Here is a 144,179-nt window from a genome sequence, read left to right as displayed (position 1 = left end):
TCTAAGTGGAGCAACAGCTGTGACTTTAATGTAGGTAGGTAGGTGCAGAGCAGCAGGCACCAAGGCAGCTCACATGCTCTGCTAGTTTACTCGCTGCGGCAGCACCGGGACCTGCCACTCTTCTGGCTCCCACCAGCGCTCCTTTACTTTCTCCAAGGTCTGGGTCAAGTGTGTGTGGCTCCTGGTGAAGGGTGCTAGCACCTCCTACAGGGCACCCATAGCATCGAGGTTGGAAGTGTTGAAAATACAATCTGGTTTTAGTTTGTCCCCCCAAGTTTGTTTGTCCTCTTCTCATTCAAGCCCAGTCTCCTTTTCTGATTGGCAGCATGGTGACCTTTGGTAATTGAAGGCTAAACAACAGCTGTGCCATCTTCTGCCAGGTCCTACAATGATGTAATTCCTGTGATAAATTTTTTATTCTACATCCTTCATAAAGTTTCTGCTTCTCTAGTCAAATCCTGACTAATTCAGGAAGGACTAGAAATCACAGTCCATGTGGAAAGTGCATCCCACATGAAACCAAGCCTCCAGGCTCCTTAGATTTGGAACCCAGCAGTCCCCTTCGGCAGCCCTCTGCCGTGGCTACACCTTGGATGCTGGGAACACCTGGAATTGCTACCCCTCCAGCTCCCAGAACAGCCTGTTGTTCTGAGATCTTCTCAGTCTGGTTCCCTCACTACAGCTGTTCCTGGACTGACCTCGTCCAGACGGCCTCGGCCTGCCCTTGACTGCTCCCTTTTATCTCAGTCCATCACCTGCTCTGACTTCGTTTATCTCTTCCCCAGCCTACACCTCACAGAGTATCTCACCTGCCAGCAGTTTCAGTGTTGTTAAGGAAAAGTCTCCACACTTGGAAACAAAGGAAGAGACCAACTGTCTGGCCTTCAGTGGTTAGCATGGTTTAACAAGCTCACCCAAGATTACTTCCTTATCTGGAAGAAAGAAACCAAGTTTAACTTTGCTGTTTGCCATGGATTACAGCCCAGCCACTCTACTAGTTTACAGATTTTTGTCCAGTAGAGATGCAAATGATTTTTGTTCAGGGGGGAAGATAAATTATGGTTTTGTTGCCCTATAGAACATCATCCAGTTTTGCATATAACTTAGTACATGTTTGGATAATACCTTCACTTCCTGGTTCTTGTGGAGCAATTGCTCTACCAGCCACCAACCCTGCATGCGCCCAGTCATTCGCACCAAACTGTTTTTCCCCCAGCGGTATCCAGCAAGGCCAGATGTGGGTAAGACGAATTATGTTGGCTCTGCAGGAGCTGAATCCACACCTGTCTCTCCTTCCGATCTTCACCTTCTTCCTTGACTCCTTCCCCGCAACCTCTAAGTATGCTTAAGTTTTGCCCCTCTTGAAAATATTCAGATTTGACCTGAGAACATCCAAGCATAGATGAAGACACTATCATTGTTGTTTGGGTTATCACATTCTTGAATCACCAGACTTTACACTCTGGAGTGGGAAGAGCCAAGATTTAGGTAAGAAATTAAGGGACACCGCAGCTGGTGTGGCTCAGTGGATTGGGCACCAGCCTGTGAATTGAAAGGTCACTAGTTCTATTCCCAGTCAGGACACACCAGTTGGGGGCGTGTAAGGTGGAACCAATTAATGTTTCTCTTCCTCTCTTTCTCCCACCCTTCCCTGCTGTCTAAAAATACATTAAAACCCTGGCTGGTATAACTCAGTGGATTTGAAACTGGAAAAGACACCAGAGTTCGGGCTGCCTGTCACTACCAAACCCAATAAGCAGAGACAGGGATTGAATTTTTTTTTTTTTAATCAATGCGTGGTTCCCTCTTGCATGCCCCCTACTGGGGACCTGGCTTGCAACCCAGGCATGTGCCCTGACTGGGAATCAAACCTGTGACCCTTTGGTTCACAGGCCAGCACTCAATCCACTGACCTATACCAGCCAGGGTGGGATTGAATCTTTATGGGTGCTTTATTCAGATGGCTGGTGATCTGAGAAGATGGGGGGTTCATAACCTAACAGACCATCTTGTCTTTTCTTTCCAGGCCAAGGTTTTTATAGCAGGGAATAAACAAGGTGTGGTGAGGGGTTTTGAAATTCAGGGAAATGTTAATTGAATTAAAAAAAACCCGACTTCAGCATTCTCGTCTTGGGCGGTGGTCTTAAGCTGTGTCCTGGGCAGTGGTCATCTCACCCTGCAGTATAATGGCTCAGATATCATCTTGAGTTGCTTGCAGTCCTTCTGAGAACAAAAGTGGAATTGCTCATGGCCTCCTGGAGTCAGGGTGGGTCATACCCTCAGTTCCTGGAACAAAAGCTTTTACATACATTGATTACTAAGCTTATTAGCTATTACTTAAACTACAATTGTCCAACTCTTAAGTCCCCTATCAGAGTGAGTGAGGGCCTGCGAACCAAATGGTCACCAAGTTTCAGCCCCGGTCACCAGTGGGGGGGGGGTGAGAAGCAACCACACGTTGGTGTTTCTCTCTCTCTTTCTCCTTCCCTTCCCCTCTCTAAAATTAAATAAATAAACTATTTTTTAAATAAATTAAAATAAAATCTTTTTTAAAAAAGAAATGAAGGGAAAAGAAGGAAAGGCAGGTCTATTTTGTTTTTTTGTCTTTAGGTCACCCCTACCCCAAGCAAAAGTAGCTCCTTGTATTTTCTTTCTTTGCTTACTGTATCCTCCTAGAACCTGAGTTTTGAGGCCAAAGCCTCACTTATAACATTGCATTCCTTTGCTAGCCATACACCTCTGTGTCTGTGTTTCTTATTAGGACCTTCATTCATTCCATCGTTTATTCATGTATTATATATTTATTGTCTCATATACAACGTGTTGCATTAATTGCTATAGATATAACAGACAATGAAGTCCTGCTCCTTGCTTTACACAACTCAGTCCGGTGTAAGAGATAGACCTGATTCAAATAATCCCCAAATACAGAGTTACTTATGTAAAAAGTATGGCAACAGAGAGCGGTTTGGGACTCTAGGGGCATCTGACCTGCTTGCTAGGGTCAGTAAAGGTTTCTATGAAGAAACAATGATCATGCTGAAGTTTGAAGGTTGGGTAGGCACTAATTAGACTGTGGGCAGAATGTTTCAGAGGGGATGGGGTGGAGGAGAGGTGCAGGTAGGTAATCAAGGGCAAAGTTCTGCAGGGATGGAGAGGGGGAAGGGAGAGCAAAGCATGCTGGAGGAGAAGAAGAAGATTAGAGCAGTGAGGACTTGACGAGGCTGTTAGAGCTGCAGGGGCCAAGTTGTGCGGAGCCCTGAGAATTTTAGAAATCGAGGCTTCATCCTTAGGACAATGAGAAGCCACTGGAATGAGGACTGGGCAATCAGATTTGTGTTTTGGAAGATTCCTCTGGTGGTCATGTAAAGAATGAGTTGGACACGTGGGGGTGTAGGAAGGGGTGGCTAGTTAAAATCAGGATTTGGGTGTTTCTTGGTGCTCTGATTAAATATATCTTCATCTCACACCATTTGTTCTCAATCTTTTCTTTGTTCCTCCTTGGTGGTCTCAAAATACCCTGTTCCTACCTCCACTCTGGCATTCATTTGAGTGTATTATAATTGTCTCTCTCCTGAGCATGAGCACTTCTCAATGGCAGTGACTATGTTACCGTCAGTTCTTTCCCTCCCTCACTCCCTAAACCAAATGTCTGATACACAGTAGGTTCTCAGACAGACGCTAGTAGGCTTGAGGTGTATCTTCCTGCAGTTCTTACTCCAAGGTCAGGGAAAGGCTGTATTCATTGCCTCTGTCTCTTCATCTCCCATCTGTTCCCACCTACTCTAGATTCTGCCCTTCCACCTGCCACTTGAATTTTCTTGCTAAAATCATACAGCCTCCGTGGTAGTTGAACAACTATGATGGACAATTTTAGTTCTTGTCTTAGCATGAACTCTGCACACTAGTTTCTTTGAACTGTTCCGAATTATCTCCTCTCAATATCCTGCAAAGAAGCTAGTGCCTTGACTTCTGGCAAGATGGAGGAATAGGTGGACTCACCGTACCTCCTTGAACAATCAAGATTAGAACAATAATTTGCAACAATCATTTACAGATAGAATAACACCCAGAACCGACGGAGGATTTATCTGAATGGAAGTCGGACAGCCAAGAAGTTGAAGTGGACCTGTACATCCAGACTGGTAGGGGAAGACGAGCCGGGTGGGCGCAGGGCTGGTGCAGGTCGGCAGCGCGCGGAGGTCGGGGAAAATTTGGTGCAAAATCGGTGTGACAGCCATCCGGGGCGCAAGAACGCAGTGGTGATCCCTGAGTACGCAAGCTGCGGCTGGCGGACCCAGTGAGGCAGCGATTGTGGACCAGGGCAGAGCTCTCGGCCCAGGATCCCAGGGAAGGGTCTGAGCCCAGGAGAACAGAACTACCACCATAGTTCCCTCCCGTCCCCGCTCTTGCCCCCACCCTCGCCCCCACATATAACGTCACAATCTAGTGACTGGGGTGCCCAGCCCCGGTGAACACCTAAGGCTCTGCCCCCCAACGTAACAAGAGCGACCAGACCGGGAAAAAAAAAGGAGAGACAGGGAAAGACATGTATCCAACAGAGCAGATCAGTCCCCCAGGACTCATCCTTTTGAGCGACTAAGAAATAGCCAATCTATCAGATGCACAGTTCAAAACACTGGTGATCAGAAAGCTCACAGAACTGGTTGATTTTGGGAGCAATTTAGATGAAAGGATGCAGGTTACCATAAAAGAGATGCAGGAAGATATGCGGAGGAGAGCCAATAGTGAAAGGAAGGAATCTGAGTCTCAAAACAATACAGTGGACCAGAAGGAAGATAGAATCAACCAAGCAGGAAAGCATGATGAAATAAGAATTCAAAAAAATTAAGGAAAAGGCTTAAGAGCATCCAGGACACCTTTAAACGTTCCAGCATCCGAATTATAGGGGTACCAGAATGGGAAGAGGAAAAGCTACAAATTGAGCACGTATTTGAACAAATAATAAAGGAGAACTTCCCCAATCTGGCAAAGGGAACAGTCTTCCAAGAAATCCAAGAAGCTCAGAGAGCCCCAAAGAAGTTGGACCCAAGAAGAAACACACCAAGGCACATTATCATTACATTAGCCAAGGTAAAAATGAAGGAGAGAATCCTAGAAGCAGCAAGAGATAAGGGGACAGTCACCTACAAAGGAGTTCCCATCAGACTGTCAGCTGATTTCTCAAAAGAGATCTTACAGGCAAGATGGGGCTGGAAAGAAGTATTCCAAGTCATGAAAGACAAGGACCTACATCCCAGATTGCTCTATCCAGCAAAGCTCTCATTTAGAATGGAAGGGAAGATAAAGTGTTTTTCAGATAAGGTCAAAGTTAAAGGAGTTCATCATCACCAAGCCCTTATTTTATGAAATGTTAAAGGGACTTATCTAAGAAAAGAAGATAAAGAAAAAAACATGTATAGTAAAAGGACAGCAAACTCACAATTATGAACAACCACACCTAAAGCAAAAACCAAAAGAAACTAAGTAAACAACTAGAACAGGAACAGAACCACAGAAATGGAGGGTACATGGAGGGTTAGCAGCAGGGGGGTGGGAGGAGGAGAGAGGGGGAAAAGGTATAGAGAATAAGTAGCATAGAATGTAGGTTCAAAATAGACAGGAGGAGGGCAAGAATAGTATGGGAAATGTAGAAGCTAAAGAACTCATAAGTATGACACATGGACATGAACTAAAGTGGGGAAACGTGGGTGGGAGAGGGGGTACAGGGTGGAGGGGAGAGAAGGGGGGAAATGGGACAACTGTAATAGCATAATCAATAAAATATATTAAAAAAAAAAAGAAGCTAGTGCCTTCATCTGTCCCTCTGTTCCCAGAGATGCAGTCTCAGCTTTCTTTCCTTCTCTTCCTGGATGACTGATTCGTACACGGTTACAATTTCAGTTATGACCGTAGATGCTGATGACTCTAACAGCTATTCATATACCCATCCGATAACTTTCTTCTTAACTGCAGGTATGTACTACGAGATCTGTCCCCAAGCTCCTCAAACTCAAATATGAACTCATTCTCTCCTTAGAATCAACTGCCCAACCTACTTCCTCCCCTTCACTGCTTGTCTCTGAAAATCGTACACCCATTTTGACCCTGTCACCACGCCCAGAAAACTAGAGTCCTCAGTTGTTCCCTTTTCTTATCTCCTACATCCTGTTGACTCTGCCTCCCGAGCACCTGGCAGATCTGCGTCCTCTTCTCTAGACCTCCTCCCACCCGCGCCAGGCTCCTATTTCCTCCCCTCTCTGTGTCATCCTCCTGCCTCGGTCCCCTGCCCTCCAACCAACCCTATGTGTCACAACCAGAGGAAATTTTCCACAGCCCTGACCACACCACTCCCTGGGTTAGTCATCACTTAGATAAAATCCAAACACCCTTATCATCTGCTCCTTACTTTCAGCCTCCTCTCCCATCATCTCCCCGTAAGAACCCTACAGTATTCAACTATATTTAGTTTCCCAAACTTGTCACACAAGTTCCCCACTTTTTTAGAACAATAAACACCTTTATTACACGAGCTAAGATAGGAGGGCAGAGGATTTCTTTGCCTTTCCAGGCCTTGCTTTTCCTCAGACAGAGCTCCAGCCCCTTACCCTCCCGCAGGTAACCATCTGCGCAGCCGCGCGGGCCTGGGCTTGGAGCGCTGCGTGCAAGAAGCCGGCCTGCAGGACCTGCTCCTCTAGAAGACGGCTGATTGTAGCATTCTTTTCCGTCTCATCATATTTCATCTGAATTAAAAAAAAAATTTTTTTTGTTTAAAATCTCTTCCTCCTCAGGAGTCAGTTTGGCTCCCATTTTGCGGCTCAGGGGCAGTACCACCAGCGGGCCGGTGCGCTGTCCAGGAGCTAGATGCCGTTCTGCACCAGGGTCTTGGAGCAGACCAGTCCGATTCGTTGTTGGGTGCATTGTAGACACCGTCATCAATCCTTGTTTTGCGTGTATGACACTCCGAACCCTAGGAGAAGTTGCCCACATCCAGCCTCAAGTTACAGTCCTTGTTGCTCGCCGCACAGGGGCCATGTGTCTGCTGCGGGGCCCACCTGCGTGTTGGCCTCAGGGTGCCCCAGCTCACTAGTTTTGCTTGGTGTGGTAGGGCTGTCTCCCGTCCCCAACTGCGGTGCTTGCGCCAATTGTCCCGTCAGATGCCTCTGGCTTGGTGCCGGCGGGAAAGAGCTCCCCATCTTTAGACCTTTGTATACGCTGTTCTCTCTGCTCCAAATGCTCTCCCCCACCTCCACCCCATTGGCCAGACAATTTCCTGTTCATCTCCAGGACAAGTTGAGCAGCCCCTCCTCTGTAAAGCCTTCTCTGTGCTCTCCTAGCACCTTTGACCACGCATCTTCTACTGCAGTCATCTGACCTGCCTGAGTCCTGGGCTGAGAATTCCCTGAGCAGACTCACCCCGCCTTGTTCATCAACAGAATATTGTCAACATCATAACAAAACAATGTTATCTGAGGTCCCGATGTACGAGCTTCTTTGGGAATCAAATCCGAAGTTACTAAGTGTCAGTTACCTGATACACAAATAAATATTTCTGTTCATGACTCAGATGTAAACTCAGGGTTGATAATAATGTTCATTGAGTTACATCTAGCTGCAATGTCATCAATTATTGGAGTCATAGTTTGAGGTCCCAGCTGTTACAATTTGTTAAAATCAGACTTGTATGAGAAATTAAAATACAATAATAATGATGTTTAATTATTAACCAAAGTGCTCTCTCTCAGTTGAAATGCTTGCTCATTGGTCTACGACAAATGTATTCAAATTATAGTCGCCCTCTTTGGTGTTCAGGAGATCAGTAGCCAGGCTGAACTTTGGAGCCCTGAAACAAAAGTAATTACGTTCCCCTGAGATATTCTCCTGGAGATTAGTTTATGGACTCCTCAGGCCCCAGTCTCAGACAGGCTGGGTGCCATGATGCATCTTCCTTCTGAAAAGCTCAGTGTTGTCTTCCAGTATTATTGTCTGGGGTTAATGTGTATCTCTTTAATTTATAACTTCATGTGTGTGTCTGATCTCTGCCAACTGGGCTGGAGGTTCTCGAGGGCCTATGTTTTTTACTTCCTGGACGCTATGAATGCTTAGTTTCAGAATTGTGTAACTTAAACTAAGTACATTAAGTGCTTAGTACAATAAACGTGTATTAAGTAAACAAGGTACAAAATAACCCCATGTCGGCCCTGGGCTTCAGTGGGATGATTTGACTCTGCTGCCTCACACACCTCCCTCAATGACACGCTTCTCTGCCCGATTCTCACCATCGCTTGGCTCTTTTGGATAAAACATTGTCTCCAGAAGGCCTGCAATGAAATGTAAATATCTAACCTGGGAGATGTCACTCGCTAGCAAATGATCTTTAATAGTTTCCCAGCAGAGACCCTGAGCCTAAGGCTGTGCCCAGGGGAAGAGCCAGAGAACCTAGGGTCTCACTTTTGGGGTTTGGATTAGATGGAGCACACCGATGGTAGCTGTAGCAGATGAGGGGTGGAGCGTGGGGCACAAGTCCACTGGGCTGGGCCTCTGTGTGGTGAGGCAGGGGCTGCCTAACTAGGTTAGTGTGCACCTCGGCACAGCAAGAATTGATCTGCGGCATGGAGCATTCACAAACTAACCCGGTGTTGTTGGGTACAAACCAAGTATTCAAGTGAAGGAATTCCCATCTGGCCCAAGGCTACACTCAGAGCATTATCTGAGTGGTGAATAGGAGCTGGTCTAGGGCTCTTTGCAGTCTGTTCTACATTCACAATAACTGCTAATCTCATTGCAGTTGCGATGAGGACCAAAGCAAGCAGGAAGAGAGAAACAATTTCTGGGGTAAGCAGAGGGCTTTATTAAATCAAGTTCTCATCTGGAATTCCCCCCTGAAACCATGGGGGGATGAGTTGATGTGATGTGGCCCATGACCCACAACCAATATAGCTTCCAAAGTGGCCCTGACTGGTGTGGCTTATTTGGCTGGACATCATCCCACAAAGCAAGAGATCACTGGTTCCATTCCTGGTCAGGGCACATGCCTGGGTTGTGGGTTCAGTCCCTGTCAGAGAGCGTGCAAGAGGCAACCGATCAATGTTTCTCTCTCATGTCAATGTTTCTCTCCCTCTCTTTCTCTTTCCCTTCCTCTGTCTCTAAAAATAAATAAGTAAATAAAATACACCTTCTGAATTCTGAGCAGTCTGTACATAAACAAACCTGTGCCCACATGTGATATGCCTAGGCCTAAATGCCTCTTCGTGTGTAATTCCTGGACTTTGTTTCCATACATTGCTTGTTGGTGTGATACGCAGGAACCAGAAATCAGCAGCATCCCAAAGTGAGTGCGGTGCTCACGGCCCCGGGGCAGAATCCTCTCTCCTCTACCAACCTCTGGCAGGAAGCAGGCACGGAAGGTCCCTGGGTTACAAGGGCTTGGCTTCTTTATGACTTTCACTCTCATGGGCGTTTTCACAAGAAGAAAGCAAAGTACAAAATATTTTATAGCCTTTCAGATAGAAAGTATGACACCATATTTCAAAGAACAAAGTCCCCCCATAAAGATGAGCTCCTCACTACAAGTTCCTTCAGGAATCAATGAGAAGTTACGAAGTGCCAGAGCTTAGCTGATACACAAATACACGTTTCTCTAGATTTTGACTATTAAGACATAAATTTTAGAGATGGTAGCCCTGCAGCCACGCAGAATGGGGAAAGAGTTTAGGTTTTGGAGTCGCATATACCTAGGGTCAAACCTTAGTAGCTCCATTTGCCAGTGGGATCTCGGGCATTGCCCACTTTGCCTAACCAGTGCTCTCATTTGTAAATGGAAATAAGTGATACAGTCTCTGTGAAGATGAAGTAAGATAACATGAAGAAAGCACATTGTGAGTGCTTACCAAGTGCTCATTTTCCCCTTTTCTTCCTTTCTAAATGATCAGCTGAATTAACTAACTACTAAGGAAGATTTCAGACCAGTAGCCAAATAAGGTTCTGAAACTCTGAAAGAGTAAGAAGAGTCTAAAAGGTAAGCTGCAAAAAAGAAAGCAGTCTGTTTCATTAACATTTACAATGATCTAGAACTGGGTGTGTAGCCAGACCAATCCTGATTCTATCAATTCTATGGACTGGAGTTATCTGTGTGGGCATCTCTCTCACTACTGGAGCTAGAAACTCGTCAAGGGAATACACAGTGACAGAGAACCTTAAGAATCCTTCTTGTTGAATCTGAGTCTCCACAGGACTAGTGTGGAGATTCAAAGTTTGATTGTTCATTAAAATGGGATGATTTTATCTCCTCTCCCCACCAATTAGTCCTGAAATGCTATTCTCATTAGCTTATTTTGGATCCCCTTAAGGCTTATTTATAGGCCAGCTTTCACATTTTTGCCCCCACGTTATGCCCAATAACATGCATCAAATAAATTTACATTGGTAGTTACAAAATGTAAGGTGCAGATGGGTAATTTTGTCAATAATATTATAATACCTATGTATGGTGCCAGGTGGGTACTTGAAATATTGGGGGACTCACTTTGTAAATTATATGGTTATCTAACCACTATGTTGTACACCTGAAACTAATATAAAATAATATTGAATGCCGATCTAATTGGAAAATAAAATTAAAAAATAAATTTATGGACAGACTGTTTCTACAGAAGTGAGCTAGGTTGAGTGACTAGCCAAGCTATGCCTGTGTCCTAATCTGTATTTGCATAATTCCACTGGGCAGCCATCTCTATTCAATTGGCCCTCTGTTTTTTCCAACAAAGCCTTTTGTACCTAAAGATAGAAATAAAGTGTGTTGTCCTCCTGTCAAGATGGCTCACCAACACTTCACCAATCTGAGATATTCTTTGAGCTATTTGTAGCATTTAGACCCACATGCTGTTCTTTCTAGGCTATCTTTTTTTTTTTTTTTTTTTTTTACCAAACTGGAGATAGAAACTTGGTCCCTAACAGTGCTCCAACTCTATAAATGACTCAACTCACCACCATTAGCTACTAGCTGTATTCCAGCAAGTTATGTCAGCTGCAGGTAATGGAGGAAAATGCTAAAAGTAGATTCGCTTTATATAGAGCTTCATATCATCATCATCTCCACTATTATAACCTGCTGCTAATTCACCTAATAAATCCTGCACAGAAATGGAAATGCAGTCCTTCCATTATCAGTTCACAAGACTTCCCTACAGACTCCTGGAAGTTCCCCTTCTTTCTTTCTTTCTTTTCTTTTTTTTTTTTTTTTTTACAAACAGGGAACCAACCAAGACGTGACATATCCTTCCTACCTCCTCCTCAAGCCGCAATCCTTATTTCCTTCTTCTTTCAGTTCCTTCTACCAATTCACAGCAATCACTCTCTATCTTATTCACTCAATCCTCAATGACTGCTGATCTTAGCACTAAGACAGGGGCCAACCCAGACATTATCAAGTTGGATACATTCTGAGTCAGTATTGTATCCATTGAGGTGTGTTGTGTGTGGTTCAGCTGGACTATGGCACTTGATAACTCACCTTGACTTAGAGTATCAATGACATTAAGCTTGTGACATTTAGTTTATTCTTGTCGCACACTCTGACTTTCTACAGACATCTCAGGCATCCCTACTGAGACATACACATCACTCCAGAAAGAAAAGCCATATAAATGTGTAGTTTTCCTTTCCTGCTTCCTTCTCAAGCCTTACAAGCCACCAGTGCAATAGTTCCCAACTGGCAACACAAGAACCCATGAAATGGCCCTGCTTGACTCTGTCCAATTACCAGGAGATAACTTCCTCACAGTGACATAGCGTAATTGGTTGCTTCAGAGATGTCATTAAATGACACTGAAGAAGGCTCTCAGGTTTCACCAGAGCTGTTGCATACACTGTAAATGACCCACCATAAAGACCTCACCCCTCTCAGATCCTAATAAGGCAAAGGTTAAGGTTCATCTCTGGTTGCCACATTCTTTTTCCTTCAGTCCAAGCCAGAACACAATCTCTGGAACCAACGAGTTCCTCTCTCGGGTGGCTCTGAGAACAATATTTGTTTCAAGATGTTGAATGGTTAAGTCACACACAATGTAGGTGCCCACTAAATGCTTATTAATGCCATACACCTGAAACTAACATAAAATAATATTGAATGCCAATCTAACTGAAAAATAAAATTTAAAAAATAAATTTATGGACAGACTGTTTCTACAAGAGTGAGCCAGGTTGAGTGACAAGGCAAGCTATGCCTGTGTCCTAATCTATATTTGCATAATTTTACCATGGTGGAGTTTCACCATGGTGACTCAACCATTCAGGTAGTCATTAAGCTATCATTGGCCACCTGTAGCCCTACTTTACCATATCCTCCCAGAGAGAGCACTTCCGTCCCTTTCCATCCCTGTCCATCCCTGTCTGTTACCTCCACTACCCTCTGCTGGGGCGGGCAGTCATCCTGGAGCTCCTGACCTGCCTATTAGCTATTCAACATCCATACAACTCAGGCTCATTTTCCATTTCTCTCCAAGAGCCTGTCAGGCTAATCCTTATGGGCCACATATTCCCATTTATTGCAGTCATCACCAGAAAAGCAAGCCTTCTGAGTCACTTGATATCAACATTGGATATTCATCCCACTACTCCTGAGTTCCTCACCTCCCCTGAAGCAACCCCTTCCTACTCTCCCCAAACTCTCCCACTCTGCCCGTTGCACATCCATATCTGTCACCTTCAAAGGTCCTGGTAGCTTCCTCTTCATCTCTGAAGATTCCCTCCACCTCCTGGAAGTAAATGAACCTGGCTGCCCCTGATTGTCACATCTTCTGAGCAGTCCTCTCAGGTAGAAACTGGTTTTACTTTTCCCCACACCTCAGTGTCAGGGTGTGTAATAAATGTTCTGCTTATCGGACTTCCAGCAAGATGGAGGCATAGGTGGATGCACCATACCTCCACACACAACCAAGATTAGAACAACAACAATTTAGAGGCAGAATAACACCCAGAACTGATAGAGAATTTATCTGAATAGAAGTCGGACAGCCAAGAAATTGAAGTAGACCCGTTCATCCAGACCGGTAGGAGGGGCAGAGAGGAGCAGCTGGGCTCGGGTCAGGGCGCAGGTCGAGGCGCACGGAGAACAGAGAGAACTGGGCGCATAAGGCAACCGGGAGCACGTAAGTCATCTGGGGCATGCAAGATCGCAGCGGGTGGACCCTGAGTATGTAAGCGGCAACTGACGGACCCAGTGAGGCAGCGATTGTGGACCAGGGCAGAACGCACAACCCAGGATCCCAGAGAAGGGACTGAGGTTCCAGGAGAACGGAGCTACCACCATTGTTCCCCCCCCCGTATCTGCCCCCCCCCCGACATACAATGTCACAATCTAGTGACTGGGGTGCCCAGCCCCAGTGAACACCTAAGGCTCTGCCCCTCACCGTATCAGGAGCAACCAGACCAAAAAAGGAAGAGAGAGAGAGACATGTCTCAAACAGAAGAACAGATCAATGCCCCAGGACTCATCCTTTTGAGTGACTAAGAAATAGCCAATCTATCAGATGCACAGTTCAAAACACTGGTGATCAGGAAGCTCACAGAATTGGTTGATTTTGGGTGCAAATTAGATGAAAAAATGCAGGTTACCATAAAAGAGATGAAGGAAGATGCATGGAGAAACAAAAGTGAAGGGAAGGAAACTGGGACTCAAAACAATAGAGTGGACCAGAAAGAAGAAAAAAAACAACCAAACAGGAAAGAATGGAGAAATAAGAATTCAAAAAAATGAGGAGAAGCTTAGGAACCTTCAGGACATCTTTAAACATTCCAACATCCGAATTATAGGGGTACCAGAAGGGGAAGAGGAAAAGCAACAGGTTGAACATGTATTTGAACAAATAATAAAGGAGAACTTCCCCATTCTGGCAAAGGAAATAGACTTCCAGGAAATCCAGGAAGCTCAGAGAGCCCCAAAGAAGTTGGACCCAAGAAGAAACACACCAAGGCACATTATCATTACATTAGCCAAGGTAAAAATGAAGGAGAGAATCCTAGAAGCAGCAAGAGATAAGGGGACAGTCACCTACAAAGGAGTTCCCATCAGACTGTCAGCTGATTTCTCAAAAGAGATCTTACAGGCAAGAAGGGGCTGGAAAGAAGTATTCCAAGTCATGAAAGACAAGGACCTATATCCCAGATTGCTCTATCCAGCAAAGCTTTCATTTAGAATGGAAGGGCAGATAAAGTGCTTCTCAGATAAGGTCAAGTTAAAGGAGTTCATCACCACCAAGCCCTTATTTTATGAAATGTTAAAGGAACTTATCTAAGAAAAGAAGATTTTTAAAAAACATGTATAGTAAAAGGACAGCAAACGCACACCTAAAGCAAAAACAAACCACACCTAACAACCACACCTAAAGCAAAACCAAAAGAAACTAAGCAAACAACTAGAACAGGAACAGAACCACAGAAATGGAGATCACATGGAGGGTTAGCAATAGGGGAGTGGGAGGAGGAGAGTGGGGGAAAAGGTACAGAGAATAAGTAGCATAGATTGTAGGTTGAAAATAGATAGGGGGAGGGTAAGAATAGTATGGGAAATGCAGAAGCTAAAGAACTTATAAGTATGACACATGGACATGAACTAAAGGGGGGGATATGGGTGGGAGAGGGTGTACAGGGTGGAGGGGAGTGAAGGGGGGAAAATGGGACAACTGTAATAGCATAATCAATGAAATATATTAAAAAATGTTCTGCTTATCTTTTCCAAACTATTTCTTTACTTTCCTCCTTCTAAACATCAAGCTCCTTTGAAGTCCTTAAGCCCTTCCTTTACAAAAATTTATTTACTGATTTTTAGAGAGAGAGAGGAAAGAGAGAGATAGAAAATCACCAATTTGTTGTTCCAATCCATCGGTGCATTCATTGGTTGATTCTCATATGTGCCCCAATCAGGGACTGGGCCCACAACCTTGGCTTATTGGGACAGTGCTCTACCCAACTGAGCTACCAGGCCAGGGCCAAGTCCTTCCCCTTTCAATCACCAAATTCTAGTCCCATTGACCACCTTTCTGTTCTCCAGCATATTTTGTGTACAATAGACATTTTTCTATCTTATCTATATCCGTATTATATTAGGTCAAATTGACCTAATTGCTGAAAGGAAGGTGCAGTGTGCTAGCTATTATTTAAGGCAGCAACTCTTTATCAGATGTGGCACTGCCTTCCCCAGAGGGCTGGGAATGTATGGAGGCTTTTTGGAGTTTTCACAGTTAAAGGGGATTGAGTAGGTAAAGGTAATTTTCTTGAAATATTTTGAAGACTATTCTATTCAAAATTCTAATAGTGCCCCATGTTGAGACACCTAGTCTAAGGCATTCTTGTGCCCATAAAAAAACTTGTGCAAGACTTGTGCAAACTTATACAAACGTATAACAACTTTATTTATAATAGCCAAAACCTGGAAATATCCCAGGTGCCCATCAGTAGGAGAATATATAAACAAATTGTGGCATATTCATACATTTAAATACTGTTTAGCAATAAAAGAGAAAAGATTGTCAACACATGCAACATGATGAATCTCAAAAAACATTATTAAACATTAAATATACGCTGAATGACAGAAGTTTTATAGAAAAAGTATTGCATATGGTTTCATTCCACTTATATGCAAGTTCTAGTAGTACCGGCTACATAATTCCTAGGGCCTAGTGCAAAACAAAAGTGTAGGCCCCTGGTTAAAATATTAAGAATTTCAAAATTTTTACAGCAGGTCATTATACCAAGCGTGAGATCCTTCTAAGCATTTGGTCCTGTGTGACTGCACAGGTTGCATGACCCTGACATTGGCCTTGAGTGTCAGAATAGGCAAACTAATTTATGGTGGAAAAAAAAGAAATCAGGGCTCTAGCCAGATAGTTTAGTTGGTTAGAGCATACTCCCAATACACCAAGGCTGTAGGTTCCATCCCTGGTCAGGGCACATACAAGAAGCAACCAATGAATGCATAAATAAGTTGAACAACAAATCTGTTTCTCTTTCTTCCTTCCTTCCCCTCTCTCTTTAAAAATTAATTTTAAAAAGTTAGAATTAGGATTGCATCGGAAGGTAATTGGGATTGAATGGAAAGGGAAAAATAAAACTTTCTGAAAATGAGGGTCATATTTATCTTAGTAAGAGTCTAGGTCATAGATGTATGCATTTACTAATCTTATTAAATGCTACACTTAAAACGTTTTTTCTGTTTGTTGTTTTACTGCAAAAGGAAAAAAACTTTAAAAAGCATGATTTCTAGTTAATGATATACATACAGAAGTAGTTAGAGAAAAATGTGTACTGAGATCTGCAATGGACTTGGAAATTCATCAAAATGGGTAGTAGATGAACAGTATGTAATAAAGCCAAGTATTGTAAAACAATGGTATAACATAGGTAGTAGGCATACAGGTAGGCATTCACTGTAAAATTCTCTTAATTTTTCCATGTGCTTGAACATTTTCATAATATAATGTTGAAAATTAAATGTGTATACATCTAATAACAGTTTCAAAACACATGAGACAAAAACTGACAAAACTGAAACTATAGGTTTGTTCACAATAGATTTGTCCATTGTATCCACAGTCATGGCTGCATATTTCAACACCCTCCTCTTGATAATGGATAGCAGAGATGGCAGGGGGTTGAGGGGCTGGGGGAAAAAAGTGGAGGGATTAAGAAGTACAAATTGGCAGTTAGAAAATAGTCATGGGACATATGGGACAGCACAGAGAATGCAGGCAATAGTGTTATGATCATTCCGTCTGGTGCCAGGTGGACGCTAGACTTGTTGGGGGGACCACTTCATAAGGTGTGGAAGTGTCTAACTAGTGTGCTGTACACCCAAAACTAAAAGAATATTGAATGTCAACAGTAATTTTTAAAAATGTCTTTAAAAATTTTTTTAAATCACTATTTTTTAAAAGATTTTATTTATTTATTTTTAGAGTGGGAAGAGAGGGAGATAGAGAGAGAGAGAGAGAAACATCAATGTGCGGTTGCTGGGGGTCATGGCCTGCAACCCAGGCATATGCCCTGACTGGGAATCAAACCTGCGACGCTTTGGTTCGCAGCCCGCGCTCAATCCACTGAGCTATGCCAGCCAGTGCTAAAAATTTTTTAAAAGGTACAAAATCAGAAGGCGTATACAGGACCTGAACAACACTATAACTAAGCAAACACTCCACTAACAGTATACTTACCCCTCTCAAGTGCACGTGGAAGCTTTGCCAAGACAGACCTTGTGCTGGGTCATAGAACAAGTCTTATAAAGTTAGAATTGAAATCACCCAGTTTTTTCCCCGACCCCACTGCAATGAAAAATCAACAACAAAAAGATAGCTGGAAAATCCGTAAGTACTCGGAAATTAAACAACACACTGCTTAATAGCCTAGAGTAAATGACAAGCATACAGGAAACTAGAAGTTATTTTTGAATGAATGATGATTACAGCGCAACAGATAAAGATTTGTGGGCTGCAGCTCAAGTTGTGCTTAGCGGGGATATCAGCGGTGTAAATACTCATGCTATAAGAAAAGAAAGGTTTAAAATCATTGTTTTAAGCTTTCAACTTAGAAAGTAAAAAAAAAAAAGGCAATCATATTAAATCTAAAATAAGTAGAAAAAAGAAACATTAAAAATAAGAGAGAAAACCCAAGACAATAGAAAAGAAACAAGCAGTAGAAGAAAATCAGAAAACCAAAAATTAGTTCTTTAAAAAAGTACAATTTATAAATCTCTAAGTTGATAATTTTTAAAAAGAAATGAAGATACAAATTATCCATAGTAAGGATAAAAGAAAAGATATCTACATATTCTACAAACACTAAAAAGATATAAGGGGGTGGGAGGTGCCAGGGAGAGCAAGGGGGGGTGGAATCAGGACAACTGCAATAGAACAGCAATAAAAAAATCTAAGGGGATATTATAAACAACTTTATGCCAATAAATTGGAAAATTTCAATGAAATGGGAAAAATATTTTTAAAGACACAAATATTAAAACAAACACAAAAACAAACAAACAAACAAACAAACAAAAAAACCCTGAACTGCCTTTCATTTTTTAAAACACTGACTTTGTAATTAAAAATCTTCCTAGAAAGAACCTCCAGGCCAGACAGTTTCCTTGGTGAATGCTAACAAACATTCAAGACATAGAGAAAAAGAGAACAGACTTGTTATTAGAAGTGGGGACTGGAGTGGGGTGGGGTAGGGTGGAGGGACTGGAAAAAGTTGGTACAAACTACCAGTTATAAGTAAGTGCTGTCTAACCACTGTGCTGTACACTTCAAAGTTATACAAAATAATTTTGAATGTAAACTACAATTGAAAAAATAAAGCTTTTTTAAAAGATAAATCAGTACCAGGTATGTGATGTACAATATGATGAGAGTTAGTTCCCACTGGTATGTGAAGGCTGTTAAGAGAATGAAAGTCCTAAACTGTACTTGAACAACAATTAAAACAAAATAAAATAAAATAGAGTGAGAGTCCTAAGAGCTCTCATTATAAAAAGAAAAAAATTTTTCCATTTCTTTTTATTGTAAATATATGAAATGATGGATGTTAACAAATATATTGTGGTAATAATTTCACAACATATATAAAACAAACCTTTTTTTCATATTAATGAAGTCTAAATTTATTTCCTGAGTTCTCAAGGTAATTCCAAAATGTTTTATGGTAGCCCATACCTAACGTCATTTATGAGCACTGCCTAAAGCCCAGTGTTTTTTAAAATTTTTATTTAAAAAAAATGTATTGGAGTGACACTGGTTAATAAAATTATATAGGTTTCAGGAATATAATTCTCTAGCACATCATCTGTGTATTTTATCGCGTGTTCCTGACTGAAATGCAGGCCCGACTGCCTGCCGCTACAAAAGCCAGCACTCAAGAGGCAGGTGCTGATGTAAAGCAAAGTGGTTTATGTTCAGGTTCTGGCCACCTGGAAGATGGGGACTCATGTCACCAGGCAATCTCCTGGGAAGATGGGGAACTCACATGGCAAAGCCCATCTGCCCCTCCCAGTGGAGGCAGAGATTTTTATAAGGAGAGAGAGGGGAACAGAAAAAGAGATCAGGGACCGGCTGGAAAGTTCTCTGTGTGCAGACGAGCACTCTCCGTGCAGATAAGGTAAGTGATGGTCCTGTGTGCATCATCCTGGTTTAGTCATCCAGGCCTCACGGTTGAAGGTCAGCCTATCTCCTGGAGCTGGGATGCCTGAAGGTCAGAGTCTGTATTTTCTGAAGTTAGTCCACAGGATTCTTATACAAACATACTGTTCATCTACAAGCTATATATTAGTCAGAGTTAGCACTTACAGAAACAACATCAAAAGAATGGTGGAGTGAGTTACAATTTCCCATGATTACAATTTTCCACTCTTACAGGTTCACCACCCCAAGTCAAGTCTCCTTCCATTCCCCTTTACCCTCTTCTGTCTCCCTCACCCTATAAACCAAACCTTTATGCTGTACATCTGAAACTCATACAGGAATGTGTGTCAATTATATCTCAAAAAAATCAGAGAAAATATTTCTTTTAAAAATAAAGAATACACAATCTACAAAATCTCAGAAATTAGAAATTAGACACTTCCCAACTCATTTTATGAGATCAGCATTACCCAGACAAAGTGATTACAATTAAGAAACTATAAATAGCCCTGGCTGGGTCAGTCAGTTGGTTGGAGCATGTCCCATGCACCAAAAGGTTATGGATTCAATCCACAGTCAGGGCACATACCTAAGTAGCCAGTTCAATCCCTGGTCAGGACATGTACTGGAGGCAATGGATCATGTTTCTCTCTCACATCGAGATTCTTTCTCTCTCTCTCTCTCTCTTTCATCAATAAACATATTCTTGGGTGAGGGAAAAAATTTAAAAAAGAAAGTACAAATAAATACAGTTGCAAAACTCTTTAACAAAATAGGAACAATATAATTCACCATATAAATAAAATAAAAAAGAAAAACAATATGATTATCTCAAAAGAGGTAGAAAAAGCATTTGACAAAATTTAACACCCATTTTTTATTAAAAAAATAAAAACCTCAGAAAGCTAGAAGTAGAAAAATTTTTTTCAACCTCATAAAGAGCATCCGCAATAAAGCCTGCAGCTAATGTAATATTTAATAGTAAACAATAGAATATTTCCTCCCTAAGATCAGAATAGGACAAGGGTATCTTCTTCCATCACTTCTGTTCAATATTATACTGGAGATCCTAGTCAATGCAATAAGTAAGATTTAAAAGAAAAAAGGAAAAAATCCTTTGAAGACATTGTGAACAAATCAGATCCTAATGAATTTACCACTCCCCCACAAAAAAAAAGCTACTAGAATGTAAATTTAGCAAAGCTGCAGGATATAAGACCAATATATAAAAATAAATTGTATTTACATACACTGGTAATATACTATTGGAAAAGAAATGTGCAATAACATTAAAAGACATAAAACATTTATGATTAAATTTAATGAAGTATGTGTAAGATATTTACACTGAAAATCACAAAACATTCTGAGAGAAATTAAAGTGAGATCTAAATAAATGGAGAAATAGAGTATGAACACAAACTAGAAAACTCAATATTACTAAAATGTCAATTCTCCCTAAGTTGATATATAGATTTAGTGTGATCCCATCCCAATTAAATCTCAGCAGGCTATCTTTTTTTTTTTTTTTGTAGAAATTAGCAAGCCTATTCTAAAATGTATACGTAAATAGCCCTGACTGGTACGGATGGCTCAGTGGGTTGGGTGTCTTTAGTACACTGAATGGTTGCTTGTTTGATTCCTGGTTAGGGCAGTGCCTGGGTGGCAGGCCAGGTTCCCAGTTGGGGGTGGGTAAGAAGCAACTGATCGATGTTTGCCCCCCTTTCCCTCCCATCCCTTCTCTAAATAAAAAAAAGTAAATAATTTTTAAAAAGCAAAATGTGTATGTAAATACAAAGGACCAAGAATAACCAAAACAACTTTGAAAGAATCCACAACGTTGGAGGACTACCTGATTTCAAGACTCCCGGACAAAGAGAATGTCACGTGATGACAAGGAAGGATTGGTGGTGCGTCTGTAAGCCAAGAAACACCACAGGTTGCTGGCAAACACCAGAAGCAGAACAGGAAGGACCTTCCCCTAGAGACTTCAGAGTGAGCATGGCCCTGCTGGCAGCTTGATGTTGGACTTCGAGCCTTGAATCTCAGCTAGAACAGTATTCCAGTTACTAAACTTTCAGCAAGTGGACGTTCTGAAAGTCATGATCTCTTTTGAACAGATTTCTCTTGTGTGAAAAGTAAAGTTTTGCCCAATTATCCTCACGAGTTATCAGAAAAAAAAAATTCTAGCTCAGCCAAAATGAAATGAACTTTTCCACACTGAGAAACATCCAGATTCCGTTAGCACCACTAAAACTGCAAATGGAATTCAAGGCAGTGCAGCAGGTTCAGCATCTTCCATTTCTTTCAAGCTCCAACCTTTCACTGGATATGTTGAGGATTAATGATGAGACTATTGGATTTCAAGATATTCTTAGTGAACCATAACAAAGTGGAATAATGGGAAAATCACACTTGATAGAGAAATGTAAACTTGGTTTACTGTAATGCAGTATGCTATTCACGGAAATGGTGGGAGTACATCTTGTCTATAGCCATCTTTTTACTAGAATTTTATGTACACAATAGTAAAAGTACTGAGATGCACTTATGGGTGTGGTGAGTTGATTGGGGATCGTCCTGCAGAGCAGAGGGTTGCTAGTTAGATTCTTGGTCAGGGCACAAGCCTGGGTTGTGGGCTTGGTCCCCAGTCAGGGCGTGTATGTGAGTCAGCCAATTGATGTTTCTCTCTCACATCAATGTTTCTCTCCCTCTTCTTTCCCCTCCCTTCCCCTCTCTCTAATAATACATCAATAAAATCTTTTAAAAATAAAAAAATGTAATGATGCATGAAAACTGTTGCCTAAAGAATATCTGATCATTTGAAATTAACTGGGTCTTTGGTTTATGATCATTTGACAGTTGAAAGCATTAGCAATGATTTTAAAACTCCTGATTTGCACTGAAACAATAACTTATATATCTTAAAAAATTGTGTTAATGAATATTATAAGACTGATGACTTGGTTCCGATTCAACTTATTTTCTAGGTATTCTATAAATTCAATTTTGAATAACCATTATCAGAATTTGAGTCTGCAGTCTTCATAGTAGCCTCTTTCAGAGTAAACCATCTGTAACTGATTGCAGTGGTAAAACTTTACATGACATATTAAATCAGATATTTATATTTTACCTCATTTCAATATAGTTCATTAGTGCTTATATGTATATTTGCTTTATTGAGGGTATTTTAAAATTATAGCTATTCTTTGATTATTTCAGATCTAAGTATAAAGTTCAGTAGCTTTTATTTTAGTCTTGTCATTAAAGTGAAAAATTAAATAAAATAACCAGCTCATGTTAATCTTAAAATATGAATAATAAGCCCTGGCTGGCTAGCTCAGCTGGTTATAGCATCGTCCCCATATACCCAGGTTGCCGGTTTGATCCTTGGTCAAGGCATATACAAGAAACAGCCAGTGAATGCATGAATAGGTGAACAACAACTCATTGTTTCTCCCTCTCTCTCTCTAAAAAATATGAATAATAAGATGGCAATAAATACATATCTATCAACAATTACTGTAAATGCAAATGGGTTAAATGCACCTATCAAAATGCTCCTATCAAAGGACAAAAGTTTTTTGGAAGGTCTTGTTTTCTTATCCATTCAGCCACTCCATGTCCTTTGATAAGAGCATTTAATCCATGAGCATTTGTTATGTCAAATTTTAGTTTCCATTTTTACTGAAATGTGAATTCACGTTTGTAAGTGATAAGATAGTTTAAAGAACTTAAAATGAAGCTTAAGTAGTATTGAGCACTGTCTTGCTACAGTTAAGTGTATCTAGATTCTAGGAAAAATAAATGATACTGGAAGTTGAAAAAAGAAAACAAGACTCTTATAATTGCTGTCTACAAAATTTAATTCAGATTGAAAGACACACACAGACTGCAAGTAAAGGGTTAAAAAAGGTATTTCAAAAAATAAAACCAAATAAACAAAAAGCTGGGGTAACAATACTTATATCAGACAAAATAGACTTTAAAATAAAGGCTATAACAAGAGACAAAGAAGGACTACAATTCCACCTCTGGCTATTTATCCGAAGAAACCCGAAACACTAAACTGAAGACATATGACCATGTGTTCATTGTAGCATTATTTACAATAGCCATGACATGGAAGCAACCTAAGTGTCCATCAGGAGATGGGTGGATAAAGAAGACTGGTGCATATGATACTGGTGTCTAAGGTTCTTAGAAACTCCCAAAACAGAAATCAAAGAGAGTTCACTTAAAAATAGTACTCAGGTGAGAGGTTTATTAAAAAGCTCATGCGTGTGCGGGAAACAGCATCCAAAGGGAGAAAGAAATGGCTGCTTCTCCCTGAACAAAGGCAGGGGAACAGTTTTAAAGGTAGCCTTGGCCGGGTAGTTCAGTTGGTTAAAGTGTTGTCCCAATATGCCAAGGTTGCAGGTTCAAGGCCCAGTCAGGAAATATACAAGAATCAACCAATGAGGGCATAAAGAAGTGGAACAACAAGTTGATGTTTCTCTCTCTCCTTTCTTCTCTCTCTCTAAAATCAATAAATAAAAATTGAAAAAATAACAGAAGTAGAGGCAGGAAAGATGATGTCCGAGTGTGATGTCTAAGTATGTAGAGGCAGGAACTCTTTGAGGCTTGCACAGTGGAACTACATACTTCTTTATGCATCACATGTCTCATTAGCATGTTAGCTCTCCATCCTGGGGTGTGTTTTTACTATTATAATGGGGGTAAGTTTATGAAACAGTCATTCTAGGGCTAAACTGAGCATTCATTAGCATCCTGGAAGTCTCTTTGCCTAATAAAGTGGCACATTGCAATTACTGGGGCTTTTCTGTCTGCCCACTACTTGGGTCTAGGGTTTGAGGGTCAACAGATGAAAATCTAATCTTATCTAGAAAAGGCTCGACCTGTCTCATATAAACACAATAGAACATGACTCAGCCATAAAAAAGAGCAAATTCTTGCCATGTGCAACAACATGGATGGACCTTGAGCAACAATTTTCAACCTTTTTCATCTCATGGCACACGTAAACTAATTATTAAAATTCTATGGAACACCAAAAAGATATTAGTTTTTTTGCCAATCTGATAAAAATAAGTATAATTCTGACTGTTTTACAAAAGAAAATAGTAATTACCTACCCTTTTTGCTCCAAAGTGAGTTTAAAAAAAAATCAGGTGTCTATACTTGTATATAAAGATTTCTGGTACCAAGAATTAACCAAACAGATGCAACCTGGTTATGCCACATTACCAACAAGATGCAACTCTATTATATGACCTATATATTTATGGTTCAATACAGGGCATGCACAATGGACAGCTATTGTTATGTGGCTGTTGTCATTTTTTTTTTATTTGACAATCTAAGGGAAACGAGGTCAGTGCCCCTGAGTAAACAGTCAGGTACTGCATGTTTTAAAAATTCTTGAAGCACACAGGTGTGCCACAGCACACAGGTTTAAAACTTCTGTGCTGAATGGAATATGCCAGTCAGAGAAAGACAAATGCCATATGATTTCACTTACATGTGGAATGTAAACAATAAATAAACAAGCGGAACAGAAACAGACTCAGATACAGAGAACATTTTGACAGTTGCCAGATTGGGGGTAAAGTGGGAGATGGGTGAAAAGGCGAAGGGATTAAGTACCAATTAGTAGTTACATTGGTAGTCATGGGGTGTAAAGTAAAGTAAAGAAAGTATCATTGACAACATTGTAACAACTATGTATGGTATGAGATGGATACTAGATTATTCATAAATTATAAATGGCTGCACTGGCTGGTGTGGTTCAGTAGACTGAGTGCTAATCTGCAGATGGAAAAGTTGCTGGTTCGATTACCAGTCAGGGCACATGCCTAAATTGTGGGCCAGGTTTTCAGTTGCGGGTATATGAGAGGCAACCAATCAATATTTCTCTCTGACATCAATGTTTCTCCTCCTCTCTTTCACCTTCCTTTCCCCTCTCTCTAGAAATAAAATAAAATATATTATATAAATGTCTAACCACTGGGTGTACAACTAAAACTAATATGCTGTATGACAACTATAATTAGAAAATTTAAAAATTACTTTAAAAATTAAAAATATTTAGATATAGTTTTTAATATTGACATATTTCTTTCTTAGTTAAATATTATCTATCAAACCAACTATTGTCAAAATTAAAAACCAACGTCTGTAAAATTTAATAGTAATTTTAGGAATATACTTGGATATGTGTGGTTCAGTTGGTTGGGTGTTGTTCTGCAAAGAGAAGGGTCAAGGTTGATTCCTGGACAGGGCACAGGCCTGGGTTGCAGGTTCAACCCCCCATGTGGGATGGGGGTGGGAGCCATATGAGAGACAACCAGTCAATGTTTCTCACATTGATGTTTCTCTCTCCCTCTTTCTCTCTTCCTTACTCTCTCTCTAAAAATCAATACATAACATCTTTTAAAAAATATTAAATATAGTACTGGAACTACACAAGATTCACAAGCATAGCATAAAATAAGTAATTTTGAGCAGTGAATGATAAATTGACGTGTTAAAGAGCTATAAAAATAAATATCTTGGGTGTATATTCAGATATTATGAGTCAGAGCTTAGTGTGGTATTTTGTAATTTATATAATAATCATGTTTACTCAATTCATTTTACTGCAATGAATGATTTAATAAAAAGCTGCTGAATTTATAAGATGAGGTGCTTCTCAATTAAGTAACAGATTAAGACCTGGTGATGGAACATTTTGCAAGTAGAGCCAAAATAACCAGTTAGATTATTCTTGTTAAAATTATGTGTATATTGGATGTATCTCCCTAGGCAAGGGAAAGAAAAGATAATGAAAGGGGACTACATCAAACTAAAAAATTTTTGCACAGCAAAGGAAATCATCAACAAAATAAAAAGAGAACCCATAGAATGAGAGACAATATTCACTGATACATCAGATAAAGCATTAATATCTAAAATGTATAAAATACTTACAAAACTCAACACCAAAAAAACAAACCCAATTAAAAAATGGGCAAAGGACTTGCCTGAATAGACACTTCTCCAAGGAGGACATACACATGGCCAAGAGACATGAAAAACGCTCTAGGTCACGAATCATCAGAGAAATGCAAATTAAACCACAAAGAGATACCACCTCACACCTGTCAGCATGGCTATCATCAATAAATCAACAAACAAGTGCTGGCAAGGATTGAGAGAAAAGGGAAGCTTTTGCACTGTTGTTGGAAGTATAGATTGTTGCAAACACTGTGGAAAGCAGATCTGACTTTTGACCGAGCAATCGATCCCACTTCTGGGAATATATCTGAAGAAACCCATATATCTGAAAGAACATAAGCACCCCTGTATTCACTGCAGCATTATTTACAATCACCAAGCAATGGAAGGAGCTTAAGTGTCCATCAGCAGATGAGTAGATAAAACTACTATGGGACATTTACACAATGGAATACAACTCAGCCATAAAAAAGAAGAAAACTTTGCTACAGTATGGATGGACCTGGAGGACATTATGCTAAGTGAAATAGGCCAGTCAGAGAAAGACAAATACTGTATGATTTCACTCATATGAGGAATCTAATGAACAAACTGAACTAACAAGGAAAATGGTGACAGACTCATAGATGGAGAGCAGGAAGACAGCTAGTGGGGGTGGAGGGATTGAGCAAAAGGGAAAAGGAACTCATGGACATGGACAACAGTGTGGTGATTGTTGGGGGGAAGTTAGTATAAGGGGACTAAATGATAATGGAAAAAATACAATAAAAAATTTTTTTAAAAAGGATGTATAGTTTGGAAGCTGGCTGTGTGTAACTTCCTGAAAGCATCCAAAATGCAGAAGACAACAAAAAGCTGGTTAACTTGTTCCTGATTTGACATTACTCTCCTTTTCACTTCAAGTCGAGGAACAGATCACAAAGCTCCAAAACTAGGTCTAGCAACTGAGATTTACAGATTTAAAACAGTGATAGGATTTCCTTAAGACTTCAGTAATCAACTGGATAGCTTATTTAATGTCCTATTGAAATTGAAATTATACAGCTACTTACTGTAACAACATGACTATTTACATTAATCAACTTTTAATAGGAGAGCACAACACAATTAAATGAAATTATGCTCAATAAAAGCATAATTTTTTACTGACTGTATATTAATTTAATGTTAAAATTGCTTTTTCACCTTTCCTCTTTTGAATTCTTACTCCAATGGTTTAAGCAGAAAAAAAAAAGCCTCTTAAAAACAGATCAAGGAGCATTTCACATCTTGCTTCCTGGCAAATGTTGTCGGTTTGGGCTCAAATAAACTCTTATAAAGATTTCAAAAATAGCCCTGGCTGGTGTGGCTCAGGGGATTGAGCCTGGCCTGTGGACCAAAGGGTTAACAGTTTGATTCCCAGTCAGGGCACATGCCTGGGTCGTGGGCCAGATCCCTAGTTGGGCGTGTGCAAGAGGCAGATGATCTCTCCGTTTCTTTCTCCCTCCTTTAATCTCTCTAAAAATAAATAAATATTTTTTAAAGATTCAAATAAATAAAAAGATTATAATATTACATCTAACCAAAAGTTAAAGACATATAATATGTTGCTATTGAAGGCTTCAACTCATTACAATTATTTTAAGATTAATAATAGCGTGTTGTAACTTGAATTCATTTGCACTAAAATAAATTATTAACTGTCGTTTCTACTTTCCTGTATTTTTTTAAAAAACTCATGAATATTGTTCTCTAACATTAATCAAAACAGGAGTAATCTGTTTCTAGCACTTGGCTCTTGGGAACAACTTTTCTTACATCTCCAAGGGCTAAAAAGAAGGAAAAATGATTGAGAACATAGAAATTTGTCATCTCCCAGGAGCCAAGGATATATATATAGAGGGGGGGGAGGGGAATTTATTTATTACTAGTTTCAAAGGAGTACAATTAAACTGCTAGGTAAAGCTCAAAGGTCTTTTTCATATTATGGTTCGACGGTTCCCCGCTTTTCTTTGTATTCCATTTTAGCTTCCACATTCTTCTTCCTAGCCGCCTCATTCTCTCCTCCAGGTTCCATTTCTTCAAGGTTTCAGAGTCGTGCTCTCTCGGATAAAAGAAGTCCCAGTATTTTCAAACCTTCTCTGTGGCCAGCAAGAGTCCCCTACTGGCTGTCACAGCCGCAGCCTTTTCCCTTTTCTCCTCCCACCGGGCTCCGCGGGAGGAAGCCTCTGGCGGTTTCGCGGGGCGGGGTGCACACCTTGAGAAGGATGGAGCCCAACCGCCGCGCAGTGGGTGGGGGAGGGGAACCTGCTTCCCATCGCGCCTCCACCCCCGGTCGGTGACTCACCGCGGAGAACGGTCGGACAGAGGACCCCGACTGGCGCCGGGAGGCGGGGCCGCCAGGTCGGGCAGGTCCGCTCCGCTCCGCCCTGCGCCCATAGTTCGCTGTCCTTCGGGGAGCTCGCGTCTTTCTACGGGCCCCGGGGAGCATCTTGCAGCGGTCTCCTGCACGCTTGCGCGCCCCACGCCCCAGCCCGCCGGTGGGCTCCAGTCCGCTCACTCCTTCCGGCGCCCTCCGGAGAGCTCCCGCCGCCTCGCGCCCTCCTGCCCGGCTCGCGCGCAGCATGGCGTTCCCCCAGGTCCTCGCGTTCGGGCTCCTGCTCGCTGCGGCGACGGCGGTGGCCGCGGCTCAGAACGGTAAGGAGCGGAATTATGGGATGGCCTGGGCCTGGGGTGGGGGTGTGCTGGCCCCCGGCACCTGAGACGGAGATCGTGGGGAAGGGGAGGGCTGCAGCGCTTTCCCGTCTGGAGAGCCGACCACTCGGGGCAGGCGGTGGGCAGGCGCCCACTTGCGCGGGCCGGAGGGAGCCGCCTCCCTCGGCCGCTTTGCACTCCTCTGCAGCGAGGTGGCCCGGGGCGGGGACCGAGGGGCAGGCAGGGAGCGGAGCGGCTGCGTCCGGGGGCTCTTCGCACTGTGTATGCGACGAGGGTGCGGGAGCTCTCGCGTTCTGGAGTGGCGGAAACCAGATCGGGCCGGGAGGGGAGGCTGAGAAGACACCTGCCGGTCCGCCCCTCCCGGAGCACCTGCAGCGGGCCCCGGGTGTCTCTATCGGGAGGAAACAGGTGGTTGCCGGAGGCCGTCGGGGCCGCTCCTCACCCGCGCGCGGGAGAAGGTCCTCCTGGACCTTGACTACCCAGGCGTGTAGGTGGTTTCCTTTTTCTAAGGAGGGTAAAAGTAATGCCAGGTTTATTATAGGGAAACCAGAACTATCCATAACCCTAAAGGATAAAAAACCCATAATCCTGCCACTTCAAGAGAATCTTATAATTAATAATATGGTGTATTTTTTTAAACATTGCTCTAAACGTTGTCCTAAAGCTAAACACACAGTTTTTAATCTTGATTTTTTTTGTCCCCACATTACATCCCGAATTTTCCATTTTTTTGGTCTTGCAAAACACGATTTAAATTATGACATAATCTATATCGTGAAAGGCCACACCACCGTCCAAATGTCGGACATTTAATTTGACTTCAGTGTTTTTCGTTTTTCTTTTTTCTTTTTTTTTTAAGAGGGCAAGGGAGGGAGAAAAAGAGGGAGAGAAACCGCAATGTGTGGTGCGCTCAATGGGCTGAGCCACGCCAGCCAGGGCTGATTCCAGGGTTTCTTACTCTGGGATAAACATCTTGGCTGCCATCCTTTTGTAAGATGGTGGGCAGAAGTGACCTGGCAGTTGACCAAAGGTTTCTGGAAAGGTTTTTATACCTTCCCCAGCAGGGCACAGCCTAGTTAAGTACACTTTAAAAATTATGCGGTTTATTCAACTCATGGTTTTCTAGAATACTTTGGGAGTTAAATACTTAAACCTTCAGTTGCTGTAAAGTGATGATAGCTGCTATAGACCTATGTTCAGAAAGTCTGTAACTGTTGGTCTGCTTTAACTTTGACATTGCTTGGACATGGAAAAGGTGTTTTGAGCAGGTACAGTGCTGCGTCAGATTTTAGCTCCTTGAGGAGGGCCATTGTACTTTATTTGTGACCCTAATATTGAGTTTAGTGCTGGTCAGATCAGGCAAGTAGTTAGTATTGATTAACTTAAACAGGAAAAAGCCAACTATAGACTTGAAGGATCAATATTAAAATTCTTTGGTTTGCCCTAGCTGGTGTGTCTCAGTGGGTTGAGTGCCAGCCTGCGAATTCGATTCCCAGTCTAGGGCACACGCCTGGGTTGTGACCACAGTCCCCAGTAGGGGATGCGCGAGAGGCAACTGCACACCGATGTTTCTCTCCTCTTTCCCTCTCTAAAATAAATAAATAAAATCTTTAAAAAAATAAAATAAAATTCTTTGGTTTATCATACTATTTTTGTTTTCAATGACTATGTTCTCTTAGACAAGAAATTAAGTGGGCTTGCCAATTTGAAGTTAAAATTTACTTTTGAGATAGTGAAGGATGTAACTATTAAACTGACATCAGTACTCAGGATACACAGCAAAGCTGGGTACTAGGGTTTAATTTAGTTAGGAAACCCACATACTGAGGTGCTACCACATTCAATTGAAAGTAATTTTTCTAAGATGTAATTGTAGTCCAAGGGCTGAATATGTTCCCATTAAGCACCAAAGCAAAGAGGAACGAAGGTATGGAATTGTTGATTTTTGAAGAAGAGTTGGTAGCTGACAGGCAAAGGTTTATTGTAGCAGGATGGGAAAGAGGGAAGGAGCCAACACTGGGAGCATCTTAAAGGCCAAGCTGAACGTGATGTCGGAGGGCTGTATTCTTGGTTAAAAAAAAAACAAAAACAAAATGGGAATGCATGCAAATTAGACTGAATGTCTATATAATACATACAAATTATGTCAGCCAGTCTAACTACAGCTGAAAAATAAAACATTCAGAATCACCTTTTGAGGCTTTGCGTCCCTGTAAGTTAGACGCTGTTGTCAGAATATAATTTAGCTGGGACACCAGAGTCGAGAGTTGATTCATATTTTAAAGTGGATTTTTTTCTCCCTTCAGAATGTATCTGTGAAAACTACAAACTGACCACAAACTGCTCTCTGAACTCACGTGGTTATTGCCAGTGTACTTCAATTGGTACACAAAATACCGTCATTTGCACAACATGTGAGTAGAATATCTTCATTGCCTTTAAACTTTATTTTGACTTATATTTCTTTAATGAGTGCATTTTGTGTTGGGAAGCCTTTTATTGGCTCAAATAGGAATCGTGTTATTTTGTCAATTATCTCATACCTGTGATAGCTTCTTATTCTTTGAAAGTAAGTGTGGCACCTGTAAGTCTACAGTAATCTTCGGCCCTGGGAGTTTGGAGTTAAATTCAAATTTCTTTTCCTTAAGCCTAAAATTGAAGTTATTTTTTTCAGTAAGATAATAAGCTTTTTTTTTGTAGTGGCTACCAAATGTTTGGTGATGAAGGCAGAAATGTCTCATTCAAAGTCTGGGAGAAGAACGAAACCTGAAGGTGCTATTCAGAATAACGACGGGCTCTACGATCCTGACTGTGACGAGAACGGGCACTTTAAGGCCAAGCAGTGCAATGGCACCACCACGTGCTGGTGTGTGAATACTGCTGGGGTCCGCAGAACAGACAAAGACACGGAAAAGACCTGCCCCGAGCGAGTGAGGACCTAGTGAGTTGGGCTGCCTGCATTACTTGTTTTCATGCTTGTCAGATTCGTTTAATCAATTAAGCTTATTTTTTGAATATGTCATACAACTCGATGATTTAGAGTCAAAAGCTAGAAGAGTATACAGTGAAAAGTCTCCATCCTGCCTCAGTTACCTAGTTTACCTCCGCAGAACTGATGTCACCAGTTATTCTATAACCTTCCAGAGATATTTTATGGATTTACTAGCAATATACTTTTATTTTTTGTATATTTTTTCCTTATGGTAGCATGCTATATGGTAGCATAGCAAGCTAGCATAAGCAAAAAAGAATTTATTGGCAAGAACTAGAAACTGAAAGGGTATCAAAACCAAGACAGGCATTCCCTGTGCCTCTGTCTTATGGGGCCTCCAGGTTACTTTACTGTTGCTCTCTGTACCTTTCCGCGTCTTCACCTGAAGATTGCCCAACGTGACCTTGCATTTGTAGCCAGAGGGTCAGTGTTAGAAAGGTGTTCCTTCCTGGATGAGTTTTTTTTTCCAAATACAAGGAAAAGTTTATTTAGAAAGCCACCCAGGTAGAAGTGGTGGGCCCAAAAAACAAGTTCCAGAGGCAAAGGAGGGGCCCTTGGAGCTTAGGAGAAAGAGAGAGGCCTGGGGAAAGGGTGTGGGGAAAGGTGTGGTCGTGGGAAAAGGCTTGGGCATGCTCCACAGAGAGAGTCTCTATGTGAATTATTTATGAAAGATATGTGAGGGCCAAGGAAAAAATTAAAGGCATACCAGTTGTATAAATCCTTTTTCTGTTACCTCTACTAGCTTATTAAGAAAACAATGTAAATGTCTGAGTGTTATAGTTAACGCTGTCTCTTTAATTTACAGTTGGATCATCATTGAACTGAAACACAAAACAAGAGAAAAACCTTACAATGTTCAGAGTTTGCAGACGTAAGTGCTATGAAATGCATTATATTTGCACAGCTGTCAGATCTTACATCCTACATGAGGAAAACTGAAACAAGTCTCACTGTTTTTTCGTATTTCCTAAGAAGATACTATATGTAATACTTTTAACCTTATTTTGAAATTGAGTTGTAAGAATAGTACAGATTTCTGTAGTACCCTTTGCTTAGATTCACCAGTGAATGTTTGCCATATTTTTCTTTACATGTGTGTGCTTCATGTATCTTCTATCTAGCATGTATAGTTTTTCCTAGACCCAGATGAGAGCAAATTATAGACACTGTGCCCCTTTACTGCTGAATACTTTAGTATATCTTTTCTTAGAAACAAAATGCGTCTCTTACATAACCATGGTACAGTTACCAAATTCATAAAACTTATCCATATTGTGCTAGTTTTCCCAGTGTTGTCCTTCATAACATTTTTTACCCGCTGATCACACGTTGCATTTAGTTGTCAGGACTGTTTATTCTCTCTAATATGGGACACTGTTTTGGTCTTTTTTGTCTTTCATGACCTTGATATTTTTGAATAGTGTGGGCAAATTGTTTTATAGAATGTCTCTCGCATTTGGTTTGTTGTTTTCTTATAGTAAAGTACAGCTTATGCTCCCCCCTCCGTTGGTTTAGTACCAGCATTTATAAAACCAGTCTTGGAGAAGGAACTAGGTCTCTGGACATAAGCATGGTCTTAATATAGTGACTGTCGAGCCATACATTTTTGACAGAAAAAAACACCTAAGTGATAATACGTACTCCAAAGCATTTCACATCAGGAAGGATGTGATGTCATCTTGTCCCTGTACTGATGATGCTACCTGTGGTTAAGGTGGTGTCGCCAGTTTTCTCCACTGTTGAGTTACCATTTTCCTCTTTCTAATTAATAAGTATAATCTGTGGGCAGATCCTTGATACCCTGCTTCTAATCAAAGTGGAACTCACCCAGGAACTCAACAGTTTAGCATCAGTGGATGTCTTGCTTGAATCTAATATTATATTTGCAAAATGATATAAAATTTTCAACAAGTTTGATTAATGACAATTCCAGACTTTGAGCTATCTGTTTAGTTAATGTAGTGCTTCTTAATGTTTAATACAACCATTCTTTAAAAAACACAATTTTTAATTATTTATAGTGCATTCAAGGATGTAATCGCAACTCGCTATCAACTGGATCCAAAATATATTGTAAATATTCTGGTAAGATTTTGTTTGTTTGTTTGTTAAGCAAATGAGGTCTGGCAGAAAGTTGGTGAAGTGATATGGCTTGGGTCTGATTTTTAGTGGTGATTAAATTGCATTTGAGTAATAGTTTCAGCCCATGGCACATCATAAAGCAAATTCCTTGTTTTGTTTTTCTTCCAGAGCCCTTGAAAATCTGTTTATCCTTAAAGAAAATGTAGTGTATCTTAGTATTCCAAACACATGCCAGTCTTCCTACCCTGGGAAACTGCTGCTGTGGTTGCCGTTGACGCCCCCTCACTTCCGTGTGCCTAGCTCCCCTCTCCTCCGGTTTCAGGAGCTGGTCCTTTTAGCAGTTAGTTAGTCCTTCCTTAATGCTTTCAACTCCGGTTGCAAACTGCTTGAATACTGCAATGGAACTCTTTCAGAGCTGTATGAATTTATTCTCAAATTCCTCTAGAGTTGGTATTAGAGTTGGTATTAAAGTTGGTATTTTTAAAAAGACTTTTTGGAAGGAATACTTTTTTGGTTCTGAAAGTAGAATGTGGTAAATGCATACTGCTTTTTGGATTGCATTTCTTTAGCTTTTTAGTTTTAAAGTGATTCTAACCAAATACAGTGCTTTAATATCTGATTCTAAAATCTCTTCAGGAGAAGAAAATTCTCTTTTGAAAAGAAAACATGCATTGTAATTATCGTTGTTTGAATTGCTGTCTTAATTCCCTTGTATAGCTTTAAAGACCTCCCAAAGAGTTTTGTCCAAAGATTTTAAAATTATTAGTGATAAACTTAGTTATCTACTAGTGGAAAGGAGCATTGACACATGTAGATTATAGAAAATCACATAGTGAATGTTCAGATTATTGAACATTATTTTTATGAGTTTGGTTATGTTAATATTAATTTGTATTTTTCGATTTCCTCCCAGTATGAAAATGATGTTATCACTATTGATCTGGTGCAAAATTCTTCTCAGAAAACTCAGAATGATGTGGACATAGCTGATGTGGCTTATTACTTTGAAAAGGATGTGAGTAAACCCTTCCTCATTTTATTCTGATGTTTAGAAATATAGTGTTCTTTTTCAGCCAGAACTGCTATCTTCCAGTAATTCACCAAAGTGACTAACAAAAGGAAATAGGAGAGGTACACGTTATATGTTCTCTAGGCCTTTTAGAAAACATGAAGTTGTTCTTTGGCTACTTGCATGCGAATCTACAAGAAAGGTGGTATTGTAGGCGTCAAGGGGATGGGCCCTGCTCAGAAAGGATGCCCACAGATGCTCCCTGGCAAAACTGGGCGAGTCTACAGGGGCACCCGGCATGCGGTGGGCATTGCTGTAAACAAGCAGGTTAAGGGCAAGTTTCTTGCTAAGAGAATTACTGTACAGATTGAGCATGTTAAGCTTGACTCTAAGAGTCGAGATAGCTTCCTGAAACGTGTGAAGGGGATGATCAGAAAAAGAAGGAAGCCAAAGAGAAAGGTGCCTGGGTTCAGCTGAAGCGTCAGCCTGCTCCGCCCAGAGAAGTGCACCGCGTGAGAACCACTGGGAAGGAGCCTGAGCGGTTGGAACCCGTTCCCTAGGAGTTCAGGGCATGATAAGTGTGAGAAAAATAAAAGAATTTCTGTACTGATTTTAAAAAGTAATGTTCTTTGTCAGACCTCTGTGGGTTCAGGGTCTTCCGTAATCTATTTTACACTTACAAATCAACCATGTCTCTAACTGTTCTCCAAGCGGTTCTTGTGCTGCAGTTAATGCTATCTTCCCTGTCACTCTCATGCACCTTTCTGTATATTTATGCCTTTTCGTCAAATTGTTCTGCCTAGAATATCTTCACATAATTCTTATCCATTACCTCCTCAATCGTTGCTTAGTTTGTGTGTATAACCTTTCCCTATTATTTTCATGAATAAGAGTTATGTGAGAAATGCTGTGTGATGAAATTGTTTAAGTTTTAATATATTATAGCTAGTTATTTTCTGATGAAATTAGGATTTGTTTCAAAATAATCTGGCCTATGTCCTGGCAGGTGTGGCTCAGTGGATTGAGTGCAGGCCTGCGAACCAAACAGTCACTGGTTTGATTCCCAGTCAGGGCACATGCCTGGGTTGTGGGCCAGGTCCCCAGTAGGGGGTGCTTGAGAGGTGACCACACATTGATGTTTTTCTCCCTCTCTTTCTCCCACCTTTCCCCTCTCTAAAAATTAATAAAATCTTTTTTCTTTTTTTTTAAAATCTGGCCTGGTGAAGAGTGGGGAGGATGAAGGAAGAACAGGTGAACTAAGATTGGCTATGTGTTTATATTGTTGAATCTGGTGATAGGTACATGGGACTTCATTATAGTATTGTTTCTGCTTTTGTATATGTTTGAAAATTTCCCATGATGAATTTTTTTTCTAAGTCTCAATATAAGATTGTTAACACCGAAACCATAAAGGTTCTTGGCAATGGTTCTTTTGGTTTATAATTGGCATGTAATTTCATGAGGCCAGGTTTTCATAAATATAGTCATACCTTGGTACTCTTCAACTTCAGAACTCGTCAAACTGATATTTGTTGCATTTTGATGAGAAAAAGTGTTTCAGCACTCGGCACTTGCTCGCCACTTCTCACACCTGCTAGATCTCTCGTATGAGTCACGGTGCCACCCCGCAAGAGAAAATGCTCCATCATTCATCGCTTGCTAGTCACTTATTGGAATGAATTAACAATGAGTACTGGGGTACCACTGTGTTTTAAGTTGATTTTCTCCTTCTCAATCTAGGTTAAAGATGAATCCTTGTTCCATTCCAAGAAAATGGACCTGAGAGTAGATGGGGAACTATTGGATCTGGATCCTGGTCGAACTATAATTTACTATGTTGATGAAAAACCACCAGAATTTTCAATGCAGGGCCTAAAAGCTGGCGTTATTGCTGTCATTGTGGTTGTGACAATAGCACTTATTGCTGGAATCGTTGTTCTGGTGAGTATAGAACAAGTAACATTTCATTTAAGGATGTATTCTTTCAAGGAGAGGTGGCAATATCAAAAGGTGACATCCATGTTCCAGAATGATATAAATGAAACAAAAATCTTCATCTTTTTTTTTCTTAATAATTCTCTATAGTGAGTGAATCTATTGCATCTTTGGCCCCTTTTTATTTAAAAAGTCACCTTATGAAGCAAGGAAGGATACTAATCTGAGAAAAGCTTGTAGCTGGCACCTCACAAGTCAGTTATGTTGCCGTTGAGCAGCAAATAGCTTTCAGTTCTCCTCACTGCAAACAGTTCAACACTCTTGTCAGGATTAGTGTGAAAATACCTGAGTTCCCAGGCCATTCGGTGAAATGAAATAACAGAACACACATTAAGGTTAACATAGTAAGGAATTAAAGATGATTAATACAAAGCAACAGTTTTTTTTTTTTTAGGTTTATTGATTTGAGAAAGAGTGAGAGAAACATCAATTTGTTGTCCTACTTATTTTTGCATTCCTTGGTTGTTTCTTAGGTGTCCTCTGACAGGGGGTCACACCTGCAACCTTGGCATATCAGGATGGCGCTCTAGCCCACTGAGCTACCTGGCCAGGGCGCCAACGGTTCTAAATAAAAGATGAGCAAATTGAGTTTAGCAGTGCTTCAGAAGAATGTATCACATGAACAAGCAGGGTTTATGGAAATGTAAGGATACTTCGGCATCAGGAAATCGTACCAACATGAAGAATGCAGAAGTAGATGTGAGGGTATATGGGAATCTACATTGTCCGTTCGGTGGCATTATCACACTTGGCTATCCACCTGGAAGAAAACACAAGCTGAATTCCAGTTTCACCCCACCGGGGCTGACCATATCGTCCAAGTGTGCGAATGGCAAAGTACACATGAGAGGAGTCAGGCAGTACACCCGTGCCGAAATATACAAATTCCAGGTGGATTATTGTCGGAAATGTTTAAAAATAAAACATCTCGAAATTAATTTAGAAAATGTTTATATAACCTTGTGGTAAAGGAAACCAAGTAAAGCTGGAAATCTGGAATCTGTGAAAGAAAAGATGTACACTTGACTACATTAAAAACAGAAAAGAGTATTAACTCCTGGTTGGGTAGCTCAGTTGGTTAGAGTGTTGTCCCAGTATGCCAAGGTTGTGAGTTCGATCCCTGGTCTAGGCACATACAAGAATCAACCAATGATAATGGGGGAAAGGAGGGAGAGGGTTGTCAAGGAACATGTATAAAGGATCCATGGGCAAAACCAAGGAGGGGTAGGGCTGAGGGTCGAGTGGGTGGAAGTGGTGGTGGGAAAATGGAGGCAGCTGTATTTGAATAACAAATAAAGTTTACAAAAAAGAATCAACCAATGGATGCATGAATAAGTGGAATGACAAACCCATGTTTCTCTTCTCTCTCCCTCCTTCCTCTCTAAAAAAATCAATCAATCAATCAATTTTAAAAAGTAGGTATTATGCATAATATATATGGAGTTCTTACAAATTGATGAGGAAACTAAAGAAAGAATGGCAACAGGTATGGATAGACAACTCACAGAAGATGAATCCTAGATGGCAAGAATAAGATGAAAGATGAGTCATAGAAATTTTTGGATCTGTCCTGTATAAATAAAAGCATGAATGCATAAGGAAGCTTGGTCAAGTTACATACTGCAGTGTTGCTCATAACGATGAATCTGTAGACAACCTGAGCATGGTATATCCATGCTGTGGAATAAAGTGGCTACTGAATGAGTTCAGTCTATAGCTTTTGATCTGGTAGGGTTCCTGTGATGAGACAGGCTGCACAAAAATATTGCATGGTCCCATGTTTGTTTGTATTTGGATGGAACAATATGTGGAAGAATGTACACTAGGCTCTACATTTCACTTAGGATGATTAATTTCATTGTTTTCTTGATGTTTTTTGTTTTGTTTCACTGGTTGTGGTAGACCTTTTTTTTTAAAGATTTTATTTATTTACTTTTAGAGGGGAAAGGAGGGAGAAAGATAGGGAGAGAAACATTGGTGTGTGAAAGAAACATCAATTGGTTGCCCCTAGCATGCCCGCAGCCAGGGACTTGGCCCACAACGCAGGCATCTGGCTTGACTGGGAATCCAACCAGCAAGCAATTGAGCCATAGCAGTCAGGACTGCGGTAGACATTTTTTTAGTTGTGAGTTTTAATTTAAGGTAATGTCTTAAGCTGGTGTGGCTTAGTGGATTGAGTGCTGGCCTGCAAACCAAGGGGTTGCAGGTTTGATTCCCAGTCAGGGCACATGCCTGGGTTGTGGGCCAGGTCCCCAGTAGGGGGCATGCAAGAGGCAACCATACATTGATGTTTCTCTCCCTCTCTTTCTCCCTTACCCTCTAAAAATAAATAAAAGTTTTAAAAAGAAGATATAATGTTTGGTTGGATTTTAAAATTAAATTGGTTCATATAGGAGTTATGTGCATTATTAAAAGCATATGTCAGCTTTTTTAAAATACTTTTTTTACTTAATGATTTGAGAGAGACAGACAGACAGACAGACAGACATTGATTTGTTGTTCCATTTTTTGATGCATTCATTGGTTGTGTCTGTGTCCTGACCAGAGATCGAACCTACAACCTTGGCATATCAGGATGATGCTCCAACCAACTGAGCTACCTGGCCAGGGCTCATATGTGTCAGTTTAAACCAGTGATTTTCAACCATTTTCATCCGATGGCACAGATAAAGTAATTACTAAAATTTGCAGCACACCAAAAATATGTTTTTTGCCAATCTGACAAAACATAGGTATAGTTTTTATTTATTCACACTGGATGGATATTGTTGTGTAGGCCATTGTCATGTTTTTACTTAACAGTCTAAGGGAAAAGAGGTCAGGGCCCCTGGCTAAATAGTCAGGTCTTGCATGTCTTAAAAATTCTCACAGCCCACCAGTTAGAAATCACTCATTTAGACTAACTCTTTGTTTAGTAGCAGTTCTAAGAAAGTAATCTTCCTTTCTTTTTTTTCTCATTCAGGTTATTTCCAGAAAGAAAAGAATGGCAAAGTATCAGAAGGCTGAGGTAAATGGGTTACTTAAAATACATTTAATAGAAATTGTATTCATTCGTAAAGCTCGAGCTTACCTGCTCCTTTCCCCTCTCACTCGGGCTGCCTCAGCTCCTAGACAGCAGCTGAGTCGTGCACCTGATGTGTGCTTTCTGTAAGAGAGCTTCTTTTTCTAAATTTAAGTAATAAATGTCTCATAAATGTGGAAGAGAATTACCTCACTTTCCTCTTTACTTTCTTTTTAACTTTTCAGAACAAAAGGTTGGAAGATTGTTTTCATATGTTTTCCTCTTTCCCCCTCTATTTCAGATAAAGGAGATGGGTGAGATGCACAGGGAGCTCAGTGGGTAACTGCGTCATTTGACTGGTTGCAGGAAGAAAGGAAAATAATCGACGGATTCGATCACAAATATATGTGCATGGGACAGACACGTCTTTGAAGACTACTTTGTTAGTTAACATATTTGTAATAGTGAAACCTGTACTCAAAATATAAGCAGCTTGAAATTGACTTTACTGATATTAAAGTTTGACAAGTGTCATATATGCAGATCCGATATCCCAGAATCTGATGGTCCCAGAACTTGGGTTGCATAGTTTAAATTATTTATACATAACATTGAAGAGTGTGCATTAAATATGCTTCTATTTGTGACTGAAAGCTGCCTTCCTACTTACATTTGAGTGTTGTACATAAAAACCTTTTTTTATGAACTATGAAATAAAACATTTTAAAACTGAATTTCCTAACTTTGAATTGTATTGAATCAAATTTCATAATATACACAAAATAGGTTAAGAAATATCTGAATGCTAACTACAAATTGGAGTTTTGCATGAGTACTTCTAATCAGGCATATTAGTATAAGTTAAATAACCTGTGATGGAACTTCACAGAAAATCAGTTTTATTCAGAGTGAATCTGAAGATTCTGTTTTAGACAAATTGGCATGTTGGCAAACATAGCCTGAGGCAGAATTAATAGAGAATTTTGCAAACCATGAATTCTATGGTTGGTCAAGTTAGAAGCACCAGTTTTTCAACATCTTATATAATGAATAATCATACAAATATTCAGGGTGGGGCATAAGTAGGTTTACAGTTGTGAGGACACAGAACATTTCATTTTTACATTTGTATTATTTCCATGTGAAAAACTAAACCTACTTTTGTCCCACCCTGTATTTTATATAAAGTTAATATTTTCCTTTCGGTAGGAGAATTTTAAAAATATGAAACTAACAACGTGAATTAAGAACCCTATCCCTGGCCACGTAGCTCAGTTGGTTAGAGTGCTGTCCTGATATGCCAGGGTTATGGGCTTGATCCCAGGTCAGGGTGCGTGTGAGAACCAACCAAGGAATGCATAAATAAGTGAAACAAAAATTGATGTTTCTCTGTCTCTGTCTCCCTATCAATAAATTTTTTAAAGTTTAATTATATTTTATTGATTATGGTATTACAGTCCCAACTTTCTCCCCTTTGTCCCCCTCCACCCATTGCCTCCTCTCCCTCAGGCAATGCCCCCAACATTTTTCATGTCTCTGGGTCATACTTATAAGATCTTTGGCTACTCCATTTCCTATATGGTACTTTACATCTTCACGTCTATTATTAAACTACCTATTTGTACTTTTTTTCTCTTCTGATATTTGTACTTTTTTAAAGATTTTATTTTATTTTTAGAGGGGAAGGGAGGGAGGAGAGGAAGAAAAACATCAATGTGTGGTTGCCTCTCACGTGTCCTATACTGGGGACCTGGCCTGCAACCCAAGCATGTGCCCTGACTGGGAATCGAACCAGTGACCCTGTAGTTTGCAGGCTGACAATCCACTGAGCCACAGCAGCCAGGGCCCTATTTGTACTTCTTAATCCCCTCTCCACCCATTCTCCTACACCCCCCTCCCATCTGGCAACCATCAAAATGCTCTCCATATCCATGATTTTGTCTCTGCTTAGTTCGTTTTTTAGATTCAATTCTTGGTAGATATGTATTTGTTGCCATTTTATTGTTCATTGTTTTGATCTTTTTCTTAAATCAGTCTCTTTAATATTTCATATAATAATGGTTTGATGATGATGAATTCCTTTAGTGTTTTTTTGTCTGGGAAACTTTATCTGCCCTTTGTTCTTATTGATATCTTTGCTGGGTACAGCAATCTTGGTCTCCACTTTTTATACTTTGAATATTTCTTTCCAATCCCTTCTAGCCTGCAAAGTTTCTTTTGAGAAATGAACTGACAGTCTTATGGGAAATACCCTTTAGGTAAATAAGTGCTTTTCTCTTGCTGCTTTTAAGATTCTCTCTTTATCTTTAATCTTTGGCAGTTTAATTATGATGTGTCTTGGAGTGGCCCTCTTTGTATCCATCATAATTTGGACTCCCTGTGTTTCCTGGACTTGCATGTCTATTTCCTTCACCAAATTAGGAAAGTTTTCTTTCACTACTTTTTAAGATAGATTTCCAATTTCTTGTTCTTTCTCTTCTCATTCTGGCACCCCTATGATGTGAATGTTGGACCTCTTGAAGTTGTCCCAGACACTGCTTATATTACCCTCATTTTGGGGGGAGGGATTTTTTCTTGTTCTGATTGGTTGTTTTTTGCTTCCTTGTGTTTCAAATCATTGATTTGAGTTTCAGCTTCACCCACTCTACAGTTGTTTCCCTGTAAATTGTTCTTTATTTCAATTAGTATATCCTTCATTTCTGACTGGATCTTTTATATGCTGTTGAGGTCCTCTCTAAGTTCCTTGAGCATCCTTATAACCAGTGCTTTGAACTGTGTATCTGATAGATTGCTTATCTCTATTTCATTTAGCTCTTTTTCTGGAGTTTTGATCTGTTCCTTCATTTGGGCCATGTTTCTTTGACTCCTTGTTTTGGCAGCCTGCCTGTGTTTGTTTCTATGTATTAGGTAGAGCTGCTTTTATTCTGTGTCTTGTAGTGTGGCCTAATGTAGTAGGTGTCCTGTATGGTCCAGTGGCACAGCCTCCCTATCACCAAAGCTGGGTGCTCGAGGTGCACCCTTTGTGTGGGCTGAGCACACCCTTCTCTTGTAGTTGAGCCTTGGTTGCTATTGGCAGGTCAATGGGAAGGATGTACCCATGCCAGTCATCTGCAGGGATTGGCTGTGACAACTTATACCAACCTTGGCCTTTGGTGGAGGATCATCTGTGTAGGGGCAGGGTGGTGGTGCTCCAACTTGGTTGACTGGGTGCACTGGCCCTGGGGTTTCCCAGGTTGTGCAGGCCATGGTGTTTTGTCAGGGGCCACCCTGTGTAAGCAAGCTATAAAGGAATCTGAGATGGCTGTTAGTTGGGCTTGGAGATTCCTAGGTGAAATGAAGCTGCAAACCTAGGCTGGCTGTTGCTAGTGCCCGGCCTGGGCTCACTGAGGCCAGCTGTTGCTTTTTTGAGAGGTTTCAGGAAGTTGTGCACTATGAGCCAAGACTAGCCATTCATAGGGGAAAGCAGCTGGGTTGGACCCATAAATTGGGTGGGGCAGAGTCTCTGGGGATTTCCAAGGCAGGTCAAAGAGTGTTAGCCAGGTAGTTGGAGTCTCAGATATGGCATCTGCCTATCAACTCTGTAGCTCTGTGGCAGGTGGGTTTAGAAAAGGGACAATGGCCTCTGCATGCCTTGATGCCAGACAATTCAGTTGCTCCTACTATGCCACTGGTGCCTTTGAAGTTGCTATTCCAGTGCTGGAGCTCAGAGGGAGTGAGCTGAGTAGGTGAGTCCATGTGTGGGTTCTTTAAGAGGAACTGCTTAGGGCTCCAGAAGTTTCTTCCACCATCTCAATCTCTGCTGGTTTTTGCAGCCAGAAGTTGTGGGGACTTATCTTCCTGGTACTGGAAACCTGGGCTGAGGTGTCTGGTGTGGGGTGGGACTCCTCACTCCTGATGTATCTCACCTGAACTTCTATCCACCACATGTGTTTGTGGTACCAGGCTATTCCACATCTGTGCCCCTCCTACCAGTCTGGGTGGATATGGTTTCTTTAATTCTGTAGTTGTCAGCCTTCCATTCAACTCAATTTCTGATGTTTTTGAGTGATGGTTGTTCTATATCTTAGCTGTAATTTTGATGTGGTTGTGCAAGGAGGTGAGCCATGTCTACCTACACTGCCATCCTGACTGAAAGAATCTAAAAATATATATATTTTTAAAGATTTCATTTATTTATTTTTAGAGAGGGAAGGGAGAGAGAAAGAGAGAGAGAGAAACATCAATGTGCGGTTGCTGGGGGCCATGGCCTGCAACCTAGGCATGTGCCCTGGCTGGGAATTGAACCTGTGATGCCTGGTTCGCAGCCCGCGCTCAATCCACTGAGCTACGCCAGCCAGGGCTAAAAATATATTTTTTAAGTGTTTAAAAAAAGAATTCATTTGAATTAAAAGGCAGATCACTGCAGGTGGGCCTGACTTAATCAGATGATCCCTTCAAAACCATCTAAAGTCAAGCAGTAGCAGCACAGGTGCTTCCCTGTTAGCCTTAAAGCAAACTGCCCTGTTGTGGAGACAGTCACTTACCAGGAAACACCAGGCAAACTCTAGGAGCTCTGGGCCTCAGTCCCAGTGCCATGGGCACTGAATTCTGCCAACAAGTAGTGAGCTTGGAAGAGGACTCCAGCTTCAAATGACATCACAGCCCTGGCTGACATCTTTAATCATCTTGAAACCTTGATAAAAGGAACCAGTCATGCTATGCCTGGACTCTTGATCCATGGAAACATATTAATGTAATATACAGTGGTAGAAATTAATATAGTTAGTAGAAAGTAACGAGCTTTAAAGACAATAGGAACAGCAGAAAGTTGTTAGACGGCAGAAATAAGGAGCAGTCATTACCCTTAGGGCTAAGATAGAGCACCCAAGGGAGACATCTCTACTGCCCCTGAGCCCTACACCCAAAGTTTGAGAGGCAGGCACGGTGGTTCTGCGAAGAGCAGAGAGGTTGCTGCCACATGGTACTGGCAGAACTTGAAAATCTGCCTTGTGGAACTTGATGAAAATCCTTCCTCTAGGACAGGAGTCATCAAACTACAGCTTACAGGCTGGCCCATCACCACCTGTTTTTATACGGCCCAGGGGCTAAGATTGGGTTTTGCATTTTTAGATGTTTATTTATTTTTAGAGAGGGGATGGAGGGAGAGGGAGAGAAACATTGAAGAGCCAGAGAAACATCAATGGGTTGCCTCTCACATGCCCCAAACTGGGGCCCTGGCCTGCATCCCAGGTATACGCCCTGAGTTTGAATCCAACCTGTGACTTTTCAGTTTGTGGTACAACGTCCATCCCACTAAGCCACACCAGTCTGGGTGGTTTTTTGCATTTTTAAATGGTTGGGGGGAAAAAGAATATTTTGCAATATGTGAAAATTGGATGGAATAAAAATTTCAGTGTCTATAAATAAAATTTTATTGTTTACACAAGGTGTGTGGCTTTTTCAAACTACAGTGGCAGAGTTGAGTAGTTGTGAGTGACCCATCAATGGCTGGCAAAAGCCTAAAACGTTTACTCTGGTCCTTTACCGAGAAGGTTTGCTGACCCATTCTCTAGGGTGCTGGGGGCTATTTATAGTGAGGTGTCGCACCAGACTCCAAAGGCTCTCTATAAAGCTGCCTTTCGTAGTTGGGGTGTGTGGCCGTAGCTCAGGGAGGCTGCTGGCTGCTGTCTGCTGTAGGAGCAGCATTGTGTTGGAGAAGCCACTGCTGCTCTAAGAGTCAGATGATGGGGAAGACCTGGGTCTGAGAGAGCTGGGCACTGGGGAAGCCAATGGAGCTGCCAGGGAACAATACTCTCCTCTTTGGTGTCTCTCCATCGCCCTCTACTGACAAAAGTTCCCTTTTTTTTTTTTTTTTTTTTTTTTTACAGAGTAGGCAGAAGGAGCACTTGGAGCTAACCTGTACAAGTGGCACACTTTTCAGCCCATTGCCCTCTAGTCCCTGTCCTACTCTTCTATCTCTTCTAAAGCTATTCTTGCTAAGGTCAACACTGACCTGTTAATTGCCAATGGCCTTTTCTCCCCAGTGTTTCACCGTTTGATCTTCCACACAGCTTATCACCATGTTAACTGCTCCATTCCCTACTCCAGTGTGTAGCTTACTAATTTCTTCTTTGGCTTCATGGGCATTAATCTCCCCTGGTTGTCTTCCTCTCCTACTGACTCTGAAATACTGATGTTCTCCGGATTTATCCTTCTGTTTTTCCTGCTTTTCCTTCCTGGAGGATTTTATCTGTTGTTCCCTTGCCTTAGTCACCTTCTAAGCCTAGATGATAATGCAAATACCATCTCCATTTCTGACCTTCATCCTTAGTTCTACAGGAAACTGTGTTTCACTTAACTAGCCTTTAATGATCTCACTATCTTCCTTCAAAAACCTAATTTGTCTCCTGTATTCCCAGAATCAGTTCATGACATCATCATGCACCAAGTCCCAAATTCTTTTCTGTCTCATACCTTTTCTTTTCCCTTAGTCATCGGGCCCTGTGATTCTCCCTCAGAAACAACGTTCCTCTAATCTGCCTTCTCTTACACATCTTCACTGGTCTCTTTGCTACCAATCTATTCTCTCTCTAGTATAAACCCCACATAGCTCTCAGAATCATTTGCCTAAAGTCAGTGATAGCATTTTATACAGAATGAAGTCTACTACTCTCACCTGCGAATGTGTGTGGGTGTACAAGGCTTTCACAGTCTGGCCCTAGAGTGAGTACTCTTTCCCCTTCTGGTTGCCCAGTATCCCATCCTCTCTTCGACTTGCCGAGACTTCTGTGTATGATATTGGTGAGAGATAGTACTCTGCTGCCTACTGCTCTCAGTAGCCAGGGGACAGGAACCTCCATGTAGGACTTGGAATCTTATGATTAAAAAGAAGGAAGAACAGCTGGGGCTCAGTGGTTGTGTGCCAGCCTGTGAATTAAAGGGTCACCAGTTCTATTCCCAGTCAAGGCACATGCCTAGAATGCAGGCCAGGTCCCCAGTGGGGAGCATGTGAGAGACAACCACACATTGATGCTTCTGTCCCTCTCATTCTCCCTCCCTTCCCCTTTCTAAAAAATAAACAAAATCTGAAAAAGAAGAAAGAAGAACAATTGAGGAAACACTCATGAGCACCAATGGGGTGAGACCAATGGCAGCTACAGGAGTGTTCCCAGGGTGGCATCCCAGCCCTGGGCTCCGATGGTGTCATCTAGCTATGGTTGCTCTGCGTGGCCTCCTTTGGTTCCTCCTTCCTCTTCACTATCACTACCTGGTTCCAGACTTTACCACTTGCCAAGATTAATGTAATTTCTAGCTTCCCTAATACCTAATACTATTCCCATCTCGAGCCTTTTTGTATACCATTCCCAGAACTAATATCTGATTACAATTGACTTTATTTCCCACTATACCCTCTACTTAATCAAGACCCAGCTTAAGATCCCTTTCTTCCACAAACCCTTTCTTAACACATCTCAGCTCTTTCTACTTCTTTCAACACAAAGGCAATCAGGATGTGCCACATCAAAACCTGCTGCTTTGGCATAAGCATTACTGTTTTTGAGCTGAAGGCAGCTGAGAATCAGCAGATGTAGGAACACTTCTCTACTTTCTCCTTAACTGTCTAAAAGCAGGGTAGAAATTTCCCTTTGTGGAGTTTCTTTTTGTACCCGGGAATGAAGAGCCACTTAGCACCAGAGATTAGAGTCCACACTGAGATGAGTTTGCATAAACAGATCTTAATAAAATAGCCCTTCTCTTCCATCAATTCTCCCATATATTCCTAACTGCTTCCTCACAATTTACCATTCCTTGAACCAAAAATCCTTTCTTTTTTTTTTTCACTGACATTTTAAAGCTCACAATTTGAAATAATTATGTTTAGATAAGGTCCTTTCTCATCATAAATTAAAAATCCTTTCTTTTAAAAAAAGATTTTATTTATTTCTTTTTAGAGAAAGGGAAGGAGAAAGAGAGAGAGAGACAACAGTGTGTGGTTGCCTCTTGCACACCCCCTATTGGGTATCTGGCCCACAACCCAGGCATGTGCCCTGACCAGAAATTGAACTGGTGACCCTTTGGTTTGCAGGCTGGAACCCAATCCACTGAGCCAAGCCAACCAGCGCTGCCAATGGCATTTTTCACAGAAATAGAACAAACAACTCTAAAATTTATGTAGAACCACAAAAGACTATGAATAGCCAAAGCAATTGAAAAAGAAGAACAAAGCTGGAGGCATCATGCTCCCTGGCTTCAAATTATGTTACAAAGTTATAGTAATCAAAATAGTATGGTATGGGAAAAAAAACAAACAAAAAATCAGATACATAGATCAATGGAACAGAATAGAGAGCCTGGAAATAAATTAAAAAATTAGTGACTATCTTCAGATCCTTTGCCGATTTTTATTTTTTAATTTTAGCACGTTACTTAGAACTGATTTAAAAAAATTTTTTTTTAGCCCTGGCTGGTGTAGCTCAGTGGATTGAGTGCGGGCTGCGAACCAAAGGGTCACCAGTTCAATTCCCAGTCAGGGCACATGCCTGGGTTTTGGGCCAGGTCCCCAGTAGGGGGGCACGCAAGCGACAACCACACATTGGTGTTTCTCTCCCACTCTTTCTCCTTCCCTTTCCCTCTCTCTAAAAGTAAATAAATCTTTTTAAAAATGTTATTTTTTTATTCTATTACAGTTGTCCCAATTTTTCCTCCTTTGTCCCCTTCCCACAGTCAATCCCCATACTGTTGTTCATGTCCATAGTGATGTATACATGTTGTCTAATTCCTTCACCTTCTTTCAACTAGTCCCACCCTCCCCACTACCCTCTTAAAGCTATCTGTCTGTCCCTTGTTTCTGTGCCTCTTCCTTTGCTCATTTTTGGGTTATCTTTCTCTCATTGAGATGTAAGATTTCTTAATATATATTCTCATACAAATCCCTTATCAGATATGTGATTCACAAATATTTTCTCAGAAGAACATACAGAGTGCATGAAAAATTTCTCAATGTCATAAGCCATTAGAGCAAAGCAAATCAAAATCACAACGAGATACCATTTACACCCAATGAGATGGCTATAATGAAAAAGACCGTAATGTCCTTTAAAAAAAAGATTTTATGTATTTATTTTTAGAGAGAGAGGGGAAGGGAGGGAGAAAGAGAGGGAGAGAAACATCAATGTGTGTTTGCCTCTCATGTACCCCTTACTGGGGACCTGGCCTGCAACCCAGGCATGTGCCCTGACTGGGAATTGAACTGGTGACCCTTTGTTTCACAGGCTGGTGCTCAATCCACTGAGCCACATCAGCTGGGGCCAGTAATGTCTTTTTGATGTGAAAAAGTTAGAACCTTCATTCATTGCTGGTAAGAATGGAAAATGCTGCAGCCATTTTGGAAAACAGTTTGGCAGTTCTTCAAAATGTTAACAATAGTATGTTAAACATATGGATTATAGTCAAATGTAAAGATTACAGTTAAACATATTAAAGTTTAACCCAGAAACTTCTCTTCAAGGTATGTATGTATCCAGGAGAAATAAACACATACATCCATATAAAAAATTTCACACAAACATTTACAGTATTTTTCATGATGGCCCAAATGTTGAAACCACACAAATGCCCACCAACTGATGGGTGGAGAAATAACATACACACCCACATTATGAAATATCATTTGGTGATAGGAAGGAATGAAGTGCTGTTACATATAATTACAGGGATGAACTTTAAAAACATATGCTAAGTGAAAGAAGCCAGTTGCTAAAGAGCCTATTTTATATGGTTCCATTTATATAGAATGTCCAGAAGAGGCAAATCTATAGAGACAGAAAGTTGATTAGTGGCTGACAGGAGCTTGGGGTAGGGAGTGTATTCCAAATGGGGAGTGACTGCTCATGGGGACGAAGCTTCTTCTGGAGTGACAAAGTGTACTAAAATTAGATTGTGGCCATGGTTATACAATCCTGTTAATAGACCTAAAAATATTAAATTTCATACAAATTTAAATGGGCAAATTATACAGAATCTGATTATATTTCCACAGCATTGTTTTACAAGTGTATTACTTAATACTCAACTCCAAAAGGCCTTCTTTCTCTGAAACTGCAGCTTCTGAGGCAGTTGACAGTGCCTTATTCAAAGCATATCCCTTTGTAAATCTTATTACAAAGATTTGGGAAACTAGAGTGGTAGCAAAACCAGTGCTGAATATGCATTCGTCATATAAAATTGAATTAACAATCATAATTTTAGATTTAGTTAAAGCACTTCAAAATTCACTAAATACCATCCTAGATTTAGTTGGCTTAAAATCTTAATTATTATTTCTTTCAAGAGTCTCTTTGGTAGGTGGATGGACTGTTTTGTCCAATACTTATTCTGATTATAAAAAAGTAACAGTCATTATTGTGAATTTGGAAAATATAGTAGAAAATTAAAAACAACCATGTTGGGCCCCGATCAGGTGGATCAGTTGATTGGGTGCCATCCTGAAAAGTGAGAGGTCGTGGGTTTGATTCTCAGTCAGGACACGTGCCTGGTGGTGCAGGTTCGGTCCTCTCTCGAGGGGCATTCAAGAGGCAACCAACTGATGTTTCTCTCTCACATCAATGTTTCTCTCCCTCTTTTTCTCCTCCCTCCTTCCCCTCTCTCTAAAAGTAAATAAAATCTGAAAAAAACCCACAAAACACATATTGGATAAATATTTTATTGCCCCCTATCAATCATGTCATGTCTTCCAGGTATATTTTTGCAAAATTACTCTTACCAGTTATTTTTAGAAATTCAGTTTCTCATGTGGGATGGAAAAACATAGGAAATTTCTATAAGGTATGACTATTTGACATTAACTTTTGGAATTTAACAAAAGAGAAAACCACAGGCACAAAATAGAGTCACTTATGCTGAACCCATGACACCGAACCTACACTTCTTCCTGTTCTGCAGTTTTGTCCTTTTCCAGGAATGTAATCTCATCAGTCAGTCTGGAATATTCTGGTCAACACCAATGAGTTAATCTGTCACTTGAGCCAGTTCCATTCCCACCAATGGAAGCAGAGGTAATTTGCATGATAGACAGGAGTTGAGATAGAAAGGGGTGTAAGGGGGATAAATGGTAATGGAAAAATACAATAAAAAATAAACTATTAGAAAAAAATTAAAAGACCAGGCTTTTCCCTAAATTTAAGTAACCTTGCCTGAAATGATCCTTTCTTTTCTTTTGCTAATACCTTTCTTGTGCTACCCTTCTCTGCCTATAAAAAACCTTCCACGGGCTGCAAACCAAAGCATGGCAGGTTCAAGTCCCAGTCAGGACACATGCCTGGGTTGCAGGTCACGGCCCCTAGAAACCGCACATTGATGTTTCTCTCTCTCTCTCTCTCTTTCTCCCTCCCTTCCCTCTCTGAAAGTAAATAAATAAAAATCTTAAAAAAACAAACAAACAAACAAAAAAACCTTCCATATTGTGTGGCTTGTCAGAGTACCTCTTGGCTTGCTAGATGAGATGCTCCCCAATTCATGAATTTCTCAGTAAAGCCAGTTAGATCTTCAAGTGTACTCTACTGAATTTTTGTTAACATCATGTACACTTATTTAATCCATGCGCATGAATTAAAAAGAAGTTAAAACAACCCCTCAAATTGATTACAAGCATATGTCAAACTTTTATTTTAAATTTGTTTCCAAGCAGGTTGATTTAAAGGTCCCTCTTTTCCAGGGCATTTTGTAGGAAGAAAGCATGTTAGAATCATTGTTATTAGTTTGGATACGAAGTAAAGAATGTCTGGAATCATTAGTTATCTTCGAAGTCTGATTAATGGTCATTGTCCTCTGCCAAGACTGATAGTCTTCTAGATGAATTTTCTGTACGTTATGCCCATTAAAATCTATCATAAATGATAACTTCCCCAAATGAGCAGCTAATAACATCAGACTACAAAGCTCAGGTTTGAAACACATTTTCTTTCTCAGTACCAAAGGATATACAGAAAGAGCTCCCATTCTTGCTGGTGGCTCTAGTACTGCTGTCTAGGAGCAACCACCGAACAGTTACTGGTTTCTTGCAGTAGGCTCACACCTGGGACCCATCTCCATCAGCAGTGGGCTATGACCCTAAATTGTACAAATATTCTAAAGTGGGGATGCAGTGTCTAGCTCATAACCTGAAGTAGATTTTTTTCCTTGTTTATCTTTAAATTTCAGAGTAGAATCCACTGCCCTCACCTACCTTAACATAAATGTCCTCACATAAGGCCCTCATCTCCCACCCTATAAACCCTTTCTTAACTTGCCTTGAGAAGTTTTGTTTTGCTATTTTTTTTTACTTTATTTTCAGAGAGAGGGGAAGGGAGGGAGAAAGAGGAGAGAAACATTGATTGGTCGCCTCTCTCACACCCCCAACTGGGGAACTGGCTTGCAACCCTGGCATGTGCCCTGGCTGGAAATCGAACCAGCAACCTTTTGGTTTGCAGGACAAGGCTCAGTCCACTGAGCCACAGCAGCCAGGATGAGGAGTTTGTTTTGACATTCCCTGTAGCCCTTCACTTTACTTTGAATTGCCCTCTAAGATCAGGACAAGTGTGGGCATCCTTTTTATTTTTAGAATAGACTCAGTTGATAAATAAATACTAAATAGATATAGTCTGGGTGGGGGTAAGTGTGATGGTAAACAAGTAAAGGCTGTTTACAAAATATTAAAAAATACTTTTTTAAAAAATCCTCACTTGAGGACATCTTCTTTTCTTGCCTTTAGAGAGAGAGGAAGGGAGAGAGATAAACACTGCTGTGACAGAGAAACATCCATGTGTTGCCATGTGGTACACACCCTGACCAGTGATTGAACCCGCAACCTGGGTATGTGCCCTGACTGGGAATCAAACCTGCCACCATTTGGTTTATGGGATGACACTCCAGGCAACTGAGCTACACCAGTCAGGGCAAAAAATACTTTCAAAGCTATATTATCTCATTGGATCCCCACGTGAACCCTAGAGGTAGATACTCTTCTTATAATGCTGCCTGCCTCTGAACTCACTATTTTAGAAAGGGGAAGTGATGGGATGACACTCAAGCTTAGGTTATCATGTAGAAGCAGTTATTGTGACGTACAGCTCATTCAGTTACATCCATTTCTTTCATACCTAATATGTGCCAGGCCTTATGGCACACAGATGGTTAAGCATACAGGATCTGGAACAAGACTGAACTCTAGCTCTGTCACTTACTCGCTCTGTGATTTAGGCATCTCCAAGTTTTAGTTTTTTATTGTAAAAAAAGGAAAGTTCCTAACACTTAGAGTTGCAAAAATTTGTTAGGTAGGATAAACAGTAAACCAAAGCAGGGAGGAGGACAGAGACCTGTCTGACTCACTAACTCAGCAGTCCTGAGCCTGGTCTGGTAAGATTGCCAGGTGTTCCAACATCACAAGAAACACGATGAGAGAAGTCCTTGAAATTCTTTATGCATTGTTTCCACTATCTAGGAGAAAGCCTTTGAAACTGTGTATTCATCCCAAGGTCTAGAAGGGGGAAGAAGAAGAGGTTCACAGAGCCCAAAGTAAAAGCCCATAAAACAACTTTGGTTTATTGCCTGCCTGTTTTACAAGGGGGTCCCTAATGCTTACAGAAAGAGCCTGTAAATAACTTTTAGGTAACTGCATCAACTCTAATTAACTGCCTCCTGTCACGTATTTGTTTTATGAGATGACCAAATGTGGTCTGGGGCAAGATAAGAATTCTGGATTAACAGCCTTCCACACATACCTACGTTTAGGTGATCAAATCTTTCCCAGGGGAAGCTGGCAACACCTTTTACCCACCAATCAATATGTAACTCTCTCACCCCTCCTGCCAACTACATATGTATCCTCAGAACAAAGGACCTGATGCTCTTGCCTTGCCCTTTACCTATGCCTTTCTCCCCATCCCCCAGTCTTTTCCCATGAGAACGTATCATTAATAAACTTTGCTTCCATGCTAATAGACTTGCTGATTATAATTCTTTACTGCCTCAGCAAGAAGAACCAAGTTTTTCCCACAACAGATAAACACAGAAAACATATGAAAATAAAGAAAATATCCAGGAGTCAATAAATGCTGATGAACATTACCCATTATTATCAATTACAAATAGACAAAAATACCCATCCCTGTCCTTCCCAAGACAGACAGGTGAACAGATACTTCTAAAATAATGCAGCAAGACATATAAAGTGAAACCTCAGAAGATAATGCAACTAATTACACTGTGGGAGACTGGGCAGCTTTCTCTGAGGAGACCTTTGAGCAGAGGACTGAAGGACGACTAGGAGTTTGTTACACAAAATGCCTGTAAGGGCTAGGAAGGGCTGTTCCAGAGCAGAGAGACAATTTTGTGTTGAAGTCACAAGTGTTAAGAGGAAAGGGGAAGTTTATTGTCCTCCTAGATCATAGGATTTGGGTGAGAAGAGGGGGCAGGGCTGGATGTAGCATTGCTGAGTAGTCAACAGTCAGGTGATCCAAACTCTGCTTTCTGCCTCAGAAGGTATTTGAATTTTAAACTGTGTGCCAGTGATTTCTAAACTGAGCTGATTATCAGGTATATCTAGGGAGCTTTTTGAAAGATCCCAAGACCCTACCTTCAGAAATTCCAACCCTTGAATGCAGGTGAGGGCCAGGAATTAGTTTGAAAAGCCCCTGGGGTCATTCTGCTTGTTGAATTAGGGTTTGGGGCAGCTTCATTAGAAGGGTTAGCCAGACAGGAGTGTACAATACTTGTCTAAGGCAGGTAACCGTGCAAGACCTCCTTTGGGTCTTTGATTAACATTTCAAAAATTTCAACCCTATATATATTTTATTTTTTTTATTTTACTTAAACGCATATCTTTTAACATACCATTTAGTTTACTTACTATATAGTTGAACCATTCATTAGAATGTAAGGTTAACAAAGGCAGTGTTTTCTGTTTGTTTTTTTAACTAGTGATCCTTAGATCCTAGAAGAGTCTGGCATACAGGAGGTTATGTAAACATTTTGTAATGAATTAAGAAGTGGACTAAACGAGAAGTAATTTAGCTAGTAAAAAGCAGTTAGGAGGTTGTAGAGAATAAACCTTGATGTTAGCAGTTTGCTTAAAAAAGGAAGAGAGGCAGAAAAGAGAAGTGTGTGTTCAGATTTTAAAAACTACTGGGAATAAGAGTGGAAAGCTAGCTTTCCCCTGTTTTCAAGTTTCTTTCTGGTTCCATTCCCCCGCTTCCGGGTCTGTAATAAATGCAAAACCTGCCTTAACGTCCCGCCTGATCGCTTCCACTGATGGATGCCCACCCTTCCGAATCCCAGCCGTACAATCCAGAAAACCAGAACTAAGTCATTTTCACGAGACGAGCCAGCCAAGGTATGCGCGCGACCTGGCTCAAGCATGCGCAGTAGACAGTCGTCCGCGGGCGCGGGAAGATGGGCCGCGTCCGTTTATGATTGGTTACGACAGCGGACTCCCACCTACAGAAACGCAGCGCTGGATGCTGATTGGGCGGGCTGCAGAGGCCGGACGCCGCACAGGGGTCGTGGAGGGGAGGCGGGAAACAACTTAGGGGGTGTGGGGTCGTGCAGTTCCCTTAAGCCAGTCTGTGGAGAGGTTCCGAAATGGCGGTGCAGCCGAAGGAGACGCTGCAGCTGGATAGCGTGGCCGAGTTTGGCTTCGTGCGCTTCTTCCAGAGCATGCCGGAGAAGCCGACCACCACAGTGCGCCTCTTCGACCGGGGCGACTTCTATACGGCGCACCGCGAGGATGCATTGCTGGCCGCCCGGGAGGTGTTCAAGACCCAGGGCGTGATCAAGTACATGGGGCCGGCGGGTGAGGATCGGGAAGGAGTGGGCTTCTCTCAGGAAGTGGGCGGCTAGCAGGCTTGGTCGGAGGGAAGCTGGGTGGGGATGTGTGTGCCCTGAGGGAAATTGTGCTTTCTCTGGCCCCCGCCAGGCCAGGTGGGGTGCCACCTCCCGCTCCGGTCCTGCCTCCGAAGCTGAACTGATAACGAACGCGTAGGGAGCGTTCCTACGTCGTGCGAGGCGTTTTAATACATTGTTCAGTTTAACCGTAGTCGCGTTGGTCTCTGCTCTACGGCCCCGCCTGGGCCCCGTGAATCTCATCAAAAACCAAATCTTTTTATTACAAATGCCAGTTCAGAAGTGATACTTAGAATAGAAGGGGTTTTGGGAAACCACTTTATGTCAACATTATTATTTTGCTCACATTCGATTTATATCGCTGGGCCAGCACGGGGATCTGTAGACTGTTGAGAAGCAGTGTCGCCCGCCAGGTGGTCAGGACCTCGTACTCTGGAGCCAGATCGCCTGGATTAAAGTTGCAGCTCCTCCATTTAGCAGCTGTGTGCGTTTGTGCCTCAACTCGCCATTCAAGTGCTCTCTGTAACTCGGCCCCATCTCTCCAGCGTCATCATCACTCCGTGGAAAGCTACATACTTGTCACCCTTTGTGGGCTTTGTGTTTTATGTTGATCTCTTTCCTCCCTGGCTCCATTGTGAGAGTGGAAAGAGCATTCTAGGGGGAGTAAGGAGTTGTGGGTTTCTCCTGTCTTTGCCCCATGTAACTTGGATGTCACTGACAAAAGATGTTTCATTCATTAGGTAGGAACTGATTTGAGTGCTGGTGTGTCAGCCAGGGTTATGGACACTGGGAGCAGTAGATGAAAAGGCAATATCCCTACCTTCCCAGAGCTCACTGTAGTTAAGAGCAAGGCATAAATAATTAGATTCAAGGTGACAACTGGATTTACATGCTCTGGAATAAGTTGTTGAAGAGGCATAAGAGGCAAGATTATGAAAAGCTGGAGACATCAGGAGAGGCATTGTGTGACAGGCTACATTTCACTGGAGTCTTAAAGAACAAGGAGTTTGCTGGGGAGAGGGCCTGAAAAGAGGTGGATTGGTATTGCTGAAGCAGAACACGATGAGTGAGGAGAGTGGCTCAGATAGGTGGGGTCAGAAGATGAAAGACTTTTTATGTTGTGCCAAGAGATGTTGGAATTTTATGTTGTAGGCAGTGAGAGGTTTGAAAACTCAATTTAAGAAAAGACAAGGTGGCGTATTGGATCATTTCCACTGTAGTGTGGAGGATGAGGCAGAAGGGGCAAAAATAGAGAGGTCTAGGGACCAGTAAGACCAGCCAGAGCTTGTGTTATGGGTGGCTTCATAGTTATTGACCATCTAAATTGCTTTCCTAATTTAAAGTAATTGTATAACTTCTGTTATTTCAGGCTAGTACTCTTACCTTTATATTACATGGTTTAGAATAGTTTAAGCATTTAAAATATGTGAAGTTCTAACTTGTATGTTAGATAAATTGGATGACTGGTTTTCTAAATACCTGTTAATAATCCAAATAGTTCTATGTTTCTGTCTAATTTAGATTGTGAATGGAATAATGGATAGATCCTAAGCATTATATCCATTTACTGGGAAGGAAGTTTAGTGTGAACATCCAGATATTTTTGATGTTGGAGTTTAGATTTAAAAAAAATTTTTTTTAATGTTTATTTTTAGACAGGGGAAGGGAGGGAGAAAGAGAGGAAGAGAAATAAAATGTGTGGTTGCCTTTTGTGTGCCCCCTACTGGGGACCTGGCCCACAACCTAGTCATGTGCCCTGACTGGGAATATAGAACCGAGTGACCCTTTGGTTCGCAGGCTGGTGCTGAATCCACTGGGCCACACCCTCCAGGGCTAGATTTAAAAAACAAAAACAAAAACACAGAGTTGTTACTTTTGTTGCCTGTGAAAGTTAAAAAGTTGGGTTTTACCAGGGACATTTCTAAAACTAGAATAACCTAGACGGACACCTCGTCTTAATCCAATTGAGAATGTGGTCAAAGGTGATTAGAAGTGAATGTTAGTTATTCCCAAGGTTCTGTTTCTTAATTAGAGGTTTATGCCATAGGTAAAAGATTGTTATAATATTTATTTGAGTAGGTTAATAAGAGTTCTAAAAAATGGATAATTTAGTAGAAATTGGCTGAAGTGGCCAAAAAAGGAAAGGCTCAAAAACAAAAAGTATCTTGGATCTCAAAAGCTGATGTTTTGCAGTTTTTACTGTCCAAGGGGAAGTGTGATGGAGGATATTTTCTATAATGTATGTTGATGTAAGGCTGCCAAACTTACTTGTTTGTTGGAAGGAATTTTTCATTTTATTTTAATATGCCACCTGAGTAAAGGGTTAACAAAATCTTTTCCTTTGCTGCTTTGGAAATCTGATAAGACTAAGAATGTTAGCTATGTTTCCAGGCAGCATTGCTGATTGCAAAAATGACCCCAGATCAAACCTGGTGAGGATCCCTTGCACTCCTACTCCTAGTCTTGACACATTTGTTATAACAGGCTTGTTGAGCTATCATTCACACACAATATGATTTACCTGCTTAAAGCATAGAATGGGGAAAAGGTAGATTTGCTGTTGTGAGTATGTGAGACACCTAGTTTATTCTTGTATTCTTTTTACTTATTGTATTGTTTGCCATATGAACAACTGTAAACCCACTTTTGCTCCACCCTTTCAGTGGTTTTTAGTATATTCACAACATGAAGCAACCATAACACAACAAATTATAGAACATTTCATCACCCCCCAAAAGAAATACTGTATCCATTAGCATTTACTTCCCTTTCTTTACAATCCTTCCAACCGTCAGGTAACCACTAATCTAGTTTCCACGGCTAGATTTGGTGTCTACAGGGGATTGGTTCCAGGACCTTCTCCCAGACCAAAATCCAGATGCTCAAGTCCCTTACATAAATTGGCATAGTACTACTCATAAATAGCCCTGGTACATCCACCCTTATACTTTAAATCATCTCTAGATTACTTATCTAATACAATGTAAATGCTATGTAAATAGCTATACTGTATTGTTTAGGAAATAATGACAAGGAAAAAAGTCTGCATATGTTCAACGCAGATATAACTGCCATGGAGGTAACCACATAGTAAACATTAGCAACAATATCATTTCTACCCTGAATATTTTCCATCTGAGGTTGGTTAAATCTGAGGATACAGAACCATAGATAACAGAGGACTGACTATAAGTGGAATCATACAATAGGTGGTCTTTGTGACTGGCTTCTTTCTTTTAACAATATTTGCAGGGTTCATCAGGGTTGTCAGTACTTCATTCCTTTTTATTGCCAAATATTCCATTGTATGGATATACCATATTTTGTTTATCAGTTGATGATATGGGGATTATTTTTGAACCTATACTTTTTAAAAAACAGGCAGTAAACTTTAAAAAAAGGTTTATTTTTAGAGAAAGGGATAAGGAGAGAGAAAGAGAGGTGGAGAAACACCTATGTGAGAGAGAAACATTAGCCTGTTGCCTTTGATCTGTTGCCTCTTGGACTCCCCCCAGCAGGGGACCAAGCCTGCAACCCAGGCATGTGCCCTGATGGGGAATCCAACTGGCAGCATTTCGCTTTGTGGGAGGGTAGAGAAAGTAGAGGAGGCCTTGGAAAAGAGGGAAATCACCTCATTTATAGCCTTTTATCCTCACCCACTGTTAAGACATCACCACAATTGTGAACCTCTGTTCTGTTCAATGTGTCAGTAAAAAGGCTGAACTATTGCTCTGTATACTTTCACTCAGGGCCAGGCTGTTAATACTGATGTGCAAAGTAGTCAGGTGTACAAATAGGGAGTGGTGGGGCTTGAAGATCTGAGAGGGCCTGTTCATCCTGTGATAAGCATTCACATTCAAATGTTTTTTAAAAACTTTGTTGGCTAGACAATTCTGCTGGTTTATCCCGCTGAACCAATTTAAGTGAGAACTGTTTTAAGAGTTATGTCAGATCAGTGTGTTTTTCCCCTCTCCCCAGAATTGCTCTTGCTGGGTTGCCCCTGATGTTTTGCCCTCTAAAGTGAAGGATGATAGGAAAAACAATGTTTTGAAACTCACTGCCATGTATCACTGGAAGTTGCTGACTATATTTATAATGGCACTCATAAGTATTTCTGGGAGAAAGTCCTCTCTGATTTTGTGCTAACTCTGGTTCAGTATTTTTCTTGAGCAAGTTTTTTTTTTCTTTTTGATGATGATATTTCATCATAGAAATAATATTATTTCTGGGATATTCAACTAGGTGGGCTGATAGGGTTTGCCAATAATTCTCGTTTGCCCCGGGGTTCAGGGAGTCCTGGGATGCTGGGCTTTCAATACTAAAACTGGCAAAGTCTTGGGCAAACCAGCATGGTCATCCTGTGTGCTAGGCAAAAAAAGGGAAGAATTTATTTACTTACTATTTTTTAAAGATATATATGGATTTTTAGAGAGAAGGGAAGGGAGGGAGAGAAGCATCAATGTGTGAGAGATACGTCTATCAGCTGCCTCTTCCTTGCTCCCAACTGGGGACCTAGACTGCAGCTCACAACCCAGGTGTGTGCCCTGACTGGGAATCATTCGGCGACCTTTGGGTTCCCAGGCCAGCACTCAGTCCACTGAGCCACACCAGTCAGGGCAAAAAAAAAGGGGGGGGACATTTAAATGGGGTCTACCATTTCACATTGAGGTTCTGATCTTGAGTGTTGGGAGCTGTGTCTGCTGCAGCCTGGATAGGCCTTAATCCTGCATGTCCTGTGAGAATGTTAGTACATGCCTTGCTGAATGAGACTCTCAGGTAAACATCATTTTCATTCAACTTGCTTTTTTTCTTTTTTCAACTTTTTAAATGTGAGCAAAAAATAGAACAGCTATTCAGGACTTAGGAAAAATGTGGCCCTGTTTAATTTACCAAATTGAAAACTGATATTTTGATAAAGTTTTAATTAATTGCCTATAACTTAAAAATTGGGAGACCTCATGTAAAAAATGGATTTTGAGTTTATTTTGGAAAAATCTACATAGTTACAAACTCTGGGCAAAAATATCCCTGCACCTCAGCAGCGGGCTGGAGCTGAGTAGCTGCTCCCTCTGACCTAAGCAGTCTAAATTCCTTCTTTATCTGATGCTTTGCTCATTTTGTCAGTTTCCACCATTCCATTATGGTCTCTTATGAAGCCATGTGTCATCTGTCAGTTCTGTTGTAATTCTTCCTTTGGATTCCTTTGCTTATTTGTTAACCTGCCTGGTCCCTGTAGATATTTGTTTGCCAGTTCTGTGCTAGATCATAAGAAATAACCTGAAGCAAGATTTGAGCCAGTTTTCAGGGTATCTGTGACAGTGGGGATTCCTGTCTAATACTTATAACTAATTGATACTCCAAGTATCAGCTGTGTCTCAAGTGCTGTACAAAACAAATCTTAAGCCCTAGCCCTGGCCGGCCTGGCTAAGTTGGTTGGGTGTTGAGGGGTCACTGGTTTGATTGCAGGTCAGGGCACATGCCTGCGTTGAGGGTTCGGTCCAGATCGGAGCACATGCACATACAAGAGGCAACTGGTCGATGTTTCAGTCTCACATTGATGTTTTTTTCCCTATTTCTCCCTCCCTTCCTCTCTCTAGAAACAAATAAATAAATTTTTAAAAACATCTAAATCAAAATTAATCTTTATGCTGATTTGTATTTGATATGTGTACTTGGCACAGTCTACTGTTAAATTTAGGTTAAATTTTTCATAAGTTCCAGAATTGTCAGAATAATATACAAGTATATTCTGAATTGCCAGCAAGTGAATAATTGGCATTACTTATATGAAAATTGAGTTTTGATTCAATTTGGTAGTTTGGGTGATTTTATTTTTGAAAAGAAATTGGTACTTGCAAATCACAACCAAGCTGAGACACTATTTTTCAACTAAGGTGTGTTCTCAGCCTTGACAATATTGATATTTTGGACTGATTAATTTGTTGTTGCCAGGGGCTGTCCTTTGCATGTTTCACAGCACGCTGCCTCTGCCCAGACATTGCCAGTTGTCTGCTAGGGGAGCAAGATCACCCCCTGTTGAGGATCAGTGATCTAAGATGAAGACTAGAAAGCTTGAAAACTGTTGAATGGGTGGGGTGGGGGGAAGTATATGCATTTATACATTATGGATGGTGGTGTAAATTGGCACAGCCAACCAGGGAGATAGTCTGGTGATGTTTATCAAAATCCCACATATCCTTTGATAAAAACCCAGTTTTAAGACTTTATATCACAGATATCCTTACATGTTTGGAGAGTGAAGCACAAAGCTGTTCATGTAGCATTGTTATAACAGAGGCTGAAGATGTAGGTATATCTGTCCAGCAGTGAGAGACACTAAATTAGAGAGCGTCCTAAGAGTCACTGGATGGTTTGCAGCTCTAAACTGAAAGAAGCTGATGGAACAATCTTCAAAATATATTAAAGTTAAAAACAACACCAAGATGCAGAATATTGTGTGTAATAAGCAGCTGTGTAAAAGGAAAAGGGTAACGCTTTATTCATATTTGCTGTGTGCACATAGACTATGTTTCGGAATATGTCTTATGTACTGATAACACCGTGATGGTGAACCAGATGTGTAAGAGACAGTGTTGAAAGGAAACTTTGCTGTACCTTTTGAACCTTTGAATTTTTAGCTATGTGAATATACTATCTAGAACATTTTGCAATTAGTAATGACTAACTCATTTTTATGGACCTTTTGAAAAAAAGGCCAAAAAGTTCATTTATCGTTTTTCCCTAAGATGGCTCTAGTAGTGCTTAGTTGTCTTTAACTTCATTTGAAACAATTTTGTTAGATTGTATTGTGACAGCTGTCATATCAGCGTGCAATAAAAAAAAAAACTTATCAAAACTGGTGAATTTTTGTGTTGCCATTTTAATGCTTTATTATTTCAAGAACTGTAAAAATGCAACTGAAACACAGATTTGTGCAGTCTGTGGAGAAGGTGCTGTGACTGATGGAACTTATCATAAGTGGTTTGGGAAGTTTTGTGCTGAGATTTCTCTATGGTTGGGTAGACCAGTTTTAGTTGGTAGTGATCAATTCGAGACATTAATTGAGAACAGTGAAGTTAATTGGTGAAAATGAAAAATGTGTTTTTTATTTTATGGAAAAAGCCACATAGACTTTTTGGTCAACCTAATACTATATAGTTCATACATGACTTGTATTCAAATTTGTAGAAAACAAATTATAAAAAAGAACAAAAAAGGCTAGGTGTATATTTTTACTCATTCTTTTATTCTTGTATCTTCTCAATTTTTTATTTTGATTCATCCGCTCCATGGGAGCAGGGGGCTCTATCTATTTACCATTTTATACTTCTCATCTACCAGAGTCCCTAGGACATCTGACTTGTGCTTGATAAACAGTTTATTGAATGAAGGAATTACTCAGAGAACCTAGTAGCTTTGGGGGAAAACATGGTTAGGCACTTGGAACACGTTACTTCAAATCTTCAAATTTCTAACATATTTTAAATATTTTTCTTTAGGAGCAAAGACTCTGGAGAGTGTTGTGCTTAGTAAAATGAATTTTGAGTCTTTTGTAAAAGACCTTCTTCTAGTTCAGCAGTATAGAGTTGAAGTTTATAAGAACAAAGCTGGAAATAAGGCTTCCAAGGAGAATGATTGGTATTTGGCATTTAAGGTAATCATCTTCCTTTTTGATTTATTTTTTTAAGCATAGAAAAAAACTAAAATGTAAGGGAATTCTTTGTGTTTTAATATTTTAAACAAGTGATACTAAAATGACTTGAGAAATTTTAATCTTTGGCATGTGATTTTAAAAAATTACAATTTAATAGCAACTCAGAATTTCAGTAGATCGGTATGTTAAGTGTGAACACTCTGATGTTGGTCACTGTGCTGGAAACAAATGATAAATAGCTGCCACATAAAGTTGGATACAGCGTTAAATAAGGATTTGATTTTACTGTTTTTGAAGTAATTTTACGCAAATTTACACTTTTCCAAATATGTCATTTATACACATTTGTCACATGTTTATACCTTTGTATGTTCCTTTCTCTTCTATTACATTGTAATTTTTTTTTAATCCTTACCAGAGTATATGCTTATTGATTTTAGAGAAAGAGGGAGAGAAATATCAATAGGCTGCCTCATACATACCAACCAGGAACTGAACCCACAGCCTGGGCATGTGCCCTAACTGGGAATTGAACCTGTGACCTTTCTTGAAGCTCCAACCAACTCACACTGGCCAGGGCCAGATTGTAATTTTTTATAAGTCTGGAACTTTAATGGTGATTATGTTCTGTGGTGTGTCTAGAAAGGCTTGTTGACTTGCTTGCTTTTTATTTTTTTTAAGATTTTTTTCTTTTAAATTTTAGAGAGGGGAAGGGAGGGAGAAAGAAAGAGAAGGAGAGAAACATGATAATGTGAGAGAATCATCCATGGGTTGCCTCTTGCACACCCCTAACTGGGAACTTGACCTGCAACCCAGGCATGTGCCCTGACCAGCAGTTTAACTGGTGACCTTTCAGTTCCCAATTATATGCTCAGTCCACTGAGCCACACCAGCCACAGTGACAAGCATGCTTTCAATGCCTTCAAGGAGATAGTGCTGCATTGCTTTATTGAATAGCTATCTTATTAGTCTATAAAATCACTGTTTTGTCTGTTCACACATAATACCCACACCCAGTAGGTTTTCAGTAAATGGTTAAAATGTTTTTGGGGTCCTAGCCAGTGTAGCTCAGTTGATTGGAGCATCATCCTATAAGTGGGAAAGTTTCCGATTGGTTCCCAGCAGGGTGCATGCCTAGGTTACAGGTTTGGTCCCCATTCAGGTGTGTATGAGAGGCAACCAGTTGATGTTTGTCCCCCCACTTCCCCTTTCTCTAAAAATCAGTAAGTTTGTCTTCAAGTGAGAATAACAAAAAAAAACTGTTTTGGGGATGTGAGATTTATTCTTAGAATAAGTGTGTGTGGGAAAGGGATCAATGCACTGAGCTTGTAGTCAGTCATTTTCATTTCTTTTTTTATGCTTGTATTTTATATATTAGCTTTAGGTGTGCAGCATAATTATATGACTGTGGTTAGACAGTCATATAATTTACAAAGTGATCCCCCCATATTTCAAGAACCCACTTGGCACAGTGCATAGTTATTATAAGCATTTTTTGTTTCTTCTGTCTCTCTGTGTGACCTTGGTGAATTTCCCAACCTTCTATATCTGTTTCTTCAGTAACAGTAAAATTAGAACGTTTTTAAGATGCTTTCTGATTTGAAAGTCCTTTGAGTTTTTTCTTGTGGAGTTTAAATGCCATACTTAAACATTCGATATTGATACTGCTTCAAATACAATATTTTTCTATCTTTATTCCATATCCTTCTCCCCTGTCCCATTTGTAAGAATAGACATTTATTGAAGACAATATCTGGGAGAATTTGGCATTCTACATTATGGAGCTTTCTGGGAATTTTCATTGCTACTATACTAAGAAAAGTGGGTCTTTTCCTTAGAGTTTTAGCCTATGTCTTGGAAAGATGTTAAGAGAAAATTGAGGGTACCACAAAGTGATGTTTCCTTTCTCATTCCTCACAGAACTCAGTAACAACAAAAAGAACTGTAAGTTCAGGTGATTACCATGGTTACTAGTCTGTCATGGTTATTAGTCTGTCAGTCCTTTAGGTCATATCAGAACCCTTCAAGATGAATTCTTCTTTTTTAGGTGAGGGGGGGGCTTATGTTAAAATATGTATCTTTATCAGGTTAAAAGGTGGTATCTTCATTTAAAGTAGTTTAGATTATAACAGCTAAAACTAACTTATGTTTACATTTTTACCTTATTGATTCTATTGTAAAGTGTTATTGATATTTAAAATAATTGATCTCTGTGATTGATTTCTTCTCCATGTTCTTAGTAGTTAGTATGTTTGGAGCAGGAAAGGACCTTAGATACCATCAGTTCAAGGATTACCAGTCATACCATTTTCAAGTATTCTCAAAGTCCTTTTTGTTAGCTACTGGTTTACTTTTGAGAGTTTTTAAGGTGTGCTTCATAACCCGTGCATGTAAATCTAAAGCATGTATGTGAAAGTATGATGTTTACATTTATGACTGAATCAGGGTTTTTTAATTTGAGTATCAGGCAACAGTTTTTCATTTTTTATCCAGATTTTAATCAGTCTGTAACTATAGGAGATCCAGAATCATTGTGAAAAGCTAAATGATTATTATGCTAATCACATTTAACATTATAGATGGCTACTGGCTGCTTAAATTTGACTGTCACTCCACTCATTTAGACTGTTTGTGACTGCCTCGTATTTCAGTACCATGGTTGTCAGTTGCCCTAGAATGCCTTATGTTAACTTCAACCTATCCGCTAATCAGGTTAAAGTTTTTAGTGTCATCCACAGACTTGTCCAGACACAAGCAAAGAAACTTGACCCTTTAGTTATTCTGTGTAATCTTAGAGGAATAGTTCTAATATTTTTGAAATATTAAAAATAGGTCAAGGACCCTTTATTTGGAAAATCACTGATTTAGAACAATTTTTGTTATATATATAAATATATTGATATAGAGAGACTTTCCAAGGTCAGTATTTAAGCTAATAATACCGCTCTCCTGTGTGGTAACGCTACTTAGTGAAAATACTGATGTGTGCAGCCAGTGGGTAGTAGGGCAGAATGTAGACACTGAAGCCTGGTGTGGACAGAATGATCACTTTTGGTTCCTTTATGGTTATGTGTGTGTAAACCCAGCTGCCAGATTTCAAACCAAAATCACTTTTGGTACAATTATTTTTAGATATGCCCAGGTATTCTGAAAATAATTGGAAAAGCAGAGGGAATACTTTATAGAAAATTGGTGATGATTATTGGGTTATAGGCAGTTATTTTTTTTTTTGTACGATTTTGTTAAATTTATCCAGGTTGTATAATTCTTGTTTGCTAGTAAAATTTTAAAGTACATTTACCAGTTTCTTAAACTTTTTCTTTATTTTTGCTTAGGCTTCTCCTGGTAATCTTTCTCAGTTTGAAGACATTCTCTTCGGGAACAATGATACATCAGATTCCATTGGCGTTGTGGGCATTAAAATGTCCACAGTTGATGGCCAAAGACAGGTTGGCGTTGGGTACGTTGACTCCATACAGAGAAAGCTAGGACTGTGCGAGTTCCCCGATAACGATCAGTTCTCCAATCTGGAGGCCCTCCTGATTCAGATTGGACCGAAGGAATGTGTTTTACCAGGAGGAGAGATTGCTGGAGACATGGGGAAACTGAGGCAGGTAAGAGCATTAGTCTAGTGAGAGAGGAGAAACTAAGCCACGTAAAGGCTGTAATTAACATGATGCTGTTTTATTTTAGGAAAAATAAAAACTTAAAAGTAAAAATTCTTTGTATGTGATTATAGTAGTGTTTTATTTAAGACTTTTCTATTTCAGATCATTTCTCCTATCTTCTTCCCTCCCCAAAGAGTAAGAGAATGCAAGCCATAAAGGGTTCAAATCGAGTCACATTTGACAAAAGGAATGCTTTTACAGTTCAGGGGAAAAACAAGGTGATTTAGGACCATTTGAAAAAAAAACCCCAAAATTTATTACTGTAGTTAGCATGGATTTGTCAAATAAATGAGATGCAGTTCTTCAGGATTATTTTGCAAGTTTGAATGGAACTTGATTCTTTTAACAAAATTCCGATTGTGCCATTTTATTGGTATATTGTTTATTAGATATTTCTTAAGGGATGCTGTATTCCCCAAGGATTCTTTTGTTTTTGTGGGCCACAAATACTGTAAGAACTGCTTGAGAGAGCAAATCTGTGATGGGCATTTTTAGCATAGATAGTATCTAAACAACTTTCCAAGAGTATTACTCTGTTTGGAGTTTTTAACCGTTGGGACTATTTTTTGAAAGTTCTGTGTGAACATAATTTTAAATATCCATGAAAATTTAGTTTATAGATTTTTTAAAATACATGTTGACACATAAATATTTTAATAATGTCTTGCATGTTGTATGAAAATTTAAGGTTGGTTAATAATTTGTTAGCTGTTGTCACTTTATATGTGTCAGTGCTATAGTTTTCCTTTTACTGCTTTTCTCATTTCTCATAATAATTTAAAATATTTCTTGTAAAACAGGTTATTCAGAGAGGAGGAATTCTGATCACAGAAAGAAAAAGAACTGACTTTTCCACAAGAGATATTTATCAGGACCTTAACCGGTTGTTAAAAGGCAAAAAGGGAGAACAGGTGAATAGCGCTGTCTTGCCAGAAATGGAGAATCAGGTATGTGGATTACAAATGTGAATTTGTTTTAAGTTACAATGGTGACTTTATTTTTTCTTTAAAAAACTTTTTTTTAATCCTCTCCTGAGGACATTTTTTTTACTGCTTTTTTTAGAGAGAGGAAGGAAGAGAGAGAAACATCAATGTGAAAGATAAACATTGCTTGGTTGCCTCCTGTACATGCCCAGCCTAGGGATTGTACGCGCTTGGTCCTGGGATCAAACTTGCAACCAAGGCATGTGCCCTGACTGGGAATCAAATCCATAACCTTTTGGTTACAATAAAACACTCCAGCCAATTGAGTTCACTGTCCAGGGCAATAGTGACTTTTTAAGAAGGCTACTTCTGTCACATGTATTTCAAATCTAAACTGTGGATACTGATATTAAGCTTATTTTATCAATGAAAGCTTGTGAAAAACTCAAAATGACTGGAAACATTTAAATATAACCTTAAATATAATTCCGTCATAATTACACAACACATATCCCTGGGACAGGAAGAGTTTTATTGGATCCATATGAAAGGGCCTGATTACTGTCACTTAAATCCATGAGACAGTTTATTGACCAGATGGGGGAAAAAACCTATCAAAGCTTTATAACATACAAGCTGTGGAGTCTTTTATAAATTACTTCATCTTTCTGAGAGGCAGTTTCATTATATGTTAAATAAGTTTAAAAATACCTATCTTAAGCATTGTTACAGAGATTAGTATGTAATGAGGGTGAAATTGTATACAGCACATAATAATTGCATAATAAATGTTACATCTAAACAATTGGGCTCAAAAATTGGCACTAGTTATATACATCCAGTGGTAGAAATGAATATGCAAATGTAACTTTACAGGATTTTCCGTGGTTAAAGTTTATTTTATTCAACTCGTCAAGATGTGTGTGGTTTGGGAAAGGTATTTTTATGGTAAAAGATTGGAGGCTCTTGTACATTTAAATAAGACAAAACAAAGTATAATTTTCAAAGTAGATTTCAAACTAGAATGAACTGTGACTATTATGATTTTGCAGTGCTTGCTTATCACGTAATAATTTCTTATAAACTATTTATCTTTTTTACTCCTTTTTTTTGGTGACATAATAAAAAGCCAATATGGATGAGCAATAATTCCAGTATTAGAGAAACTTACCTCTCTGTTGAAAATATGAAGAAGCGCCCTGACAGTGTGGCTCAGTTGGTTAGGTGTTGTCCTGCAGAGCAAAAGGTCACCAGTTCAATTCCCAGTTAGGGCACATGCCTGGGTTGCAGGCCCAGTCCCTGGTTGGAGTGCATGTGAGAGGCAACTGACTCATCGATGTTTCTATCACTTAGGTGTTTCTCTCCCTCTCTTTCTCCCTCCCTTCCCCTCTCTGGAAATGAAGAAGCTTTTAGGGATATTAGGGACTGTTCTTATCTTTGTCTCCTGCTGACATAAGAGGAGATTCTTATGGCAGCTTTATACATTTGTTACAGTTTGGCAAGGGCAGATAGATTACTGTTGTAACTAGGAAAAATATGTACATTTATAATGAATCTAGTATCAAGTACATATATGTATTTTTTAATTATATTTTATTGATTATGCTATTATAGTTGTCCTGATTTTTTCTCCTTTGCCCCACTCCAAGTGGCACCCCCCCCCCACTCCCTCAGGCAATGGTCATGTCCATGAGTCATGTGTGAAAGTTCTTTGGCTACTCCCTTTCCTATACTGTACTTTACATCCCCATGGCTATTTGTAACTTCTTAATCCCCCTATTTGTACTTCTTAATCCCCTCACCTCTCACTCATTGTCCCACCCCCATCTTTTTTTTTTAAAATGTGGGCATTTTCATTATGATGTGTCTTGAGGTGGGCCTCTTTGTGTCCTTCTTGTTTGGGACTTTGTTCTCCTTGGACTTGCATGTCTATTTCCTTCACCAAATTAGGGAAGTTTTCTTTCATTATTTTTTCAAATAGATTTCCAGTTTCTTGCTCTTTCTTTTCTCCTGCTGGTACCTCCATGAAGTGGATGTTGGATTGCTTAAAGTTGTCCCACAGGCTGCTCACACTATCCTCATTTTTCTGGATTTTTTTTTTTTGTTGGTCTGCTTGGTTGGTTTTTGTTTCTGTATGTTCCAAATCATTGATTTGATTCTTGGCTTCATCCATTCTACTCTTGTTTCCTTGTAAATTGATCTTTATTTCAATTAGTATATTCTTCATTTCTGACTGGATCTTTTTTATGTTTGTCGAGGTCCTCCCTAAGTTCCTTGAACATCCTTATAACCAGTGTTCTGAACTCTTCATCTGACAAATTGCTTATCTCTATTTTGTTTAGCTCTTTTTTTCTGGAGTTTTGATCTGTTTTTTCATTTGGGTCATGTTTCTTTGCCTCTTTGTTTTGGCAGCCTCCCTGTGTTTGTTTCCATGTTATTAGGTAGAGCTGCTTTGACTTGGTGTCTTGGTAGTGTGGTCTAATATAGTAGGTATCCTATAGGGTCCAGTGGCACAGCCTTCCCTATCATCCAAGCTGGATGCTCTAACAACCTGGCTAACACTGTTTGATCCCCAGAGAAGAGCTCTGCTTCACTCAACTCCCTGGCCCACCCAGGCTGCTTTTCCATATGAACAAACAAGCAGCAGCTGGCCCCAGACCTGGAACTAACAGTCTAGATTCACAGCTTGGCTTCTCCTGGAAGCCTCCAAGCCCAGCACAAGTAGCCACCATCTCAGGTTGCTTTATAACTCAGGCAGGATGGCCTCTTGGCCTACACCACCCTGGAAACCACAGGGCCAGCCAGCCCAGTGGACAGCTACAGACCATACTGAAACACCACCACCCTGCCCCTGCACAGCTGATCCTCCACGAAGGGTGAAGGTTGGTGGTAAGAGGTCACAGCTAATCCTTGCAGCTGACTGGCCTGAGTAAATGCCTCCCATTGATCTGCCAACAGCAACCAAGGCTCAGTTACAAAGAGGAGGGTGTACACAGCACGCATGAAGTATATACCTCAAGTATATTTTAATAAGTAGAATACTGTATTTTGCTGTGTATAATGCACACCCCTGTTTTCCCCTCAAAAATTTGGGCAAAAAAGTATATATTATATACAGCAAAAATATAGTATATCATTGGGCTATCAGTTTGCTGTCCTGAACTCCTTATTTTATGTTCAGTACAGGCGTACCTTGGAGATACTGCAGGTCCAGTTCAGACCACCACAAAGGTGATGATCTCACTAAAGCAATTCGTGAATATTTTGGTTTTTCAGTGTATATAAAAGTTACGTTTATACTGTGCTATAGTCTGTGAAGTGCAGAAGCACTGTCTGTAAAACAATGTACATACCTTAACTAAAGAATACTTTGCTGCCAAAATGCTGACCGTCATCTGAGCCTGCAGTGAGTCGTAATCTTTACTGAGGAGGGTCTCGCTTCAGTGTCGGTGGCTGCTAACTCTGGCTGTGGCAATTTCTTAAAATAACACAATGAAGTTTGCCACATTGATTGACTTTTTATTTCACTAACCATTTCTCTGTACCATTCAATACTATTTGATAGCATTTTACTCAGAGTAGAACTTCTTTCAAAATTGGAGTCAGTCCTCTTAAACTCTGCCCCTTTGTTAACCAAGTTTATGTAATATTTATTCTACATCCTTTGTTGTCATTTCACCAGTCTTCACTGCGTCTTCACCAGGAGTAGAAGAAACCATCTCAAGTGGTTTCCATCTCAAGAAACCACTTTCGTTGCTCATGCATAAGAAGCAATTCCTCATCCGTTCAGGTTTATGAGATTGTAGCAGTTCAGTCACATCTTCAGGCTGCACTTCTAATTCTAGTTCTCTTGCTGTTTACACCACATCTGCAGTTACATCCTCCATTGAAGTCTTGAACTTTTCAAAGTCATCCATGAGGGTTGGAATCGACTTATTACAAACTCCTGTTAATGTCAACTTTTTCACCTCCCAAGGATTACTTAATGACATCTAGAATAATGAATCCTTTCCAGAAGGCTTTCAGTTTACTTTGCCCAGATCCATCAGAGGAATCACTATTAATGGTAGCTACAGCCTTACAAAATAAAATGTGTTGCTCAAATAATAAGACTTGAGAATCGAAAATACTCTTTGATCCATTACGCCCATCCAGGGTAACCCTGGTTGTTACCTGGGACAGTGTAGGTTAGTTTGGCCTATTTTTGTAGTTCATGTAAATGGAATCATTTTATGTATACACACACACATATTCTCTGTGTCTAATTTCTTTTATTTAGTGTTATTTTGTGAGATTTATCTGTATTGCATGTAGTTATAGATTGTGTTATATTGTGCAGTATTCCTTAGGGTGAACATTAAACTTGTCAGACTTTAATTTATCCATTTCGCTCTTAGTGGGCATTTAAGTATTTTCTTTTTTTTTTTTTTAATATATTTTATTGATTATGCTATTACAGTTGTCCCATTTCCCCCTTCACTCCCCTCCACCCTGTACCCCCTCTCCCACCCACGTTCCCCCCCTTTAGTTCATGTCCATGTGTCATACTTGTGAGTTCTTTAGCTTCTACATTTCCCATACTATTCTTGCCCTCCCCCTATCTATTTTCAACCTACATTCTATGCTACTTATTCTCTATACCTTTTCCCCCTCTCTCCTCCTCCCACCCCCCTGCTGCTAGCTCTCCATGTGCCCTCCATTTCTGTGGCTCTGTTCCTATTCTAGTTGTTTACTTCGTTTCTTTTGGTTTTGCTTTAGGTGTGGTTGTTAATAATTGTGAGTTTGCTGTCCTTTTACTATACATGTCTTTTCTTTATCTTCTTTTCTTAGATAAGTCCCTTGAGCATTTCATAAAATAAGGGCTTGGTGATGATGAACTCCTTTAATTTGACCTTATCTGAAAAGCACTTTATCTTCCCTTCCATTCTAAATGAGAGCTTTGCTGGATAGAGCAATCTGGGGTGTAGGTCCTTGTCTTTCATGACTTGGAATATTTCTTTCCAGCCCCTTCTTGTCTGTAAGGTCTCTTTGGAGAAATCAGCTGACAATCTGATGGGAACTCCTTTGTAGGTTACTGTCCCCTTATCTCTTGCTGCTTCTAGGATTCTCTCCTTCGTTTTTACTTTGGCTAATGTAATTATGATGTGCCTTGGTGTGTTTCTTCTTGGGTCCAGCTTCTTTGGGGCTCTCTGAGCTTCTTGGATTTCTTGGAAGACTGTTCCCTTTGCCAGAATGGGGAAGTTCTCCTTTATGATTTGTTCAAGTAACTTTTCCACTTGTTGCTCCTCCCCTTCTGGTACCCCTATAATTCGGATGTTGGAACGTTTAAAGGTGTCCTGGATGCTCTTAACTTTTTCCTCGATTTTTTGAATTCTGATTTCATCATGCTTTCCTGCTTGGTTGATTCTATCTTCCTTCTGGTCCACTGTATTGTTTTGAGACTCAGATTCCTTCCTTTCACTATTGGCTCTCCTCCGAGTATCTTCCTGCATCTCTTTTATGGTAACCTGCATCCTTTCATCTAAATTGCGCCCAAAGTCAACCAATTCCATGAGCTTTCTGATCATCAGTGTTTTGAACTGTGCATCTGATAGATTCGCTATTTCTTGGTCGCTCAAAAGGATGAGTCCTGGGGGACTGATCTGTTCTGCTGGAAACATGTCTTATGTCTTTCCCTGTCTCTCTTATTTATTTATTTATTTATTTATTTATTTATTTATTTATTTTCCCTGTCTGGTCGCTCTCGTTACAGTGGGGGGCAGAGCCTTAGGTGGTCACCAGGGCTGGGCACCCTAGTCACTAGATTGTGACGTTATATGTGGGGGCGGGGGTGGGATCGGGGACGGGTGGGAACAATGGCGGCAGTTCAGTTCTCCTGGGCCCAGACCCTTCCCCGGGCTCCTGGGCTTCGAGCTCTGCCCTGGTCCACAATCGCCGCCTCACTGGGTCCGCCAGCCACAGCTTGCGTACTCAGGGATCACCGCTGTGTTCTTGCGCCCTGGATGGCTGTGGTGCCAATTTTGCGCCAAATTTCCCCAACCTCCGCGCGCCGCCAACCTGCGCCAGCCCCGCGCCCTCCCGGCTCGTCGTCCCCTACCAGTCTGGATGTACGGGTCTACTTCAACTTCTTGGCTGTCCGACTTCCATTCAGATAAATCCTCTGACAGTTCTGAGTGATATTATATTTGTAAATTATTGTTGTTCTATTCTTGGTTGTGCGAGGAGGTACAGTGCGTCCACCTATTCCTCCATCTTGCCGGAAATCGGCATTTGAGTATTTTCTATTGACTTTTATGAACAGTGCTGCTATTATAGTATATTTTCATTTTCTGAAAGTAATTTTCTAATGTTAAGAGATTTACTTAAACTTTGATTTTCTTGGTTTGGATTGGGAAGAAACACCAAGGAAAATGATGTGTTTGGAATTTATTTTTATTTTGCCACTTGCCTTTTAAAAAATCTCTAGAATTCTAGTGATAGTAATCTTCTTTTTAAATTCTTAATCTTAGGTTGCAGTTTCATCATTGTCTGCAGTTATAAAGTTTTTAGAACTCTTATCAGATGATTCAAACTTTGGACAGTTTGAACTGACTACTTTTGACTTCAGCCAGTACATGAAATTGGATATTGCAGCAGTCAGAGCCCTCAACCTTTTTCAGGTAAAAAATAATACGTGGATTAAAAACACTGAATGGTAAAACTCATAGACACAGGTAAAAGCATGGGGATTACCGCAGGGAAAGGTGAGTCGGGGGCTGTAGAAGAGGGTAAAGGGGTGGGGTTAAATGCAATGGAAGATCTGACTTGGGGTAGTGAACACACAATACAATAGACAGATGATTATTAAAAAAGAAATTGTCTCAATAAAATAAAAACATGGAATGGTTAAAAAAAGTTTCCTCTGATATATCCTGAAAAATCTCACTGAGGAGCTTAACTATTTTGAAATAGTTAAGTAGTTTTGAATTACTGTATTTTTCTACTTGTAAGATACATAAAGAGTATTTTTTCTGGCTTTATGAATACTTTTTTATATTATAGCAGCTTTTAAGATTTACATTCTAATAAGTTTTATGTCTTAAAGCTGCAGTAATTATAAAGTGCTTTTGGTTTGGGGGAATATACAGCAAAATACAGGTTAACTGGTTGAAAATTTGACTTTAGAAAGAACTTTTGTGCAAATTTCTCATTTAGTATTTGAAAAACATTAAATGTTCTTGTTCTCAAAATTATTTTTCATAGCATAGTAATATTTTTTAACTAATGAGCATGCCATTCTTTGTAATTTTTGTTTACTAGGGTTCTGTTGAAGATACCACGGGCACTCAGTCTCTGGCAGCATTGCTGAATAAGTGCAAAACCCCTCAAGGACAAAGACTGGTTAACCAGTGGATTAAGCAGCCTCTCATGGATAAGAACAGAATAGAAGAGAGGTATATTACTAGTGTATTCTTTTGTTAGCTTTAAGTAACACGTAGTTACTCCATTTGATTATACCACTTACTCCTTTTGTTTTAGATTTTATTTATTTATTTTTAGACAGAGGGAAAGGGAGAGAGGGAGAGAAACATCAATGTGTGGTTGCCTCTTGCGTGCCCCCCTACTGGGGACCTGACCAGTAACTCAGGCATGTGCCCTGACTGGGAATTGAACCGGCAACCCTTTGGTTTACAGGCTGGTGCTCAATCCACTGAGCCACACCAGACATGGTACCACTTACTCTTATATGCAATTTTGTACCTATATTATAGCATCTAACTTTACAGAGTGCTAAATTATAATAATAAAATGGTAATTATTTAGATTAATTAAATATTTTATTAATTATGTTTTTCCACTATAAAAGTAAAATTTTATTGGAAAGATGGTGTGGATAGTGTTTCAGAGAATGAACTCTGGAACCAGAGTACATTGGTTCAAAACATGGATTTGCCCCTTATTAGCTGTTATCTTGGGCAAGTTTCTCAACCTCTGTGTCAGTTTTTTCACTTTTAAAATGGCAGTAATGCCCTGACCAGTGTGGCTCAGTTGGCTGGGCGCTGTACCGCACAGTGAAAGGACACTGGCTCAATTTTTGGTCAGGCACATGCCTAGCTTTCGGGTTTGGTCCCTGGTCAGAGTGCGTGTGAGTGAGAGGCAACCGACTGATGAGTCAACTCATGCCCCCCACTGGGGACCTGGCCCACAACCCAGGCATGTGCCCTGACTGGGAATCCTCGAACCGGCGACACTTTGGTTCACTGCTGATTAATCTTTATCACATCGATATTTCTCTTCCTTTCTTCCTCCGTCCCTGCTCTATAAATAAACAAAGAAAGGTAGAATGGGATTTAGTTAGTGACTTAATACAAGAAATAGGAAGGATTGGGTATTTGCAAATAATTAAGGCAGTTTATAATTTTTAATTTTAATTGTTTGAGTAGGTAACTACATTTAGGTGTGTCAGAATTCAGAACGAAGGATATACAGTAATAAGTCTCCTACTCTGGTCTCCTAGCTCCCAGGACCCCTTCCTTAGGGCCTCTGCGTCTCCAGGAACACATTTCTTATTGTACTCTGTGTGAATTGCTACCACTGCCCTGTACCCTCTCGTGGAAAGTCTGGGGCTAAACAAGCAAAAATACATGTCTATTCTCTCATCTTGGTACTTCTAAAATTGTGATGTAAAAATGGCATTGTCATGGAAGCAGTTAGCAGATCAGTCATTTAAAAATATGTCTGTTAGCTAGAAAATAAACTGACACTGTAATTAATTTTGAAATGGCATACTGAGTAGACTTGTGAAACTAGCAATTTATTAGGCTTTTAATGATACCCAAACCAAAGATTGAGGGGGCTGAGTATATTGTCTTATACAGTGAATTTTAGAAGTTTTTTTCCTTTCTTTGATGTTTAACTTCTTAATACTCTTACTGGAACTCTGTGTTCTTGAACAGTGTTGATTACATATGATTCGTGTTCTCCGTTTGAGAGGGAACAGGGGAAAAGCATAGGAAGATTCTTGATCAGAAATACCCTTTCTGTGCATTATTACCATTTACCTGAGAGTGGCCTAAGAATTTGGGATTTTAGGGAAAGAAGAGAAAAAGAAAGATGAAGGGGGAAGGTCAGTCAGCATCAGTTTTCATCCTTTCTTCACCCCTTACACCTCAGGAATTGCTTGTGATCCTTTGGACTCAGCCTTTTCTCAAACTTGTGTGCTGTGCCTAAGAATCTCTTGAGAAGCTCATTGAAATTTCATAGAATTTCCCCATCCCCACCAGGGATTCTGTAACATTATCCGTCTCCCAGTGATTTTGATGCTGGCGATCTTGGACCAAATTTGGAAGAGTGCAGGCAGAGTCCAGAGGCTTAGCTATGAAAGCCCAGTTTGCTTTATTAGATTTTGAAATTCAGCTGCATCTGTTCTGTTTTTTTAATCTAGAGTACATGCAATAGAAGTTTTTTTCCAGAGCAGTAAGTGCCTTGAGTTATTCTTGGTGTTTGTTTATAGCCCCAGTGACTGGTTCATAATATAAGCTTGGTAGCAGATTATTTTCCCACTTGCCACAACAAATATATCTGCTGCCAGCTGCCTAGATATCTTGATATTCCATAGAGTTTTAGTTATTTTTGTCTTTATTTTCATTTTTTAAAGGGTGAATTTTTATTTAGGTTTCTTTAAACCAGTGGCACCTGGGACAGCGTTTTCCTCCAGGGGACATTTGACAGTTCCTAGAGACATTTTAGTGTGTAGAAGACAGGGATGCTGTTAAACACCACAGAACAGCCCCTTACAACAGGAATGTCAATATTGCTGAGGCTGAGAAATCCTTTAAATATACGATGTCTGTCCAGAAGGTGTCCAGCCATGTAATATGAAAAATAGAGCCATTTATTGAAGAAAATACAAGGTACATGGTACGTGGGCACCTTGGGGCCTCACACAGTTCTCCCAATTGCCATCAGCTGCCCTGTTGTACTTTCCTGAATCTCATGGATGGTCTGAAATCTCTTCCCTTTCAAAGGTGATTTTAGTTTTGGTAGGAGCCAGAAGTCACAGCGCACCAAACCCGGGCTATAGCAGGGCTGAGACACTTGGGTGATTTGATGTTTTGGCAAAAAACTGCCTGAGACACAGTGCATGAATGGGTGCATTATTGTGATGAAGCTGCCAATCACCAGTTGCCCATAACTGCAGCCTTCTGAATCATCCAAATAGTGTCCACGGAAGAATGTTCAAGCTTAATGCAAAATTTGACACACATTAGTTGTTCTACTCACTTAGTCTTTTTGAGTGCAACAGCTACACCGTACAGATGCTCCTTCTACAGTAACCGCCCCCCACACTGACCAGTACAGTGAAGTCATTGTTGTTCACACGGGCATTCCAGTCTACTCTCCTTGGCTGCCAGGTTACATCAATGTCACATAAACCTTTCTCCTTACATTAACAATGGCTGGACTATTTCTGGACAGACCTCGTGTACAGTCATGTAATTACTCTAGGGACCGCATATTTTTCTCTCATATAATATATTAGGCGAACATTTTGATGATGTAGGAATTGTAAATGCTGATGGAGAGACCAGTAAATAGTTAAGAGATTTAGAATGCTAATTTATTTCCTTGCCTTGATCCTGTGTAACCCTCTGTGGGTCAATTTACTGCTCGTGTAGTTTACAAATATGAGGAAGAGGTTGCTCATCTGATAGGTAGCCTTCTGACCTTCAGTCATTTGCTGTGCCATGGCCGTTTTCTCTACCTTCACTTATTAAAATTTACCTTTCAGCTATTAACTTCAGTAATATCTACAACATTTTTTTTAAACTTCAAGTTGTGACCCAATAGTGGGTTGTGAAATTAGTGTAGTGGGTGATAATCAACATTTTTAAAAAGTCAAATGTGATAGAAAAATAACACTGCATCATATATAGTAGGTGTTGTTTTGTGACACACACTTATACTTTATATTTTGCAGAGAAGGAAAGATTCCTTCATCCTATCATTATTCTAGGTTATCTGGCTGGGGCTCTGTAGATTGGACTGACAAAAGATAGATTAACAAGAGAAAAACAAAAATTTATGTTTATCTATGGAAACAGAGAGCAGTAACAAGAGGATTGGTTAGAACTTGAACTTAGATAACATTTTAGCAAAGAAACAATAAAACTTTAGAGAAATGACAAGCCTGAGTTTGTAGGGCTAATTTGTGGGGAGACAAATATTTGAGAAACTAGTTACTAAAGTTTATGTAGGTTCCCCTGGTGACACCTTCAGGCTGATAAGGATCTAATGTCGTCTAGGGTGAATGACTTTGGTCCTTCCTGGTAAAGAAGAAAGAGGGGAGACACTTTTCTAAATTTATGTCCTGCTTTTTATGCAGTTAGGGAGAAGACAGCTTTTCTTTTTTCTGCTGCTTAGTTGCTTTCAACTCAAAGTAGTTCTTATGCCAAAGTGTGATATTTCGCGGTGGCATATTCTACCTTCTACAATATCTATTCATGCCTGTTCTGGGTCACGATGTAAAAAGCCCTTCCTGTGGATTGCAGTGGAAAAAAAAAAGGAAAGCTGCCGATCCCAGTAAATTGCATAAGCAATATGGGCATCATGTTTTATAGTTCTTGAAGCAAGCGAAGATTTTATTGACTTTAGTAAGCAACAAACTTATTTCAGTTTGTTAACTAGAAATTTTTGGCTTTGTACTGTCAGGTAATTTTAGAATGCATTTTGAAAATTTATAAGATTTATTCAACCTTCTGATTGAATAAATACTGGATTTGACAACCTTTTTTAATTGTAATTCTCTTATATTAAAGATTATTGTTTTATGTGTGCAGTGTGTGTCTAACAACATGTTGCACTATGAAATTCTTCTATTTAAGAAATGTCAGTCTGATGACAGTTAAACAAAATTGGGTGTATTTTATTATCCTATACCATTCAACTAAACATTGCTTTGGTTAACAACTAATTAGAAACTGCTTACATTACAGTGTTAATGGAGCTTTTCATCCTCCATAAAAACCTAACATTTCAGAATAGATTTAAGATCCTTACATGGAATTTTTTTAGTTCATTTAGTTGTCAACTATGTGCCTAGTTGACAAATTTTAATTCTCTACTGAAATATTTAAGGTTAATTCTAGTGTAATTTATTTCAGATTAAATTTAGTGGAAGCTTTCATGGAAGATGCAGAATTGAGACAGAATTTACAAGAAGATTTGCTTCGTCGATTCCCAGATCTTAACCGACTTGCCAGGAAATTTCAAAGACAAGCAGCAAACTTACAAGATTGTTACCGACTCTATCAGGGCATAAATCAACTCCCTAATGTTATACAGGCTCTGGAAAAATACGAAGGTAACAAAATGATTTTGTTTTTGTTTCCTTTCCTTCACTCTTGACATACTTGGCAAATGTGCTGTCCTTACATAGCAAGTGTGATTCTGGCGACTTGCTATGTTTTTCTAAAAACAGATTTGTATTGCCTTATAGCTTATCACACAAGTCATGAGACAACTTAGAACTTTTGCTTTTTAGTTTTTTTTTTTAAGGTTTTATTTATGTATTTTTAGAGAGATGGGAAGGGAGGAAGAGAAATATTAATGTGAGAGAGAAACATCAATTGGTTGCCTCTTGCACATGCTGCAACCAGGGACTGAACCTGCAACCCAGGCACGTGCCCTGACTGGGAATCGAACTGGTGACTTTTTTGCTTTATGGACAATGCTGAACCAACTGAGCTGTACTGGTTGGGGCAGAATTTTTGCTTTTTAGAAATGAATGTTAGGGTTATTGAGTTTATTAACAGGCCTATTGCATCAACAGTGGCAGTTGAACAGGGTTCAGTTATTAAAGGATACTCACAGGACCTAAAATGAGAGAGCTTGCAAATCTGCAGGGAGGGTTTTATTGAAAGATTTTATTTACTTATTTTTAGACAGGGGGAAGGGAGGGAGAAAGAGGGAGAGAAACATCAATGTGTGGTGGCCTCTTGCACGCCAGCTGCTGGGGACCTGGCTCATAACCCAGGTATGTGCCCTGACTGGGAATCAACTGGTGACCCTTTGGTTCACAGGCTGACACTCAGTTCACTGAGCCACACCAGCCAGGACTCAACCCCAATTTCTAACTTCCATGCTTTTCCAAGGGAAGGATAAAGATCACGCAAGGAATATGCAGAGAAGAATTTCTTACTCCCATTTTGGGGGCTCAGGAGGTACCACTTATGCAGAAGGCAAAAAATAGAATATGATCCAACAATTCCACATCCTCTGTGTGTATGTGGCCTAATATATTTGCTGAGAGTTTTGCAGTAGTTTGGCAACTGATGTCCAGGTATTTGAAGTCACTCAGCCTAGAAAATACTAGAGGAGAAAGACTTCAGCTGTTGTGGTGCTAAGAGCATTGTTCTTTTCTTTTTACAACACGGATATTGGAGACTTCAGGTGTACCTTGGTTATTGGGTACTTAACTGACCTGTCTTGAGGGGTTTTTTTGTTTGTTTGTGTGGTGTTTTTTTAGATTTTATTTATTTTTAAAGAGGGGAAGTGAAGGAGAAAGAGAGGGAGCGAAATATCCATGTGTGGTTGCCTCTCACGTGCCTACCACCGGGGACTTGGCCTGCAACCCAGGCATGTGCCCTGAATTGAACTGGCAGCCTTTTGGTTAGCAGGCTGGCGCTCTATCCACTGAGCCACACCAGCCAGGTCCTGTCTTGAGTTCTTAAAAAAAACCATCAGAATGGAATTTTGCAGCATTCACCATAGCTCCATAATTATCCTACTGATTTCATAGAGAAAGCCAAAAGTAGGGCTAATTTATAAAGAGAATAAACCAAATGTGCTCCTTTGAAAAGCGAAGTTATGACTTAAAAGTTTTAAAAATATATTAGTTTATTGACAAAAATTGTGTTTGTTCTCCTGATATCGTGTGATATTTTTGGTATTTGGTTAACTCTAGATTTAGTGATATCTTAATGTTATTCCTGAAGGAAATATAAAACCTTCAGAGACAGCAGAGGGCAGCAACAGTGCAGAAAGTCCATTTACATGGACTGGTAAAAGCTTTACTCTACATCGTCTTTCTCCTGTCAGAGAGAGCTATTTGAGAAATACACTTGCCCTCCATTATTCCTCATTTCTCTTAAAGTTAACAAGTTGATGTAAAACCTAAGATAATGGTATGCAATTAGGCAAATTTTTTCTTTTAAAAAAATACTCTATTAATTTATTTTTAGAGAGAGGGGAAGGGAGGAAGAGAAGGAAAGAAACATCAATGTGTGGTTGCCTCTCACAGACTCCCTACTGGGGACCTGGCCTGCAACCCAGGCATGTGCCCTGACTGGGAGTTGAACCAGCAACCCTTTGGTTCACAAGCCAGCACACAGTCCACTGAGCCATACCAGTCAGGGCACAAATTCCTGATAATGATTAAAACAACTCTTAAATATGCAGATTATTTTATTGGAGAATTTTACTGTAACAGCTATCATACTGAGGTACCTAATTCTTCTCCTCATATCAAATGAATCATGTGTTGCTGTTTAATATACTTTTTAAATACCTCACATTTGATATTTTTTCTCCCCTGGTCTGTGCATACTTCTCAATGAACTCATAGTTATCTTTTTTTTTCTAATATACTTTTTATTTTTATTTCTTTTAGTATATTTTATTGATTATGCTATTACAGTTGTCCTATTCTTTTTCTCCCTTTTATTCCCCTACATCCTACACCCCCTGCCCCAGCATTTCCACCTGCCCCCCCCTTAGTTCATGTCCATGGGTTGTACATATAAGTTCTTTGGCTTCTCCATTTCCTATACTGCTCTCAACCTCCCCCTGTCTATTTTGTACCTACCATTTAAGCTTCTTATTCCCTGTACCTTTTTCTCCATTCTTCCCCCTCCCCCCGTTAACCCTCTATGTGATCTCCATTTCTGTGATCCTGTTCTAGTTGTTTGCTTAGTTTGTTTTTGTGTTTTTAGGTTCAGTTGTTGATACTTGTGAGTTGTCATTTTACTGTTCATAGTTTTGATCATCATCTTTTTCTTTCTTTTTTTAATAAGATTTTTATTTATTTATTTTTTTTAGAGAGAGGAAAGGGAGAGAGAGGGAGAGAGAGAGAAACATCAATGTGCGGTTGCTCTGGGGGTCATGGCCTGCAACCCAGGCATGTGCCCTGACTGGGAATCGAACCTGCGACACTTGGGTTCGCAGCCCACGCTCAATCCACTGAGCTACGCCAGCCAGGGCTGATCATCATCTTTTTCTTAGATAAGTCCCTTTAACATTTCTTATAATAAGGGCTGGGTGATGGTGAACTCCTTTAACTTGACCTTATCTGGGGAGCACTTTATCTGCCCTTCCATTGTAAATGATAGCTTTGCTGGATAGAGTAATCTTGGATGTAGGTCCTTTCCTTTCATGACTTCAAATACTTCATTCCAGCCCCTTCTTGCCTGTAAACTTATTTTTGAGAAATCAGTTAATAGTCTGTGGGAACTCCATTGTAGGTAACTGTCTCCTTTTCTCTTGCTCCTTTTAAGATTCTGTCCTTCACTTTAATTTTGGGTAATATAATTACAATGTGCTTTGGTGTGTGTTTCCTTGGGTCCAACTTTTTGGGGACTCTCTGAGCTTCCTGAACTTTTAGAAGTCTGTTTCCTTTGTCAGATTGGGAAAGTTCTCCTTCATTATGTTTTCAAATAAATTTTCAATTTCTTGCTCTTCCTTTTCTTCCAGCACCCCTACGATTTGGATGTTGGAATGTTTAAAGTTGTCCGAGAGGTTCCTAAGCCTCTCTCTCTCTCTCTCTCTTTTTTTTTTTTTTTTTGAATTTTTGTTTCTTTATTCTGTTCTGGTTGAATGTTTATTTCTTCCTTCTGGTCCAAATCATTGTTTTGAGTCCCAGTTTCCTTCACTTCACTGATGGTTCCCTGTACATTTCTCTTCATTTCATTTTGCATAGCTTTCACTTTTTACTCTGTTTTGTGATCATACTCAACCATTTCTTTGAGCATCCTGATTACCAGTGTTTTGAATTCTGCATCTGATGGGTTGGCTATCTCTTCTTTGCTTAGTTCTGTTTTTGGAGCTTTGATCTGTTCTTTCATTCGAGCCATATTTTTTTTGTCTCAGCCCACCTATTACATTGTAACGGGCAAGACCTTAGATATTCGCCAGAACTGGGCAACCCACATCACTGTGTTGTGGTGCTGTATGTGGGGGAGGGATCTGAAGGAGAACAATGCAGCTTGCTCAGCTCTAGGCTGACTTTCAGTACTTCATCTGCTACCCACAAGCAAATTGGGCACTTCTGGTGCTGATTCCCAGGTGGGTGGGTTTTTGTACATTCTAGGACCCTGTGGTCTCTCCAACAAACTCTCCTGTGAGGCTGGGAGTTTCTTCTGCCGCCACAACCCCCACGGGTTTTTACAGCCAGAGGTTTTGAGCCTTTCTTTTCCCAGAAAGTCTATCTTTCTTTTTGAGTGGGGGGAGTAGTCTGTCTCACTCCCTAGTTGTTCCTCCCAGTTTTTCCATGCAAATGCGGGACCACTCAGTCCACCAGCTGCCACCTTGGCTGCTGGGGACCTCCAACCGTCCCAAGTGCCACTGCATGTCTCTGCCCCTCCTACAGGTCTGAATGAATGTTTCTTCTTTAACTCCTTGGCTGCTAGACTTCCATACAGTTCAATTTTCTGGAAGTTCTGGTTATTTTTTGTTTTTAAATTTGTTGTTGTCCTTCTTTTGGTTGTGCGAGGAGGCAAAGTGTGTCTATCTACACCTCTGTCTAAGCCAGAGGTTAGACCATACAGTATTATTAGCTAGTCACCATGCTGTGTACATTATATCTTCCGAAAATATAATTTTGATAGGTAAGTTATAGAAGTAAAAAGAATATTCTGAAGTGGTATATCAAGAAAGTGCAACATTTTATTTTTTGGTAAAGCATATGCCATAGTAATTTTTATTGGTGTTTTACCATTTGCAAATTAATCTTTCTAAATTTACTAAAGATGTTCTCCTTAGTATTTCCCTCCATCTGTAAATAAAGCGTGAACATATATAAGATGGAGGAAAATAAAAGTCCCAGAATGAGTGTTGATACACTAATGATACACTTAAGGTTTGGACTTAGAAGCTGAGCTGGGCAGCATTCCAGGAGTGTATTTTAATGGCCATTTACTTATAGACTCACGGGCTTTCAGTTAATCCAGAAATTTGTTATAATTTGTATCATAGTAAATGATGATGAAATGTTTAACAGTGGGTAATTATGCTTTAGGTTGTTGTAGAAATGTAAGTGCTTAACACTTACGGACTTAGACATTGCAGCGTTGGCGAGGCACACCACCGTTCCTAAAAAGGGAAGTCTTCAAGAGTTATAAATGAATCTAGGGGCTGACAGTGAAGCCGGAGTTTTTACTATGTACTAATTACAAAAATTAATGTAATGACTAGATTACTTGGGATTTCACATTTTAATGCTTTTAAGAAGCTAACAGTTACTTCCTGGGTGATCTTTGGAGTCCCTGCTGGATGAGTGTTGTGCGTATCAAAGCTAATTAATGACCAGTGATTGATTGCTCCATCAGTGCCTCGCTCCCTTCCCTCATGAAGTCATTCATTCAACAAATAGTTATTGATTGCCTGCTCTGTGTCATTGTTCTAGGAGGTACAGTCACAGAAACTTATGAGGTCCCTATTCTTATGGAGGTTTTATAATAGTGGAAGGATAGAGAGATAAAAAGAACAAACAAATGAGCAAGAATTTCAGGTAGTAATAAGTACAGTAAAGAAAGTGGAATGTACTGATGTGATCTAGTGACTTGGCTGGAGGCCAGGAAGACACGAGGTCTGGGGGGTCAAGGGTTTTCTCTCTCAGGAACAGTTGTCTAAGTTGAAACTTGGATGATGAGAAGAAGCCTGGTGTTAAGATCTGTGGGAGCCCTGGCTGGTGTAGCTCGGTGGATTGAGTGCGGGCTGCGAACCAAAGCATTGCAGGTTCGATCCTCAGTCAGGGCACATGCCTGGGTTGCAGGCCATGACCCCCAGCAACTGCACATTGATGTTTCTCTCTCTTTCTCCCTCCCTTCCCTCTCTAAAAATAAATAAAATCTAAAAAAAAAAAGATCTGTGGGGAGGCTAGTGGGCCCAGTTAATGCAAGTGCCTAAGGCTGACACGCAGACTTGACTTGACATGAAGGACTGAAACAGAGCTAGGGTGGTCAAGCACAGAGAATGAGGGAGATGTTGATAGAAGTTGGGGCCAAAGAGGGAAGGCCTGTATGAGGTTTTTAACCTTTTTGTGTTGTGGGCCCTTTAGGTGTCTAATGAGGCCTGTGAACCCCTTCTCAGAATGTTTTCTTTTTTCAAAAATTACTTTTTACCACACCCCTCCAGAATGGTGTTTCTAAGTGCATAAAATGAAACGTAGAGTTGGAAAGGAAACCAATTATATTGAAGTACATTTTACAAAACAAATTATTTGATACATTTTTTTAAGATGTATTTTTATTTATTTTTAGAGAGGGAAGGGAGGGAGAAAGAGGGAGAGAGAAAGAAACATCAATGTGCGGTTGCTGGGGGCCGTGGCTTGCAACCCTGGCACGTGCTCTGGCTGGGAATCAAACCTGCGATATTTTGGTTCGCAGCCTGTGCTCAATCCACTGAGCTACGCCAGCCAGGGCTTGATAAATGTTTTAAAAAAAATTCCCCCCCCCCCAAAAAAAATGTTGCAGATCAATTACAGCAAACAGAATGGTGACTGTCAAGGAAAACTGTCACTCTGGGCCCCTTTTTGACTGCAGCAGCTATGTGGAAGCAGCAGCAGCTTCAATAAGGGCCACTGATAAATGTGTTTTTTATTAATGCATTTAATAACGTGATCTGAATGAAGTTCTACTAACTTCAGTTTTGAACTGATAATGAGTTTAAATGATACTTGTTATCTCCCAAAACTATAACATGATATTAAAGTTTATCTGAGTTGTGTTTTTTTTTTTTAAGAGAGAGGGGAAGGAAAGGAGAAAGAAAGGGAGAGAAACATCAATGTGTAGTTGCCTCTCAAGCGCCTCCTACTGGCGACCTGGTCCGCAACCCAGGCATGTGCCCTGAATGGGAATCGAACCTGCAACCTTCTGATTTGCAGGCCCGCACTCAGTCCAATGAGTTACACCAGCCAGTCTATCTGGGATTTTTATTGCTGACAAAGACACAGGTGCTGACTGTGGATTTTTGCCTTTGTTAGTAATGGTGGAAGTGCTAGATTTCATTTATCAACTATTCTGAATTCAAAGGTCTGTGGTCCTTGAGTTAAGACCCTGAGATAGATTGTGTAGGGCTTTCTAGATAGAAATGACTATTGCAGAATGGAGCTTTACCAAAACCCAGTTGGTGTCCCTCGGTTGATGAATGGATAAATAAAATGGTATGCCTATGCAGTGGAACATTATTTGCAATAAAAAGAAATGAAGTGCCGATACATGGTGGTACAATATGCATGAATGAACCTTGAAAACATACAGAGTGAAAGAAGGCTGTCACAATATCACATGATCCATTTATGGAAAATGTCTAGAAAAGGCAAATCTTTAGATCTACAAAATAGATTAGTGGTTGCCTAGGCTTAGAGGAGGGGCAAGAGGTGGAGGGAAATGGAAAGTCACTACTTATGGGTACAGGGTCCCTTGTTTCTTTTAGGAGCGATTACAGTGTCCTAATAAAATAGATTGTGGCAATGGTTGCACAGATCTGTATGTATTTCACATCACTGAATTGTACACTTTAAAATGGATAGTTGTTTTGCTATGAATCATAGCCCATAAAGCCATTTTTCTAAATTTAATAAAGTTTTATTTTTCAAAAGGTACAGCTGGTGGGATCTGTTGTTCATGCATCTTTGCTAACAGCTGGGGCATCTCCACCTTTGGTGTTTCTGATATAAAATTACTTGTGCTTGTGAAAGTAGTTTAATAATTCCTATACTGAGGAATTCTGAAGGAACCACAGATCTTGAGTCTCTCGGGGACAAGAGCTGGGGTTATAAGCTTATAGTTGGGAACATCCTTACAGTTTGTCATATGTTGCTTTGTCAAATAAGACAAGATTATTAAACTTGTTCTGAACTTTGCCTTTGGACCTCTTTTTCTTTTTTGGCCTTGCCCCCAGATTTATTCACTGGGACTGCCTCCCTTAACCATCTTTCTGACATCTTTCTTCTCGTTGTCCTTGGGCTGCATAGTGAAGGTCAGAGAGCAGCTGCTACCTCTGCAGCCTTGCCAGGATGTCAGACAAAATGTAAAGCTGTTGTAAAAAAAGGAAAGGGAAAACAACAGTAACTCTGTTGTTTTTCATTAAAAAAACCATAATCAATTGACAAAAATCACGTAGGTAATTGGCAGCTGGGGCTCAGTATAAATTACAAATAGGGGAAAGAATTTAAGATGCTAGTGAAAGTTTTTGGTGTAAGGAGCAGGTTAATGCAGAAGGGGCTTTATGGAATATGAGAAGAGCTGCAGCAAGGTGGGCCGTTGTGTCTGAGGGGCTAGAAGGCACATTGAGGGTAACAAGTTCTAAAGTTTATACAGGTAGGTTGTAATAATATCTTGTGTGTATTCTTGCAAAACCTTACCATTAAAGTTGTGATAGAAACATAACAGAGCTTATAAAAATCAGGTTAAGGTAGACCTCAAAATACATGAATTTTTTTTTTAATTTAAAAAAATTATTTATGTATTTATTTTAGAGAGAGGGGAGGGGAAGGAGAAAGAGAGGAAGAGAAACATCATGTGTGGTTGCCTCTCACGTGGCCCCCACTAGGGAACATGCCTGGCCTGCAACCCAGGCATGTGCCCTGACTGGGAATCAAATCAGCAACCCTTAGTTCTCAGCCTGCGCTCAATCCACTGAGCTTCACCAGCCAGGGAAAAATATATGAAATTTTTAAATCAATCACTAACAAGCCTGGCTGGTGTGGCTCAGTGGTTTGGGCATCATTCTGAGAACTGAAAGGTTGCCAGTTCAGTTCTGGTCAGGGCACATGTCTGGGTTGCAAGCCAGGTCCCTGGTTGGGGGTGTGCAAGAGGCAACCAATGGATGTTTCTCTCCCTCATTCTCCCTCCCTTCCCCTCTCTAAAAAATAAAATATTTTTTAAATATTTTATTTATTTAATTTTAGAGAGGGAAGGGGCGAGAGGGGGAGAGAGGGAGAGAGAGAGAGAGAGAGAGAGAGAGAGAGAGAGAGAGAGAGAGAGAAACACCAATGTGTGGTTGCTGGGGGCCGTGGCCTGCAAACCAGGCATGTGCAGTGACCGGGAATCGAACCTGCGATGCTCTGATTTGCAGTCTGCGATCAATCCACTGAGCTATGCCAGCCAGGGCTAAAAAATAAAATATTTTTTAGAAATCACTAACAAGCTTTGGCTGGTGTGGCTCAGTGGATTGGGTGCCAGCCTGCGAACCAAAGGGTCACTAGTTTGATTGCCAGTCAGGGCACACGCCAGGGTTGTGGGCCAGGTCCCCAGTAGGGGATGCACAAGGGGTAGCCAGCATTGATGTTTCTCTCCCTCCCTTTCTCCGTCCCTTCTCCGCTCTAAAAATAAATAAAATCTTTTTTAAAAATCACTAACAAAAGCATTAACAAACTAAGAAAACAGCAACCTGCATAAGTCTCCATTGCATTTTTACCCAGCACCAGCATCAGATACTGTTTTTGCAACCCTAAGGTCTGGGACTCTTGTTTCATCTTTTGAGATGCCCTTTGAAGGCATTTGTCTCTAATAAAGGTCAGTTTGATCAAAGTTAAAGATCTGAACTAAGGTGTAGAATTTAGTGAAAAATAATTATACACTTGAAAATGTTTTTGCACCCTTTATCTGTACCCAGCTTCCCTGCACTTCAACATACCGGGAAGTGCAATGGCCATCAATCCAGCTACTCTGAGGTCTTCATATGTAGCTAAGCTTACCCTTCAGTTGTGTGTGAATTTGCTCTTGATCACTTCAAAACAGTGGACTGGGGAAAAAATAATTCATGAACCAGTGCTACCTGTTTTGCTGCCATCATTCCCCTATTTACCAGTAGTATGGGAGCTAATTCAGAATAAAGAACCAGGCATAGTAGCACAGACATTATGTGGGCAAAGTGTTGTTTGTGGAATTGTTTCACACATATGTACTATTTTCTCACTATATGTAGGTGCTGTCGTGATTAATAATAAAACGAATTCTTACAACAGTTTTGTTGACTTCAGAGTAGTTTTTTATTTTCTCATTCAGGAGCTACTCATATTCCTGGAGGAGGTTGGAAACTATTGCTTGGGAGTGAAATGCAGAGTGCTAGCGGTCACTTGCAGAATTCTCATAAGGGAATTTATTGCAGATCAAGAATGCTTGTGGGATAATGATGATAATACGTGGTAACTGGTGGGCTTCTCTTAAGTGTGAAGCACTTTACTAAGTGTTGTGTGTAGTTATCTCATTTATTCATCTTCTGTGTAGCTATTGTTACTATTCCCACTGAAATGGACAAGGGAAAGGGAGCTCAGAAATATGTTTCAGATCACAAAAGCCAGTAGGTGGCAGAGCTGGGATTGACATCTTGATCTTTTTGATTTTTTAAAGATTTATTTTTTTTTAGAGAGAGGGGAAGGGAAGGAGGAAGGAAGGGAGAGAAACTTCATCAACGGGCTGCCTCTCACATGCACCACAACCAGGGACCAAACCCACAACCCATGTGCCCTGACCGGAATCAAACCAGCCGCCCTTCGCTCTGCACGGGGATGCCCAACCAACTGAACTGCACGGCTGACACCTGGATCTTGACTCATGCTCTTCATGCTGTAGACTTCATTACTTCACTTACTCCTCACATGATCCCCCAGCGTGTACTCTTAAATAGTAGGAAGCAAAGTTCCAGTGTGAATACTTGACTTGATTTATCTCTCTTAGTTGGAACACTAGTATTATTAGTGGAAATTAGGGATATAAGATATATTAGAGGTATTTAATTTTAATGACTTTGGAGTTATTAAATCTACAAAAAGCCCTGACTAGTGTGGCTCAATTGGTTGGGCCTCCCTCTGCAAACAAGGTTCCCTGTTTGATTCTGGTCAGGGCACAGGCCTGCGTTGTGAATTTGGTCCCTGGGTCGGGTGCCAATGAGAGGCAACCAGTCAGTGTTTCTCTCTTGCATTGATGTTTCTCTCCCTCTTTTTCTCCCTCCCTTCCCCTCTCTCTAAAAATAAATAAATATAATCTGTTTTTTTTTTAAGAATTTAATAAAAAATAAATTAAAAATCCAAAGAAATGTAGTTTAGTTGTAATTAATGTCACATCTCTACATCTCTAGTACGCCTCATGAGGGAGACAGATGGGAGAGACAGTGTTCTGTTAGCAGGGGGCTTTGGGTGCCAGATCATCTCGCCTTTCTGTAAAAAATAAAGACTAAACACCTTGGAATACCTGGGTAAATAGTAACTTTGGAAACCTGATGCACAATTTCTGCGTTTGGATTAAATGATATTCATTATCCAGTCAAAGTGTTATGATCTGTAGTCTGTTTTTAAAAATAAGGACTTTTTTATATGTACATTTTTTTTATTTCTTTTAGGAAAACATCAGCCATTGTTGTTGGCAGTTTTTGTGACTCCTTTTATTGATCTTCGTTCTGATTTCTCCAAGTTTCAGGAAATGATAGAAACAACGTTAGATATGGACCAGGTATGTAATATACTCTGTAATTCAAGCAGCAGGATATTTTTGAAAAGCAAAGGCATATCTAAACTTCTCAGATTTCTCTTTTTAGTATTTAATTTTGACCTCGTGAGGCTCCTTTGAGCCTCTTCTTTTTCTTTCCAGGCAGACTTGAGTTCTGCATCGATGTGATTGAAGACCCTTCACAGGTTGCCTCTGGGGCCCTTTCTGAAATTTCGACAGGCTGATGCTAAGCACAGTCTTTATCTTTGCTGTGGATGTGGCAAAAATAAATAACCCAATTTTATTTTTCCTTTTTAAATTTTTTTTATTTATTGATTTAGAGAGAAACATTGATTTGTTCCACGTATTTATGCTTTCGTCAATTGATTCTTAAGTCCTCTTTTGTATCTTCACTTTTTATTTCATTAATTTCAATTCTTGTATATATATTTATTTCCATTTTTCTTGGTTGTTTTCAACCTCTTTAATTGTATGTTCACTATTTTTCTAGCCTTTTTTTTTCTTTTTCTTTTTTTAAAGATTTTATTTCTTTTTTGAGCGAGGGCAAGAGATGGAGAGAAACACTAGTTAGTAGTGCCTCTCCTGGGTGCCCCAATCAAGGACCGAACCTGCAACTCAGGCATGTGCCCTGACTGGGATTCGAACTGGTGACCTTTTGCTTCACAGGATGAAGCCCACCTGACTGAGCCACAGCAGTCAGGGCACAGCCTTTTCTTTTTCAGTAAGCATTTAAGATTACGGGGTTTTTTTTGTTTTCTTTTTTTCTTTTTGTTGCTTTAGTTGAATGTATCCCGTAAGTGTTGAGAGGTACAAATTTCTTACTCAGTTTTAAGTAGTTTATCCCATTATCATTGGTTCTTTGGTTTGTCATTTGTTTACAAGTAAGTTTTCAAATTTCTAAGCTTCATATGTGTCAGTTTAATAGACATTCTCCATGTACCTGAGGATCATGTGTGCTCCCTAATTTTGGTTGCAGAGTTCTCTATTTGTCCACTAGATAAGCTGTATTTGTTTTGTTCACATTGTATACTTATTAATTTTTGAACTCTGAGTTATATTTCTCCATATAGTTCTGTCCAGTTTTGCTTCCGATGTTTTTAAGGCACAGAGCTCTTTGGCTTTAGTGATTTGGATTTTCATTATTCTTTAGGGACATTATCTTTAGTAATGCTTTATGCCTTAGATTTATTTTGTTTGATGGTAAGAGTGCTATGCCAGAGTCCTTTTTAGTGTTGTACATGGCATTATTTTTTTCATCCTTTATAGTCTTCATGGTTTAAGTAAAAAAGCTTATAGCTAGATTTTATTTATTTTTCAATTTAATGTGTTAATCTCTTTAAAAAGTGGCAGTTTGGATATCTTACCAAATCATTTTGTGATTCCAATTTTTCCTGGCCCTCCTTATCCAGTCTTTTCTTTTTTCTTTTTTTAAAAGATTTTATTTATTTCTTTTCAGAGAGAGGGTATGGGTGAGAGAAAGAGAAGAGAAACATCAGTCAGTTGCCTTTGCACACCCCCAACTTGGGGATCCAGCCCACAGCCCAGGCATATGCCCTGACCAGGGATTGAACCAGCAACCTTTTGGTTTTCAGGCCAGTACTCAGTCTCCAGAGTCACACCAGCCAGGGCCCTTATCCATTCTATCATATTGATTGGGTTTTTTATTTTTTTATTTATTGATTTTTTTTTTTTGAGAGGGAGAGAAAGGAAAGGTGAGTGAGACAAACAGAGACATTTACTTGTTTTTCCACTTATTTATGCATTCATTGGTTGGTTCTTGTATATGCCTTGGCCGGGGATTGAACCAGCAACCTTGGAGAGATGACATTTCAACCAAATGAGCTACCCAGCCAGGCCCTCTTGATTGGGTTTTTTAAGTTTTATTTTGCCTCTGTCATCCTGTAACAAACACATATACTAGTTTGGAAATTTTTCACAAATTTTAAGAAAATATGTGTATTAAACTCATCAAAGATTTGTCTATCAGTATCTTTTCATTTTGCCCCCTAAACACTAGGATGTTAGGATACCTAATATCAGATTACATTTCTTCATCATTGGCTGACATATATATTTTTTTTAGTTTTGTCTTTTTACCCCCTTAGATTTCCATTCTATAGAGTGTTAAAGTTTAGATTTGCCTGTATAGTTACCAATTTCTTTGCTGTTCATTCATTCCCCCTGGATAGTCTTTAGAAGTTCCATTATTGGGGGTCAGTTAGTCAGGTTTTGTTTGTTTGAAAATGTCTGTAATTCACCCTTGTTTTTGAAGGATATTTTATCTGGGTGTACAATTCCAGATTGACAGTTATCTTTTCCTTAGTACCCACGAGATTGTGTTGTTCTGTTTTGGCTCGCATTAGTAAGTCTAGGTTCCGGATATTGATTCTTTTTATTACCATGTGTCCATACGTGGGTTTCTTTTTATTTTTCCTACTTAGATCTGCTGTTTTCTTAACCAGACAGTTCATGTCTTTTATCAGTTCTTGAAAATTATCAATCATGTATTTGAATATTGTGCTTATTCATTATCTTTTTCTCACACTACGATCAGAGCATATGTTAGACTTTCACATCCTCTCTACCATGTGTCTGCTGCTCTCTTTGTGATTCCTCAGATGTTCTGATTTACTGAGTATCTCCTCAGCTCTTGATACAGTGTTTAACCAGTCAGTTTTTTTTTCAATAATTATAATTTTCATTCATAAAAGATATTTGGTTAATTTTTAACCCTTCCTAGTCTTTTTAAAGTAATATCTTATTCTTTGTTCATGTGTTCCATTTACTTATATTTATTTAAACTTTAAAAATATACTTAATATTACATATCAAAAATTTCTTGGGTTTAAATCTGCTCCTTGTTTCGACTTAGTGTCTTGTTTCCTTGTCTTTTATGTATCTTTAGATTATGAATTCTTGTTTATCTGGGTTCTATCTGTGCAAATTATGCGAGCAAATAATGTTTTTCCAGGGCAGGAAAATTTGCATTTGCTTTTGCTTTTCGCATACACCTACAATGTGTAATTCACTCAGGAACACTGTTAAGTTAATTGCTCGGCCTGGAGCTTTTTAGATTGGTTAGGGTGAAGATTCAGCTACTAAAATATAAACCCCATATAGATAAAACAGTAGCGTGAATAAGAATAAGGGTTAAAATGTTTCTATTATAACAGTGTGGGTATAGCGGCACAGGGCTGGCAGGACAGCCCCATTCTCTCTGGGTCCGGGCTTCTCCCTTGTTGCTCTGGCACCCTTAGTGGGTTGCCCTCGTCTTCAAGGTCCAGGTTGGCTTTTACTACCTTATCTTCATTCCAGCCAGTAGGCAAGGACAAAAGGGGAAGAGGAGGACACATTCTTTCTTCTCCCATTCTAATGTCCAGAATTTAGTAATGCCTACACCTAGCTGCAAAATGTATTCATTGTTCTTAGTTATGTTTCCCATGAAAATGTGTCAGTTTCATTGCTGTAGAAGGAGGAGATCATGGAAATGGCCAAAAACCAGCAGACTTTTCCACTGCCAAAACAAATAGCACGTTTGAATTCCAAACCTGGTTGAAAGCAGGCTTTTCGTCACACACTGTCAGGGAGTATGTTCTACCCCCACCGCGCCCCTTTCTTTCCCCAGGGCCCAGGCAGGTTTCTCTTTTTACTTCTCTTCATCACGGGGTGGGTGTTTTAAATGCCCCAACCCTCGCCTGATTTACACCATGGGCTCTCTTACTTTGTAGGAAATCAGATGTCTGGTTTTCTCCAATTCAACTATACCTTTATTGGGGGGGGGGGGGGAGCTTGTATTTTATCTAGTTATTTCTAGGGTAGTAGAGCTTTTTAAAAAACTTTTTAAAAAAATTTATTTTTAGAGAGAGGGAAAGGGAGGGAGAAAAAGAGGGAGAGAAACATCAATGTGTGGTTGCCTTTTGAGAGGCCCCTACTGGGAACCTGGCCCACAACCCAGGCATGTGCCCTGACTGGGAATAGAACCAGTGACCCTTTGGTGCGCAGGCCGGCACTCAATCCACTAAGCCACACCAGCCAGAGCTGAACATTGAACATTCTTTAGTAATACTTAGAAAAACTGTTTTGAACTTTGTTAAGGGAAAATGTAAATAAAAATGATGGTGACATGCATCAATAGCACTGTGTGTTTGATATGTATAATTTTGTGCCTCAAGAACTCAAAGATCCTGATAAAAAGATCTTTGCATCTCTTATTAAATAGATGCTTCTTACAGTTGTAACTTAACAACTCAAAACATCAGTGAAATTTAAATAAGTAAAAGAAAATAAATGACTTTCATCTTTATCCTTTGTTAATAAAATTGAACTACTCTTTGTTCTGTCTATAGGTGGAAAACCATGAATTCCTTGTAAAACCTTCATTTGATCCTAATCTGAGTGAATTAAGAGAAATAATGGATGATTTAGAAAAGAAGATGCAATCAACATTAATAAGTACAGCTAGAGATCTAGGTAAGAATGGACTGTTGGAGGTTTCAATAATTCTCTTGTCTATACAGTATTCACACTGGTGTGGGAATTACTTTCCTAGAAGACACAGCTGATTGTGCCAGCGTCCTTGTTTAAAGTGCCAGCCCCTTTTCGTACAGAATAAAATTACACAGTTGACAAACAGGATGCTTTACATTCACAGCCTTGGCTGCTCCTCCAGACTCATTTCTTACGAACTCCGCCAAACCCCAGGATGACTCCACATTTCAGCCAACAGATCACCCAACAGGCCCTATCATGTCTTTTAAATAAGAACTGTTTTAAATGTCAGCTTCTCTATATAGCCTTACTCTACTAGAAATAGTTCATTTATTTGGCTTGAGGTTCTGAGCACTTCATTAATACCAATTTTGAACATGTCAGCCTGCTGTACTAGATTAATTCCCTGACTATTCTCACGCTGTTCACACTGTTTTGTTCTAAATTTGTAAAGCTCTTTGTTTTGAACATCACTCACATGTGTGCCGAATGAATAAATGAATCTTAACATTTGAACTAGAAGATTCCTCAGAGCAGTAATACTTAAATTCGTGGAGAATCTGAGGAAGGTTGTAGATCCTCGTCAGAGAAATACACCCATATCTTCATATTTAAAAATGCACATGTAGTTTCTATGGAGAGTCCATGTGTGGACTAGATCCTAGATTCAGGAATCCTTGCCTTTGAAGAGGATTGAAATTTACCCTCCTCACACCATAGCTCTCCACAGTCTCTCTGCTCCCCAGTCAGGTGGAGTCTGTCTCTCTGTAGTTGTTTGTTACTAACATTGGGGAGCCACGCTTCAGCACGCAAACTTGTAGATACTGTCTGTCTTCTGGTTTGTGGTCTAAAGCTCACATTGGTGAATGGGATGTAAGGAGAGGACAGACTTATAAAAACTCAGTTCATTGGATGCTGACCCACAAGGTGAAAAGGTCGCCAGGTGCAGTCCCAGTCAGGGCACATGCCTGGGCTGTGGCCCGGTCCCTTTTGGGGCGTGTGTGGGAGGAATCCAGTCGAAGTTTCTCTCTTTCCCTTCCCCTCTCTCTAAAAATAAATAAGTCAAATCTTTTTATAAACTCAGAAATCTTTGTTGCTTCAAGTCTAGCTGATCTTTGCTTGTTTTGTGAAGTTTCCTACATTTAACAAAAATGCCCTAGTTTTTCTCAGGTTTCGTTGTCAGTTTCATATTTTTGTTTGAAAAGTGTATTTGTTCACTTTAATTTGCTCTATCTTCCAAAGCAGAGAAATGCTTTGGTTAGCTAAAGAGCTCTCGTGCAGTGCTCCCGGAGGGCAGGGACTAGATCTCGCTCACGGTCCTGGCCCCAGCATCTAGAACAGTGCGCGCTGCCCGCCACCGGCGGCCTGCAGCGCTGGTCGGGTTTACCCAAGCGGCACTTCCACGTCAGCAGCTGACGTTAATAAAGGGGTTAAAGGATTTTATAGACATCCTTAATTCATGTCATTTTTGAGTGAAATACGATTTGTATCTTTCTTGGATAATGTTAATTTTCAGTATGCTATCATGTAATAAAAGTTTAGGTTTAATTATTTTAAACACTTATATGGAATAATGGGTATTGATATTATCTATGACACACTTTTTCCTTTTTTCCTGGTCATGAAGGTTTGGAGTCTGGCAAACAGATTAAACTGGATTCCAACTCACAGTTTGGATATTATTTTCGTGTGACGTGTAAGGAGGAAAAAGTCCTTCGTAACAATAAAAACTTCAGTACCGTAGATATCCAGAAGAATGGAGTTAAGTTTACCAATAGGTTCGTAAGCCTGTATTATATTGTTAAGCCTTCAGTAGTTCCATAGAACTAAATTACTGTCTGATAAAATGTGAATGTTCTGTGATAAGGAAGTTTTGCCATATTTAGTGTTAATTGAAATAAGGCATAAGGTAAGATTGAAGCTTTATTTCTTACAAAAGTCTAGTCAGCTGTCCCAACACCACTTGTTTAATAATCACTCTTTTTCTCATTAACTGAAATGGCGCTTTGTGTTTATTTTTAAGATTATTTTTTCACATTATCTGTCTCACCATTCTTTTGTCAGTATGAAAAAGCTAGTATTTATTTTATGGTACGTTTCTGTATCAGAGGTAGTTCCCCCTCAAATCTCTGCTTTACTTATTTTCTCATGTTTATTTTTTCTAAGAAAATTTTGCTATCCTTTATCAAGTAAAAAAAATTCTTCTGGTGTATCAAGTGGTATATTAGTTTAGGGAGATGTCTACCAACCGTAATGAGGCCACCCATTAGATTATAGCTTTTTAAAAAACCATGTTCCATGTTAAAAAAATCTTACCAGTTTTGTTCTGCTTTTCCCTTGCTGATGTTAGGAAGTTCCTGGGCAAGTTATTCATAGTTGAAGAAACAATTATTTTAAAATAAATCTGTGACTTGGGTGGGGAAAGGCATTTATCCTTTCTCCTCTGTACTAGAATTTATTTAAAAAGTATTTTAAGTGTCTGTTATGTGTAGTTATTATTGTAGGTGTTCAGACACTCCAGTAATGAGCAGTCAGTTTAGTTTGTTCCTCTTAACAGTTTTCTGAAATAAATAGGTTGGGTATATTTCTCTCATATTTTAGATGAAGAAGCTGAAACTCAATTCCCCAGGGTTAGACATCTAGAAATGCTAAATACTCAAACCTAGATCTTCTATTGCCAAATTTAGTAGCTATTGTTTTTCCACCACACTGTATCCCAATTTAAGAAATGTATATATATTTTGTCCTGGCTGGCGTAGCTCAGTGGATTGAGCATGGGCTGCAAACCAGACATCGCAGGTTCGATTCCCAGTCAGGGCACATGTCTAGGTTGCAGGCCATGGCCTCCAGCAACTGCACATTGTTGTTTCTCTCTCTCTCTCTCCTCCTCTCTCTCTCCCTCTCTCTCTCTCTCTTCTTCTTCTCTCTCCCTTCCCTCTCTAAAAATAAATAAAGTCTAAAAAACTTAAAAGAAAAGAAATATATATATATTTTTTGGCTTAAATGAGCTAGAACTTTTGGGGTGTTATAATCATCTTTAAATCACCCATTTGTTAATTATAATGTATAAAAAATTGAACTGAATGATAACAGTGATTCTGAAAGTTGTAAAGAATTCATTGGTTGATTTTTTTTTCTCCAATAGATTGAGTGCTTGCTTTGTATCTGGCTCTGATCATATAATTTTCTTTCTTCAAATGCTCCAATGTGTATCTGTCACTCAGGAAACTGAAATGTTTGTTATGTCCTGCACTGTGTGGTCCTGGCCCACCTGTGCTTCTGTCTGGGGCAGCTCTCTCCTTCACACAGCAGTCTCACTTTCCTAGTGTCTTTGCCTCTTGCTTTTCTTTCTGTAATTCTTTTCATGGGTGTGTTTTTTGGCAGTCTTTTTGTGCTGCCGCTTGCCCACATACTGTTCTTAAGCTGTCTGTGTGTATTATGTCATGGGCTAAGTCCATCAAGTTCACAATTATTGTCTCGGTTTACTGGTGCCCTTCTGATAAGTGCTTCCACCTCTTCTTTTCTATGCTCCCTTGTCCTTGGTTTTTAATTTCAGCCCCTTCCTTTGACACCAGAGAATGAACCCTTTCTCTGCACTTTATTCTCATCTTCTGCAAGTTTTCTCAACCTTTGATTTTTATTTTCTTTTTAAATTCCTCAATAAGGTTTAGTTTTTGAAACTCTTTCCTTATTTTGACAACTTTTAGTATCAAAAGACAATTACATTGCAGTATTGGGAGAAACTATGTGTGGGTGTGTATTTTAAAGGGGGTGTGACCTCTATCCTAAGGGAGGAAGAAGACTTATTTCATTCAAGTATTTTAGAAAAGGTCACAGATCAGAATTTTATCCAATGGAATAATTGTTATAGGAAGAATTTTGCTGGTAGGCTATTGCAAACAACATAAATGTTAATGCATTGAATTCCAACCACATCTTTCCCTAATGAGTTGCTCGTTTTTTTTCTCCTGATACTTCCATTTTAATTATTGTTTTGATACTTTATAAGATGGATATTCTGGATATATTTTATGTAGTGTACATTACCTTTAATAATGTTTTCGTTTTTAAAATAATATCATTATCTTGATTTGCAGTGCTTTGACTTCTCTTAATGAAGAATATACCAAAAATAAAACTGAATACGAGGAAGCCCAGAATGCCATCGTTAAAGAAATCATCAATATTTCTTCAGGTAAATTTAATAGAACCAGCAAATTCGGAATATAACCTGGTTTTGTAATAGAAAAATATCAGGATGTTTGAAGAGTGGTCTTATAAAAAGCTGTTACACTGTTAGTTATGTTAGACTACCTACCACTTAATGCATGCTGCATTGTGGTAGGAGAAGTAAGTGGAAATGACTCCGATACACAGGAAGGTGAGCTCTTGCACTCTAAGGAGTGGGAATACCCTGAACAACCAAGATGTGCCAAAAAGCCCAAAACTTACTGCAGTTGTAACAAGGGAAAGAAACACCAAGGACTGTTACCTATGGGCTCATGCTCTAGGTTATAGAAATAAAAACCACTGAGAGGCAAATAGAAATTATACATGAGGCAAGCAAACCCTTTCAAGTTCTATGTGCCCTTTATAGATTTTCTGAGTCCATTGTCTTAGGCAATTGTTTGATAATTAAAGGGATAGCATGATTGGCACCATGGTATTTCCCTTAGGGTGGGGTGAATGAATGTTTGGCACACGCAGGGTAGATGGGGGGGTGTGAAGCTGGGAGGCTTTGCCCATCATCATGTTGATAGTGACTGCAGCCTTGATTGTGCCTTGCACAAATATACCAAAGAAATAATGAAACCGAGTGATCAAAGCTGGCACCGCCGGTAATGGGACAAATGACATTATGTGTGATGCCGAGGGAAGGATACAATATCACCTGTGTAATATTCTTGATAAAATGTCTAACGAGATTATCATAAGGAGAAAAAAATGGGGTAAATAGATTTTGGGACATTCTTTTTAAGGCCTCAATTATTTAAAAAGGCCAGTGTCATGGAAGCAAAAAAATGGGCAGGATCTGTTCTGGATTAAAGGAGACTTAAAGAGACAGGACAGTCAAATGCTGTAGACATCCTTGATTGGATCAAGGGTTAGGGGTGAGAGCTGGGGAATAGCTATAAAATGCACCATTGAGACAAACTGGCAAAGTTCAGTATGAGATGATAAGGTATTGGTATTGCATTCCTTGATGTATATTATGATTAAATAGGAGGGTGTCCATGTTCTCAGGATGTGCATGCTGAATTATTTAGGGGTAAAGGTCATTTAAAAACTTAGGTGCATTTATAATTCTGTAAATTGTTTTACTACTATGAATTTTTATCGTAAATCAGAAACAAAACATAAAGGTTTTAATGCACTTTATACATTAGTTTTGAGATGAACAAGAATTATAAAGGTGATGTTTTTGCTTGCTGGTAACAGATAACTATCCTGTGATAATCTTGTTCAATTATTTTTCTCTGTGATTATATTTTTAAGAACCCTCTAAACACTATATATACAAACTATGAGTCTTCCTCAAAAAAACTATAATATTCATTAAGTACTAAGTAGGTTAAAGCTATTAGATTTTAACATTTTCAAATTGAGGGTCTTGTATTTGGAGTCACCTGGAATTTAAATGGAACCTCTTCTTGGTCTAACATACACATTTTAGATGATACATTTTCAACTATTTTTATTTGAAAATATAGTGGATCAGCCCTGGCTGGTGTGGCTTAGTGGAGTGAGCGCCAATTTGAGAATGGAAAAGTCGATACCCAGTCAGGGCACTTGCCTGGGTTTTAGGTCCCCAGTTAGGGGCATGTGAGAGGCCATTGATCGATGTATCTTTCACACATTGATGTTTCTCTCCCTTTCTTTCTTCCTCCTTTCCTCTCTCTAAAAGTAAATAAATAAAATCTTAAATATATAGTGGGCCATTTTTGAAGCTTTCTATCTTGCATTTAAAACAGATAATATTTAAAACAGATATCTTGCTTTTGAAACAGATAATATTGTTAAGGGGATTATCTGTGGGAATGGGGGATACAGGGTAGTTGTAAGCAATTGGGGAAAAGGCAGGGAGACCGTAACTGAACAATAAAAAAGATAATACTGTTAAGAGCCAAATGAATTAAGAAACTGAATATGGACTCTTCAGAGGCTTTTGGTTTTCTTTTTTATTATAGGCCTATTCTTATTGATACTTAGAGGTTTTACGAGTTTTAAAGTACTTACAGTAAGTACTCCACTCAAGTGTAAGTAATTCTCACAGGTTCATATTTGCTGTATGATAGGGTACTGTGAACTCTGTTCCCCCCCACCTTTTTTCTAAAGTGGTAAAACAGAGTAAGAGAATTATTTTTATTTGGCCATTTGTGTTAATTTTTATTTTCAAAACATTTTATCACTTTCATAGGGATCAAGGGAATCAGAGGTGAGTCAAACTTTCTGCTGTTCGAATAGTCATAATTTTGTGTTCTAAAATTGGACATCACTCTCTTGACTATCCCTTGAAGCTTTTGACACATTGACGTCTGGGTGGCAGTTGTACAGGACATGTGGGTCTGTTACGCCGACCCCTTCAACCACTTAAAATTCTAGAATCTGTTCTAATCTCAACCATTTTTATTGCCTAAACATGTTTCAGGGACTTTTCATTTTTCATTTTTATTTTTTTAAGAGGGGAAGGAAGGGAGAGAGAGGGAGAGAATCATCAGTGGGTATGGTTGCCTCTCGCTTGCCCCACAGGCCAGGGGAACCTGGCCCGCAACCCAGGCATGTGCCCTGACTGGGAATCGAACTGGCGACCCTTTGGTTCGCAGGTAGGCACTCAGTCCACTGAGCCACACCAGACAGGGCTCAGAGACTTTTTAATGTACATAACATTGAATAGCTTTTAGGTTTGTCTTTTTTTTTTTCATTTTATGTATTAAGATTTTAGTCTCCATGGAATAAAAATAATTCTAAGGAAATACTGAAAGTTTCAATGCAGACATCACTGCCATAAAAACTCAGGTCATATCTACTTTGTGAACCTCAATTCTATTCACCCATAAACATAAGACATGGTCTCCGATCTGTTTTTGTTTATAATGAAAAGTTCCTTAAGCTCATCAGTGTCAGATTGATGTTCAGTACTAAATAAGAACTGTTAAATGGGAGCAGAGTTTTATTTACAAATTCCCAAAAGAAGTCATATTTTATCAAATGAATATTTGAGTAAGAAACACATCTACTGTTACTGTCATTATGCTCTTCAATTAGTTAGCTTTTAGTTTAAATGCTGTAGCAAAGTAGAATCTTGTTGAAAGTATTTTAAGTGACAGTAATGGGTCTAAATTTATGCTAAAATTAAGTGTGTGATAACTGATGGGGTAAAGTTCTGAAGTAAAATCATGGTCTTACATGCACAGGCCCTGGTGGTCACACCGTATCTGACTACTTGGTGTTGGCATGTTTTCTACAATAATTGTGAAATGCCATTTTGGTTTTTGACTCTTACATTTTAGAAAAAGATGTATCTTAAAATTGTAGGTATGCCTCAGATATTACTGTACCCTGCTTTTCTTTCCTTATCAATAAATTAAGATAGCTTTTCCTTATTAGGTTTTTAAAAATCTACTTAGTTTCTTTATAAGCAGCTGTATGCTTTTTTTTTTTTAAGATTTTATTTATTTTAGAGAGAATGGAAGGGAGGGAGATAAGGAGGGAGAGAGACATTGATGTGTGAAAGAAACATGGATCGGTTGCCTTCTGCACACACCCTAACCAGGGATGGGCCCCCACAACCCAGGCATGTGCCCTGACTGGGAGTCGAACCAGCCACCCTTCACATTGTGGAACAACACTTACCCAACTGAGCCACGCTGGTTAGAGCATCAGTTGTGTGCTTTTCTATCTTACTGGATTTTAGTGAGGGGGGGCATCATGCTCTTTAAGACATGGTAACGCATTTTAACCTCATGTTGAGTTTTAGGTGTTATTTTCAAGTTTAGTTGTGGCAAACTTCTATTAATTTTTTTAAATTACATAAATTAGGAAATAGAGTTTGAATCCCCAAATGGAGAAGTTAAATTTATTCTCATAGCTGCTTATATGTATGTTTTTATGATTCAGTATTCCTTTGCACATTTTTTTTATACAGGCTATGTAGAACCAATGCAGACACTCAATGATGTGTTAGCTCAGCTAGATGCTGTTGTCAGCTTTGCTCATGTGTCAAACGGAGCACCTGTTCCATATGTACGACCAGTCATTTTGGAGAAAGGACAAGGAAGAATTATTTTGAAAGCATCCAGACATGCTTGTGTTGAAGTTCAAGATGAAGTTGCATTTATTCCCAATGATGTTCACTTTGAAAAAGATAAACAGATGTTTCACATCATTACTGGTATAAAACCTAGTTTATGGGTTATTTTGGGTAATGTTTCCTTTTTAATGTTGGAGTGGAAATATGCTTGTAATTGATGAAGAAAATTCTAGTTCTTGACATTAGAAAAAAACCATGTTATTCATATTAATGAGTAACATATTCACATTTGGATTAGAGGGAAGATTTGGAAGAGGCAGACGCTTATGGGAGAATATTGTATTTGTATGAAACTTCTGTTCCAGAGAATCAGAGTATTTGAAAATGAACAACTCTTCCTCCTCGAAGCAAACCTTTGAGACAGACCTTTCAAAAATGAGGTCATTGGAGGTCAAGCATAATTGGCTGCTGGAATGACTTAAGTTTAGGGTAGCTGTTCTTTTACAGACATGGCACTGTATTTATGCGAAACTCAAAGAAAAGGTAGACACGTTTATAGACTAATGTAGCGTGTCTCACACTAGAGACTGATGGAGAAATCCTAACCAGATCCCAAAGGCAAAGGGGAGGGAGTTAGGAGTCTTTGGGCAAATATATTCCATTTCTCCCAAGTGGATTTTCAAGTCGTTTACATAATCTAACCCAGACATGTAAATTGTACATTTTCCAAAAGTATGATCATGTCTTAGGATTTCCGTGTGGATTTTAAGTGGTTTGAAGATTTGACCATACTGGTCCATTCACAACAATAGCTCGTGTGTTAATGTGTTACACTGTTCAGTGAGTTCGGCCTGTACTACTTTTCTGGATGTTGTAACATTATTCTGCAGGTAGCCCTGTGAGCCGTGGGAAAGGGTCTGTATGGTCCTTTTAGGCTATAGTCAGGTTGTAGGTAAGGAATATTTTCTAAGGGTCCTCTCTCTGAAGGGAGCAGTGTAGGTTTGTTCGAAGAGAAAACAGCATTACTTCAGGGAATAGTATTGCCAGCAACTTTGGCCACGTCTTTGGGCAGCTTACGGTTCTGCTTCTTTCATGTCACATCACATTACCTAGGCGATTAGTCACCAATGTGTAATTTAGGACCAACAGTTGATTAGAAATAAGTGAATAATTTTGCTTTTTGATGTAATTTTTTTATAGGCCCCAATATGGGAGGTAAATCAACATATATTCGCCAGACTGGGGTGATTGTTCTCATGGCGCAGATTGGGTGCTTTGTGCCGTGTGAGTCGGCAGAAGTGTCCATTGTGGACTGTATCTTGGCTCGGGTAGGGGCCGGTGACAGTCAGTTGAAAGGAGTCTCCACCTTCATGGCTGAAATGTTGGAAACTGCTTCTATTCTCAGGTGAGTGCATTGCCCAGCCCCCTGAGAAAGGAAGTGAATGTTCCTGTCCTTTGAGAAGTACACTTGCAGGCTCACTTACAAAACACCTAAGAACTTTCATCTAGTAATAGTTTGTGGACTGTATTATCTTGAAAAGGTGATTTGTGGTAGTTGGGAAAAGCTTCAAGTTCTTATGTTGTCTTAAGATTTCTGGCAGTTGTTGACCCGGCACTCCCCCACTACCGTGCTTTTACCTGCACTGTTCACACACCTCGAATGGTCCCTGCTTCCCTCTTGCCCTTCACTCCCGTCCCTTCCAGTCTTTCCAGGCCTGAGTGACGGAAATCCCACTTCTCCGATGATTTTTTTTTGTCAAGTGAGCGTAAGGTTGTGGGTGTTTCCTCAGAGAACTGTGCCTGTCTGAAATTTATTAGGTTTTTAATTGTAAAGGTTACTGAAATCTCATCTCTTTATTTCACATTTCAGGAGCTTCTCTGAAGGCACAGAGGCGGAGCCTTTTGGTTTTTGGTGTGTTCCATAAATTGTGGGTTGATTATTGTTTGTTTAGCATAGTAATTAGTCAGGTTAATATTCAAAACTTACAGATTAAAGAAATAAGAAAAAGGTATCAATGGCAGTTCACAGAAAAGTAAATAAATGACCAATAAGTAAATGAACTGTCGAATTTTCTCATTTAGAAAAATGCTCCTTCCTTCCATCCAGTTAAGTCCTACACACAAGCCGTCGTGGCCGCCAGCCGTGCAGCCCAGCGTCCTCCTCGTTGTGCCCTTGTCCTGTCTTCATGGGGGGGGGGTGTTTTTCTCAGTCTTGGTTGATTTGATTTGTTCACCGTTTGCTTCCTCTTCCAGCAACTATTGCTTGTTCGTGTCCATGTCTACTTTTTTCTCCTGAAGTTTTAGTGCTTTTTATTTACTTTGTTGAAATTTTAATATATTAAAATAATGAATCCGTTATGTTTGTGGCACATCTCTTCTATTATATTTTTTTAATTTTGTTTTTTGCATGAATATGTTTTGGGAAATTTTCACGTAATTGTGTGTTTCAGGTCTGCAACCAAAGATTCTTTAATAATCATAGATGAATTGGGAAGAGGAACCTCTACCTACGATGGATTTGGGTTAGCATGGGCTATATCAGAGTACATTGCAACAAAAATTGGTGCTTTTTGCATGTTTGCAACCCATTTTCATGAACTTACTGCCTTGGCCAGTCAGATTCCAACTGTTAATAATCTACATGTCACAGCACTAACTACTGAAGATACCTTAACTATGCTTTACCAGGTGAAGAAAGGTGAGTATACACCACTGGTATACTGTGAATTCAGAGTGTGACAGTGGGAAACTTAGTACCTTTGAACATCAGCAGTTTGCTTCGGTCTAAATTAGTGTGAATTGCTGATGTTTTTACAGAAACATTTGTCTCTTAATTCACAGTCTAGGGGTGGGGATATGGTACATTATTTCTATGTCTTGTATAGTAGGATCAGTCATTCTAAAACAATCACAGAAAGAATAATTTATGCTCTTGAATGTATTCACAGAGGAATTTTATACTATCTCCCATGACAATATCTTTTCTTGTCAATTTAGCTAATACATAGTAACAATAGCTTGAATGTTCCAAGGCTCTAGCTGTTACTGTTTAATAAATTATTATAATTATTTGATTATGTTAAAGGTATGTTACATGAACAGGTTCATTTGAAGCTGGGGTTTGCAGAAATCCTGAAATTGTAATTATCACAGAAGGAATGATTTGTTGGCAGTTTTTATTGCACAATTCTACTTATTTTTTAAAAGTATATTCTATTGAATGTGCTATTACAATTGTCCCATTCTTTTTTTCTACCCTTTATCCCCCTCTGCCTTGCACCCCCTCCTTCCTCCAGCATTCCCCCCTTAGTGCATGTTCATGAGTCATAACATACAAGTTCTTCAGCTTCTTATTTCCTATGCTGTTCTTAACCTCCCCCTTTTTATTTTGTACCTACCAATTATGCTTCTTATTCCCTGTACCTTCTCCCCGCTCCCCTCATCCTCGCTGCTGATAACCCTCCATGTGATCTCCATTTCTGTGATTCTGTCCCTGTTCTAATTGTTCACTTTGTTCGTTTTCATTTTTGTTTTTGTTTTTTTTTAGGTTCAGTTGTTGATAGATATAAGCTTAATGTCATTTTACTGTTCATAGTTTTGATCTGCTTTTTCTTAGATAAGTTCCTTTAACATTTCATATGATAAGGTCTTGGTGATGATGAACTCCTTTAACTTGACCTTATCTGGGGAGCACTTTATCTGCCCTTCCATTCTAAATGATAGCTTTACTGGGTAGAGTAATCCTGGATGTAAGTCCTCGCCTTTCATGACTTTGAATACTTCTTGCCAGCCCCTTCTTGCCTGCAAGCTTTCTTTTGAGAAATCAGCTGATAGCCTTATGGGCATTCCTTTGAAGGTAACTGTCTCCTTTTCTCTTGCTGCTTTTAAGATTCTCTCCTTATCTTTAATCTTGAGTAATGTTATTATGATGTGTCTTAGCATGTTCCTCTTTGTGTCTAACTTCTTTGGGACTCTGAGCTTCCTGGGTTTGTATTTCTATTTCCTTTGCCAGATTGGGAAAGTTTTCTTTCATTATTTTTTCAAATAAGTTTTCAATTTCTTGCTCTTCCTCTTCTCCTTCTGGCAACCCTATGATTCAGATGTTGGAATGGTTAAAGTTGTCCCGGAGGTTCCTAACCGCTCCTTATTTTTTTGAATTCTTGTTTCTTCATTCCGTTCTGGTTGAATGTTTATTTCTTCCGTTTCATATTTATTCTTTCTGTTCCAAATCTTTGGTTTGAGCCCCAGTTTTCTCCCCTTCACTAATGGTTCCCTGTGTATTTTGCTTTATTTCACTTTGTATAGCCTTTATTTCTTCTTTTATTTTGTGGCTGTACTCAGTCATTTCTGTGAGCATCCTGATTACCAGTGTTTTGAACTCTGCATCTGATAGGTTGACTATCTCCATGCTGCTTAGTTCTTTTTCTGGAGTTTTGATCTGTTCTTTCATTTGGGTCATATTTCTTTATCTCCACACATCTGTTACATTGTAAGGGGTGGGGCCTTAGGTATTCACCAGGTCTGGGTAATCCATTTTGTTGTGTTGCAGTGCTGTATGTGGGGGAGGGGTCAGAGGGAACAATGCCAATTGCTTGGTTCTTGCCCCACTTTCAAGAAACAAGCAGTTTCTCCCACTGCAACAACCCCCACAGGTTTTTACAGCCAGAGGTGCTGAGACCTCACCTTGCCCACGCTGTAACCCTGGATTATGCTGTCTGTCTCACTTCCCAGTTCCTGCTGGTTTATCTGAACATGAATGTGGGACCACGCAGTCCACCAGCTGCTGCAGCCACCACCTTACCACACGTCCTCTCTGTGCTGGCTGCCCGTCTCTGCCCCTCCTACCAGTCTGAATGAGTGTTTCTTTAACTCTTTGGTTGTCAGACTTCTACACAATTCAATTTTCTGGCAGTTCTGTTTGGTTTTTGTTTTTAAATTGGTTGTGTCCTTCTTCCAGTTGTGCCAGGGAGGCAAAGTGCATCTACCTACGCCTCCATCTTGGCTGGAACTCTGCACTGGCATTTTATCCTTCCAGGAAAATTTTGTCTTTTGTGGATCTTGCAACCAATCAGACTACAGAGCTGATACAATTAACATACTCTTAATGTTTTTATTAAACATTTCAGCAATCATCAGAATAACTTGATCAAATGTTTCTGATTTTCCATGAACAGGTTTTTCTGTGTCAGTTGGTTGCACATAAATGAGTTATTACTTTTGTTTTTTTTATCCTTTGTTATTTTTTTATGTTTCAGTAGGAATCCTTTTGAGTGACTGTGTTTGTATTATTATTATTATTGACATAAGCTATAGATGCTTTTAGTTGGACCTGGCAGGTTAGCATAAAGTTGAGATTTTGCTTTTAAATTGTGTTTTATGGGATATAAAAATGGGTTCAATACATTTTAAAAGATCAGATGAAATGCAGAGAAGATTTGCAGGAATAAGTTTGCCCTTCACTGTGGGTGTTTATCAAACATATGCTTCTGGGTTTTTTTTATTTGTTCCTCTTAGTTGTGCCAAGTATCCAGCTCAAGGGTGCATGGGATGTAAAAACAGGCCCCCCACAATTTACAGCTGATAAGTAATTGAGGCAAAAATGGAAGCTCTGTAACTGTGAGCATCATTTGTATTAAACATTTGGAAGGAATGTCGTATGTCAGTTTATTTTCTGCGAATGAAGATGAAGATCGTCTTCTTAGTCTATGAATTTATTAGTGATTTGGGTCAAAATATTTCATTGTCATTAGTTTGTAGTAGTTTAGAATCAGAATGAGATTGTGTAAGAACGGTAAGTAACTTTTTTAGGAGAAGTATTATAAATATTTATCCAGCCAGTTTTCTGGAATCAGCATCTCTAGAAAATAATGTAGGCAGATCCAGAGGATAGACCAATCACTAATAAGTCAATATATTTTGAATTAAATGCTCTTTTTAGTTAGTGACACTTTACATTTATTTATTTTCCTTAGTACTTTTAATTTCTCCCTTATAAAATGGAGAAAACCTCAGAGAGACAGAGTTGGTTAATTTCAGATTCACATACATTTGTCTAGGTCTTTGAGGATTGTCAAGCCTTTTCTCTATTTTATTTTTCTACTACATTTTCTCAAGGATAAAATATAACATGGTGCCAAGTCATAATCACTATTTACTGGAGGCCTATTTAAAATTCCTTTATCTAAGTTACTCTGAAATATTTAGCTAATGTGTTTGAACTAACACAGAATTGAGTTTTCTAATGACAAGGTAAGAAATGTAAGTTCCATTCACATAAATTGCTGTTTCTTCCTACTCTGCCTCTCACCCTGTCACCTCCGCCCCCAATTTCTTCTAGGTGTCTGTGATCAAAGTTTCGGGATTCACGTTGCTGAGCTTGCTAATTTTCCCAGGCATGTAATAGAGTGTGCTAAACAGAAAGCCCTGGAGCTGGAGGAATTTCAGAATATCAGAGAACCACAAGAAGAGGATGAAATGGAGCCAGCAGCGAAGAGGTGCTATCTGGAAAGAGAGGTTTGTCAGAATAACTCTGTAGTTATTTAATCTCTATTGTTTATATATATATATAAATCAGGTCACCAAGATAGAGACTTTTTTTCCCCTATAGTTATAATGTTTACTTATTAATTGTTCATTATTGGAGTTCACTTAACATTTCTTTGCTTTGTCTGTATTATTTTGCTTTCTGCACTATATACCACCTGCATGATCAGAGGATAACATTTCAAGTGAGGGGATAGGGCTGTTAGTCCAGGTTTAAAACAAGTAATTCGGAGAAGTTAATAGATGTCCAAGTAAATCTTTGATTACTTCATAAGTCAACAGATCTGAATAGATCAAGTCCAGTTAGGTTGCATGTTTACTCAGTGCTTAGCTAAGATGATACCAAATAATTAAAAGTAGTTTCTGTCCTCCAGTTGTTCAGAACATAGTTGGAGAGAGAAAACTAATGAAGATGTTATGGGCCTAGAGGATAAAGTGGCATATGACAAATGTTAGCTCAGGCCCTCTTTGTGGGTGGGTGTTTCCATTCTCGTGGGAGAAATGGGCCCTCTGAGCAATGGGTGAAAATTAGAGGTTCACACAGAGAGGTACAAGCCTATGCCCAATGTACTTTTAAAAAATTAAAGGATTTTTAATAATGAATCTTATTCACTGCTGGTTTTTGGCAGCATTTATTGTGTGGTATGCACTGTGACAAATTTTTACTTCTTAGATTTTTAGCTTTTACCAGTGAATTTTTTGGTCTTGAAGGATAGGTGATTGTTACCATAATCGATGATATGTGTGGTTTTTGAGCTAAAAAGTATGATTTATCTGTTGTACCTGTATAAGCAGGAGAAATGTGTTTTAACTTGTTAGTGGCTTTAAGTGAGGAAGATTGCACCCTGCACATGAAGTGGTCTGGTATCAGCACCACAGCTCTCGGTGATGTGGGGTTAGGTACGCTCTTTCACGAAACCCCTGGTTTCCTACTGGAACAGAAGTCATGCACTTTTGATATTAATTACAATGTATTTTGAAAATGTACACTGTATTTCATGCCAGGAGAGACAAAAGTGGACTTGTTTAATAGAGAAGTATTTTTTCCTTTACCTTACTTACTTCGATATCTACCTTTTTTTTTTTTAAGCAAATTTTTAAATTTTTTTTTTAGTGTACTTTTTTTATATTTTATTTATTTATTTTTTAAAGAGGAGGGAGGGAGGGGGGGGGGAGAGAAACATCAATGTGCGGTTGCTGGGGGCCGTGGCCTTCAACCCAGGCATGTGCCCTGGCTGGGAATCGAACCTGCAATGCTTTGGTTCGCAGCCCGTGCTTAATCCACTGAGCTATGCCAGCCAGGGTGATATCTACCTTTCTTTCATCTGCAAGGTACTTATTAGCAGTTGGTTCCTTGTGTGACATGCAGACCTGCCTCATGCACAGCAGGAGACACTTCCATGGTGCTCACCCTTCCCCAGGCACTGCACTTTACACATACTGACTCTTTAATTCTCAAAACAGCCCTGTGGGGTTGGTGGTAGTAGTATTCTCGTTTCATGGATGAGGAATGCGGGTAAAGAATTTGTCCATGGGGCTAGTAATAAGCATTCTGTAGAATGAAAATGACTGGGCATTAAAGTAAATTTTTAAAAAATCCTGTATATGAGTATTAAATTTTCAGTTAGTGTTTATGCCTTAAGTATTTGTGAACCTTGAGTTCTTTTTCTCCTAGAAGACTACCTTTATATATCAATTATAAAAACTGAGGAATTTGGGAATGCTCAAGTGTCCAGCCCCGTTTTCATTAGCCGCTGAATGTATATTTACGAGTACCCTTTTAATGTCTTGCTGAAAGACATATGGTCAGCGAAGGGCTCTGCTGTCCAGTTCACCCACAGACGACAGGAGTTTGAATTTGCACAGGAGCACTAATGTGTGCATTTTCTTTTCAATAAATACTTTAAATAGCCTAATGGTTGACCAGAAGCCTTACTGATAACATAAACAGTCAGTTAACACACATTTTTACATTATACGTATTATATACAATATTCCTAAAATAAAGTTTTGGGGGAGTCGGAAGTTATACACAGGTTTGCAACTGCCCGGGGAGGTCAGCACCCCTAACCTCTGCTCTGTCCAAGGGCCAACTCTATATTCTAGACAGTGCACACTTAAAATTGCAAGAATGTTCTTTAAATATTGAGTGCTGTGTTTAGATGGAAATTTAATTAATTCATTATTATTGTGACTTTTAGAAAAGACATTTTAAAGACTAATGGAATGTTCACATGTTTTTCAGCAAGGTGAAAAAATTATTGAAGAGTTTTTATCCAAGGTGAAGCAAATACCCTTTTCTGAAATGTCGGGAGAAAGCATCACGATGAAGTTAAAACAGCTGAAAGCAGAGGTGGTGGCGAAGAATAATGGGTTTGTGAATGAAATCATTTCACGAATAAAGGTTACTACGTGAGGAAATCCCACTGATGGATTGAAGATAACATTGATAAGCTATTGTCTGGAATACTTTTGTATTGTTTTATATTAATCCTTTTCCTTAGTGATGGCAAATGATACCCATGAGATATCAACTTAATAAAATATTTAGTAATATTTTGTTCTACCTGAGTACATTTTCAGAGATCTTTATTTTGAAAAATGATAGCCATAACTGAGGAATACTTAAATGGACGTGGGCAACAATAGTAGGCAATATGTTGAATTTTATAAATGAAATCATGTAGTTTGTGGAATTTGATATGCATTGTATTTCTTGTTAGTAAGACTTCAACATATATCCATTCCGAAGTGGTATGGAAGAAATAAGTGACACAGAGACTTTGTGAAGTGAAGGATCTTAAAACTAGAAGAAACCGTGGAAATCATTCCCAGTAGTTTACCCAAAGTGTCCATTTGTTGGCAGGGGCCAGGTCAGCTGCATACACATTAGCTAAGGAACTTACCAGTCCACAGTACTAGAGTGATCCTCCACCCTGTCTGCATTCTCCCACCCAGTCTCTGGTGAGACTTAGAAATCTGGATTTTAACAAAACCTTTCATATTGGGGACCCTGACTTAGTCTGCTTGTTTTACAGGAAAGAGATGGAGAGGTTAAAAGTTAGTGACTGGCCTCGTGAATATGGGGGAGAAAGAGCAGTCTTTCAATAAGTGGTGATGGGATGATGGCTTATTCATATAGGAATAAAATGAAGTTGGATCCCTACTCCATATATACATAAATCAACTCCCATGAATTTCTGACCCAAATGTACAAGACAAAACTGCCAAGCTTTTAGTAGTTAGTTTAATTCTATTGGAAATAATACAGGAAAATATTTTTACGACCTCAACTTTGGGGAAGATTTAAGTCACAAACACTCTCCATAAACTTGGACACACTTAGCTATGTTGGAATTAAGAACTTCTCATTAAAAGACATCACAGAGTGAAACAGACTAGACCCATAACGGGCGAACACATCGATCCCACATAAAAGATAAAAGGATTTATATCAGACTATATAAAGAACTCCTGTAACATCACTAAGAAAACGGATACTTAAGAATCTTAAAAAAAAATTTTTTTGAAGTCTTACTACAACTCATTAACGCAGTTAAAAGACAAAGGATCTAAACAAGTACTTTTCCAAGGGAGATATGCAGATGGCTAATAAGCACATGAAAAGATGCAGAGTGTCATCAGGAAATGCAGGTCAAGACAGTGAGCTATCACTTCATGCCCATTAGGATATCTAAAATCTAAAGTCAGAAAACAAGTATTGAGGAGGATGTGGAGAAATTGGAACTCTCAGACGCTGCTTGTGGAAATGTAAAATGGTGCAGTTGTTTTGGAAAATAGTCTGGTATTTCCTCAAACAGTTACGAGCATTTCCATTCCTAGGTTTATATCGAAAAGTGGACATGTCCACACAAACTTGGACACAAATGTGTACAGCAGTATTGTGGAAGTAACCCAAATGTCTATTGGCCCAGAACGGATATACAAAGTGTGGGATATTTATACAATGGAATGCTACTCTGCCGTAATAGACGTGAAGCACTGACACATGCTGTAACTTGGAGGAACTTGGAAACGGGTGAAGGAGCCAGTCACAAAAGTTTGTATACGATTCCATTCATGTGAGAGTCCAGACAGGAAAAGTACAGAAACAAAGGAGAGTAACAATTGCATAGGGCTGGCAGTCTAGGGAGGTGACAGCTAAAGGGTTTGGGGTTTCTTTTTGAGATGAAAATATTCCAGAATTGACTTTTGATGTTTGCACATACTACCTATATTAACAGATACTGAATCTTACACTTTTTAATGGGTGCATTGTATGGTATGTGAATTATATCTCAAAACTTGTTTTTCATAAAGTTGAGGGAGTTTACTTTACCCAAAAGGAAATCGAAGTAGTACATACATATGAAAAGGTCTTCAGTCACCAGTCAGAAAAATGAAAACCCAGCTGATTACCCCTCAGGACTCTTTTCCCAACTTTAAGTGACTATCACAGTAAGCTGTGCTTATCACATGAATATGCTAACGAGCCAACCAGACCTTCAGTTATGCCTTTTCTACAAGAGGCTACCCTACTAAGACAGTCAAAACAGCTGTACCTAAGCGTGGAAACAAATGGAGGCTGCCAAAGTGAGGAGACAGAGAAATAAATGGCCCAAGTGGAAGAACGGACCAAAATCCAAGAAAAAGAACTAAATATAATGGAGATAAGCAATCTGTCAGATGCAGAATTCCAAACACTGGTTATAAGGATGCTCAAGGAAGTCAATGGGTATGTCAACAGCATAAGAAAGACCCAAGCAGAAATGAAGGTTACAGTAAGTGAAATTAAAAAAAAAACAAAACTTTTTCAGGGAACCAACAATGAAGCGGATGAAGCTGAGAAATAAGTGACTTAGAACATAAAATTATACACGCACACACACATCAGAATGACAAGAAAAAAAAAAGAATAAAAAAAAAAGGCTAAGGCCTCTGGTACATCCGAATCACAGGAGTGCCAAAAGGTGAAGACAAAGAGCAAGAAGTTGAGAACCTGAAAAAATAATGAAAATTCCCTACTATGATGAAGGAAATAGAGAAGTCCAGGAAGCACAGAGTTCCGAACAAGGTGGACACAAAGAGGACCACTCTAAGGCATCAATAAAATGCCAAAAGTTAAGTAAAGATGAAAGAATTTTAAAAGCAGCAAGAGAAAAGCAGATAGTTACCTACAAAGGAGTTCCCATAAGACTCAGATGATTTCTTGAGAGAACCTTTGTAGGAAGGTAGGGACTAGCAAGAAGTATTCAAAGTGATGAGAAATGGACTTACATCTAAGATTACTCTGTCCAGCAAAGCTATCATTTAGAATGTAAGGGCAGATAAAGTGCTTCCCAGTAAGGGTAAAGCTAAAGGAGTTTATAATTGTCAGGCCCTTATTATATGAAGTGTTAAAGGGACTTATTTAAGAAAAGGAACAAAACTGAACATTTAAATGACAATAAATTCACAACTATCAATAGCTGAATCTAAAAAACTAAGCAAACAAGCAAAACAGAAACAGAATCATAGATAGGGGGATCATTTGTAGGGTTATCAGGTGAGAGGGGGGAGAGGGAGAGTGGGGGGAAAAGATACAGGTATTAAGAAGTCAAGTTGTGCCCTGGCTGCCGTGGCTCAGTGGATTGAGTCCCAGCCTTCAAAATAAAGGGTCTGTTCAAATCCGAGTCAGGGCACATGCCTGGGTCGCAGGCCAGGTCCCCACTGAGGGGTGTGCAAGAGGCAACCACACATTGATGTTTCCCTTCTCCACTCTAAATAAAAATCTTTAAAAGAAAAAAAAGTTAAATTGTAGCTACAGAATAGACAGGTGTGTGTTAAGAACAGTATAGGAAATGGAGCAGCTGAAGAGCTTACATACACGACCCATGGACATGAGTTGAGAAGGGTGACTGCTAGAGGGAATGGGTACTGAGGGGAGGGGGGCAAAGGCAGAAAAGTTGGGACAATTGTAATAGCATAATCAATAAAATACATATTTTTACAAAACTATAGGGCAATTACAAGCTTTAAATAACTTGTTTAGATCTTAAAAAAAAAACACTAAGTATCCACCCAAGATGCAATTGTTCTAATTGATTTTTTTCCTTAAAATACTTTTTGTAACAAGAGAAGAAAGATGTTTTAGGATTGATATATTTGAAAAATAACTTTTTCTCAAAATCTCCATGTTCCATATACTAAGCACATCCTGTTAGACTTCTTGAGTATCAAACGCATCTTCTATCCTTAGTCTTTCTGCATTTAGCTTTTTTGGGAAGTATGTTTTTACCCACAGCATATGGTATGAGCTGCTGATTCAGGATCGAGCGGCTCTTTAAGCTTGTTAGTTACATTCTGCTGATTAAAATGGTGCGCAGACCAGTTAGGAGAAAAACCAGTCTCTGGTCTGAAATTAAACAATGTTAATCCGTTTATGGGGAAGAACAAAGAGAATCGCCACATCCGAAGAAAAGCTCTTACTGCCTTCCTAGTGCGTTTGGGTTAAAGAGACAGGGTGTGGCTGGGGAAGATGAAAATGCCCAGAATGATACACGTTTTCAGATTAAGCTGGAAGTGCAGCCCAGCTTAATAGTTTTCTGCCTGTTGTTCTCCCTTCTCTCCTTGACACCTAGAGCTGCTGCTTTGTGTGACAGTTCTGCTTCGGACTTTACCTGTTGTGCCAGTGCAGGCATCTGAGCATTCTGGTGCAGTGCTGGGTGGAACACGGCTCCTTGCTGGTAGCCACACCTCCTGTCCTCTGAGGAGGGGACGGGCGCTCTCGCCTGGCTTTTGTGCAGCAGCTTATCCACCTCCCTAGAAGCATAGCATCCGTGTTGTCAGACAACATTCAGAACATGGTCCAAATTCAATGTACGTTAGCATATTTTTGCTTTGGCACGTGGTTTGTCCAAACAGAAGGGCCCACACACATCTCTCATCCCGCTATGTGGGGAACGCAGCAGTGGCGTGAATGAGAGGGGTTGGTGGCCTTCACTGGACCACCCTGCGCTTATTTCTAGACTTGGTGAATAGAAGACTACATTGCTGCTGTCTTTGGTTCACTCAAAGAGGTAAAGAAAAGTTATAAGCTCCCTTAAATGGTTAAATTTAGAAAGAAGGGAAATTCTGTCTGGACAGTGTCTTATTCCAACAAAAGAACAATGGCAATGAATTCCTTGGTGTTCACAATCAACCAGTAAATACAACCATTGCAATTAACCGGTATTATCCCACTTGTGTTGACACCAGTTATAATTATTGATTTTATATTATGAATAATTTTGAATGGAGATAGCTTACAACCAAATTAGGTATAGTTAAATCTAATACAACTGTTTTCAGTCCAGCCACTGATACGAAACTTTATTATGCATCGTCTGCCCAGCAGGATGTCTCTTATCATTTTTCTTCACGTAATGACCAGTACTTTGTATTTATGTATCAATTCTGATGTGATGTTTTATTGCTCAGCCAAATCAATCATGAAAATGACTTTCCACATTGAATCTTTAATATTATAATGTGGATAAGCAATTTGACCACATTAAATACTTTGCTAGCATCTGAGGGTAAGGTGGTGTGCTGGGTCCAGAAAAGACGACTCCTCTTAATACTAAAAGGTAGGTACGTACTTGTATTATCTGTGCTCCACAGATGAGAACCCGTAGGCTCAGGTTCAGTAACTTGCCCAGGTCGCACAGCCAGTAAGTGGCAGAACTGGGATTTGAACCCCAGCAACGTGTCTCAGAGCTGTCTTTTTCTTTTCATTCAGAGGCTTAAAATACAGTTAGGAATCTAAGATGTACACATGTGATAAATTTAATCTTTCTAAATATGTCGAAACGAGTGGTGTGGGCAATGCAACACGAGTTAAAGAAAGTGGAGGTGTGGTGCGGACGTTAAGTATTTCTGATTCTGCTGTGGAAGCTGGCACTGCTGTGGAAGGCTTGTCCCCTGGCTGTCATGGATACTGCGAAAGGCATTCACCTGGGCCCCTGCTGCCCACCTGGAAAACCAAGCACTTCAGAAGCTGCATTGTCCCAGGAGTCCACCAGTCACCAAATACTGACATCTAACCAAGTGACTGCATCATACCGTGTTTGGACCAAGGATTATGTTTAAGTGAGAAGAGAGATGGTCAGCCAGAAGCCTGAAACGAGTTAGAATTAAATGTCAGCAGTATTTGGAGCAAGACACTAAGGCTGGTGCACTCAAATCTGGTAGATTGACTTGGAGGTTATGCCCTCTCCTGGGACAGGAATGTTTTATCCAACCTATGCAGAATAACCCTAGAGGTTCTCTCCATCATTCTGCTCTGAGTACGTGCTCAGCGAGCCAGCCCATGCCTGGACACATGGAGTTAAAGTGAGTGGCAATGCAGTGTATCAGGAAGGCTTTTTGAGTTGGCTTAGTCCTTGCTTTGTCACTTAGCTAATGTCTTGAAATTACTCCTCCTTGGATTTTCCCCTCCTCTATAATTTAAGGGGGTTGGATTGTTAGGATTCTCAATTGTCACACCTTCAGGGCAAGGCAGGTATGGGGTGCAGAGAACAGTGCAGTTAAGGTGAATGCCCCAACCCAAAAGCATTCAAAAATTTAAAAACACTGCTGGCCAAGAAAAATTGTCTGCATTTCTGATTTTGTCCAAGGGCCACCAGTTTGTCCTCTCTGAGGTAGAGTCTAATATTTCATGATAAGAAATTATTTTTCCATAGATGTTAAAAAAAAACAACTCAAGCCTCTGTTGCAATCAGTCTATGCCAGCATCCGAACGGGCACCTGGGGTGGCCCCCGACCTCATCCTTGCCCTTTTAAGTATCATGTTAATGATCCAATTCCTGAGTCTCAGCAACAGAGCACGCCAATGTTTTACTTTGTATTATTAACTGTGATCTAAGTATACTGAGGCTGGGAAATATCCACTGATAATGTTTTTCCCTGAAACCACTTTGGTAGCCCCATTCACTGGAATCAGATGGAGAAAAAAGACCCAATGAATTTCAAGCAGACAGAAGGAGGGAGGACCTGTGACCTTCAGAACTGCATATGACACAAGTAACCTTCACAAGTCTAGACAAACCAACTAGAGGATAGGAATCCCTGGACGGATGGACACAGTCACAAAGGGAGCAAATGGAGCTGCTGTATTTGAGCTCAGTAAGAGGAGTTTGGGGTTGAATTAATAATGGCTATAAAGAAACAGCAATTGGGACAAAGAGGGGTGTAGGTGGGGTCATTAACTCCAGGAATATCAAATGGTTTTCTTTAAGATTTTATTTATTTTTAGAGAGTTGGAAAGGGAGGGAGAAAGAGAGGAAGAGAAACATCAATGTGTGGTTGCCTCTTGCACACCCCCTACTGGGGACCTGGCCCACAACCCAGGCATGTGCCCCAACTGGGAATCAAACCAGTGATCCTTTGATCTGCAGGCTGGCACTTGATCCACTGAGCCACACCAGCCAGGGCAAAACATTATTTTTAAAAAGTAAATATCATGATAATAAACTATGACTTACTCATTTAGTTATAATTTAAACACCAACAAGTGATTTAAGAAAAATAATAAACAATTATGTATATTGGGATGGGAAAGGGTGTAAGAATAAATCTGCCACTCTTTGTGTAAGATAATGTCTAACATTAGAAGTTAGCAAACCGCAGTACAAGCATGCGATTCCAAAATGTGGGACCCACGGCGGGAGAGCTCCCAGAACTGACGGGGGCCGGGGTTGGGGCAGCCCTGGGAGGGAGCTGCTGTTTGTCATTGCAAACCGCACGATACTACATTAGAGTTTTAAAAATTATGTTTCTCACTTTGGTAAAAATCAGTATCCAACTGAAAATGGACACAGAAAGAAAACTGTCTAAAGGTGTATTTAAATCATGGTCTTATTTTGCATGTTAACATCTAAAGAAAAATCCAGCAAACACGTGTGAATTGGGTTTACATTACTGCCTAAGGTCAGGTCCTTCTCTTGAAGATGATCTAGATAAATAAGAAAAATGTGTCTGTCTTGAATCAAGGAGTGTCTAATACCACAAAATATCTTCAAACACCCTTAAAATTGTGCTTAAAGAGAACTTACTATTTAAAAAAACACACACACTAAGGGCTGGCGAGGAGGAGAGAAGTGGGGAGTGACTGACTACTGACAGGTACAAGGGCTCTTTGGGGGCCGATAAAATGCTCTAAACTTAGATTACAGTGACAATTACAAAACTAAATATGCTAGAAACTACTGAATTGTACCTTTAAATGGGCAAACTGTATGGTATGTAAATTATATCTCAATAAAACTTAAAAATAGTCTCTCAAATAGCAGCTTTTATTGTGTGATGTGTCTGGCACTCGTTTTTTTCTCAGCCTGTGAGGTAGACACTATCATTCTGTTTCACAAACAAGGAAACCGGGGTGTGGAGAAGCAGCTAAGTGACTTGCCTAAGACCCTCATTCATGAGCAGATTAGGAAAGAAGTTCTTTTTCTTCTGTGTCAAAGTGTGGAGGTAGGAGGCTCTGTGAGCACTGGGGAACCTGGATCCTCAGAGCTGGTTTCTGCACTGTGTGTGCTTTCTTTTCCCTGGGTCTCCTCACGGCCCAGGACAACTGCAGGGGCTCCCACCGATGCATTCACATTTTTAGGCAGCAGAAAGGAGGAAGGTGCCAGGATGCTCCTTCATACTTTTGAGAAAGCATGGAATTCATACACATTGCTTCCACTTGCACCTTCTTGGCCAGAATGGAGTTGCATGTCCACAGGGAGACAGGCCGGAAATGAAGCCTTTTAGCTGCCCTCCCTACCTCGTAGGGGCAATTGACCACAACTCCTTTTGACAACTATGGTTTGGAAATGGTGAGGGATTTTGAATTTGATGCTTAGTAAATGATTTGGGATGATGATGTTTCCTCCCACCTAGTGTAATTTCCCCTCAGGGCACTGTTTGACTTCTGTTCTTTGCTTCTCTTTTCCTCATAATTAACTTCTTTGGACTCCACTCTGTTCTGTGATCACTGTTTCCACGGAATCCAACTAATCTAAAAACTCAGGACCTTGTCTGTCTGGTGCCGCGTCCGCTCCCTGCGGACCTGGACTACCTACACTTCAAGCATGGACGCTGGTGGGCTTTTACTTGTCAGTGGGGAGAGGGGTTGCAGAACTGGGGGAAAAGGTGAAGGGATTTAGGGGAAAAAAAAGGCGACACCTCATGGGCACAGACAACAGTACAGTGATGACCAGCGTGCAAGCGGGTGGGGGAGGTAGGAGAGAGTAAAGGGATAAATGGTGATGGAAGGACACTTGACTTGAGGCGTTGAATGCACAATGCAATATACAGGTGATGTTTTACAGAGCTGTACACCTGGAAACCATACAATTGTATTAACTAATGTTGCCCCAATGAATTAAAAACAAGTTTTTAAAGAAAATGGTAATAAATTTTTATGTGTTTGGAAATTATTTCTCTCCCCTCCTCTTGGGATTGGCTAATTTAGTGGGAAATTATGAACCTGAACTGATTCTTGAGCACCCGATCTACGTGGTAATTGCTGAGCCCGTACCTTGTTTGGAGATTTCAGAAGACCATAATATTTAAGATGATCCTGTTCTCTCATCATTTCCCACCAGCGTTTCCCTTGGTATGAAAACTGACAACCCAGAAAATAAAGGAGCTGGAAGAACGGTTTCTTTTTTCTAGAAGTTGTATCATATTTCTAAAGGGCAGTGCCCTAAGTAATGCACTGCCTTGGAGAAGGAGTTGCGCTCAAGGACACCTCACTGGAGAGGAAAGTGGGGGACGAATGGCAAGTTCAGGACTTGCGTAGCCATTGGCCAAATTCCCTCCTTCCCAGAATCCTGCTGACCGTCTCAGGGTTACCTCATAGGGTTTTTTGAGGCCATTTGTGCTTTCTTCCGAGTTTTCTCAGTAGATATTTGTGGCTCTCTTAATAACATTATCTCTCAGACCGCTTGGAACCAGTCCACGTCTGTCCCTCGGTGCCTCCTTCTGTGAGGTAGGCTCCTGTTTGTCCTCAGCTGGCTTCATGTGTTTCAAAGGCAGCCCTTCCTCCAAGTGTCTCGGGGCTGAGCGAGCAATTCCATCCACATGGCTAGGGACGCTTGGTGAGCTGATGGAGGCATCACCTCAGAACTAGTCTCCCATGGTGACTCTTGCCCAGCGTCTATGGTCACCAGAGGTCCCAGGTGACAGCTCAAGAGAGGGCACCATCCCCTGGGAACCCTGGGGACTCAGCCTCTTCTGGCTTTAAGATGTTCACTTGTGCATCCCACCTGGGCCCCGGTAGCCCAACAGTCACGTAAGGTAAGGCCCAACCTCCTTGGCTTGAAGCTGAGTTGCTTTCACTCCACATGTAGCGTCTACCCTCTCTGGTTCCTCTTCTGGAGCTTCCAAATCCTTGCCACCCTAGTCCCATACTTTTCCCAGTAGGCCAGGCAGCCTAAGGACCAAGTTCCCAGAACACCCTGACCACTCGAATGGTTTGACACCAGTTCCTTCTCATTCACGAGCAGTTGGATTTTCCAGCTACGCCCAGGCCCAGAGACTTCCTGACCTTCACTCTGCTGGGGCTGGCCTCCTCCTGCCCTGGCTTCAGTCCTTTCCCATGGCTGCCTCTGGTTACTTTGGTTACTTTAGCTCAAGCTCCTGCACAGGCTGGGGCTCAAGACCAGGAAGGCTTCGTTTCTTGTAGCTATGACAGTCCTTGGATGATCAGAGCTGGGAGGGTCTTCAGACGCCACCATCAAATTCAAATACTCGGCTGGAAATGAGGACGCCAAGCACCGAAGACCACCCAGGTGGCATGAGGGAATTTCCAAGAATGAAGAGGGTGAGGGCCTGTGTGTCTGCGGGAGGCTGGACTGGATGGCCTCCACTAAGCCTTCCTCGAACTCTAATTCACGTTGACAGTGAGGTGATATCTGATATTTGGTCTGTTCACCATCCCCTCCACATTTCTTGGTGAAGCCCTTCCATGCTGATCTGCAGGGGCTACTAGTCACAGGCCTATTGTCCTGGCGACAGAGATGGACCAGTGAGCCAAGCTGTGCCGCCAGTTGATAGGCTGTCCTTCCTCCGAGACTGTTAACTTGGGACGTTGCTTGCCTGGAGCTGTCTGTGGGTATGCCCCCCACCTCCCTTCAGCCTGCCCACCCATCACAGGGAGCCTGCCAGCAGTGGGGAACAAACTGAGTCAGCACACAGAGAGGGGAGAGTATTGGGGTGGGGGTGGGGGACATGCAAAATGAGCTGGCCACGCTAACTGGGTCCCTGCGGTTTCTTAGTCACAGGAGCAGGTTTACGGTGTGGCTGCCCCTTGCACGAGGGGTCCAGCTGGTGGCTGAGTGGGCTACACTCCAGCCTTCCCTCCACCGTGTGCTCTGGAGCGGGCTTTGTCTACTAAGCGGGGTGCCTGGTTCTCATTCCCACGGAGGCTCTGTATGAGCTAGCAACGGCCTTAGGAAGAAGAGTATCTCTGTGCTGAGGCCCAATGGGTTAAATCCCTGAACTCACAAGCCAGCACTGGGAAAATGGCCCTGAAGTCTCTTGTAAAGGCGTGCTGAGGTGCAGTGTGGATTTATGCCTGCTGGTGAAGTGAACGAGCCTCAGGTGTCAGTGACATGGGGTGTAGCCTGGGGGCCCAAGGAGACCCTGTACTTCCTCTCCCAGACCCAGGGAAACTCTGCTGAGTGTGGACAGAAAAGCTCCAGGCCTGCGGGGGTGTCCAAGCTTTTGGCATCTCTGGGCCACATTGGAAGAGTTGTTGTCTTGGGCCACACATTAAATACACAAACACTAATGAAAACTGATGAACAAAACAAAGGTTTTAAGTAAATTTACGATTTTGTGTTGGGTCACATTCATAGCCATCCTGGGCCGCAGGCGGCCCATGGGCTGTGGGTTGGACACCCCTGCTAGGGGAAGGGAACAAAAACCAAGGAGCAACCTGGTCTGCACCAGTGCTTCTGCATGCGTCCTCCCATTTAATCCACACACAAGCCGGTCTTCTGTACAGGTGCAGACATGGAGGCTCAGGAAAGGGAGTCACTTGCCTGAGCTAACGAATGATGGAAGTGTTACTGGCGAGACCCAAGTTAGGGGGCTCCCACTCCTCGGTTCTTGTCTCGGCTCACTAGAGATGAATTCAGGCGAGAGACGACACACGTAGTGGAAATGAGATAGTAAGTTTATTTATGAGGTACGCCTGAGCACAAATCTGCAAGCAGGCCCCCAGTTAGTCCGAGTGCCCCGGCTATTGGGATTTTAGGGGTTTTATGCTTGCAGCCAGCTTCTAGGTTCTCCTCCTCTTTCCCTCTCCAGACCTTGGGATATTAATACACAGTTACAAAGGCTTTCTTTCCCAGATAGTGGAAATGATACATGCAGAAGTTCAAGGGCTCCCCTCTTCCTGTGTTATCATGCTTTTTCTTGTGATTTTTGGAACAACTGGCAATCTTATGGGACCAGGCTCAGGACCTCCGAGTTAATGGGTGGGACATGTGTCCCTCCCCCTCTCTGCCTTGGTTTACTATCTATGCTGCCGAACAGAAGGACTGGCTTCCCACCATGCCTCGTGCCTCCTGTGCTCCCAGAGAGCACAGTCACAGTCACATAAGCTGTCCAGTGGGTAAGGGGGTGGCCACCCTACTTACCTGCGGGTTAGTGAATGGAGACCCAGATAGCTGGAGAGCCCACCGAAACACACACGGCTGATAAACGGCAGTCGGGTCTTCCGTCTCTGAACCCACAACACCCAACAACTCGACTGGCGGCACCAGCAGCACTTTCTTGGCAACGTCTGCGCAGGAATCCTGCGGCCAGCGTCCTCCTGCGGAGGTGAGGAGTGGCTTGCGGAGACCATGCCCTGTTTCATTCATCATGCTGACGGGTCCTAGCTTCTCTGTGGCAAAAAAATTTCTCTCATCCGCTGAGAAATGCAGCTCCAGGCTTTTTGTCAGGCACTTTCTTAGGGAGATATTTTCCCCCCAGTTCTTCCTGGGGTTGACTTAAGCACGAGCGGGACTCAGGCAACAGGGAGAGATCGTTCAGGGGCAGAAGCTGGCTGCTGACGCCGCAAAGCCTGCACTTGCCTGGCTCACCTGCACTGTGTTGTGTCGGCAACGTGGGGCCCGAGGCAGCTGTCTTTAATGTATCCATCATCTCCTCATTTAGCTCATTTTGTTGGCTTTGCAATCCCTCGTGGGCGGTCCAATTTAAATCTTGGAAGGAATCTGCGTTCTGAACATGGTACCCAGTGGAGCAAGTAATTGCTGAACAGTCAAGTGAAAGGCGAGGCAGAGTCATTGCCTGCGTTGGGATAATTAGAATCTGAGGCTTCTTCCTTGCGTGAAAGGGGGAAAAATCGGCCTGGTGGTGACCATTAGTGCAAGAGAGATGTTTCATCAAATAAAACGTGAGCCAGGCAGTTTTCTTCTACTGGAGACTGACAAGAGACCGGCAGTGTTTAATCTCCCGTTTTCTCTGCACCTCCCTTATGATACTTTTCGCTTTCTGCCAAATTATTTATATCCTGGTCTCAACATTTAATTTTTGCTTTTAGAGTGTATGTTTCTATTATCTATGTGCGTGGACAACTTGCAGCAGCTTTTACCTAGAAGGTGCTCAACCAATGATGTAATATAAATGCAGGGAGGGAGGAGGGAGGAAGGGATGGATGGATGGACGGACAGATGGATGGACAGCCCCTGATAGTAATACTGACACAGGAAGAGTAGAATTCATGGGTTCATAAAGGGAAGGAAGAAGAACAAATTGCACTTGAATGTCTGTACTAGACACTGCTTGTCACTTTATAAGTATCATTTTGGTTAAGTCTCACACTAATGAAGCAAGGTAGGTTTGCTTTTCCATTTAAAGATGTTGCAACGGATGCTCAGGGAGCTTAAGAAATTTGCTTAATGGGACCCTCATCTAGGTCAGTCTGAATGGAAAAACCCACCACGATCTAAAACAGCAGTCCCCAACATTTTTGGCACCAGTGACCGATTCCATGGAAGACAGTTTTTCCACAGACGAGGGGGGCGATGGAGAGGGGTTGGGAGGCGGAGCTCAGGGGGTAACGCCCTGCAGCTCACCTCCTGCCATGTGACCCGGTTCCTAACAGGCCAGGGACCCATCCTCGTCCTCAGACCAGGGGTTGGGGACCCCTGCTCTAAAAGTCAACCCGGCACAAAGCAGACACCAAAAGTTGATTTTTATGATGTTTACTCAGGAAAGCATGTGGATGTTGAGTTAAAGTGACTTAAAGTGGAGCAGGCTCGGGCATGACTGAGGGTCAGCTGTAGAGGCCGAGGAAAGAGCCGGCCTCCCCATGACCTGGTAACTCAAGTGTCAGCCTCGGAAGACCGTTCCCCTCCTTATTTCCAGAGGGTCTGAGGACAGGCGCGGCCACGTTCTCAGCAGACCTGTTTTAGAATGCCGTATGCTGGGGCAGGTGGAGACCTGGCCACGGCTAGCTGGCCCTGCCTAACTTGGCCCTTCTCTGCTCCCATGTCCCCCAGCCTTGCCTGCCCCACAGGCACAGACCCCACCCTTCCTCACGCTTGTCCTGTAGTGTAAAGGCGAGAGCAGGAGAGTGGGTGATGCTTGAACGGTCAGGCCTCAGAGGAGGAGGCAGATGAGGCCTCACTGTGGGCACTAGGGGCTGCCCAGGAGCAATGTTTGCCAGTTCTGGCCACAACGGACGTCACTCTCAAAGGGCACAGGACAGGAGCCAACAGGCAGCAGGATTTGGGAGTCCAGACGGTGGATTCGGGTGAGGAGACTGAGTCCTTGGTGTGCCGTCTGTCCCCACCCTGGCAGTGAGCCTACCCCTCACAGAAGCCCTGTCTAGGGGACGTGAGGATCGAGGCTCCCATTAGCAGGGACTGTGTGCATACCTTTCTCTGGGACCCTGATGGGTTTGCAAAGGAATCTGGTTTAACTTTCAGAGAGAATGGTCCTGACTGTTCCAAAGAACATACCTGCTGCTTCCTGGGGGCGGGGCAATGGAATTGCTGGGTGGAGTTTACTGGGGACTCTATGCAGGAGTCAGCTTTTGTAAGGAAAGCCAGGCCCTGGAGGAGGAATTTTAGGAGCGGAAGTGGGGTTTGGGAGGAGAGGGGAGGCGGAGGCCAGCATGGGGCTGCTCCAGGGGCATTTCCCTTCTCCTTACTAATAGTTTGGGAGAAGCTGAAATTATCATAAAAGGAAAAACTACTAAGGCCCTTATACACAATTTTCTGTCCTTTTTTTAAATTACAGTTTACATTCAGTATTATTTTGTATTAATTTCAGGTGTACACCATAGTGGTCAGACAGTCATATACTTCATAAACCGATCCCCACAATATTTCAAGTACCCAGCTAGCACTGTACATGGTTATTATAATATTATTAACTATATTCCTTATGCTGCACTTTATATCCTTGGGACTGTTTTGTGACTACCAACTTGTACTTTTTTTGTTGTTTTTTAGATTATATTTATTTACTTTTAGAGAGAAGGGAAGGGAAGGAGAGAAACATCAATGTGCAAGGAATACATCAAATGGTGGATTGCCTCTCTCATGGCCCCCAACTGGGGACCTGACCACAACCCAGGCATGTGCCCTGACCGGGAATCGAACCGGCGACCTTTTGGTTTTCAGGCCAGCGGTCAATCCACTGAGCCATACCAGCAAGGGCCCCATTTGTATTTCTTAATCTCTTCACCTTACTCACCTAATCTCCCCTTTTCCTGAGGCAACTATTGCTCTCCCTTAGAGTAAGCTTGTCCAAATGGTAGAGATAATACCCACTGTCCATTTTTAAATCAGAGCCTGTTCCCTTACGACTGGAAATATTATGGGACAACATATATTTTTACCAATTGAATCTTCTCTGATTCAACTGAGTGAGATTTTTTTGGAACCAATAATGCCCAAACATCTTTTACCAGGAGGGTAAAAATGTATTTAGAAATATATACTCAGATGGCAAAAAAACATTTCAAAAATAAGTGGATGAGTCTGTCAGTCCTTTACAGACATTTGAGAGTTGACCCAACCGTTAGGGCATTGAAAACAACCGTCCCTGTTTTGCAGATGAAGTATTTGCTGGGCCAGAGGGCAGCACAGAACATCAAAACCCACCAACCCTTTCACGTTCCCTGAACCTCCCCTATTTACCTCTTAAAAGGCTTAAAGATAAACCAAAGTCCTTCTAGAAGCTTATTTTTTTCTTTCCCTACATTTATAACTCTTTGCTGTTAGCAAGTGCATGCAGCCAGGAACGATGATTATTCTTTTTCAAATATTTTTGGTAAGGTATTTCAAATGCCTCTGGGAAGAAGGCACCTCAGAAATTACAGTGATCTTACTCTTGCGTCTTTCAATGGCTACAGCCCTCCACCAAAATTCCCAGCCAAATTTCCATTCACTTGCATTCTCACCCGAAGAAACTGCTCAAAACTGGCAGCACCCATGCCTCCACCTCCCACAGGGTGAGTGCAGTCCGGGGAGAACCTCGAACCCTGCTTCTATTTTTTGTCCCTCCTTCGCCACAAGCTTTTTCACAGGAGCCATGATGGTCACGAAGACAGAAAGGGCTGGAAATGCATTTTTGAAGGACAAGGATTAAAAGCGTGATGTGCTAAAGACGATTATTTATGAATCGTTTGTGAAAGTTGTCGAAAGTTGCAAAGGGTGTGGGAGGTCTGTGATGAAGGATCTTGAGAGGAAGTCATATGGTTAAGCAGACAATAAATTTAAGCCAGTGAATTTAAGTTGAAACAGAGCTTATAACTTAGCTCTTTCTCACTCTGTTAGGAAGACAAGGATTTCCTGTACTCCGATAGCTGTGTCATTACAGGGTTTCCATCACAGGAGACAGACAATGCCTCACTCCGATGCATCTGCAAATATGTTTTATCTTTGGAAAAATCAATGAAAAGAACTCTGATCTATTCTAAAGTTCAAAAAATTATACATACATTAATAAGTAACTTTTTAGGTCATACCTTTAACCTGGACGAAGACATGTAGACACTCTAAGAAATAACCGAGGGATGCCTCAGCCGTGCCCCACCTCCCGGTTCTGGGGGTCTCATAATCGGTGTCAGCTGTACGGACCAGGTCAGAAAGAGATGAAATGGGCACCACAGAAGGCATGCTGAGATTCCCCCCTAGGGTGTCTCCTTAATAATTGGGTTACTTTTTAAGGGTGAGGATCAAAAAAAAAACCTGCCTCATTTTCTCTTGTACTATCGCCTGGCCTCAGTACAAACTAGGGGACAGGGAGGGCTGGCCTATAAATGGGGCTCTGAATTATAACACTGTTTTCCAGTTAGATTGGTTTTGCGAAAATGAAGGCAAATGGAGTGAAATACCTTATGTTCAGATGTTCACGGCCCTTTACCAAGATAGGGATTTAAGAAAGTTCTGTGGGATGCGTGTACCACAGAGTCAGATGAGTTAGAAGACACCTTCCTCAAAGCCCCAGCGGGACACCTCCAGACTCTGCCCTCGGCGGATCAAACAGAACCCACCCCAGGGGCCCAAGGGCCTGCTTCCCAGCTTGTCCCCTCTGTCTCCCAAAGTGCAGCCCCCACCGTATAATCCTTGCGCCACTCCAGAGCAGCAGGCACCCGCCCAGCTGGAGGTCCCGCCGCTACCAGGAGCGGAACTCCCTATCACCCAAATCCTAATACGGTCCCTCAGAGGGAAGTGGCAAACCAGGAACCTGGTGGCCTAGGAGTGTCCTGGTACCTGTTCCCTTCTCTGTGTCTGACCTGACACTGCAAAGAGAAACTCGGTTGGTTTTGGAAGATCCTAGCACGGTCCCAGAGGGGTTTAATCTCTTAGCACTGACGTGTGACCTGACTGGGGGTGACTCACAGAGGGTCCCCTCCCGCTGCTGCCCGGTGAGGGAAAGCGGTGACTTAGTGGTTATCATGCTCAACATCGCATCCGTCGCTGGGAGACATGCAATCCCAGGTGGGGACCCTAACCAGGTGACGTCCCTATCACACTGGGACAAGTGAAGGATGAGAGGGAAGGGCTCACCGGACCCATAATGGTTACTGGTCTCATGGGAGAGATGAGAAAATGTACCATTAAGCCTGTTAATTATGACAAAATAAAAGAGGTCACTCAAGAAAAGGTTGAAAATCCTGCCCTTCTTGGGGACGATTCACTGAAGCTTTACGAAAGTACACCAGCACCACCCTGTTGAGGGGGGAGCGCTTCTGGGGCTGCCTCTTTTCCTGCAGGCAGCTCCAGAAATAAGGAGAAAATCACCAAGGCTATAAACTTGGGACCTCTGACCCCTCACTGAACAACTGGTAGAAATAGTGTTCAGTGTTTTTAACAACGCAGATGGAGCAGAGAAAGAACAAAAAGCCCCCTGTGGAAACAAAGGCTCACTTGTTAGTCTAGACTTTCAGTCTTACACCAGCTCAGGGTGGAGCTCAGGGTCCCCTGGGCTCCAGGCTACAACAAACAACAAAGGGGCGATGCTATTCCCGAGCACCAGAAGGACACCAGGAAAGGGAGAGCCCGCAAAGCACTCAGCTCTGCCTAGACCTCCAGGACCACGTCCCCTGTGCAAGACGGGAGGCCATCAGAAAAGGAAGTGTCCTAGGCTCCAAAGGGACCCTAGTGCCTCTAAAGCAATGATGGTCGGAACAACCAGGACCCAAGAACTGATGGTACTCCAGTCCTCCTACTGCCCCGCTGACCATCTGACCATCACGCCAGGGGAGCCTCAGGTGAGCCTGGATGTGGGAGGTAAGGCCTCTACATTTTTATTAGACACGGGGCTGCTTGCTCTGCTCTGACTCACTCACCAGGGCCTCTTCCAAAGCCTGTTTGATCACTGGGGTGCATGGACGACCTCAGCGCTACCATTTCACTCAACACTCCCTTGGCCCCCGCTGCAGCCTGGGAAATCTCACCTTTAGTCACACCTTTCTTTTGGTTCCAGGGTGCCCCATTTACTCATTCGGGAGGCACACCTTGTCTAGTGGAGGAGCTACCATCACCCTAGGAACATCAGCCATAAAACATAATGAACCCGCGTTGTGATGCCTGATGGCCAATCTAGTTTCTCACCCTGAACCTGAAAGTAATAACACTCCAGAATCTGATCTCGGGCACGTCAACCCTGAGGTACAGCAAACTGGAATACTGGGCAGGGCCACAAACCTACCCTGTCAAGGTACCTCTGAAACCAAAGGCATCATCCTACCCTAACAAGAGACAATGCCCTCTAAAACCTGAGGCCATACGAGGGACTGAACCTCTCACTGAAAGACATTCCATGTGTGGGCCCCCCAGGCCCTGCCAGTGCCCCCCCCGCCCTCCGTGCAGTGCCCCGTTCTCCCAGGGCAGAAGCCAATCGGAGAGCTCCGGTTCGCACAAGACCCGAGGGCAGAGAATGAGGCTGTGACTCTGGTCCATCCTATAGCTCCAAACCCCTCCACTATCTTAACTCGAATCCCAGGAGAAGCCAAATATTTCACTGTATTAGATTTAAAGGATGCCTTTTTCTGCACCCCCCTCTGTCCAGGTTCTCGGTACTTGTTCACACGGAAAAGCCTAACCCCCACACTAGGGAAACGCCAGTACATGTGGACTATGCGCCCTCAGGGCTTCAGAGGACATAAAGTCTCTCCCAAAAAGGCCCAAACACCCTCCCAGTGGGCCCACTGCCTAGGGTTCCTGCTCACTCCAGCAGCCAGGGCCCTGTCACCCCACAGAAAACAGGCCAGGCTGGCTCTCAGAGTCCCACGGAGTAAACAACAGCTGCGAGGGATTTTAGGGATGGCTTGCTTCTGTGGCCCGTGGACACCAGGGTTCAGGCTCATTGCTAAACCTCCCTATGGGGCTTCAAAGGGAGATGACGATGACACTATAGACCGGACCCCTGACTGCCAATCTAGAAAAGCCATTTACCCTGTACCTTGCAGAGAGACAAGGCACAGCACGTGGAGTCCTTTCCCAGAAATTAGGTCTGACTCCAAGGCCAGGAGCTTACTTTTCAAAACAACAAGGTCCTGTAGCAGCTGGCTGACCATATGGTTATGAGTTTCAGCAGCCTCTGCTCTAACAGGAGAGGCCGAGAAACTTAGCCGAGGGCAGCCACTCGAAGTGCGAGGCCCCATCAGGTACAAGCTGTGCTGGAAATAACAGGACATCCATGGCTCATGGGGGAAGGCTAAGTAAGTTTCAGCCTCTCCTCCTTGACTCTCCTAAATTAACCCTAAAGGTCTGCCAAACTCTCAATCCTGTAAATAAATAAGAAAACCCAGGTCTCACATCAATGCATACAGACAACTGAACAAGTATATTCAAGCAGATCTGACCTACAAGAGGAACCTTTCTTTACATCACCCTGAAACGGAATGGTTTGCAGATGGCAGCTGTTCTATACAAGACAGAGTTGGTCTTCAGGAAGCAGCAGAGGCAGAGCCCCTGCCCCCACTACTTCAGGCCAAAAACCTGAACTCCTAGCACTCACTAGGGCCTTACAATCAGGAAAATATCTCTGGGTTAATATCTATACTGATTCAAAATATGGGTTTGTAATATTGCATGCCTGTGCTGCTATTTGGAAGGAAAGAGGACTTTTAACAGCTAAAAACTCCCCCATGAAACACTGTGAAGAAATGTTAGAATCCCTGGTGGCTGTAACACTCCCCCAGCAAGCGGCAGTAATACACTGCCAGGACCACCAAAGGGGGAACACAGAGAGAATCAGAGATAATATACTGGAGACGCGATAGGCGGGGTGTTAAGGGATAACAGACTTTTATTGCCTCAAAGCTTAAAATGGAAATGCATCAAAATCCTCCACGAAGACACCCCCTTGGGGAGAGATGCCCTTGCCACCCTTGTCTCCCAGCTGTTTGTGACACAAGGGCTTCATAAAACTACAGGAAATGACCCGAGGATGTGTAGTGTGCTCCAAAATAACCCCCAGAGTCACCTTCCTCTTCCTCCCCTCTTGATGCCAATGCTAGGCAGGGGCACCTCTCCTGGGGAGGATCGGCAAATCCATTTCACTCAGATGCCCCCAAAGCTAGACTTAAATTTTCGCTCGTGTTTGCAGACACTTTCCCTAGATGCATGGAAACCTTTCCTACCAGAACAGAAAAGGCAACTGAGGTGGCCAAATACTTGCCGAAAGAAATCTCACCTAGGTTTGCTCTTCCAAGAAGCTTCCAGAGCGATGAAGGGCCCTCTCATAGCCAGGACCACACAGCAGCTGGCTCCAGCTCTAGGGATCAACCGTCATTGACACTTATCACACAGACCCCAATCCTTGGGTGAGGTAGAGAAAGCTGATCACACCCTGGGAAGGATCCTAGGCAAGCAGTGCCAAGGAATCGCTGAGTTCTGGGAGTCTGTGTTACCCGCCGCCCCCACGGGGATGAGAGCTGCACCCGAAGGGAAGTTATGAGTGAGCCCCTTCGGACTGCCCTGTGGCAGGCCCTTTCTCAGATCTGACCACTGGTAGACGAGGAAGCCCTCTAGCTGTTACCTTGCACCACTAATCTAGGACAGGTACAAGAAGTATTACAGGAGTATGGGGACAAAATTCTACCTGTCCTCAATAAAGGCTGCTAACGCAAACAAGTTAAACCAGGAGACCAGGTCTATCTAAGAGCCTGGAGGGAGAGCTGTCCTGCATCTCAGCCACAACCCGGAGGGAAGGGCCCGCTTCAGTCCTACTAAGCACCCCAACTGTAGCGAAGCTTACAGGAAAAGCCAGTTGGGTCCACTTTTCTCAAATTAAATGAGTCCCCACGGGAACCACAACCGGAGGCTTAGGCTTGTGAACCCATCGGGGACCTCAACCTCTTCTTCAAGAAACAAGAACCTGTCACAGAGAAGTAATGTGGTGATTAGGCCTTTAATATAATAGTCTTCCCTATATTTCCCATATTTCTGTTGGACTTCAGATAAGGTCCCAATGTTTCCTCCACTAACCAACGTTTATTTTTCTTAATTTTATATCCCTACTGTACTTGGGACCTTTGCAAGGAGAATGGCAGGCAAGTATACTAGTAAGCTTCTCCAATATCATTGCTACCAGAAATCAGCTTTCTCATTGCTGGATCTGCCACAGAGAGCTGAGTGCAATGGCCCTCCCACCTCAGTTTCAACCTACGACCCTCCCCTCAAATCTGATTCTATTTTCAGCGTCCCTCCACACTTTTGAAAAGGTCAGTCCTTTTTCACTAAACCTCCCTCCAGTTCCCACTGGCTTCCCCTGCACCAGCCTGACCTCAGTCATTAATCAGACTGACAACCAGTTAGTACTGAGGCTTTTATGCAGGGTCCTCAGAGAACCCCACTGTCATTGTTTTATGCCCAATGACTGTGTGTCAACAACACACAGCCCGAACTAGGTGATACAAAGAACTGTCATTGTTGAGAAGGCTCAAAGGAGAAGGGAGCCTAGGTGATACATCTCTGATATATCCAGAGACTTTTTCTAACAGTGTTTCTTGTACCCCTCATGTGGCACACTGGTGTTCACCAAGCCAATCAGGTGTCCAGGAAGTTAAGTCTCGGAATGACCCTGGAACCCTGCAGCTCTTGCAGGGAGAAAATAATGTCAACTGGAAACTTGTGTGCCAAGTCACCACAGCGCATAGAGCCCCCTCAGAGCCAAGGGACCCCCTCCTAAAAGGGGGGCCCTTCTCCCCTGACTGCAGGGGAGACACCTACTGGTGTAAGGTTGGACCCTGTGAACCTGGTGTTCGACAACGTATTCCCAGCAGGCATGTGTCCCTTGTGGATACCTCTTCCCCTGGGACACCCCAAAGTAGCCGGCCTTATAGCAGACCTTATACCGAGTTCCACCCACCATTACCTGCTCCAGCCTACCCATGTGTTGGCAACACACAATTTCAACCCTGCAAAGCTTGTAACCAGGGCAGCAATGGGAAGCAACAGTTCATCTGGGGAACCCCTGAACCTGTCTGTAAGGCCCCCTTTTCTCTGACTTCTCAGTGAGCTAAAGCGGCCCTGCCTAGACTGCTTTCTTCCCTATAACATTCCCAGAAAGCCAAGACAGCCCACTAGGCTCTCCAGTTGCTTCTTCTATGCTCATCCCTTCCTTGTTGCATTGTCCCCAGCTTTAATAAATGTACCCTCATAGTCACCTGGACTCACGTTGTGAAATCCTTCTGTACATAGTCAAGAACCCACACACTACCAGTAGGTCCAAGGCATACCCCTTAAGGGTCAGGTCCCCTTTCCAGTAACACAGGAGTGGCTGACCCAGGTGGAATCTAGCCATGTCCATAGGCTGCTTTTCTGTGTGGCTATAAGCAGCTCCCTGGCTGGGTGAGCCCAAGCAGGCAATGAGAGGCCAGTGATGCTTGGCTTGCCCCTTCCGTGGCCAGATGGCTTATGTTACCACTGCCTCTGAGGGGGCACTGGGACATGGCAGCAACTCTCTGGAGTTTCTGCCGCAGGAGCGAAGCCCTAAATGGCATCAGTGGTAGAGCAGCCAGGTGTGAACTGGCCTGGAGTCTGTGTGTGGGCCGGGGCTGCAGTCAGAAGTCAGAAAGGACCCAGGTGGGGGTGGGGGCTCATGGAAGGCTGCAGGAGGCGGGAGGCGGGGGAGGTGTCAGCGCTTCAGGGAAAGAGGTTGAGGGGGACTGCAACGTTCAGAGAAGTCTGCACCCTAACACGTGTCCAGGCCCCAAAGCTTGATTCTGCCAGAGCCTTCACATCATTCTCGTTGGATGAATAAAATTCCAGAATAATATTTTCCCCTTTTTATTATTTTGATTTTTTAACTAATGGAAATGGAAATCCTTTATTAGGGAGAGAGGGGTGAGGTTAGGTGGGCTGGGAGGGGCACATATTCCAAGGTTCTGGATCAGAGACCCTCTCTGGCTCTCCAGCCAGTACTGTTCTCCCTGCTGCCCTCTCGCTCTGGATGTTCCGAAGAGAAGGGAGGGGAGCTGGGATGTGAGAGAGGCAGACAGATTGAGAGGCTCCTGCAAATGCTGGGGTGTTTGGTTAATAATATTAGAAGCTGATGGAGAAGGCAGAGACCCTGTCACATAAATATTAAGTCAACAAATATTAAGCATTTCTTAGAAATGTGTCAAGGGATGGCTAGAAATTTGTTTTTTAAGGGAAGAAGTGTTAGAGCTTATTATTCAGCTTCAGTTCTCTGAACACGGAGTCAGCAAGGTTGATCCATGATGTGCTCAAATGGCCTTCCCTGTGGCCTTGATCTGATTATTGTGGTTCCCATCTTCCTTGGCTGGCAGCCATCAGAAATTCTCAGCCATTTACACTTTGGTGTGAATATGTAGCTTCACTCTCTCCCAGAGATGTCTGCATTCCAAGACTGAACTTTCCCCCCAAATTTCTGTTGCTGTAAAAGGCATTTCAGCCCTCAAGGAGCAAGGAAAGTGTTTATTTTGGGTAAAGAAACACTGTTAGCCAAAATTTTCCAGTTGCAAGTTTACCTAACTCAGCCCACAGGCAAAGGTGGAAATTGCTGGCTGGCTCACACTGGCGGGAAGAAAGCTAAGGAGGCTCCCAGGGGTGGAGGAAGCACTGCAGGTAGGCAGACCTGCCTCTGCTTCCCTTTGCACGGTGGCCTCCTGCCTTCCTGCCGGCAGACGCTCCACCTGCCAGAGGGGTACTGTGGGAAGATGGACTTTATGAAGCTGGTCTGGGGCAATTTTAGGTGGAGGCGCAGGGAGGGTGGAGTGTGGGTTAAAGAGGTCTAGAAGCTCTGGTGTTGATTGAACACTTGACGTGTGCTCAGTGCAATGGAAGAGCTAAATTTTTTTTTTAAGTATCTTTTTTTAAAGATTTTATTTATTTATTTATTTTTAGAGAGAGGGGAAGGGAAGGAGAAAGAGAGGGAGAGAAACATCAATGTGCGGTTGCCTCTCACACACCCCCTACTGGGGACCTGGCTTGCAACACAGGCATGTGCCCTGACTGCGAATTGAACTGGTGACCCTTTGGTTATAGGCCAGCAGTCAATCCACTGAGCTACACCAGCCAGGGTGGAAGAGCTAAATTGTGAAGTTTAATTTAAATTTATTTAAAATGAAATAGCTGTGTGTGGCCACTGGCTACTGTAGAGAATGGACTTTATTTGTTCCAGAGGAAGCAAAGACCAACCACAGCAGAGACCTGGAGTCGCAAGGGTTTGGTATGTGTGTTGAACCTGCAGCTTTCAGCAGGGAGCTGGCCAGTCCTCAGTGGGACACATGTCCTTCCCTCCTGCATCCAGATGGCAGGTCCTGCTCAGCTCGGTCCTTGGGGAAAGAAGTGGCCACAGAGAAAGAAGTTGTCCACGTTGGGTCAGGCCCTTGGCAGACATTTTCTAAGGGAGGTTCTTCACAAGAACCCCATGGAACTCTCAGAGTTCTCCTCCCCTCCCTCCCAAGCCCGAGTGAGCATCACACGCCAGCCCCTCGTTTTGCTGGCACGGGAAGGAGCCCCAGGGAGGGGAAGAGGTCTGCTCACAGCCCCAGAAGTGAGCAGAAGCAACCTCTCATTGCCCAGTGTTGGTTGCCTTGTGGTTAAGCCTTTCTTTAGAGATTCCACCAACATCCCTCCTGTGAACATTTCCCTCAAAATGGAGTGGGAAGGGGCCAAGGATGTGGTTTTCTTTGCCAAGATTCCAATTCTTACAGGCAAGGAAGCACTGTGCAGACGCTAGTCCTGCGGATCAGCACTCGGTTCCCGTCTCCGTCGTATCCCGCTCCTCCTGCCCCCACACTCCTGCTCCGCCCCTGCCCCGCCCCCGCAGTAGGCTCAGGGGGCTCCCTCTCAGGCTCAGCGTCGACAGCCTGCCCCTGAGAGCCTTCCCTGACATCCCTGACGGCCTGTCTGCAGCCCAGGCTGCCCCTCATCCTGCCTGCCTGCCTGCCACACTCGGTGCCCTGTCGGCCTCTCCTGAGGCTGGAGTTCAGGGACAGCGAGGGCTGGGCTGGCTTTCTCACCGTTTCTCCAGCCTCTAACGTGGGGTGCCTGGCCCCAAACTAGACAAATTCCTTAACCTCTCTGACCCAGGGCAAAATGAGAGAAAAGTGCTGAATTCCTCGGGTTGATAGGGCATAGTGAGGTAAATATGCAAATCTCTTGTCCAAGGGCCTGACTGGGTAAAGGTAAGTTCCTTTTCCTTCTCTTCTCATTAGGAAAACAGATATTTTCACGGAAAGGTAACTCGCCGTGGAAGGGAGAGGGTGGGCGGTCCATTCAGAGAGCCTGGCTGGCGGTCTAAAACGTCATAGAAATCGCAGGCCTTGGAAGTTGAAAGGAAGGCAGGCACCAGTTCATGCAGCTGAAACGCCTGCCTGAGCTGATCACACAGCTGGGCCGCGAGACCCCAAGGGAGAAGAGGGCTGGCGGGCGGGCTGAGCCCAGACCCCTCCGCGGCCGCAGCCAGCTAATGAGTCTTAGCGGAAGAAGGAAAATGGGAAGCTCTCTTTCCGGAAAGACTGTAGGCCAGTGTTTTTCAGATTGCTGGGGGTGATTCGTAGGCAGGTCGTGAAATCAATTTAATAGCTTTGACCAACATTAAAAAGACTAAAAAGACCATAAGACCAGAGTGGATGTCGCTGCAGCTGAAGGAAATCTTTTGGGTTGGGGGAGGCTAGAGAGTGACTTTGCAGATTGAGGTGGGTGGGGTCAGGATTTGAGTGACCTGCCAATTACTGCTCATCTCTAGGGCAACCTGAAGGAAAAGGATGACTTAGGGCAGCCTCAGTGGGGCTTGCACTATTACAATGGCGATTAAGGTGGTGTCAAAAAGGAGAGGCTTGCAAAGGCGTTGTGGACAGCAGTAATCATCTGGGTGGGGCCTTCTTCCCCAGCTGGCCCTGCAGGAAGGGTCCCCACCAGAAGTGATGGGGGCTGCCTGGTCCCTTAGTCTATGAAATGCCTCTTATAATGGTGACACTGCATTTATGGAGCATTTTACACTTTTCAGTTCCCAGCCTCAAGCCTCACGACTACTTTTCACAAGACTCCTGAGAGGTGTGTGTGTGGGGGGGCAATATCATTATCCCATTTTAGAGATGGGGAAACTGAGGATCTGAGCAAACAGAGTGACTGCCAGACACGGGACTAGAATTCAGACCTCCCAGCTTCTGAATGGGTGCCCTTCCCACACGGCAGTGTGAGTGCTTTGTGTTTAGGGTCTAGGTTCAAGACCTTGGTTGCCGGTTAGAATCACCTTAACAGTTTCCAAAATATGCCAGTGCCCTCCTTCACTCCCCTTAGATCACTGAAATTAGAATCTCAGGGGTGGAGGGTGGGGCTGGGGGCCTGGGCACCAGTGTCTTTAAAGCCGTCTTTGGAAAGGCTAGTGCATGGCCAGGGCTGGAAACCAGGGCCACAGTGGGGACCCATCTCCCAACCACCCCGGCTCCAGTTTCCTGGACCCTTCTGCCTTCTTTCAGGCCCTGGCTATCAGAAACTGGCCTTGGCCTAGTCTGGCCAGGCTGCCTGTGAGCTTCCTTGGAGCCCTCCCCCTCACCACCCCCCACAACTCCTATGGATGTCACTGTTGTTTTGCAGAACAACCCCTCTGGGAGCTGCCACTTAAGCCCAGTCCTCCAAGCTGAAGTCCCTTGGGGCCCCCTGAGATGAGGTTTGAGCCAGGAGATGGGGAGGCAGGTGGCTCTGACAGACAGAAAGCAAACAGCTCAAGGGGTGGCAGGCTGCATTTTATTCATGGTTAATTCAGACACCCTTCAAGTCCTCTCTTGGAGTGCTGCTCAGAAAAATAAATGTATTATTTAAGAAACCCTGCAGGCTTGCCCCGCATGCTCTACCCACCCCTCCTGAGAGAACATTTGGCATAGAAAATAATTTGTAAAGCCAGGGAGAACTTCCTAGGGAGGGGAAGGAGGGAGGAGGCTAGAAGATAGGGGACACGGGGCTTGGGTCAGGTTAGTGCAGAAATCTCATCACTTCTCAATGCACAATGACACCGGCTGGGTGCGGGGCTGCAAAGGGGCTGCGATGGAGCTGTGACGCTGCACGCACCTGAAGGCGCCAGAGCTGCTCCAGGGGCAAGAGTCCAGGCCCCGAGTCCATGCTGATGCGCCGTCCTGGGGTCGGGAGTGGTTTCAGCAGCCCTCCGTCCCTTCCCACCCCATGGCATGGAGCGCGCCTGTTACATATAACCACTGCAACAAAGAAGCCCCAGCTCCTCTTCTGGACTCAGAAGTGCCCTAAGCGATCTGCTGGATGTGCTTTCCAGACGGTGTGCATGTGGAATTGTGCTTTTTGTTTGTTAAGAATGTAAAAAGTTACAGTAAGATGAAACCACCTGACCCACAGCCCCTCCAGTCCCTGCCTCTGTGGGCTGCCATCTGCCTTGGGTCCCCAGAAGCTTCTCATTTGGCCCTGAGAGATCTGTTACTCCTCACCCCAAAGCACACAGGGAGAGGGCCTCTGCTAGCAAGCCTCACTGAGGGGCACGGGAGCCCGGGTAAACTAGCCCTTTGTGGGGGCTTCACTTGGCTTTGGACACAGGCTTCTGTGTAAAACATCATGCAAAGTGTACATAAAATTCCCCCAAGGCAGAGCAGAATTTTCCAGGCTCTAGTAGATCTCCAGTGAGTTAAAAATGGAAACTCTCTTCTTACAGTGGCCCAGACTAGAATTTCTCCTTGGGGAATGGGACTAGCCGCTCTTCGTAATGCCAATGAGTGTGTGTTTTTGCTGTGATGTGTGATGCTCAGGCCCATCAGGCATTTTCCACAAGCTGAGTGCCCAAGACTGCCTGAGACTTCTGCCTCCCTTACCAGGCCAGGAGGCTCTGGCTTCAGTCAGAGGATATAGGGGCCGAGTCAGGACCTCACCGGGCCTTATTAGCAAGCAAGGACCCCATAGGTGGCTTCTCTACTTGCCTGCTCAGCTCTGAGAAGGCCTGGCTATTCACCAAGACCCCAGCCTCTGCATGGCCACAGCTGGGTGGCAAGGGCTTCTTAAAAGCCTGTGTCCAAAATAAAATAAACAAAATAAAAAAATTAAAAAAATTAAAAATATAAATAAAATAAAATAGTTATATATATAACTATTTAATAAAAGCCCGTGCCATCTCTGCCCCACGGCCCCAGCACTGGAGGGGTGAGTTATAAGTTTGTGTGGGCCTAAGTTTAGGAAGCAATGCCTGGCACCTGGGGAGTTGTAGACTGCAGTGAGCAAGCTGCAGGTCACACTGGAGACCCCCACCTGGCGGGCGAGGCCACAGCGTCTAAGAAAATGGAGCCCTTTCTTAGCCTGAGGTTCTGAAGGATCTGCACCACAGAAGGGGGCCCTTAGCAATGCCGCTGTTCCTGAAATGATAGGAAGACCCCACCCCTGCTCGTTAAGGAGTTCTGGTTCTCGATGCCCACCCTCGAGCAGGGTGTCAAACAAGCCCTTTAGGTGTGGGTCTAGGCTTCATGAATCCCCTCAAACTTGGGAGCCTGGCTTTCCCCAGGAGCATTCCCTGGCATCTGGGGCACTGAGCCCTTTGGCCTGAGGTGATGGACAGTGATGGGGGAGGGACCAGGAGAACTTGGACAGAAATACACACCTGCCGCTGAGCTACCTGAGCTACCATTGTATGTTGGAGGGTGGTCTTTCTCTGGGAGGTTGCTGAGAGGGAACGGTCCCTTCCCTGCCTCCTCAAACCACAACTCTGTTTCCTTCAGAAGCTTGCCCAACCTGCCCGTAATCTCCTCCTTCCAAAGGCAAAGGAGCAAAGGAAAAGGAGCGACAGCAGCTAAGGCCGAGGCCCAAGCACTTTAGGATAGACTTTAGGAAGAACTGCTGACAAAGAACACTGACAAAGGTTTTGAGATTTTTCTTCTGGGGAGGCAGGTCCTGGTTCCTCCTGTGGGGATGGGATTCTGGGTAATCCTATGTGCTGGTCAGCGGGATCACCTGGCCACCTCTTTGGCCCATCTAGCTCAAAGAGCCTTGACAGCTGGGTCATAAGCCCCCTGTGCTGTCTTGGGGGCTCACTGCTTCCAGGTGGGCTGCTGTTTGGCCTGCTATTGAGACCTCATGGTTCAGGTGCCTCTGTCATGGGGATCTCTACCTCTCCATCTGGATGGCTCAGATCCCCAAGTTATTTCTCATTGCCTAGGTGACATCTCTAATTGGATGCCTTTTAATCTTTCACTCTTTTAAAGGGATACATTTGATACCTTATTTCTAGGCCCTGTGAGAGGACCCGGCCCTAGAAAGCATGTGCCTGAGTGTGCAGCCCCTTCAGCGTGACCACAGCCATCACTGAGACACGGGCCGGGGCTCAGGAGCTGCCCGACAGTCCCAGTGGATCCTCTGGAGGCGGGGCTCCCAGGACGCCTTCCCTTCAGGGGAAGCAGCCTGACCTCTCTCCCGCCACTCTGCCTCGCTGGCTTCACCCCAACTAGGGCTTGTGTTTTCAAACCTATTTCAGCACAAACTAGAAATTACCCAAAGTAGCTGGAGAGTCACTGAGATCCCAACTTATTTTTTTTCTTTCTGCCATGAACTGGAAGGGGAATGAAGAGGCTGACATTTAAGTGTGACTCTTAATAGTAGTGTGTGTGTATTCCAGGCTCATATGCTTCCCTCACTGCCAGGGAGGGAGATCTCATGGCTTTCGATGCTTTTCGGTGGTGTGAGCTGTCCAGTGCTTTTCTAAGACTTCCTGTCAGAAGATACATATGTGTATATATATATAAATATATGTGTGTCTGACTAGACTATCACATTTGTCCTCGAATCGTTGTCTTTTCAGATGAGAAAATGAGCTGAAAGAGTGATGTTCCTTCATATCCCAAGATCCTTATCTTTTCGATAAAGGATGGGCATCTGACCTTCCCCCAGGTCCATGTGGCAGAGGGTGAGTCTGGGAGAACCAGCTTGAGGATCATCCAGAGCAAAACCTGAATCCTAAAATTGCTCCCATCTTGCTGTTCCACCAGCTCCCTCCCTCCCTCCTGCCTTCCTCCACCTCCAATACACACCGTGTGTGGAGGAAACAACTTCACCTGATTACCAGTGGGGGCCAAATAAGATTTAGAATGGGATGTGCCCTCAAAACACTGTGGGCTCTGGAGTCAAGTTCTCTGACATTTGTAGGACGGCTGCTTTGACTTCCTGGTACTGTGGGCCCTGGTGCCTCAAGGGTG

The 144,179-nt window shown here is 41.5% G+C and overlaps 2 protein-coding genes, 3 non-coding genes and 1 pseudogene across 5 annotated transcripts; 3 read left to right on the top strand and 3 right to left on the bottom strand.

Annotated features, from left to right (window-relative positions):
* The first annotated feature begins 28,503 nt into the window (after positions 1-28,503).
* EPCAM (epithelial cell adhesion molecule) lies at positions 28,504-40,675 on the top strand. The gene is made up of 9 exons (XM_045827673.1): positions 28,504-28,844; positions 31,169-31,276; positions 31,563-31,803; positions 32,660-32,725; positions 33,876-33,939; positions 34,850-34,951; positions 36,686-36,886; positions 39,903-39,947; positions 40,243-40,675. Exons 1-9 carry the CDS (start codon positions 28,772-28,774, stop codon positions 40,282-40,284), a joined length of 942 nt encoding a protein of 313 aa, XP_045683629.1. The 5' UTR covers positions 28,504-28,771; the 3' UTR covers positions 40,285-40,675.
* LOC123812257 lies at positions 33,364-33,497 on the bottom strand. The gene has a single exon (XR_006784538.1). It is a non-coding gene; the product is annotated as a small nucleolar RNA SNORA72 (small nucleolar RNA).
* LOC123812125 lies at positions 35,052-35,520 on the top strand (annotated as a pseudogene).
* Positions 40,676-47,754: 7,079 nt separating the features above from the next.
* On the bottom strand, positions 47,755-47,827 carry LOC123812294. The gene has a single exon (XR_006784569.1). It is a non-coding gene; the product is annotated as a small nucleolar RNA SNORD107 (small nucleolar RNA).
* Positions 47,828-55,433: 7,606 nt separating this feature from the next.
* MSH2 (mutS homolog 2) lies at positions 55,434-113,599 on the top strand. The gene is made up of 16 exons (XM_045827704.1): positions 55,434-55,746; positions 63,296-63,450; positions 66,786-67,064; positions 67,919-68,065; positions 74,551-74,700; positions 75,341-75,474; positions 80,185-80,384; positions 91,640-91,749; positions 96,093-96,216; positions 97,862-98,012; positions 100,332-100,429; positions 104,381-104,626; positions 105,686-105,890; positions 106,936-107,183; positions 110,823-110,998; positions 113,274-113,599. The coding sequence occupies exons 1-16, from the start codon at positions 55,536-55,538 to the stop codon at positions 113,442-113,444; spliced, it is 2,805 nt and encodes a 934-aa protein (XP_045683660.1). The 5' UTR covers positions 55,434-55,535; the 3' UTR covers positions 113,445-113,599.
* LOC123812260 lies at positions 86,737-86,878 on the bottom strand. Its single transcript, XR_006784540.1, has one exon. It is a non-coding gene; the product is annotated as a small nucleolar RNA SNORA16B/SNORA16A family (small nucleolar RNA).
* Positions 113,600-144,179: the final 30,580 nt, after the last annotated feature.

This window comes from Phyllostomus hastatus, unplaced genomic scaffold, assembly GCF_019186645.2.
Source record: "Phyllostomus hastatus isolate PE091 unplaced genomic scaffold, TTU_PhHast_1.1 phas_scaffold_78, whole genome shotgun sequence".
In the NCBI taxonomy this organism is placed as follows: Eukaryota; Metazoa; Chordata; class Mammalia; order Chiroptera; family Phyllostomidae; genus Phyllostomus; species Phyllostomus hastatus.
The sequence above is the reverse complement of the archived record's forward strand: the minus strand, read 5'-3'. Positions and strand labels throughout refer to the sequence as shown.

What these genes read in the sequence shown, in the direction of transcription:
- EPCAM (XM_045827673.1), top strand. Translation starts at nt 28,772, where the DNA reads ATGGCGTTCCCCCAGGTCCTCGCGTTCGGGCTCCTGCTCGCTGCGGCG. An exon ending in AATGTTCAGAGTTTGCAGAC is followed by an intron (nt 32,726 to 33,875) that starts GTAAGTGCTATG and finishes AATTATTTATAG; the next exon opens with TGCATTCAAGGATGTAATCG. An exon ending in TTGCTGGAATCGTTGTTCTG is followed by an intron (nt 36,887 to 39,902) that starts GTGAGTATAGAA and finishes TTTCTCATTCAG; the next exon opens with GTTATTTCCAGAAAGAAAAG.
- MSH2 (XM_045827704.1), top strand. Translation starts at nt 55,536, where the DNA reads ATGGCGGTGCAGCCGAAGGAGACGCTGCAGCTGGATAGCGTGGCCGAG. An exon ending in GAGCCCTCAACCTTTTTCAG is followed by an intron (nt 74,701 to 75,340) that starts GTAAAAAATAAT and finishes TTTGTTTACTAG; the next exon opens with GGTTCTGTTGAAGATACCAC. An exon ending in GGAGTTAAGTTTACCAATAG is followed by an intron (nt 98,013 to 100,331) that starts GTTCGTAAGCCT and finishes CTTGATTTGCAG; the next exon opens with TGCTTTGACTTCTCTTAATG.